Raw genomic sequence first — 122133 nt, 5'->3', positions numbered from 1 at the left:
TATATGAGCGCCGAACGCCCACGCACGCGCAGCCGCCGAAAACATTTAAAAAAAAAAAAAAAACAAACCGGTTCCCTCTGTCTTCCTCCCGAAGTCTCGGGGTGGTTGTTCACCCAAGTTTACATTTTAATTAAAATGCAAACTTCGAGTGTGACCAAGATGAACCGGCGGCCTTTGAATGTTATGCTAAAATGGCACCTCTTAATCCGTGTGAAGAACAAACAAACCTTTCATGGCGACTCACCTGTCACCCTCCCGATGGAGCTTCTCCCGGGCTTCACCTCTCGATTCTCTCGATTCTCTCGCTTCCCGCCGGGTTGACGGGTTCTCGCGGCTCTCACCGCTCCAGCAGACGGTTAGAGAAACATCTGCGCGGCCCGAGACGATCACTAGTAACTCGACTCTTCGTACGGGACGTTTCCATTTGCTCGTTCGCGTCAAACCGGTCGTCCTGTGCGCAAACCTGTTAGCGTCCTCTCATTCGTGCATTCATTATCTGTACCACTTATTTAAAGGGGCGAAGCGGTCAGCGGATGAGAGGCGATGGCAGGGACAGGCGACCTTTCACCTTCTCACTCACCAGTTGACGTAAGACCGTTCACTCATTCATTCGTCATATAGACCGATAGCCATTCATCCGCTCATTCACGCATTAGACCGGAGGCGGGCAAACTACGGCCCGCGGGCCACATCCGGCCCGTCGGTCTTTTTAATCCGGCCCGCCAAAGATTGGCACAGAATTCATACGTGATGTGAATGATTGGATCGATGAATGCGAGAGCTCAAATTGTTTTTCCTGACACACTTGACTGACACACATGAATGAGCTGGACGTGACGCTATCAGGGAAAAAAGCGGTTTGTGCGTGAAAAGCAAGCAAATGTCAGCAAAACCAAGCTGGTTTTATTTTCAAATTAAATGTCAGACGAGTCTGATATGTACTGTTAACAAATGCGTTTTTTTTTATTTTTTTTTTTATTATATGTATCGTATCTTGTGGTGACCCGCATTTAAGTTGATCCGGCCCCTGAGCCAAAAAGTTTTCCCACCCCTGCATTAGACATTCATTCACCCTTTCACTCATGGATATTCACCCTCTCATTCCCGTGTCACATAAGAACACGCAACATTCACACGTCATACATGTACAACCGTTCACCCTCCCGCAGGTCCTCGAGGAACATGCAACCATTCGCCCTCTCGTTCACAGGTCCTGTAGGGACAGTCAGCCCTTCGCCAGGTCATACATCACATAAACATGCAACCAGGGTCTCCGGTGAACCCCCTGCATGTGTTTGGACGGCTGGAGGAACCCCAGGCAGATGCGTGGAGAAGGTGGAGACCCCAAGGTCTCCTGTGGAAACCCAACCTGGGACCTTCTGGTTCTGAGAAGCATTCACAGCCGCTCCACCCGCTGGCATTATCCAGTTTCTGCTAACGCTAACGCTAACGCCCTACCGCTCCTTCTCCATCTGCTGATTTCAGCATCCGGACGCAGGAGGTCAGACCCAGAAAGCATCTTGAGTTGCGCTCGCCGTCATCTCCGCGACAGGAACTTCTCATGGGTCGAGTCACCCCTGAAGATTGAAACATCACGATTCCGAGCCGAGCTCGAAAACAAGGCTCCGTCACTCGGAAGCTCCCGGAAGTGACCTCACCGGATGATGCATTCGCGGCCTCGTCTCCCCGGCTGACGGATTCGCTCGGACACTCGTGACTCCCGCTGAAGTCGCCGTCCCCCCTAAAAATAGCCGTGACCCGGCGCCTCCCGCGGGAAAGACGGCGCTGGCGGAGAGGCATCTTTCTCCTGGACGTCACAGAGGTTCAAATCAAAGTTTCATGGCGCGGGTGGAGTGAAGCGAACACGCATCTAGAGTCCGTGTGGAGGCCAAGAGTGTCAGATGTTTGATTGCGTCCGTGATCCTTGGAAATGAAGGAATGGTCGTAAAAAAAAATTAAAAATCCAAGAATTTATTCGAATGGATGGAAATGAGCGTTTGCTAGTGAGGGTTTAAGGGGAAGAGCTGAGAGAAACCATGGGTTCAGCTTTGGAGACACTGAGAAGACAGCAGGCGGCGGAGGTGGAGATGTGGAGGTTCTTCTTCAGGAGTGAGGACGATGGAGGAGATGGAAGATGTTCTGGAGATACAAGTCAGACGGAGATGGTTTGGACTGAGGAGCCATGATGGAGCTCTGGGTGGAAGGAAGCTGAGGATGGAGGTCTGGAGGAGGTCCTCCTGCAGAGGAGACCTGTGGATGGAAGCTGGCTTGAGGGAGACGTCGACAACTTCAACTTTAACACCAGGCGGTTTGGAGCGAGAAGCCCGAAGGAGGCGGGAATTGAACCCACGAGGCCTCAGAAGAAGAAGAAGAAGAAGAAGAAGAAGAAGTTTGAGCTCAAACTACAACTTCTGTCAAACATCCACATCTCCAACTTTGTGTCCCGCAGCTGCAGGCTGGAGCTGCAGCTGCAGGCCCGTGTGTGTGTGTGTGTGTGTGTGTGTGTGTGTGTGTGTGTGTGTGTGTGTGTGTGTGTGTGTGTGTGTGTGTGTGTGTGTGTGTGTGTGTGTGTAAGAGTCCCGCACGCCGCCGTGTGACGAGTCTTGTGGTGCAATCTACGTGCGCGCCGTCCCCGGACTGACTGCGGCGGCCGACCAATGAGAGCACCCGACCTGCCGAGGTTGTCCAATCAGAGGCCAGAGCCCCGCCCCCTGCATGACGTCATGCACAAACAGCTGGTCGCTGGCAAGGATGAAAGAGAGAGAGAGAGAGAGAGAGGGAGGGAAAAAAATTGATGTAAAATGTGAAGCGACCGAGAGCTGCAGCCAGGGCTCTCAGCCCGTCTCTCACACATACACACACACACACACACACACACACACACACATACACACACACACTCATATACACACACACACACACTCACTGACACACACACACGCTCGCCTCTACACGATGCGGCTCCCGGAGGGTCGCGGCTCGGGATGCAGCCGCCCGCGGCTCCTGCTGCTCGGCTGCGCGTCTCTCTGCGCCCTCGGAGGTGAGTGACCGACCGCCGCTCCGTCCCCTTCCTCCGCCGGGAGGCCGGCCGCTTCCTCCGCCCGGGAGCTGTCCACCTCCGCCGGGGTGCTGAAATCCGGAACCCCGGTCTCGTCGACGCCGCCGACCGCCGCCGCCACCGCTGCTGCTGCTGCTGCGCTCTTATATATTTATTTCACTGAAAAGATAAAAAAAAAAGAAAAAAGAAAAGACCTCGTCCTCCTCCTCCTCCTCCTCTTCCTCCTCCTCCTCTTCTTCTTCCTCCAGCCTTTGTGTTTCCCACAGATCGCGCTCATTGTGGCGCTCAGGACGAGGTGGAGGAGGTGGAGGAAGCAGGAAAACACACTCTTCATTCTTCTAACACCCCCCCCCTCCCGTACACACACACACACTGTTGTTGTTGTTGTTATTGTGGTCTCCACCCCGTGTGTAAATTGACCATCCCGTGAAAATTGCCCCCCCCTAAAAAAAAAAAACCCCGACCTGTCTGAGGATCTTCTCGCCCCCCCAGCAGACTTGTTGCTGCTCCACTCCATCAGTTTGGGTTCTTCTATCCACTTCCAACTCAAATCCCCCCCCTAATACCTGCAGCTTCTCCAGCCTGAGGTTGTTTATGTGTGTGTGTGTGTGTGTGTGTGTGTGTGTGTGTGTGAGGGGGGTGGTGGGGTTATGGTTCCTCCACGCCTGGTGGGTGTGAGATCCTCCACGGCTTCCCCAGATGGTCAAGCTGTGGGTGTCTGGGGTGGAGGGGAGGGGGAACCCCATCGGTTGCTGCTGTGCGTGCACGTCATTCACGAGCGCTCGTTCATTCATTCATCGTTCATTAGCCGTATGGCTTTTCCTGCTGTCAGGGTCGTGGCGAGGTATCTCAGCTCTGATTGGACGAGAGGCGGGGTCACATAGACGGACGTGCAACCATTCACCCTCTCATTTATTCACCATCGCATTCACTTCACGTGCAAACATTCACCTTTTTATTCATATTTCATGAATACACCATATACACACCATAATACACACCATATAGACAAACATTCACTCTTTCATTCACACACCACAAAGACATAAACCCGTCCACATTTACACGTCATTTAGAAACATGCAACCCTCTCATTCACCCTCTCATAACATTGATTCACCCTCTCATTAACACGTGATATACAAAAAAAAACCAATTCTTTTTTGTTTACACACTATATAGAAACATACAATTCTCCTCTGAACCTCCTGCATGTTGTTGGTGAACGTGGAAAATCCACTTTGAAAGGCCTCCTGTGAGAATCCAACCAGGAACCTTATTTCTATTCTTCTTCTTCTTCTTCTTCTTATTGTTATTATCATTATTGTTGATATTATGGCCTGGCTGTTTTCCCCGGCGCTCATGCCGGAGGTGAAGGCATCTCCAGCAGCCTCCTGCCGCTTTAGATGTTCATTCGGGTTTTGTTTGGGAGGCGGCGGGCGCAAGAACCAGCAGGCGGCGGGACCCCTGCGAGCCGACGCTCAGCACAATTAATCTGAAATAAAGCAGCCGTTTCTCGGGAGCAGGGTTTTTTTTTTTTTTTTTTTTTTTTTTTTTCTGTTTTGGTTTTGCAGCCAGCAGTCACAACGGCCCGCGCTTTTTACAACGGCAGTTATTTGGCTGATGTTTGAGGTTGACAGCGACGCCACTTTTCTCCTCCCACCGAGCAGGACGGGGTTTGAAGTTGAACTTCTGAGCAGAGCTGCAGAAGCCCTTGTAAAAAGTAGCTTATTTAGCGTACGTTGTCTTACAACAGGGCGGCTGGAGCTTCTGCTTCACAGCCAGGAGCTCCCTGGTTGGACTCTTAACATTTCTGAGTGGAACCTCCACGTTCTCCCCGTGTCTGCGTGGGGTTCCTCAGGGTTCTCCGGGTTCCTCACACCGTCCAAACACTTGCAGGAGCTTCACTGGAGACACTAAATGTCTTATAAGCTTATGAATGAGAAGGTGAATGCTTATATTTCAATATGATGCGTGAATGAGAGGGTGAATGACTGTATGTTTCTATGGAACATGAGTATAAGAGGGTGAATGTATGTTTGTACATGATGTGAATGAGTGAGTGAATATTTTTTTGTCTCCATATGTTGTGAATGAGTGAGTGAATTGCGTGTCTCCATACGACCTGAATGAGAGGATGAATAGTTTTTTGTCTCCATATGAAGTTTGAATGAGTGAGTGAATTATATGTCTCTATATGATGTGAATGAGAGGGTGAATTGTTTTTTGTCTCTATATAATGTGAATGAGATGCTGAATAGTTATTTGTCTCCATGTGATGTGAATGAGTGAGTGAATTGCGTGTCTATACGACGTGAATGAGAGGATGAATCGTTTTCTGTCTTAATAAAGTTTGAATGAGTGAGTGAATTGTACATCTCCATTAATGTGAATGAGAGGGTGAATTGTTTTTTGGTCTCTATATGATGTAAATGGGTGAGTGAAGTATGTCTCTGTATGATGTGAATGAGAGGGTGAATGACTGTATGTCTCTATGGAACATGAGTATAAGAGGGTAAATGTATGCTTGTATGTGATGTGAATGAGATGGTGAATTGTTTTTTTGTCCCCATATGATGTGAATGAGTGAGTGAATTGCGTGTCTGTACGATGTGAATGATAGATTTTTTTGTCTCTTTATGAGGTTTGAATGAGATGGTGAATTGTTTTTTGTCTCTATATGATGTGAATGGGTGAGTGAATTATGTCTCTGTATGATGTGAATGAGAGGGTGAATGACTGTATGTCTTCTATGGAACATGATTATAAGAGGGTAAATGTATGCTTGTATATGATGTGAATGAGATGGTGAATTGTTTTTTGTCCCCATATGATGTGAATGAGTGAGTGAATTGTGTTTATCTCTAAATGAAATGTGAATGAAGGAGTGACTGGTATGTCTGTATATGAGTTGAATGAGAGGAAGAAGCGTTGGTGTTGATAATGAATGAATAAATGAATGAACGATACCTTTAAGGCAGGAGTCAAATGTAGTTACCAGAGCAGTTGCAGTAGCTTTTTCTTCTGCGTGCGTTCAAAGCTGCACATTCGGACAAAAAGATCGGGGCCGGGACGTGAACCTCATTGCATCTGCGCGTCTCGGACGAACAAACACTGAAACCGGAGCGTCTGAGCATCTTCCCCACACCCTTCTGTGGAAGGAGCTTCCCAAAATATCAATTTCCAGTGACCTAAAACACAATTTACGTGCAGACGAGCGGCCTCACACACACACACACACACACACACACACACACATGCTGACCAGACCAGGGTTGCAGCTGATTGGATAAGGAGAAGACACGAGTAGGTGTTAGGTTGTTGTCAAGGGGAGGTCGGGGGGGGTGAGTAAACATCAGGCAGATGCAGAAATCAGTCTAAAAACAAAACAAAAAAAAAAAAACAGAAAGGCATTGTATTTTAATTTCATTTCAATCCAATTCCACGGTCGGGATGACGGAGAAGGCAGGATTATGTCTATATTATTGCGTAAAAACAGCGGCGGGGAGGAGATTACCCATTCAGACGTCCGTGCCGCAGCAGAGCCGCCGCCTGCGAGATTACCACGCACGCTTTTTTTTTTTTTTATATTTCCGCATCGTCCTTGTGTCGGGCCTCGCGTAGATGCGACCGCCGCCCCTTGACCTCCTCGGCCTCGGCCCGCGGAAAACACAAAAGCGAGGTGCGGAGGCCGGGACGCTTCGTTCTTTTTTTCCGGTTTCGGCGCTTTAGTATTCACGGCGGCTCCCGTGAGCGAAGGGCCCGGGATTTACCGGCGCTCATTAGAAGGAGCCGCCGAGGGGTCGCTTGGTTTCCTCGCCAACAATTGGAGCCAAAGAGGCGAAAGGAGAAAACGACAGCGGCGTCTATCTTTTTTTAATCACAACTTACGAGTGCAGGTTCCCGCTGCTTTTAAAAGGTTTTTTTTTTTTTTTTTTTTTTTTTTTTTTTTCTTTTTCCTCCTCTCCTCCGCCGAGTTATTGTGCCTCTCGGAAGCTGACGGGGAATGTGTGGGATCGCGGGGCTTTGTGACGGGACAAAGGAGCGAACGCTGCAATATTCGGAGGGTTTTCGCAGATAGTGACCCACATGACCGTGCACGCTGAGGTTGCAGGATCCTTTTTCAGATATTTAAGAGTGAATTAAAACTCAGAAAAATATCCTTGAGGAGTTCTTTTTTTTTTTTTTTTTGTTTAAAATATAACAAATGTAATAATAAAGAATAAAATCCCCATAATAATCTGATATTTCTGATGTATTTTTCTCCCTTCTTTGTCTTGGTAGCTTCTTGTATTTTTTTTTTTGTTTGTATTTTTTTATTACAAAAAATCTTTTTTTTTTTTCTTGGTATATTAATGTGTTTATTTTGTTTCATTTTTAATTTTAAGCTATTTTCCTAAAGTATTAGATAGTTATTTTAATAATTTATCTTTATCTGAGTTCATGGCTCAACATTTTAAAAACATTTTTATTTTACATTTCCTTTCAATTTTGCTCATAATCAGGAAATTTCCAGCTGACCTGAAATTTTTTTTTTTTTCGCCGATGGCGATCTGATAATGAGGTGAAAACAATCTTAGTATCTTTTCTTTTGTTTTTTTTTGCACAATTTGAAAAAATAATTATCTGCACAGAATATTTTGAAAACTTTTACAGGCCAAAGACACATAACAGGAAGTACACAGGATAATTGTATGTTGAATTCTATGATGGTTGAATGAGAGGGTGAATGGCTGATTTCTGAATGAGTTAATGACTGTCGAAATAACGTGAATGAGGGTATATTTATTGAATATTTCCATATGGCGTGTAAATGAGAGGGCATAATTTTATGTTTACATGATGTATGGATGAGGGGGCGAAAGTTGTATGTCCATATGAGCCATGGATGAGGGGCGAAAGTTGTATGTCCATATGACCCATGGATGGAAGTTGTATGTCTTTATGACACATGGATGAGGGGGTGAAAATTGTATGTCTTTATGACCCATGGATGAAAGGGCGAAAGTTGTACGTCCATAGGACACGTGGATGGAAGTTGTATGTCTTTATGACCCAAGGATGAGGGGTGAAAGTTGTATGTCCATAGGACCCATGGATGGAAGTTGTATGTCTTTATGACCCAAGGATGAGGGGCGAAAGTTGTATGTCCATATGACCCAAGGATGAAAGGGTGAAAGTTGTATGTTTTTCTGACCCATGGATGAGAGGGTGAAAGTTGTATGTTTTTATGACCCATGGATGTGAGGGTGAAAGTTGTATGTCTTTATGACCCATGGATGAGGGGCGAAAGTTGTATGTCCATAGGACCCATGGATGAGAGTTGTATGTCTTTATGACCCATGGATGACAGGGTGAAAGTTGTATGTCTTTATGACCCATGGATGAGAGGGCAAAAGTTGTATGTCCATAGGACCCACGGATGAGAGTTGTATGTCTGTATGACCCAAGGATGAAAGTTATATGTCTTTATGACCCATGGATGACGGGGGAAAGTTGTATGTCTTTATGACCCATGGATGAGGGGCGAAAGTTGTATGTCCATAGGACCCACGGATGAGAGTTGTATGTCTGTATGACCTATGGATGAGAGGGCGAAAGTTGTATGTCTCTATGAGGTGTTATTTAAACATTGAATAGCTGTATGTCTCAATGACGTGTACATGAATGAGAGGGTGAATGTTTGTGTCTCTATCCATGGCCCTGTGATGGATCCAGAGTGAACCCCGCCTCTCGCCCAATGACGGCTAAATAAGCTGTCTAGACAATGAATGTATGAGTGTATCTCGCATAAAAAGGTTGCTGATATTTTGCCCTTGCTCACGTGAGCCCGCTGTTTAGCAGCCGTCGTGCACCGAGTCCCTTCGAATGAACCTCCGCGGAATTCGCTTGCATTCCGAGCTAGATGACGGATCCCGAGGCTTTTTGAGCATTCCCGCCACGGTACCGACAGATCCCGCCCACTTCGCCGACTACGTGCTCACCGGCGGGCCGGTCGGCGCAGGTAATACGGGCAGATTACACCCGTCACCTGTTCCGCGGCTTTTTACGCCCGCAGCCTTCCGGCGGTTGTAATCCAAGGATTTGACATTAAGCGGGACACGAGTGAGCCCCAGCGCGCAGGCGTTTCCTCCTCGGCGGCTTAGAACGTCGGGATGATTTCGGGTTCAAGGGGAAGCTCGCGGCTGCGAGGCAGACGGAGCGGTGCTGACGAAGGGAAAAAAAAAACGTTCAGTCTCCATCAAATGTGGTTACCCATTTAATTTGTCTCCACAACTATTCAGGGACCATTTGCTCCTCTCCCTTACAGATTGCCTTTTTGTGACTGAATACTTCACCCGTACGCCTCGTAAGCTTAATGCTTTCAACTCCTTCGGCAGCGTGGAACTGTTCCACTTCAGCGTGCCTGACGACACCATGATGGCCGTGTGGAACCTCATTACCTTCAAGGAGCAAGGGGGCACGTTCGGCGACGGCTGCCCCAACCGCAACGTGACCGTGTAAGACTGTTTCAGGAGCCGTCCCGTGTTTTAGCCCGCAGCTCGAAATCAGCGGCGGTTAACACTCGATGAGGCCTTTTTAGTCATTTCTCGATTTCCCCCCTCCTCAACGCCTCGGCTGTGGTGGTGGAGGCTAATCGAGGACATGTAGGATTGGAGAGGGTTTTTTTTTTTACTTTTATTTGTATTAGCGCCATGCTTCCACTGTATTCTATGTCCAAGGCAAATACACTGCTCAAAAAAATAAAGGGAACACTTAAAAAACACATCCTAGATCTAAATGAATGAAATATTCTTATGAAATACTTTGCTCTTTACACAGTTGAATGTGCTGACAACAACAATCACACAAAAATGATCAATGGAAATCAATTGTATCAACCCATGGAGGTCTGGATTAGGAATCACACTCCAAATTAAAGTGTAAAAACAAACTCCAGGCTGATCCAACTTTGATGTAATGTCCTTAAAACAAGTCCAAATGAATCTGTGTTGCTTCCTGAGTGGACACTATGATTTCACACAAGTGTGATTGACTTGGAGTTACATTGTGTTGTTCAAGTGTTCCCTTTATTTTTTTGAGCAGTACATTTTGCATTTACTCATTTTGCACAAAACTGTTTACCACGCTGGTATTTTTATATCCTGCTCAAAAAAAAGAAAGAAAGGGAACTCTTAAACAACACAAGTCAGTCACACGTGCGTGAAGTCAAAGTGTTCCTTTAGGAAGCATCACTGATTCATTTGGACTTTTTTTAAAGACATTTACATCAACATTTGCGTGTTTTTCCACTTTCATTTTAGAGTGTGACTCCAAATTCAGACCTCCATGGGTTCATACATTTAATTCCCGTTGATTATTTTTGTGTGATTTTGTTGTCATTACATTCAACTAGGTAAAGAACAAAGTATTTCATAAGAATATTTCATCCATTCAGATCTAGGATGTGTTATTTTAGTGTTCCCTTTATTTTTTTTGGCTAGTGTATAATAATTACACAATTAGCGGTTAGCGGTTAGCGGTTAGCGGTTAGCGCTTCAACCTCTCTGCAAGAAGTTGGATTCCCAAGGGGACGCTTTTCTGCGTCCAGGTTCTCCCCGTGTCTGCGTGGGGTTCGATGGAGATCCTAAATTTGCCATCGAACGGTTGTTTGAGGTCCCGTGAAGAATCCAGGGTGAACAGTGACAGGAAAGCACATTGATAATAAATGAATGAATATACAGGACTGTCTCCGAAAATTAGAATATTGTGATAAAGTTCTTTATCTTCTGTAATGCAATTAAAAAAATCTAAAAAATTTTTCATGATATTCCAATATTTTGAGATAGGATTTTTGAGTTTTCTTAAAATGTAAGCCATAATCAACAAAATTGAAATAATAAAACACTTGCAATATTTCAGTGGATTTGTAATGAATCCAGATTGTATGACATTTTTGTTTTTGTAATTGCATTACAGAAGATAAAGAACTTTATCACAATATTCTAATTTTCTGACACAGTCCTGTAATAATGACATTATTATGTATTATCATTTCCCTTAAATGTCTACAGATTTTTCCCATATTTTTCACATTACTATGAAAACAAATTCACTTCCACTTCAAGCTTTTTTGCAATATTACTCATATTTCAATATAGCATGATAACTTAAGTACAATGCTAATCATTGTACCACGGCACTTCCAGCTCAGGGCTTTTAGAAACATTTTTAGGAGCTTGTACTTCAAACCAAGGGCCGATGTCACTGAAACACCCTGGTTTATTTTAATATTTATAAAATAGAGCTGGATTTGAGCGCTGATTTTTGATGTCCCTTATAAGGGAGCGCATTCGCAGCCTTCCTGGTTTCTTTACCGACGAGAACATGAATACAAAGTCCAAGGGCGGGTCAACGTTTCAATTTAACCTCCAACCGAATGAATAGAAAATACAATAAACCATATTTACATTGGAATTTACCACTTTGCTCAAATTCCATTCACTTGGAACGCGGTTGTTTGCGCGATAGAAAAAGAATAACCCATAGCAACAACCAAGTGAGGAAGAGGAGATGTTTAAACGGTAAGACCGTCAACCTTCGGGGTCGCAGGGGAGAAGCTGCGCCGCTCGTTTTTGACGCCTTGTTTTTGTGCTCGGCAGGTACTTCAGGTCCGGGGCTCCTCCGGTCATCAACCCCTTGTACACCCGCTTCCCGCGGGACACCGTCGTCCCGGGGTCCTTCGCCGTCACCCTCACCTGGACCCTCCCGAACCGCACCACGGGGGCGTTCAACGTCACCAGCCCGCTTCCCGGGGACTGGTTCCTGGCGGCGCACCTGCCCAAGGACGAGGGCAAGATCTCGGTCAAGGTAAGACCCGGCGTCCCCGAGGGGACACCCCGGATGCTTAACGTCGTTTTCGGGGCGCACACATTCGCTTGTTTAGCGGTGGACCGGGAGCGCTTCGCCGGCCGATCGGACCCTCGTCGGTCCCGGACGCTGTTAAAAAGCCGATATTATATTTATCCCAAAGCACTTGTCGCTATTTACCCCCAAACCCTCCCTGTCTTTTCTGCAGCCAGTTCCAGAATTCTAAAGTCGTGCAGGCACGCTCACTTAAAAAGCACTCAACGTCAGAATCTCTCTGTGAAGATTATGCAGCCGCTGAAGTAATTACATTTTTCATCCCCCGGGGGGGGGATTTTTTTATTTTTTTTATTTTTTATTTTATTTTATGTAGTGAAACTTTAATTCCTGCTCTGCACCGCAGGAAGAGAAACCCAACCGTCGGATTCGGTAGCGACTTTTGTTGTTACTGCGCCGTCCGATCGGATAACGCGTGTTACCGTCGTTGTTACTTGACTGCATTTGTGGTGTTTTGGAAAGGAAAAGAAGAAAAATAAAATTATTGTCGTTGCGGAGAGACGTTGTGCGGCACAGAAACGTTCGGTTCTGCAACACACTCGGGGTGAAAAGAAGGAAGTGATAGAATGGAATATAGTTCAAGTCTAATTGAGAGAGGACGAAGGTCTTAGACGTGTCGTTGGCGTCTCCGTAGGTTTATTGTGAGCGTCTTTTTCAATTTAAACATGCCAATGCTACTGTGATATTGTACTGCATCCAATCACATTCTATTATTAATGACCTAGAGACAGCACTGCCAGCCGGCAGACACGTAGATAGATGGATAGAATATTTTCAATTTCTACATAAACTACATTATTAATGTCATTGTTGTTGTTGTTGTTGTTGTTGTAACAATTATGAAAATAATAAATATTATAAATTTGATTTAGGCACCTCACTCGACGTCACAGACATATGCACAAAATATAAATGTTAAAGAAACAATGAAAATTATATTTAAAATACAGATAGATAGATAGAAAGATCTACATGCAAAATATATACGCTAAATTATTATTATTATATTATACAATGACAGTTATATTTAAAATATAGATAGAAAGATTTAAATCGATAAATAGATTTTTTTATATCGACATACAAAATATATACACTAAATTATCATTATTATTGTTGCAATTGTTATCATGATAATAATAATTCTTATAAATTTAATTTAAAGCTTGTCACATGACATCACAGACATATAGATATACACAAAATACAAATTTAAAAGAAAAAAAATAGTTAGAAAATGTCTTTAGAAAAGATAGAAAAATTGTAATAGGTTCATATTATAAGACATACCTATATGTGTGTGTGTGTGTGTGTGTGTGTGTGTATGTATGCGTATCTGTCATTTCCATGCTGTGATGCTCTCTCTCTCTATACACACACACACACACACATACATATATAATGCATAAACATATACAAAAATATAATACAAAATATATGTGTTTACAAGTATATGCGGGTGTGAATATATATGTATGTATAAATATAAATGTATGTCTTTATATACACACACCCACGCTCACACACACACATTTACATATGTATGTGTATTAGTATATACAGAATGAGATTAGTATGAGGGATAGATTTATGATATGTGGGTGCGAGTGCATATGTGTGTGTGTGTGCGTGTGTGTGTGTGTGTGTGTGCGCGTGTGTGTGTGTGAGTGAATGGATACGTGCGATAAAAGCGAACGGTGATGAAAGCACTCCAGACGAAAACGAAGTAGCGAAGACTTTGGATTTTGAGTGGTTTATCGTCGTGAGTAATTAGCATAATTAGCTAATGACGCTAACAGGTCCACCTCATTTACATATCACAGATATTCATTGAAGACCGGGATTCTTCAGGTTCATTCTTTGAAATCTCTTCGCTCAAATATTTTTGAGAATGCCTTCACACGTTTTCTCATCGCAACAAAATATTTTCAGACTCCACGGCTCCAGGGAAGACAAACACCAACGTTAGATCCGTCGGTGAGGAGACTCTCAGTCACCCAGATGTTGGCACTTTCCGGCGACTGAGCCAGGAAAGAGCCAAATCATCTTCAGGAAATTAACCGAGTTCTGTTGTGATGATAAGGTTTATCAGAGACGGTTATTACGCGTTATCTTAAGCTTAGGATGGGGAAAAAAATAAGGGAGCAATTAGCTTTATTTTATTTCCCAAGGGAGATGTTCATTTCTTTCACAAATCCATGTCAACTTCATTTCTGCTGGTGAAAACTTTAACCTTGCGATATGTGGAATAATTGATTTATTGGAGTCGGCTCCCGCGTGCGACACACACACACACACACACACACACACACACACACACACACACACACATATTAGTTAATGGCCTTCCTGTCCGAAACCCACTCCGGCATCGTCGAAACAGAAGTGATGCTACTGTTGAAGACGCTGCAAATCATACCACACTGCGGTGTTAGAAATGTATTGGCGTTTACGTATCGGTTGCCATGGCGATGTAGAAGATGCCTCTCCACTAACGCGGGGGCGTCGGCAGCTCGGTTGGCAGAGCGACCCTTCAATTACGGGATTGGCGGTTCGATCCCGCCGCTCGCGGCCGCCTGCGTCCGCTGTGTCCTTGGGCAAAACAGTGAACGCCCACCAGTTGCTCCAAGTGTGTGTGTGTGTGTGTGTGTGTGTGTGTGTGTGTGTGTGTGTGAATAAACGCATGGAATATGGTGTAAAGTGCCTTGAAACCACTAAGTGTGGAACAGCGATAAAAGTGGACTGTATTTTCCATAAGATGAGTACCACTGTTTAGCAATCATAGCATTAGCCGTTTATCTATTATCTATTGAAAGTGGTGTTTACTACAGGACTTCTTCACGTTCTTTCCTGTAAGTGCCGGATAGCTTGACAAAGTGTGTGGATCTTCTGGATCTTCTGTGGATCTCCAGAATCTTCTGGCCTGCTCGGCCTCAGAGGGGTTTCCAGGGCTCGCAGAGGAACATCTACGTCCTAGTCGAATAAGTGCGGAGTTAGCTAACGGCTAACGAGAAGATAAAAACGATTCAAGTCATCTGATGGTCCATGGTTGTTATTCCATGAACGCTTCCACCTTCATGCTGTTCATGTCATCTTCTTCTTCTTCTTGGAGTGCAGTGCTTGAGACGCTTGTCTCGCCTTCCGTGGTCCCTCGCTGCCGTGGGAATGCAAAGCTACAAGGTTGCCTCCTGGAGGAGGCTACCTCCTGGAACCAGACAAGTTGTAAGATCTTTTTTCCTGACCAAAAGCAGAAGAACCAAGAAACGTGGACCTCAAGTCCACCGTCCTACGGTTCCACAGAAACTCATGTGATGTAGGTGATTGATGGAACTCACGAGTCACGCCTATGAGCAGATGCTTCCTGTAGAGAGCGGATAGCAAGTTTTACAAACCTGTGGTGGTTACAGGCTAGATGTTTTCTTGTGACAAAATGGTCCAGGCTCTTCTGGCCTACTAGGCCTCAGAGGGGTTTCCAGGCCTCGCAGAGGAACATCTACGTCCTAGTCGAATAAGTGCGGAGTTAGCTAACGGCTAACGAGAAGATAAAAACACTGCAAGCTACCTGACGGTTATCATTCCATGAACGCCGTGGCAGCGTCGTCTTGCTGACGTCGCTGAACGAAGAGCTTGAGATGCTTGTCTCGCCTTTCCGTTGGAATGCAAAGCTACAAGGTTGGCCCCCTGGAGGAGGCTACTTCCCGGAACCAAACTCCAGCTCGACCAGAACTTTTCTCCTGCCCGAAAGCGGCTTCGGTCACTCTGTCTTCCGAAGTCCAAAGCGATTTGTCAAGCATCGGAAAGACTGACGGCGCCATTTTCAACCGTCGATGGCTGGTGTGACTAAAAAAAAAAAAAAAAAAAAAACCTTCGAATTCAGCGTCGGCTAATTAGAGGAGAAAATGAGGAAGTTAATTTAGTGCTGCGTGGTAATTAGTCACACACAGGGAGTGGTTTAACGGAGAATTATTTATAGGGTAGCAAAGTGTACGTATAGCATTGTTTTATGGTTACTTGGCTCCTTGTCGGTTGATGGGAGAAAAATGTAATAAAGCGTCGGTAATTTCACCGAGATTAGTATTTCGCCTGGTGTTGCAGAGCTTAAAGAGGCAGAACCGCACAGGAGAGCTCCCGTCGGTCTCACAGCGCTCCTGTATTTGAACACATAAACGGCAGCTGATTTCCATTTCGGGCAATTTATTTGTCACCGGCGTTGCGTTTAGTCGTGCTTGCTTTGCGTTCTCTGCCGGCTGGCAAGACACGACAGCATAAAAAATAAAAAAAAAAAATCATCAAACGTTACTGCTAACGGTGCGTTATTGGTTTGCTTAGGGGACGCAGGGAATAGAAACTCCCGCGGTTAAAATGTGAACGGCTTCCAATCAGACATTGTGTGTGGATGGAAAGCACAGACCGTTTTCTGAGTTTTGCTTTCTCAAGCAATTTTCTGGCATTCAATTTGTTTTTTGTTGTTTGATGCCGGGGAAAAAAATAACACAGGCGTACGGAACGGAGGCGAGACGCCAGAGCTGGATATCGTCCGTCCATTCCCTTCTGAAATGTCCTCAATGTCTTCTTCTTTTCTCCTTTCGGCTTTTCCCTTCTGGGGCCTCGGCGAATCCACCTTCTCCATAGATCACTATTCTCGGGATCCGGCTCTCTCACACCAGCTAACTTCATACCCTCTTTTTCTATGTCCATAAATCTTCTCTGGTCTTCCTCTCCGATTCCAACATCCGTCCACCAATGTATTCACTATCCATCCTCTACATGGTCCAACCATCTCCGTTTGGCTTCTCTGACCTTCTCTCCAAAACATCTAGCATGTGTCGTCCCTCTGATGGACAATTAGCACTTTTTGATTATGCCGAAAGCGTAATCACAGCTAACAACGCTAACTAGTTGTTTGACTCTTCTTCTCTTTTGGGCTTTTCCCTTCAGGGGTCACCACAGCGACGCCACCTTCTCCATCTAATCCTATTCTCTGGATCCTCCTCTCTTACTCCAACTGACTTCAACCTTCTCTTTTGTCTTCTTCTAGACCTCCAACTCCAGCATCCATCTACCAGTATATTCTCTTCCTCCTCTGTCCATGACCCAACCAACTCAGACCTTCTCTCCAGAACATCTACCATGTGCCGTCCCTCTGATGGACTCATTCCTGATCCTCTCCATCCTGGTCACTCCTACAGAGAACCTCAACACCTTCTTCTCTGCAACCTCCAGCTCTGTCTCCTGTCTTTTGGTCATTGTCAGCGTTTGCAGATCATCTCACCACCGTCTCCTCCACCTTTCCTTTCCTTCTGGCTGATGTTCTTCTATCTCATAGTCCCACTGACACTTTTCTCCATCCATTGTGACCTGCTTGAAACCTGTTTCTTCACCTCTTCTCCACAGTCTCCTACGCTCTGGACTGTTGACCCCAAGTACTTGAAATCCTCCAACTTCTTGATCTCCACTCCCTGTAGCCTCACCATTCCACCCGAGTTCCTCTTATTCACACACATACACTCTGTCTTGCTGTGACTAACCTTCATTCCTCTCCTTTCCACCTCTCTAGATGTTCCTCAACCTGTTCTATGCGCTCACTACAGATCACAATATCATCAGCAAACATCACGGTCTATGGAGATTCCTGTCTGTTACCCCTACGGCACACCTCATCGCTGTCTCATAGCGAGCATACATGTCATGCACCAGTCTAACATACTTCTCTGCCACTCCAGAGTTCCTCATACGATTCCTCTCTTATTCATCGGCCCTATGGAACCATAAAAGCATTCATCCCCTCAGTCAGAGCTGATCCCTGATGAAGTCCCATCTCCACCTTGAACTTCTCTGCTACACACTTCAGAAATAATAATGTATAAAAAATAATTCATAATAATGTAGAGGCTCTGACCGAACCGAGCGAAAAAAAAAAAAAAAAGGGCACAGTCGGATTAATTTTTCAAGATTTTCAGACGATTTAATCTATTTTTCAAGGGACTGCGGGTTAAATGTCCTTCAAACTTCCCCCGTTCCGTGTCGTAAACGCAGCTGATGACATTGGATAATCTATCTCTACAAATTGTACCCTGTCCGCCTCCCCTCGGGTTATGTTCCTTATTTTACGGTCATTAGCCAAAGCGAGCTGCGAGCTGTGTGGATCCCCATCAGGAGTCGAGGTCCTCTGGTGAACCAGGAGCGTGGCCTCCACTTGAAGGTCCATCTGCTAACGCCGCCGCCGCGTCTTGGTCTTCATCTTCAGGGCCTCTCCGAAGAATGCCAGTATCTGTTCCAGCCCCAGCTGATCGTCCAGAGGATGATGGGGATATCGCTGCTCTATCCCGGCTACTTCATCGACCAGATGATCCCCGTCCACAACCGATCGGCGCTCTACAAGTGAGTCGCTTTTGCTTTAAAAGGGTTAAAAGACGAAATGAAATATCTCATTTTATGTGTAGATTTAAAAATTCTACAAACGCAAGAATCAATAAAAAGGTCAATAAAGTATATTTGATCTTAAATTCTGGTGATGATTATAAATACATGTATTTATAATCAAGTACACAGGTGTGTGCAAACGTTTGTGTGTATATAGAAATAAAAATCTATATCTATCTATCTATCTATCTATCTATCTATCTATCTATCTATCTATCTATCTATCTATCTATCTATCTATCTATCTATCTATCTATCTATCTATCTATCTATCTATCTATCTATCTATCTATCTATCTATCTATCTATCTATCTATCTATCTATCTATCTATCTATCTATCTATTGTTTCTTTTAAATGTGTATTTTGTGTGTATAAATATGTTTTTGTGATGTCATAGAGTGTTAAGTGAGATGCCTTAAATCAAATGTAGAATAATATTAATAGTAGTTATTATTATGATAATTATTCGTATTTATTAACAACAATAATAATAATACTTAAAGTAATAATAATAGTAAAAATAATATTAATACATATTATTTTTATTGTTGTTGTTGCAGTTGTTGCTGCTGGTACTGCTGTTGCTGTTATTGTTAAATTATCATATATTGTTGTCATTCTTATTATTTATAACAACAATAATAATAATAATAATGATAATAACAATATTACTATTATTAATAATAATAATAAAAATAATAATTGTTAGTTTAGTAGCCGTAGTAGTAGTAGTAGTAGTTGTAAGAAAATTATAATAATGAATATTGTATACTATGACGTATATACAGGACACATTCCTGAACAGGACCGTCTCAGAAAATCAGAATATTGTGATAAAGTTCTTTATCTTCTGTAATGCAATTACAAAAACAAAAATGTCACACATTCTAGATTCATTACAAATCAAGTGAAATATTGCAAGCCTTTTATTATTTTAATATTGCTGATTATGGCTTCCATCTTAAGAAAACTCAAAATATTAGAATATCATGAAAAAGTAATTTTTATTTTTTTAATTGCATTACAGAAGATAAAGAATTTTATCACAATATTTTAATTTTCGGAGACAGTCCTATATGTGCGTGAATGAGAGGGATCTGGAGAGGCTCCAAGGAGTGGAGATATGGAAGGTGGAGGTGTTTACTTAGCAAGGGTCTGGAGCAGAGAAGAACACCTGGAGAGAAGCGTGCAAGAAGGTTGGAATGGGTGGAGAAAAGAAGTTTCTGCTAGAATGAAAGGAAAGCTGGAGAAACCGGAGGTGAAGAGCAGCCATGTTGTCTGGTTTGGACCAGAGATGAAGATGTGGAGGTTCCTCTTTGTGGACGTTGAGTCCACCAGAGGCACCGCGCATGTGAGATGTTTTGAAGATAAATGCTAGCAGGCTGGAGGTCTGGAGGACCACCAGAGAGGAGATTTATGGATGCAGGGGAGAAGGTTAGATGGAGGCAGATGATTGGCTGTGACCTCAGAGTGGAGCAGACCAAAGGTGGAGAAGAAATAAGAAGTAACCCGTCTGTGCCCGTGCAGGGTGTTCATCCCCAACTACGTCTCCAAGGTGAAGGTGCAGCTGGTGAACTGCAGCGCCAAGAACAAGAGCAGCGACAGTTGTCCCGTGGTGTTGAAGATAAGAGCTCGGGCGCCGCCGGTCCACAACTCCAGCGCCCTGGACTGCAGGGAGTGGAACCCGTGCGAGCTGGAGAGCCTGGCGCCCGCCTGGGAGCAGTGGCACTACATCCTGGTGGAGAGATATCTCAGCAACTCCGACGTCTACTTCCGCATCGGGGTCCACGTGACGGGTGAGCGTGTTCCTTGAGGTAGTTCTCAACCCATAGAGACCTTCGGGGTTTCATATCTTGAAGGATATGACGGCACGTTCCTCCTCGCAGAAGGTACCAGAAGGTCCAGGGTTCTGTGTGGAGGCTCCATGTTCTACCTGTATCTGCGTGGGGTTCACGGAGACTCTACATCAGGGGTGTCAAATTCAAATACACAAAAAAATAAAATCTTCCTCCAGATACGAAAATGAACCCAAACAAGTTTTGCTTAAAAACAAAATATGGAATAGCTTAATATTATACAGTGATCTCTTGCTATAACGCGGTTTATTTTTCACGGTTTCGCTACTTCACGGATTTGCATGGTGCATCGTGTTCTGCATTCTGATTGGCTAAAAAGTCACTCCGCTTCTTCTCTAGCTGTGCGTCAATAAGGTTGCAGTTTAATACGTACACGTACGTAAAACAGCTTGACGAATTTACATGACGTACGTGCAAATTCTATCGCGATTTCGAGTTTCTCTAAAAGCCATAATGTTGACAAAACGCTCCGGAGCGACAAAAGGGCCCAAAAGTTAGCGGAAGATGCTATCTATGGCAGATAAAGTTAATCTTCTGGACATGCTAAGGGAAGCTAAAAGCTATTCGGCTGTAGGTCGACATTACGGAATGAATGAATCTTCCGTTCGTTCCATAAAGAAGGAAGAAAAAAACATAAGGACGACAGCAGCGAGAAGTTTTAATAACAAATACAAAAAGCGTTGCAACTGTCCGCAATTTTTTTCATAATCATTTTTTAATTTTCTCCCGTTTAATCCAATTACTCAGGTCGCGGTGGGCGGAGCTAATCTCCGCAATTTGAAGCCTTCTGTTCACATTGATGATTAAAATTATTATTTGACAGTACAGCACAGAAGTTATTTGTTGAAAAAAAACATTTCTAAAGTACGGTACTTTTATTTGTGAAACAAATGGTTGAGCCTGTAAAATGGTTTGTTTTTCTTTTCAATGTATAATAGAGTATTTAATTGTATAATAATTAAAAAAAAAAAAAAAGTTTCTACTTCACGGATTTTGCCTATCGCGGGTTCTTTTTGGAACGTAACCCCCGCGAAAAACAAGAGTATACTGTATAATATATAACATAATATTGCACACGTGCAATAACCTGTTTTCTGCCTAACTAGCAGGTTGCTAGTATTAGCATAAGGTTGCTATGACTACTGCGCTCAGAGGAGAGGGCGTTTATGGGTCCGGTTGTGATTTTCGTGCCAAAAAAAAAAAAGCAGAAAATTATGGGATTTGTAGAATTAGCGATACATGCACTGTAAAACAGCTCTAACAGTAATTAGGTCCGGCTTTGAGGGCAAATATAATTACAGTGCGGGACAAATTTGGCCCGCGGGCCGGAGTTTGACACCTCTGCCCTTCATTGTCCACTCACATTGTTAATCGTTACGAAACCGAAATTGTAACCGACTGAAAACAGGGAGAAAAATCATCCTCCACCCGACGTTCTTCTTCTTCTTCTTCTTCCTTTCCTTTGGCCTTCACAGGTCCATGCAGCCAATCATCTGCTATCATCTGACCAGCTGACTCAACTCATGTCCATTCATGTCTTTGTGTGAGAGTCATACAACTTTCACCCTGTCATTCGCGCACCTGGACGATGGAGGGTCTCCAGTGAAGCTCCTGGATGTGTTTGGACTGTGAGGAACCCGGAGAACCTGAGGAACCCCATGGGGAAAACATGGAGCCTCCACATAGAAATGTGGGAATCCAACCAGGGAGCTCCTGGCTGTGAGGCAGAAGTGCTAACTTCTGGAGGGGGATCCAACCTGGAGCCTCCATGTTCTTCTTGTGTCTGCCTCAGGGTTCCTCATGGTTCCTCGGGGTTCCTCAGGGTTCCTCATGGTTCCTCGGGGTTCCTCGGGGTTCCTTGGGTTCCTCAGGGTTCCTCAGGGTACCTTATGGTTCCTCGGGGTTCCTCGGGTTCCTCAGGGTTCCATGGGTTCCTTGGGGTTCCTCGGAGTTCCTCATGGTTCCTCAGGGTTCCTCGGGTTCCTCAGGGTTCCATGGGTTCCTTGGGGTTCCTCGGAGTTCCTCTTGGTTCCTCAGGGTTCCTCGGGGTTCCTCGGGGTTCCTCGGGGTTCCTCAGGGTTCCTCACAGTCCAAACACATCCAGGAGCTTCACTGGAGACCCTACATTATTCAGAAATGTGAACAAGAGGACGAACGATGTCCCCGTGATGGACATTCTTGAGTGCAGCATAAGCGCTATACATAACAAAGGAAAGGAATGCATAAATATATATATTTATGTTTATGTTCATTTAAGGTAATGTTTTCTCTGCGGAGTAAATTTTGTCCGGCGACAGCGAAAAAAATTCACGGCGGGGGGGAAATTACCGAATCGAAGAAAATACGAATTTTATCGCCCGCGAGTCGAACAATGAATCTGCCCTTGTTTTACGGCGCCGTCACGTCGCCTTTGAGCTCATAAAAAACTTTCCCCCTCCTTCCTTCTGAGAAACAACTGCACGGGGAAAAATCGGATCTAGCTCTCGACGGCTGTAAACTTTTTATAAATTATTTTCCAGATGTGGAAGCGGTTTTATTTCCAGATTTACTGCTAGGCGTCGTGTTGACTCACCGTTTGGTATCTTATAACAAGCCGGGTATATCTCGCTTTATTGAAGATTCAAAAATAAACAAAAAACATCATTGTTTGACGGTATGGAACGTCTTCAAGTGAAGAAATTCAAGTCCAGTCGCCACGACGAGAAGATTTCAAACTAACAAAGAAAGAAAACAAACTAACTGAGATGTTTAACCCTCTCAGGCTCAAATTAAGTTGTGGCGTAATTAGCTAAGTAGCATTTAGCTGTCGCAAATCTGCAACATCTGCCTGGAGAGGGTTAAGGAGGTTCTCGCTCCTCCGGGTCCTGCAGAATTCTTGTCGAAATCTTCTCGCCGCGGCAGCTGGACTTAAATGTCTTCACTTGAAGACGTTGAAGAACCCTGGAGTCGGGCTTCTGGAGGAAGAACTGTGAAATGTCTTGAAGTGAAAAAATTCAAGATTTCAACAAGTACTGGAAACAAGGTTTTCTCTGTAAGCCATTTATGTAATTATTCATTTAAAAAAAACAATGCAAAGAATGACTGGGTTCTACCAGGATGAAATATCCTGGATTTTTTAAGCTGAATTAGCGGCCAAACCATCGACGCCAATTCCAAGAGGAGCTTCTCTAAACCTTCTCCCCCTGACGCCGCCCTTTTACCCGAAAACCGAAGCGCTCAAAATGCCCATTTCCGGGACATCTTTTCTTTCCCGGCTCGCCAACCCGCGGGAAGTCCGCTCCCCTCCCTCGCCGTCGATGCGCCTTGTCGCCATAGCAACGCACGGCTGATCTTACGTGACCTTTTACAGATGTAAATTGAAGAACTCTTCAGGATCAGGGAAGAGATCATCCGGCGCTCACTTCTTTCGCTCGCCTATATTTTCTCTCCGCCGCCGCCGCCGCTGCTTGCGCTCTCATAAATATGGGTTCGTAATTGAAGACGGGCGGTGGAACTCTCCTGCACTTCACTATTTATTATAGCTGTTTATGAAATGCTTCTGCTGCAGTTGTCAGCCCTGAGACCTGACGGAGGATCTAAAATCAAGGCTTTTTTAAAAAATTTTTTTATAGTTTTTGGATGTATGAAAGAATTAAGTAAAAAGAAACGGGTTGGAATGGGCGGGAGAAAAGTGTCAGGGGTATGAAGAGATAGAAGAACATCAGCCAGAATGAAAGGAAAGGTGGAGGAGATGGTGGGGAGATGGTCTACAAACACTGTCAGTGACCAAAAGACAGGAGGCAGAGCTGGAGGTCACAGAGATGAAGATGTTGAAGTTCTCTGTAGAAGTGACCAGGATGGAGAGGATCAGGAACGAGTCCATCAGAGGGACGGCACTTGTTAGATGTTTTGGAAGAGAAGGTCTGAGATGGTTGGGTCATGGACAGAGGAGGGAGAGTGAATATATTGGTAGATGGAAGCTGGTATTGAAGGTCTAGACGAAGACCAAAGAGAAGGTAGATGGACGTAAAGCAGAATTTGTCACAGGGGTGCAGGACATGTATGACTGGGATAAAGTGATGACTGCGATGGTTTGGACATGAACACTCCTCTGTTCATATCCAAACCATGGTGAAGATCTGGGTAGAAGGTTGCTGAAGGTGGAGCTGCCAGGCAGGAGAGCTAGAGGAAGACCCAAGAGAAGATTTATAGACGTCGTGAGAGAGGATATGAAGTTAGTTGGTGTGAGAGAGGAGGATCCAGAGAATAGGGTTAGATGGAGAAGGTGGATTCACTGTGGAGACCCCTGAAGGGAAAAGCCAAAAGGAAAAGATGAAGGTGTCATCAATCAGACAGTTTGGACACCAGACAAATTCGCCCGTGTTAAGTTGTCCTTCGGATAGTTTGGGTACATGGACAACACCCTTGGCTCCCCCTGAAGGGAAAACCCGAAAGGAGAAGAAGAAGAAGGATGCATGAAAGAATTAATGCAGTTCGACAGTCATTCACTCACCGTTTCATTAGCTGCCATTGGCCGGAAACTCTCCCGGCTGTGATTGGCTGAAAGGTGGACGTCAGGGTCGCCGATAGAAGCGTACAACCATTCACCCTTTCATTTAAATGTCATACATGTCGTGCCAGACGATATTCACTCTCTCTTTGACACATCAAATAGACTCATCCGACTGTTTACGCCCTGATCTGAAAGTCATACGGAGAAGAAAAAAATGCCTTCAGTGTTTTGGGTTCAGTGTTTTGCTCAACAACACTTGGACAGGCTAGGAGGAACCGCGAATCGAACCAGGAATGCTTGGTTCCGAGGTCGACCCCTCTGACCCTCCTGAACCACAATGTGGCGTACGACCATTCACCCTTTCATGCCAAATAGTGACGTACCAAATTCACTCTCTCATTTATATATCATAAAGAAACACGCAACCGTTCACTCTTTCACCCACGTCATAATAGACATGCAACCATTCGCTCCCTTGTCTACAAGTCAAATCCCGTGGGAAACTCCCACTGCCCCGTGGAGGAAGTGGAGTGGAACAAGGGACCTTCTTGCCGTGAGCTTGAGTTGCTGACCGCTGAATCCATTGCTTTATACAGTTGATTCTTTACAGTTTTCTCCAGATTTGTTCCCGTCAGAGTCCCGGTGGCCTCGGGCCCCGTGGCGTTTGGTATTTTTAGGGATGCCTCCGACGGACATCAAAATACTTCAAACCCCTTCGCAGACAACAATATGCAAACGAGGCTGCGCTGGGAAAGCCTTTGAAATCCTCTCCCCTTGGGGACGGCTGGTATTTGATGGTACTTTGCCAGTTGCCATCAGTGACCGTTTTGCAGCGCGTCGCTTTGTGTTTAGCGAAAGCATACTGTTTGCAATTACCGCGAATCTTTGTCTCGTTAAAAACGCGGCGCGCAGAATTGAACCTTACTGTTTACATTATGGAAGCCAGCCGGAGGGGATCATTTGCAAAAGACTCCGCATGCATAATTCCTCAAGTAAAACACAGACTTAGTTATTGCGTGTTTGTTTGAGATTTGCCGCGGATCGGGTATTTGATTTCATGATAGGATTATTACGTTACATAAGGTGCACTTTGAATATCCTCCGCGCAGAATGCTGACTGATGAGATTCGCATCCAAGCTCCGGTTTGATTTATTTTCTTTTTCCCCGCCGGAACAGACTGCTCCAAGTCCAATTTGTCGAAGGACCAATCGCAGCCCGGCTCGTCGATGAACATGCCCCAGTCTTTCGGGACGGCGATGGGGTTCTCCTTGTCCGACACGCTGTCGATGGCGGCCCTGCCGAGACCGTCGCAGAACGCCACCGGCCTGCGCGCCTCGGAGGAAAGCGTGGTGTACCTGGCGCCCGCCACCGACGCCAACAAGTGCTGGCCCATTCGCCCGACGCTGCGCAACGAGCTGGACACCTTCTCGGTGCACTTCTACGTCTTCTTCGGCCCGAACATATCCATCCCGCCGGATAAGGCGGCGGTGTTCGCCATCAACCTCATGCCGGTGTTGGACAGCGGCGGAGTCCTCAACATGGAGCTCAAGCTCAACATGGTGAGTTGAAGACGCACGAGTTCCTCCACTAGAAAAGAGCGTAAGGATCCAGAGTTGTATTATCCGTTGTCTATGCCGCTTATGCCTAGCTCATGGTGCTAGCTCATCCCTTCATTCACACGGCCGGGGAGTTTGGGGTGTCGAGGTACCATCAAGGCAGAACTCATGTGTGTGAATGCGAGGAACCCGGTTAGATTGGTAAGGATACAGGGAGTGGAGAACAATAAGTTGGAGTACAGACAGATGAGGTTAGACAAGAACCTCCATGGACCATGGAACTCTGACTGAGAGGATGAATGCTTTTATGGCTCCATAGGGCCGGTGAATAAGAGAGGTATCGTATGAGGAACTCTGGAGTGAAAGAGAAGTATGTTAGACTGGTGCATGACATGTATGCTCGCTGTGAGACAGCGATAAGGTGTGCTGTAGGGGTAACAGAGACAGGAATCTCCATGGACCGTGATGTTTGCAGATGATATTGTGATCTGGGTTGTGAGCGCATAGAACAGGTTGACGTGGAGGTATGCTCTGGATAGGAGAGGAATGAAGGTTAGCCACAGCAAGACAGAATATATGTGTGTGAGTGAGAGGACCCCGGGAGGAACATTGAGGCTACAGGGAGTGGAGATCAAGAAGGTGAAGGATTTCAACCAACTAACTAGTGCAATGAGTTAGAACACTTTCAGCCAGAATGACAGGAAAGGTGGACAAGACCATGGTGAGCTAGCATTGCTGTATGCTCTACACTGACAATGACCAAAAGACGGGAGGCAGAGCTGGAGGTCGCGGAGATGAAGATGCTGAGGTTCTCTTTGGGAGTGACCAGGATGGATAGGATCAGGAATAAGTCCATCGGAGGAGCGGCTTATGGTAGATGTTTTGGAGAGAAGGTCAGAGAAGCCAGAAGGGAGAGTCAATATATTGGTAGAAGGATGCTGGAAGCGGAGGTCTTGAGGAAGACCGAAGAGAAGATTTATGGACGTAGTGAGAGAGACTATGAAGTTAGTTGGTGTGAGAGAGGAGGATACAGAGAATAGAGTTAGATGGAGAAGGTTGATTCACTGTGGCGACCCCTGAAGGGAAAAACCAAAAGGCAAAGAAGAAGGTGTCATCAATCAGACAGTTTGGACACCAGACGTATGCTTCGCCGGTTGACAGAAAATCCGTCGAGTAGAATTTGCCCGTGTTAAGTTGTCCTTCGGATAGTTTGGGAACATGGACGGCGCCCGCGGTGTCTCTGGAGGTCTTCAGGAAGCCGGAGCGTGGAGAGTTTCATGCGGGCAGACGGACTTTTAAGATTTCGCTTCTGAAAAGAAAACCGGGCAGTCAGCGTTGAAATATCAAGGGGATGATAGGATCTGCAGATCTTTGATTGTTCGGTTCAAAAGTGTTCCTTGACATTTTTTGGGGATGTGCCTTTCCCCCTCCTGTCTTCTCAGATTCCTATCAGTTTCATCTCTTTGCATTCAGTGGAGTCATTTTCACACACAATCTCGGGCGCCGAGACGTCCTGCAACACACCGATGGGAGAAAAAAACAGGAGAAAACAGCCATGGTTAAAAAAAAAAAACAAAAAACGATAAGGCGGAAAGAAAAAAAGGTTCCCCTCCGGAGATGGAGTGTTTGGGCTTTTAAAAAAACTCCTGCTTTTGAAACGGTGGCTCGGTGTCTGAGTCACTGAATAAAACAAACTATTCATTCATTATCGATCAGGCCTTTCAGGGTCGCAGGGGGCGGAGCCTAACCCTGCTGCGATTGGCCGAGAGGCGGCCGTCACCACGGAGACGTACAAGCATTCCCCTCGTCGAAAATCTTCTTGTCGTGGCAACTGGGCTTGAATTTGGGCAACTCAGGTCAAAGGTCGCTCATCCCAAATTGTTCAGCATCATGTCCGTGGAGGTTTTGGAACTGAAGATACCTTTCGGACGAGGGTGAAACATCTTCAACGGAAGAAATTCGACATTTCGACGAGGATTCCCCGCGACCTGGAGGACCGAGAGCCTCCACGGACAAGCAAAGACAACAAACCGGAGGTTGTCGTGGCAACCGGACTTGAATTTCTTCACTTGAAGATGTTTCGCCCCTTGTCCGAAAGGGTTCGCGCCCACGGACCGGACCCATCTGGACCCTCCAAACCGCCAGAAGCAGCAGAAGAAGCCCCAGTGATGTCCACCTGAGCCTCAGTCCATGAGATCCAACAGGTTTCACTTCTTTTGTTTCTCACTCTGAGAAGTTTGGCTTCACTTTTTCACATTCTAAATCCAGGTAATCCCCAAAAGTTGCTCCTTCGTCCCCAACGTGCGACGCCTCCATTAGCATAACAACCTCCTTCATCTCTGTCATTTGCAGAAAAAGCTTCAAAAACCCTGGCGGTTTCAAGAAGCCTCTGGGATGAAGGCTGAAACCGCCTCGAGTGACGAAATCCAACTCCCGTCGCCGCGACGGAATCGACCGAACTGCTCTCGCTTTAAGTCCAAGCGATTCGCAACGGAAACGGACTCAAAAAACAACCGAAAAACGCTCCGCTGAAGATCTGAAACGTTTTCCAGGCAGAAACATCTCCTGCCAGGAGCCAGCTGTGCCGTCCAAACACCCAGAATAGCAGCCGAGTGAGTTCTTCATCCGCAGGAAGAGCTGGAAGTTACCAAAAACGGTGTCGCCGCCGGTTCAGAAAGTAATCTGATTACTCCGCGTACAAGTGAACGGTCTGGCGACGCTCCGATCCAGCCTTCTCGCCTTCTCGTGTTGGTCCGGGGAAGATAAACACACCTTCCCGTCGCTCCCCGAGACGGGATTGATAATCAATCTCCGCGTCCAATCTCCGGCGGGAAGGCAAACAGTCGCAGTTCAGGAAATTATATTAATTGAGCGAAAGGGGGGCGGCTCGTCGATGAATTGCCGTCGGGGCCGCGGCGACCGAACCATTACCGTCGTGACCTCGGGCTTTTCTTTCCGAGGAAGTTTGAGCGGGTTGACGGCGTCTCCGGGGTCCCGGGGACGTCACGGAGGCGCCATGACGGTTGCGTTCTCCAGAGAAGCCCGTCACGCTATGCTATTCTGAGGACACATTCCCCGAGCTATGATCTGTCACTTGCTTGCATCGGCGTTGTTTTTTTTTTTTTGGGGGGGAGATAAACAAGCCAAATACATCTGGATTTTATTTGACTTTTGAAATCCAAAGCAATCGGCATATATATACAGGCAGAAGCTCAGACCGCTGCCATAATCCTTGTGGATTCTTGTCAAAAATCTTGCCCGAAAACGCTTCAGACCTCACCTGAGAGGCTACACCTGAAGAAGCTGCTCCGGGATGAGGGCCGAAATGTCTTCAAGTGAAGAAATTCAAGTCCAGTTGCCAAGACGAGAAGAGTTCGGCAGGAATTCGCCATGACCCGGATGACAGAACCTCCCCTGACATAACCCGTGTGGATTCTTAAAAGAAAATACAGACAGAGGGAACAAGTTTTGCCAAATGAGGCCAAACTAGGCAGTTTGTTATTAATTTTTAATGGGAACGCGAAGCAGATGGTTCAGCTGAGGACCACCGCCTGGTGCCGGGCCAGATCCGAAGAGGTGTATTTTAACTCAGATCGGTTAACCAAGTGGCTGATGGCTGACTTGTATGCACGGAGCTGCTATGCAAAGCTAACCAGGCCACCTTGAGCAACTCGGGTTCACTTCCCGAGGACACGGGGATCGAACCGCCGACTATCCAATTGGAAAGAAGCCTGCTGTACCGGCTGTCGTCGTCCCAAAACCGCCATTGTAGTCTTGGACTTGCGGAGTGCAGCTAGAGGAGAGCAGGGTCATGATAGTGAAGCTCTGGAGTTGCCCCTCCATTGGTAGGCTTGCAGATGCAGGTCGGATCCAGAAGGATCCTAGTCGCCGGTTGTCCCGAAACCCCCCCGGAGGTTCTCGGCGGTCATTTCCAAGGAGCCGCGGAGGAAATTATCCTTGAAGAGGGGAATTTGTTGCGGCGAGGGACGAGCTAAAGCCATTTACAACTTGTTTACAACCCATGCCAGACCTCCAGGTCATGGCTAGCGGATAATTAGCTTGCTGTAGCGAAAAAAAATAACCTTTTCGGCTCATTGAGGCAGCCTGTGCCGGACCGGGCGACCTCGCAAATCAAGTCAAGGATTTAACAAAAAGGGATGCCACGCAGCTTCTTCCTCAAAATGGTTGGTTCATGTTATAAATTTTGTTTTGAATATTCCGCCGCATCTCCACAACACGTTGGTGAGAAACGACCCGTAAGCAGAACTTTCTGTAGGGACGGTTTATCACCTTCTCCCACGGGCGTCACCACGCTGTAGATTGCTCCATCTCACAGCGATAGTCAAAAAGACAGACTCGTTGCGCTCAACAAAACCACCCGCCTTGGTAGGGATAAAAATATATGGTAAAAGTTGTGTTGCTAGGCAACACTTGTGTGATCAGAGAATCCTTCAGATTCACTTGGTCATGTAAATCGCGTTTTTATCAAACCATTCAAAAATAGAGGCGGCCCAGGCACCGATTTTAAGCTTAGCTGGAAATGTTGGGATGTTTAATGCGCCGCTCTTTCATTCGTCCGGTACCCCAAGTCCGGCAAGCTCCGGTAGCCCACGACAACCAATGCAGAATAAGCGATATGGAAAATGAATGAGTGAACGTTTTCACATCAGTTCCCGCTGCGTTCTGTCTGTCCGGGGTTCTCGGCAAACTCGACGGACCTCGACGGTGTCTGCTGTCGCTTGTACCGAGGACTGCGATGACGTTGACGTCGGAGAGACCAAACAACCTCTGTCCGGTGGACCCTAACAGTAGGGCCATAACTTCAGGACGGGACTCCACGGTCCACCCACACCTGAAGGACAACGGACATTGGTTTGAAGATAGCAATGTCCGTCCAGAGAAGACAGATGGTTCCAGAGAGGAGTCAAAGAAGCCATCTTTGGTAAAGCAGAGGACGGGGCCTCATTTGCATATAGGACGACCTTTCGCAAATGTACGACGCCGTTCCGGGATCAATACCAAGATGGATTTGCAGAGACGGGACCAGGAACTTCTGCACCCCACAAACAACCAGGAAAGACCCTCCACCAGAAGCAACCCGTGGTAACGTCCACGTGAGCCTCGGTCTGTCGGATCCGACAGGTTTCACCCCTTTGTTGAGCTTCACCTCACGGTCCAATCCAGGTTATCCGGTCCAGTCGCTCTTTTGTTCCAACGAACGACAACCTCGTTAGCGTAGCATCCCCGTTACACCTAGCTTCTGCAACTCAACTCCTCCACTTACATCACAAACCCCTGAGTGAAACCCCTTTAAATGAAAACATTGAAATCCAGTTGCCAAGACAAGAAGAATTCTCCATCGCCTGGATGACCCAGAACCTCCATCAACGGACAGAATAAACCAGTATCGCGTTACTTTTGCGATCTTTTGTACTCAATCACTCAATTATTCTTAGCATCAAACCTTTAGCTTGCAGGTAACGGATCGGGGCGCGTAAATCAAAACGTGATGGACGGGCTTTTACCGCCATCAGCCGTAAATAAAACGGAAAGTAAGCTTATGTAGTCTGGACGTGAGTCCGGAATTGATTACAACAGGCGAGTACGACGATAATTAGACATGAATTAGCGACGAAGCCGGTAATGTCCTGAAACAGGGAGGCTCCGGGGAACGACAGCGTCAACAATAACAACAACGACAACCGGCATAAATTGACTTAATTTCTTTTAGCCGTTATCGATGCGTTTCCTCACGGCGTCCTTCGTCGCCGCCGCTGGATTCGGTTAAAGGTTACAGGAAGTACCTCCGAGTATATTAAAATATATCACGTCAGTCACAAAGCACGACCGCCTCGCGTTGCCTTGCACTCAAAAATACATTTTGTGGAATAATTTATCATCAAAAGTAGCCATAAGCAGGAGACGCACACACACAGAGCGGTAATGTATTCATAGATGTATGTGCATGTGTGTGTGTGTGTGTGTGTGTGTGTGTGTGTGTTAGCGCCTGCCGGTACAAAGAAATGTCAAGCCTTGCAAACTGCGATGATATCACGCCACGGGCTGCAGCCGGAGAATAGAAGCGTCCCTCCCCGTGGGGTTTACTGGCTCAGGGTGTCGGCCATTTTGACTATTTATAAACAAAACAAAAAAAAAAACGCCGGCTCCTCCGAGGGACGTTGAATCACGAGGATGATGTTTCCTGAGCTCCATTGTTTATTTAGACAGATTATGTGAAGTGTGTGTGTGTGTGTGTGTGTGTGCGAGAGCTGCTTTTGTGTAGTCGTCGCCTCCGCAACCCCCCGATCGACGCTGGAAATAACTCAGTCTTAGCGAGAGCGGCTCTCCTGCGGTTCGACGCCTCGGACCTTGAAAAAATCGGCACGCTAAAAATGCTCCGAAAATAAAGGTTATTTATTTTACATTGAGGAAATTTGTGATCCCGAAATTTACCATTTTGGTAAATATATTTTTGGTTTGCATCTGATTTTTGCTTGGAATGAATTTTTAAATTACATTTACTCGCACATCCAGGTGCTGGATTAAAAGTATGGAGTAAATAAAGGTTTGAAAAAAAATCTGCCCACAAAGAGTGATCCAGAAAGAAAAAGAGGATTTATTTGACGTAAAGAAAATGTATTATAGCAAATTTATTTGCTTACCAAAATATGTCTACCAAAAATGGTAAGCATTTCCTTGAAGCGAGTTTCTTTACTCTATGTAAAATAAGTTGTCTTTATTTTGGAGCGCTCTTGGCGTGCAGATTTTTTCAAACCTTAATTTAGTCGACTTTTGATCCAGCACCCATGTGTGTGGTTTTTTTTTTTTTCTTCACATTATGTGTGAATGAGAGAGTGAACAGTCTAGATTTTAAGTTTTAGTGAATGTGTGAATGTCTCCATATCACCAGGGAATAAAAGAGTCAATGGCTGTTTGACTCGAAATGATGCGCGAATGAGACAGTGAACTGAGACAGTGAATGTCTTTATATCACGTGTGAATGAAGGGGTGAATGCCTCCGATGATATGCAAATGAGAGAGTGAATGGATGATTGCTATTATGACTCTATAGGGCCGATAAATAAGAGAGTGCAGAGAAAAGAACTCCGGTATTGTATCGAGGAAGTAGGGATTGGCAGAGAAGTATTTTACACTGGTGCAGGACATGTATGCTCGCTGTGAGACAGTTGCGAGGTATCCTGTAGGGGTAACAGAGAAGTTCAAGGTGGAGGTGGACCTCATCTGGGATCAGCTCTGAGTCCCTTCTTGCTCGCAGTGGTGATGGACAGGCTGACAGATGAGATAAGACAGGACTCTCCATGGACCGTGATGTTTGCAGATGACATTGTGATCTGTAGTGAGAGCAGGGAACATCTAGAGAGGTATTCTCGGAGGAATGAAGGTTAGTCATAGCTGCTGAAGCTTCGTCTGCCAAGAACAAGGGATCCTCAATGAATCGCTCAATGCTTGTCTTCGCCGTCGAAATGTCAGCTCTCCTGCGAACGTCGAGGTGGAAGACAAACTCACAAATCGCACATTTCGGCACAGTCACAACTCGTCGTCGTCTTTTACCTGATTACTCGCTGGAGCCGAAACTCACCCGTCGATGTTTCAGGAAGGTTAAATCTGACGTTGATGAATGTATTGGGATTCGTGATCGCGACGGTTCTTTCAAACGAACTGTTCCTTTGAACAAACAGTTCTTTCGAACAAACGGTTCTTTGAAAGGATTCGGAATTAGATCGGCATCGGCGAAAAATCTGAATTTCTTCCACCATTCCACGTACAAAGAGCATAAAAAAAGATTCAAACATTTACACGAATGCATGGAGGGTGTGTGTGTGTGTGTGTGTGTGTGTGTGTGTGTGTGTGTGTGAGGGGGTGGGGGTCGTGAAATGCCATTGGGTGTGATTGAGTCTCACTACCAGGAGAGCGCGGGCCAGATGGCGAGTCGAGGGAGCCTGAAATCTCAGCACCTGGCAACGTGTCTGTCGAGTCATTGCATTAATCAACAACTTTGCCAAGTCCTTGCATATACATTATCCACATTGTGGCGGCGTGATCGTAAACTTAATTATTCACGAACACACACACACACACACACACACATGCACAAAGTATCGGCGGCGCCCTGAGACGGAGGAGACGGGGTTTAAAGTAAACACTGGTGCTTTAATAAACTCCCCCGCACCGTTTCCTGCTGGTTTCGACGCCACCGTCGGCCCTTTATTCTTTCAGCGAAATAAACAGAACGGAGCGTCCGACAACTTCCCTCCGCCTCCGCCGGAGGAGCGGATTCTCGGAAAAATATAGTCCCCGTGTTCTCCTCGCATCTGCATGGGGTTCCGCTGGGTTCTCCTCAGGTTCCACCAGCGGTCCAAACCCTGCAGCAGGATAAGCGGTTAACAGGACTGTCTCACAAAATGTCAATATTGTGATAAAGTTCTTTACCTTCTGTAAAAAAAACCAAAATGTCATACATTCTGGATTCACTCTGAAATATCGCAAGCCCTTTATTATTCTAATATTGCTGATTATGGCTTACATCTTAACCCTCATGTTATGTTAAGGGTCAATGGGTGAAATGGCTCAAATTGACCCTTAACATAATATGAGGGTTAAGAAAACTCAAAAATCCTATCTCAAAATATGAGATATTTTTGTTTTTTTTGAATCGCATTACAGAAGATAAAGAACTTTATCACAATATTCTCGTTTTCTGAGACAGCGACAAGCTCAGTTCCTTCTTTGAGAATCCATCGCTTTCACTATTGATTATCATTTTAACCATGTGACCGGCAAGGGTGGGGTGGGGGGGGGGGCCTTCAGTGTCCACGCCCAGTGACGGCCATGTTTGTTTTCTCTTCCAGTCGACGCTGAAAGGCGCCAACGTGACGGTGTTTGGCTGCCTGAACCACGGGATGCCTCTTTTCCAGCGGGAGAACGCTTCCCTGAGATGTGAATCAGGTAGGGAGGTTCTCGTCCGTTTTGCTTTCCGGATCGCCCGAACCCGACGTTCTCTGCGACTGCCGTCCTCCTCGCTCCAGAATCTGCAGCCGGGTTCTTCCTCTCGGTGAACACCACGTCCAACATCACCAAGCTGAGGATTCCTTACCCGCAGACGGGCACCTGGTACCTCAGCCTGCGTTCCCTCTGCGCCACCAAACATGGGTGAGTGGCCGCATCTCCTCTTGCATCTCCTCAACATCCCTCCGCGAGCAGCTCGGGATGTCAAACGTACGGCCCGCGGGCCGGTACCGGCCCATCGGGGGGGTCCGATCCGGCCCGTGGAATAAATCTACTATTATGAACGACTTTTTTGAAATAAAACTACTGTTCTTGTATTGTCTGCTCAGGGCGCACCGTTTTGGTCAGGGTTAGCAACACGGCAGATTTGAGCAAAGCGGATTCCGGGTCTGTAAATAGCATTTTTATTTATTGTTAGAGCTGTTTTTCCGTCGGATCCGACGCCCTCACCGGCAAGATGTTGTTGTCAAAAAAGGAGAAAAGTGGATTTGGAGTGCAGGGTTTTGCCAGAAAAATGGACCAATTCTTATTTGTTGGTTGAGGTTAATAAGAAATCTGTATGCTCGGTGTGGATGCAAAACAAATATTTGGAAATATTTGGACTTCGTATTACTTCTAGGTAATTATGCTATGATTTTACTTCTCCGGCCCCCTTGATGTCAAATTGGGCCTCAGATTGTAGCCTCAGGACCAAAATGAGTTTGACGCCTCTGATCTAACATTACATTACATTACATAACATTACATTACATTGCATTTGGCAGACGCTTTTATCCAAAGCGACTTACAATAGAGGACATAGGGACTGCAAATAACACTTGCAAATACAAGATGCACAGGAAATATACAGAACAGTAAGCTTGAGGTTAGTGAGTTTGTTTTTTTTTTTTGACAAAGACGTACACAAACGTACACTCACACACACACACACACACACTGCATAGCCTAACTTGGTGCCTAACCTGATCTGAGGCATCAGCGCAGTAAAAAGTCCTGAAAGAGAAAAGTTTTTACCGGTTTCTTGAAGGTTGAGAGAGATGATGCTAGTCTTGTTGCTTCCGGAAGTTTGTTCCACCACTGAGGTAGTAGAACTGAGAACAGTTTTGCCTGAGATCGCTTAGAGCGAGCAGAAGGTCCTGCTAGTAGGTTTGTATTAGAGGAACGCAGCTCTCTGCCGGGAACATAAGGTCTTATCATTTGGTTCAGATATGCTGGACCTGTTCCTGAGGTGGTTTTGAAGGCCAGGGTCAGGACCTTGTGCTTGATCCTGGCAGCTACTGGTATCCGGTGCAACTGGACGAACAGAGGTGTAACATGAACCCTTTTGGGTTGAGTGAATACCAACCGTGATCCAACCCCCTCCTCTTACACCAACTAGCTTCTTCCCTTCCTCTCCGGTTTTCCTCTAGACCTCCTCCTCCCAGATCTTCTCTGTCCGAACCATCCCAGCCTGACTTTTACCTCCAGAACCTCTAACGCGATCCCATCCGTCCTCGTTGCTCCCAAAGAGCCTGAAGCTCCACATCTTCTTCATCTTCTTCATCTTCCGCCGCCTGCAGCTCTGCCTCCCGCCTTCAACCTCTTTTCCTTTCGCTCATTCTCTTGGTCTGCATGTTCTCCGCGGATATTCCGCGCAGGAAGAAAACATCTCGACCTCATTAAAGTGTAAAATGCCGCCTCCTTGCATGGAAAAGGCAGATCGGGTTTTTGGGTATTCGGAGTTGAACGGCGGGATGGAGGATTCCTCCCGGTCCGGGCCAATTATTTCTCACCTGGGGGGCTTTTCCTTCTCTCTGTGATGAACGCCGGACCGTGACCGGCTTCAAATGTGTGTGATTTCACAAATTTGCTTGTGGGCATATTGGAAGAAAAAACAAAAAAGCAAAGAAACAATGGAAAAAAGCGTCGAACTTCACACACGAATGCTAAAACAGCTTGTGAAACGAAATGAGGGTGTTAACTCCACCCGACCTTCCACCTTTGAAGGAGGAACCTGGTCTTTCTGGTCTTTTCCGAGGCAGAAGATGCACCCTGGACGCCACAGTGATCCCTCGGGTGGAGATTTCAGCTCCTTTTCAAACCACGCATTCGCATAATCAACATTAAAACCCCCCGGGGATGAATCACCCCTTATTATATTCATTGTGCGGTTTGCATGAATGCATTAGCCTACACTGACGCGCAAGCTAAGCTAACATGTCTGTGGAGGTTCTCAGTCCTCCGGGTTATGGTGAATTCTTGTCGAAATCTTCTTGTCTTGGTGACCGGACTTGATTTTCTTCACTCGAAGATGTTTCAGCCCCTCATCCGAGACGCTTCTTCAGTTCCAATGACCTGTGGGGAGTTTCCGGATGAAACTGCTAGGTTTTTTGGCGGATCTAGATTATGGTGGCTTGTCGTGTAAGTGGTAAAGTTGATCTGCGGAAACTAGGTGTAAGGGAGGTTGTTATGCTAATGAGCTACGCTAACAAGGCCGTCAGGAGCAACTGTGGGTTCAAATCAAGTCCGATTAGCCTTATTAATATGCCGCCAAATCACAACCCCGGTTGTCTGGAGACACTTTGCACGCAGAGCAGATACAACAGTAACCCGATGTTCCCCCCAAGAGCAAGCACTGATGTGGAAATGGCCTTCTGCCTTGAGCCGTAGGGGTAAAAAGGGGCGATATGAGGGTTAGGAGGGACAGGCAAGAATCATCTCTGACTAGTAACACCAGTAATGCTAACAGCTAAATGCTAATAGCTGAATTGAGACAATAATAGCTGCAGTTTTCATAAGGAATAACGGTGGATGCCTTGCAGAAGATCAAGCCACGCACCCCTGGGAGCGTGAGAATTGAGAGCCCGGGGACTCGGGAGAAGATACGAGGTTACTATCGTGCACGGTGAAGGTAAACCAGTGCCGGCAAGAGAGGAATGAGAGAGCGGGATCATGGGATGTCCCACAGCAGAGTAATTCCAGAGCGGTGCGACTAGGCTAATGGCCTAGATGGGCTGCCGGCTAGGCTAATGCTAAATGGGTGCTTTCTGGAGGAAAAAAAAGTGTAAACCCAGGGGTGTCAAACCTACGGCCCGCGGGCCGATACTGGCCCGCCAGGAGGTCCAATCCAGCCCGTGGAATAAATCCAACATTTGAAAAATGATCATGAACTACTTCTTTTAGATAACAATGCAGTTCCTATATTGTGAACATGGAGAAAAGTGGACATGGAGTGTTGAGTTTTCCAAGAAAAATGGACCACTTCTTATCTGTTTGTTGAGGTTAAGAAGAAACCTGTATGCTCGGTGTGGATGCAATGAATTTTTGTGCCGTGATAAGACTCGCCATGGCGAAAAATACAACACAATGCACAGAAAAGTGAGAAAACAGAAGTGAGGCATAGTGTTGTTGAGATTGCACTTACTGTACTTTCCGGACTATACCTCGCTCCGGATTATAAGTCGCACCAGCCAAAAATGCCTAATAAAGAATGAAAAAAACATTTATAAGTCGCACTGGAGTATAAGTCGCATATTTGGGGGGAAATTTATTTGATAAAATCCAACACCAAGAATAGAGATTTCATCTTGAAAGGCAATTTCAAATAAAAATAGAGAACAACAGGCTGAACAAGTATAGCCTACTTGACGCATAAATAACGAACTGAGAACGTGCCTGCTAGGCTATGCTAACGGTAAGAGTCATTCAAAAAACGATAGCATATAGCACATGCTACAACCAAACAGTCTGCGTCACTCTTAATCACTAAATCCAACGAAATCTTCTTCTTCGGTGTCACTTCCGAACAACTCCGCCAACTCCGAAGGTAAACAACGCGCCGCTTCCTCTTCTACCGCTACGTCGCTACGTCAGAGTCATCGTCACTTGCAGTTCCAATTATTCCAGGACGGCGTCCTCGCTCTGATAGAGAGGCGATGGCGTTGCATGAAGCGGTAACACCAGGAAGCTCCTCCGCAAAGTCATTTCTATTCATCTCCTTGGCAACTACCTGGTGTGAAGACGCAACCGTCCTGTTGACGAGCCTCTCCGGGCAGCACGTTGTTCAAGCACCAAGTGTGAACTGGTTCCTCTAGCTGTGGCCAGCTAGCTTTTAGCACGCTATTAGCTTTTTTAGTTTTCTTCATTTCAGTAAGAGTAACCTCCGCTTTTCGCCAGTCCCTTACAAGTTTCTCACTAACTTCAAACTTTCTTTCTGCTGCTCGGTCGCCATTTTCGGCTGCATATTTCACTCCTTCCGGCTTGTAACCTGTAGAATATGATTTTCTTTTCGGTGCCATTTTTCTTCAGCCCTTCTCAGCTGTTTTTATAAGTTAGCGCAAATGTTGAAACGATCAATTTTCATAGGTACAGAAATAGCAGGTAGCATCTTTTTTTTCACAACGCACTTCTTCCATGACCCGCCCCCGCTGAATTTTGATTGGTTGGCGTGTGTGTGTGAGACGATCGCTGTTATATTAAAGACACAGACACACACATTATTTCACACATAAGTCGCTCCAGAGTATAAGTCGCACCTCCGGACAAACTATTAAAAAATGCGACTTATCGTCCGAAGGTACTTTTCTTCACTTTTAAAGGAACATTTCATTACGCACGAAGACTTTTTTATTATTTACCTGTTGGGTCAGAAGATGCAACCCAGTGATCTATAAGATAAGGGACGAGAGGGGTTGACCTTTGACCTTCTGGAGGTCTTCACCCAGGAGAACCGGTGTCAAGAAAATCCGCTTAAACGTCTCCGGAATCCTTTCCAATCTGCAACCGCGACGGCCTCGTATGTTTACCGAAATTAATAATTCAGCTCTCTAATGAAGACGGCGTGCTCGCTGTTTAAACGCCGCCGCCCCTCCCTCTCATTCAACCATGTCCTCTCCCATCTGTCACGCCGCCGTTTAATCCGGCGGCGGCTCCACGAAGGCGTCTCCGCCGCTCACCTAGCGTACAACGTCTCATATCAGAGGCCTCGCTCTGGGCGGGTTGAAAGAAAGGGTTTTTTTTTTTTTGTTGTTATCTTCGCAAAAAAACCGAAGCGCGGTCCTTTCGTTCGGTCGGTTTCATCCGACGTAAATCTGTCGCTCAAAGGGACGTTTTCCCCGAGATAACGCGCACATTCCCGCGCGGATAATGCTAATCAGCGAGACCGGTTTCAGATCAGAACGTGGCGAAGAGACAGGAAATCCAAAAATGCAATTAGATTATTTCGCGACGTTAAAAAACAAACAGTGGTTTCGGAACCGGCGTTTCGTTTTAAAGTCATTTTCCGGGTTCGGCCTTTTATCCAGGGTTTCTTTTTGTTTTTTGTTTTTTTTTCGCGCGATGCTCTTGGGAATTTCAGCCAAAAAAAAAAAAAAAAAACGAGTAACAGATGGCGTGAGCGGCGCGTTCGTCCTCGCATGAGAGCTTTTGCCGCGGTGTGAAAAATGCACGGGATAAAAAAAAAACAAAAAAAAACAAAAAGGTTTCCGTCTTTAGTCGAATCAAACGGGTCTCATTAGCGGGAACACGGGCGGCGTGAGTGACGGGTCAGCGGCTGATTGATGGGCGTTTAAAACCTTTTACGGGCATTTAAAGCGTCACGGCGGAGATTGACAGGAGATAAAACACAATGCCAGGAAAAATCTTCACGCATTCATCGGCTCATCATCTTTATTCCGCAGTCACGAAGACGTACGACCGCTCGCTCTTATTCATAAATCAGAAAGAAATTCAATCTTTTGCGTTCTCTTGAGGGTTTTTTTTTTTTCCAGAACTTGCATTTTTGGTTTTTGAAGAGAATCACATCATACTCAGGTTCTCTAAAAGCAGGATGTTTTTTTTTTTTTTGCAAATAAAAACCTGAATCCACGTGTTGTTCAGATCTAGCCGACCGTGACGGACGAACCCAAATATCTTGGATGTCTTCTTTTTCAACATTTCGGGAAACATCCCGTCAAATCAGGCGCTCTTGATGGAAATGATCCGGTCGAAGGTTTATTCGGAAGGAGATGCAGTGGACATGCACTTTTCACGGGAGTTACGTCCAAAGACCCCCCTCGAAAAGTGAATTTCCGCAAAGTAAAGATAATGTTGATGGTATTTAAAGATATATTAACCCTTAACCAACCTCACTTAACCCTTTACCAACTCTTATAACCCACCATGGAGTGTGTTACGCTTCCACGCTCTTATACAGGACACTAAACACTTGTAACGTACAATTAATAATAATAATAATAATAATACATGGGATTTTTATAGCGCTTTTCACAACACTCAAAGACGCTTCACTAGTAAAAACAGAAGAAACAGAACACACACAGAATTATTGGGAAGAAGTCCATAATTGCAGAGTGTGGCGACGAGCGCCAGTCCAGGTACAAGCTGGAGGAGCTTCGCCGGTGTGCAGCTGAGTGTCGCGCTGCTGTGAGGAGGCAAGTGTCGGAGCTGGATGTCGGAGATGGATTTTTGGTGGAGGGAGAGATGGTGGAGCAGGAGGAGCAAGAAGATTTCGGCCGATGGAAATGCCGTCTTGCTAGGTGCCATCGGGATCCGGAGTTTTGAGAGGCTAGCCAGCCAGCAAGCCTGCTCAGGTCGGCAAGCTAGTTTGGTAGCTTGCTGGAGATTGTCCAGGTGAGCCTTTGTCTTTGGTTTGGTTGATTGGTTGGAGAGCGGGAAGCGGCAGCCAAACGCGCCAGCGTCCTCCCGCCCGCCATCTTGCCAAAAAAAAAAAAATTCTTCTTTTGGCTTTTCCCCTCAGGGGTCTCCATAGTGAATCAACTTTTTCCATCTAACCCTTCTCTCGGTATCCTCCTCTCTCACACCAGCTATCTTCATATCGTCTCTCACTACGTCCATAAATCTTCTCTTTGGTCCGAATCCAGCATCCGTCTACCAGTATATTCTCTATCCCTCTTCTGTCCATGACCCAACCATCTCAGTCTGGCTTCTCTGACCTTCTCTCCAAAACATCTAACATGTGCTGTTCCTCTGATAGACTCGTTCCTGATCCTCTCCATCCTGGTCTCTCCCAAAGAGAACCTCAACATCTTCATCTCTGCAACCTCTAGTTCTGCCTGCTGTCTTTTGGTCATTGGAACAGTTTCTAGTCCAAACATCATCGCTGGTCTCACCACTGTCTTGTACACCTTTCCTTTTATTCTGGCCGATAATCTTCTATAACATAGTACCCCTGACACTTTTCTCCATCCACTCCAACCTGCTTGGACCCGTCTCTTCACCTCTTTTCCACACTCTCCTACGCTCTGGACTGTTGACCCCAAGTACCTGAAATCCTCCAGCTTCTTGATCTCCATTCCCTGTAGCCTCACCGCTCCACCCGAGTTCCTCTCATTCACACACATATATTCTGACTAACTTTCATTCCTCTCCTTTCCAGAGCATACCTCCACCTCTCTAGATTTTCCTCTACCTGTTGTCTGCTCTCACTACAGATCACAATGTCATCCGCAAACATCATGGTCCATGGAGATTCCTGTCTAACCTCATCTGTCAGCCTGTCCATCACCATTGCGAACAAGAAGGGTCTCAGAGCTGATCCCTGATGGAGTCCCACCTCCACCTTGTTACCCCTACAGCACACCCTACCACCCTACCACTGTCTCACAGCGAGCATACATGTCCCAAACACTTGTACCGTACAATAAACATTGAAATACATCACAAAATGTACAGTAAGTGAAATGACGGCAGTCTGTGGAGGTTCTCGGCCATCCAGGTGATGGTGAATTCTTGTTGCAAACTTCTCGTCTTGGAAACTGGACTCGAATTTCTTTACTTGAAGACGTTTCAGCCCCTCACTCCAGAGGTTTCCTCGTTCTGATGACCTCTTGGGAGTTTCTGAATATAACTTCCAGGGTTTCGGGCGAGTCTAGGTTATGGTGGCTTGTTGTATAAATGGAAGAGTTGTTGTGCAGAAGTAGGTGTAATGGGTGTTGTTATGCTAACGTGAAGCTAGGTGACGGTGGAACTAAACAAAGGAATGAAACCTGTTGGATTCCATGAAGTGAGGCTCCTGTGGACGTTCCCTGGCTGAGGGTCTTTCCTGGCTGTTTGGAGGGTGCAGATGCAGCTGGTTCGTGTCTTGGTATCGATCCCAGTACAGCGTTGTACGTTTGTGAAAAGGTCGTGTCTGAGGCCTCCTTGTGAAAAACCCTGGCAGTTATATTGGGAAACTCCCCATCGGTCATTAGAAGTGAAGACGCCTCTTGGATGAGGGGCTGAAACGTCTCCTGGTGAAGAAACTCAAGTCCAGTTGCCAAGACAAGACGATTTCGACGAGAATTCTCTTCTTTTTCCTCGCCGGCAGACTACATCATCTGGGTGGGGTCTTCATCTATCAGTGGATCCAAACGGTCGGAGAAGCCGTTTCCTCAAAGAATGCGTGCCAGCGAAGGAGATCTCCTATTTTATTTATTCTATAAAATTATTTTACTATATTTTTTACTGTTTTTTTCTTCTCTGGCTAGAATATGGCAATTTCATCACCAAAAAAATACGATAAATCATAAGAACTGAATGGCAAAAAAAATCCGCAAAGTAGAAAAGCCGAACCACAAAGTAGCGAGGGTCCACTGTACAAGGTGCTAACAAGACCAGTCGGGTCAATTTTGGTTAGCTTAGCATTATGCCAAACTGACAAACCGACTGGACGCTCCACTAACCGAGCCATTGACGTCAAGCCCAGAAAAGACGCTCCTTTAGGAACATTAGCATTAGCAGGAGGACAAGACGTATTTTCTGGATGCTATTGAGATCCAGCTTACGAGATACCTAATAAATGCCCATGAAATGCACTGATCTCTCTGTATATTTTGTTTTTTTTAGGTTTGAGGCGTGTACCAACATCACGGCTGAGGTGTACATGCGCGCCTATCTGACGCCCTGCATCAACGACTGCGGGACGTACGGGCAGTGCAAGCTTCTACGCACCAACAACTACCTTTACGCCGCGTGCGAATGCAAAGCAGGTGACGACCGGCACATGCAAATCATGCTAAGCGGCGGTGACGGCAGCTAATTGCTAGCAAAACGAGGCGGGTCGTCATAGTAGAAACATGGCGTTTATAGCAGTGGGTTTTAGTATTCGTCTGTTAATTAAGAACAAAAACAGCGTGTCAGATTTTATTTCTGTAGCGCCAAATTTCCACGTAGCGTGCGCCTGGACAACCAATCAAATCCTAAGTGAGTGAGAACTTGGCATGAAGCTATTAGCCACATGCTAATAGCTGAAATGATACAATAATAGCTATAAATGAGAGTGTTGCATCTTGGGATGTCCCTCTTTGTGGTAAGCCTGAATCGGTGCTAGCGCTAATGCTAACGATAAGCTTTCACAAACAGAAAGGTGTTAAGCTTGTTTGGAAGAGGTGCGCGTCAAAGATTTCGTTAAGATCAATCAACGTTTTCTCATTCCCGGGAAAATGGAAAAGTTTAGTTTCGGTGCCGGCGGTTTTCCAATAATTGGTCGCTTCTACGTTGGCGCCGCCGTCCGACGAATGGCGTACTTTAATGAATCCTTAAATACGAGCCATTCTGATAAGACAATGAAAGCAAGATCTTAATTATGAACATCTTCTCAATAAAGGATGAGCTTATAAAAGCAAACAAAGGCCGTCCTCTGAGGGTTGTTTCTTTATCCTCCCTTTTGATCTTCTCTTATCAGCCCTCGAGTCCAATCGCCGGTCATACTTCACATGTGCGCCCGCTCGCCGAGGCGTTTCATTCAACGCCGCTCACAAACGCTCAATTCACGCCGTCCGATCCAATCCGCGTCTCGATAAGGATCCAATTCAGGTGGCGGGAAATAAATATCCGTTTTAAGGAATACCTTCGGCGGAGAATCGTGACCAGATGTTACCCTTCTGGCCCCCAGATGACCAAAGTGATAATATCACAACAATATGACTTTCAGCTTGCAAAAGACATATTTTATTGCCTGTTTATATACTGCTCAAAAAAATAAAGGGAACACTTGAACAACACAATGTAACTCCAAGTCAATCCCACTTGTGTGAAATCATAGTGTCCACTCAGGAAGCAACTCAGATTCATTTGGACTTGTTTTAAGGACATTACATCAAAGTTGGATCAGCCTGGAGTTTGTTTTTACACTTTAATTTTGAGTGTGATTCCTAATCCAGACCTCCATGGGTTGATACAATTGATTTCCATGGATCATTTTTGTGTGATTTTGTTGTCAGCACATTCAACTGTGTAAAGAGCAAAGTATTTCATAAGAATATTTCATTCATTTAGATCTAGGATGTGTTTTTTAAGTGTTCCCTTTATTTTTTTGAGCAGTGTATATTGTACAGTTATTTTATTGCCTATCTGTTTATTTTATATATATTGTCTATTTTGTACAGGTCTATATTTGTATTGTCCAGGACTACAGATGGAAATTAGCTACAATCTGGTACAAACACATCTGCCTCTGTGCTTAATGTAACTGTACACCGTCCTAATAAACTTCTAAACAAACAAACAAACCAACAAAAAAGAAAAGTCGATAAAGCGTTCATATCTTCTGGAGATAAATAGATCATCCAGTTTAAGATGACGGACGGGCGTTTGAAACAAACACGTCCGATCGAGTTCTCATCACGTCAAAAAAAAAAACGTTTTCGTGTGTTTGCACGTCAGGTTGGGACGGCTGGGGCTGCACGGACAACTCGGAGGCGTATTCCTACAGCTTCCAGCTCCTCTCCACGCTGCTGCTCTGCCTCAGCAACCTGATGTTCGTCCCGCCGGTGGTCATCGCCGTGCGAAGCCACTACCTGCTGGAGGCCTCGGTTTACATCTTCACCATGTTCTTCTCCACCGTGAGTCGCCCCGCCCGCCTCTTTCGTTCCCGCCGACGGAGAAAACCCTCTATTCCGCCGACGTCCGGGTCTCCCGTGGCTTGCGAGGTGTTTCTATTTGGGTGTGATGATGCGCTCAGCGTTGCTTCCTTCAAGACGTCCTAGTTCGGTGGAGGTGCGAGGAGCCGAGCTGAGATGTTCTGGAATTTACGTCGAAAACGAGCCGACGGCCGGAAGGAAACGGCGACGCGGTCGTTTCTCGAGTCGTTTCGGACCTTCGTTGTGGTGAGAGAACGGATGAGGACGATAAAAATCAGTTAGCGACGGGCGCTGGGTCAAAAAGATTCAACTCGGTAGAGTTTGGAAAATAATCCGCACACCAAAATGATGCTTCAAAAAGAAAAGGTGATTTATTTGACATAAAACAGAAATCACTTTTTTTTTTTTTTTTTTTTTTTGGATGCATGACATTTCATATGTGAAATATGTGTTAAATATGTGTATATACAAATTTGTTATTGTGGCGCCATTTTTAAAAGAGAAGAAAATGATCATGTGATCGATTCCCTGTTTTTTTTTTTTGCGCCTCTCGTTGGATGTTTGAAGTCCTTTTCATATTATAACTTTGTAAAATTATCTTCACTACATTTCGAGAGCCGACACACTTATGACACTTGTATACATTTTTACATTTGTACAGATTGACATATAAGGGGTCTAAAACAACCTTTGTGATACAAAGAAATAATTTTTGTTTTTTTGTAAAAAAAAAAAATCGATCACATGATCATTTTCTTTTTTTTAAAAACGTGTTTTTCTGGATTTACAACCTTTGCAATTACAGAAACGCGACCATTCCCTCGTTCATTCACACGTCATATAGAGACACACAACCATTCATTCACTCATTCACAGGTGACAGATATTTACAACCGCTCAATTTGAGACATAAAATCATTCAACCTCTCGTTCTCAGGTCGTATAGAAAAAAAACATCTTATATTTCTGGTGTGTTATACCGGATTTACAACATTTGCAAAGACAGAAACGCAACAGACAGCCATTCTTTCACTCATTCACGTGTTTTATTCAAACATACAACATACATCAGTCTATTAGACACTATTTATTCACTCATTCACACATCACACACCGCAAGTCACTCAGTCATTCACGTGTCATAAAGAGATTTGCAACCATTCACTCTTTCTTTTACACAAATATTAGAGACATGCAACCATTCACCCTGTCATTCACAGGTCGAGATATTTTAAAAACGTGTAGAGAAAAGAACATCTTAAATTTCCGGTTTGTTTTGTTTTCAAGTTTGTTTTGTTTTGAAAGTTTGTTTGTTTGTTTTCAATCTTTGTAGTTACTGCTAACAGCTAAGACAATTTATATTTCATTATATTTCTTATCCTTCCTCCTTTCCACTATTATCTATTACTGTTATGTTTTTACTTGAAACTCTGGCACAACAATTTCCTTCGGGATTAATAAAGTTGTTCTCATCTCATCATCTCATTTACTAGATTTACAACCTTTGCAATGACAGGTGGCAGAAACATTAGCGTCCAGATTAGCATGGCATTAGCGGTTCGCGGAATCTCCCGATCCCTGGCTTGCATTTCTGCATCGTAAACATCGCGACTTCTTTTGCCGGCTTTGCTCGAACAGTCCACGATCTGTGCCTAAAGTCGTGAAACGGCGCCGTCGAACACTCCCGACGCTAAGCAGCGTTTAATGGCGACGCCAGATTTCATTAACCGCGACGTGCTAACTCAATCTAAGCGCCGTGGCACAGACGCCGGTTTATTGCGAAGGCTTGTTACCAGGTTAGAGGAACCCCGGGGTCTTTCATTACCAGCCAAGCTGTCAAAGCCTCGCTTCGAGGAGGCGTCGCTTGATGTGTGTGCACGTGGAGAGATTAGGCCGCTTGTGAAGATCTTCCCGTGATTGACAGGAAACGCTCGGGTTAGCATCAACAGCTCATGATTATCTGCAAGAAGTGCTAGAAGGTTGGAGATAAGAAGCACGCGTGATGAAGGAGAGTGAGAAGGAAAGGGTGGGGAAGATGGAGGTGAAGAGCGGACATGTTGTTCGGTTTGGAGACACTGAGGAGAAGACAGGAGGCAGAAGATGTGGAGGTTCAGGAGAAGGACAGCACATGGTAGATGTTCTGGAGGTAAAAGTCTCCAGAGAAGATCTGTGGAGAAGGACGCTGAGGTTGGTGGAGGTGTTAGCGGTTAGCGCTTCCTGGTTAGCAAGAACCAGGATTCCCACAGGGTTTCCTCCTGTGTGGAACCTCCATGTTCTGCACGTGTCTGCGTGGGGTTCCTCAGGGTTCTCCAGGTTCCTCCCGCCATCCAAACACATGCAGGAGCTTCACTGGAGAGCCGACATTGTGAAAGAGAGGTTTCATGAACCAAAGACAGTAGAGGAAAGAGAATGAACGACAAAAAAGTGAGTTGGTGTGAGAGAAGAGTCAGATGGAAGCAGAAGATCGGCTGCAGGAACCTCTGAAGGGAGCAGCCCAGAAGGGACCTTCTGGCGGTGAAGCTCCAGATATTCTAAGACGATTAGAAAATCACGCCAATTTATAACAATTTAACATTTAATCCAGTTTTTTTCTTCGGGCGGCGTCCTTCTCACCGCCGCTCTCCTCTGCTCCTCCCTGCAGTTCTACCACGCCTGCGACCAGCCGGGCATCGTGGTCTTCTGCATCATGGAGTACGACGTTCTTCAGTTCTGCGACTTCCTGGGCTCGCTCATGTCGGTGTGGGTCACCGTCATCGCCATGGCTCGACTCAAGTCCATCATCAAACAGGTGGGAGAGGAAGTCCTTTCCATTTGAGAGTCTTCTCCGTTCCTCGTGACCTTCAGGATTCACGACTCAAAAGAAGGTTCAATGTGACGCCTGGTTTTTTTGCATTTTTTTTGCAATTTTTTTTTGAAGCCACACAAATAAAAAATAGGAAATTTATCATATAAATAAACAATATAGTGGTAAATAAATAAAAATCAGACCAGGCGAAACTCATTTTCGGGTGGGATGAAACAAACACATTTCAATCACAGGATTTATTCACATTAGCCCAGGGGTGCTAAACTTACGGCCCGCGGGCCGGATTAAAACGCTTAGCGGGTCTGAAAAAAAGCAAAAAAAATTAGCTACCTGTTTTCGATGTAAGAAACTATTATTTAGATGCCAGGATTTTACCCGTCCGGTCCGCTGGAGAATAGATTTCCCACCACGTGACCTCCGAACTAAAATGAATTTGACATACCCGCTAATGTTTAGCCTAAAAAAACCTAAAAGTGGCCTTAAGACTTATTTAGTTTCACTTATTCATTCATTCATCATCTATACCACTCAGGGTGATATCCAACTACTCACCCTCTCATTTACATCTCACGTGTAGACCTTCACCTGTTCACCATCTCATTTCTGTGATGGTTTTCAGCAGTGACGTGAAGTCAGGGGAGGCAGGAAGACGCCGTGCCTCACTTGGCAATCTTGGAAAGAAAAAAAAAAGTCAAATGAAAACAAGAACGAAATGGTTCTATTTATCAGTGATTTGCACTAGAAAGGTGTTTTTCATTTAACTTGACCCGTTTTAGATCTTCACATTTACTGTTCAGATGGTGTGAAGAGACGTGCGGTGAGGCTGCGGACTGTCGGGCCTCAATGTAGACTAAGCAGTGACGGCTGACCGCTAGCACGTTCTGCAATAAGACCGTATTACTGTCTCTTTCAAAATGTTTAAACACTTTTGCTCTCTGAACTACATTTCCAATTTGTTAACAACTGTATTTGGTTACTAGTTTCTTGTGCTGAGCGATCATAAAACGGCTGCGATGAGCCGTTAGGTGAGGCACGCGGGTCTCCTGCCTCATGCTAGGGGGCGCTACTGAGTCCAGGGCTTCTTCACGCGACGCTGCATAATACGGCAACAGCAAGCTACAGTTAGCAAGTCAAGTGCAGCCATACATTTATTTTTCCCTTTCCTCACGATCTGTAATAACATCTTTTTTTTTTTTTTTTTTTTTAATTAAATGTGCTTTTTTTTGTGTGCTACAGTTTGTGAAGAAAGCTGATATGAGATTTTAAAACCCATTAACGCCTGCCAATCAAAGGTTGGGTGAATAAGCTACTCTGCAGGGTTCATATCTTTGTGAATGTGATTGTGATGAAGTCAGTGCCTCACCAATCGCACGAATTCTTGAAGAAATGTCTTCAAGGGAAGAAATTCAAGTCCAGTTTCCACGGCAAACATACGGAGACATCCGGCCATTCTCCCGTTTGAGCAGTGATGGCTCTCCGGTGAACCTCCTGCAGGAGAAAACAGCACCGTTGTGCCGCCCACTGTCTAGACCCATTGAAAGCAGAAAACAATTGTCGCTGTAATTTCTGTTTTGGCTGCCTTTAACCAAAACCAACCCCCTCGGCCTCATCGAACGCGTAACGTTTCCCGTGTCTCGAAAGATCGAAATGATCCAAACAAACACAGCGGTATTTGGGTTAAATTCAGAAAATTGATAATTAACCGGTGGTGGCGTTTGCTAACAGTAACATTATTAGCTGCTCGCAAAACTCATTTAGAGTTCCTGCCTTTCGTTCTTTACTTTTTTTTTTTTTTCACGCTCCGGAACGATGAGATTTAATTATGTTTACCCAATCCTGAGAGAATCCCGTTCGTAACCTCACGTTCGGCGGCGGCGCCGGGCGGCGAGACGCCTCGCGACGGATGGCGGCGCCTCGGAAGGTCACTCAGGTTTCACGTGCGACTTGTTGACGAGCTAATTAGCGTTTCCCGCGTTCGCCGCTTTTAGTTTCTGGTAAAACGAGGCCGTCTTTTCTGTGGAAACCGCAACGCTTTGCAGACAGATTTGTCTTCTCTGCAGCTCCGCTAAGGAGTTCTACTTCCTGGGTGCGCGTGTTTGATCTATCCGGACGCTATTCGAGTTTCGGGGAAATCGTGCGCTCTAGCTCGAGTAAAATTGAACTTTCGGTTTCTAAAAAAGAAAAAAAAAACCTGACATTCAAGAAATTCAAAAGCAATATCTCGTTTTAGATAATTTAGAGACGTTCCCGTTGAGTTCCTCCAAATGGATTTTTTTTTTTTTTTGTGAGAAGGGGGGGGGTTCACAAGAGAAGATGGGTTCGGCGTGTTCGTGGGGGCGGCAGCTGATACGACAGGAAGTCAGGTAAAGCCTGCATTTCATTACATCGCAAGCGGGGACTCGATATTTTAAAGTCATCCCTGACTTATATCGACATGCATCCCGGGAGAAAAAAAAAAAAAACAGGCGGGCCCACGGCTCGCTTTTACTCGCTAACTGCAGCAATGCTACAAGTTTACAACCGTAGCATGCTACATCAGGGGTGTCCGAGGAGGGTCGTATTTGCTGAGGTGAAAATGTGAAACGGCCGACCATTCAGACATTCTTTGAGCCGTTCACATTAAATCCACATTAAATGCTTCTCGGTTATTTTCTGTTGTACATCTAATGTTCTGTGTAAACCTCTGCAAAACAGTGTATCCTTATTTATATGAAGGAAAAGACAAAAAGAAAGAAATACGCCCGACAAAGAAACACTTTATTAACATTTATTATATAACAGTGCTCGCTGGTTTACTGAAGTTTTCTTCTTTTCCTTTGGGCTTTTCCATTCAGGGGTCGCCAAAGTGAATCCACCTTCTTCATCTAACCTTATTCTCTGGATTGTCCTTTCTCACATCAGCTACCTTCATATCCTCTCTCACTACGTCCATAAATCTTCTCTTTGGTCTTCCTCTAGACCTCCTGCCTGTCAGCTCCACCTTCAGCAAACTTCTACCCAGATCTTCACCGTGGTTCGAACATGAACAGAGGAGTGTTCATGTCCAAACCGTCTCAGTCATCACTTTGTCTCGGTCATACATGTCCTGCACCCCTGTGACAAATTCTGCTCTTTCTTTGGGTTTTTCCCTTCAGGGGTCTCTACAGCAAATCAACCTTCTCCATCTAACCCTGTTCTCTGGATCTCCTTCTTTCACACCAACTAACGTCATTCTCTCTCACTACGTCCATAAATCTTCTCTTTAGTCTTCCTCTAGACCTCTAGCTCCACCTTCAGCAACCTCCTACCCAGATCTTCACCATGGTTTGGATATGAACAGAGGAGTGTTCATGTCAAAACCGTCTCAGTCATCACTTTGTCTCGGTCATACATGTCCTGCACCCCTGTGACAAATTCCTCTTTTTCTTTGGGCTTTTCCCTTCAAGGGTCTCCACAGAAAATCCACCTTCTCCATCAAACCCTATTCTGTGGATCTTCCCCTCTCACACCAACTAACTTCATGTCCTCTCTCACTTTGGTCTTCCTCTAGACCTCCAACTCCAGCATCCGTCTACCAATATATTCACTCTCCCTCCTCTGTACATGACCCAACCATCTCAGACCTTCTCTCCAAAACATCTAACATGTGCCGTCCCTCTGATCTGGTCTCCGTCCTGATCCTCTCCATCCTGGTCACTCCCAAAAAGAACCTCAGCATCTTCATCTCTGCGACCTCCAGCTTTGTCTCCTGTCTTTTTCGTCATTGTTACTGTTTCGCTGGTTTCCTGAAGTAGCTTTCACAAATCGGGGATGATTGCTGGCAATATTTGGCACGTTTTTCGCTGAAAAAACTCGAGTGGCTTATCAGCGTAATGGGGTGATGCCTTCATTCATTTGGCTTCACGCTGTCTGCTGCCAACATTTTCAGACACAGTAAACACACCGGCCTTCCCTTGTCTCCCGCCGTCGTCACAGTGAAGCCAAGCGCTACGTACGCTTCGTCGTATTTCCTCGTCTTAGCTTTCGGGTGTCTTTCGTCTGCTTTTCTTATCAATCCTGTTAAATATTTTTCCATGGTGTCTCTGGAGGGTTTCATATTTCCTGCTCTTTGCATTGGTTCCCACTATTTGAGAAGCAATACATTAAATACAAATGAACTATTTCATGAAATTTCTTATTGCAAATGGCATATTTTTCATGTCTTAACACAGAACATAAATCTAAACATTAATCCTTAAAGCGATTAACCTCCTTTTTTTAGTTACAGTCGCCATTTTTGGCCAAATAGGCCGGAAAGGATCGCATAGTGTCCTTTCCTGAGTCGAGAATTTGCAGGTCTACTGCCATCTTAAGATAAATAAAATAAAATAACAGTTATAGTTATAATAATAAATAACAATAAATGTGAATATGAATATAAATAGAGAGACCATTAGAAGACAGTTAGAAAATAGCAAAAGACATCCAAAAATAAACAGCAGAGGGAATAAAAACATTAAGGATAAGATTGGATAACAGGATATATATTAAAAAAAAAAAAAAAGACAACCAAAACTAAACATAAACAGAGTGACAATAGCAGTGACATAAATTAAGTAAATAAACAGAAATGTCAGCGAACGGGCTGAAACTAACAAGGATTAAACAACAGTGTGACATAATGGCTGTGGGCATAAAGGAGCGTCTGAAGCTTCTTCTGGTGAAAGATAAAACAGCTTTTTTTGTACAAAATGTTCTATACTGCGCTCAAAAGTCGCTTATTTTCGATTTTATGACCGAAGCTGTGTAAATCCGGCGTAAATACGAACATGGGCTGCTTTTGGCCCGCGGGCCAGACTTTGGACACGCCTGCTTTACATGCATCTAAAACTCAACATGCGTGTCAGAGGTTCGCTGGAGAAGAAGTTGGACGTTTCTATAAGACGTGTGGACGACAGAGTGAATGCTCACATGATTCTCTATTATGATGCATGAATGAGAGGATGAATTGTTGCATGTTTATCTGACATGTATGCTGTCATTTTTAATGCCATTTTTAATGTCATTTTAATTTAATATTAAATAAATGAAACATTTGATATTAAATTTATCTCATATTAAATGTTTAATATATCGAATATTAAATTTTTAAATTAATATTATATTAATATTAATATTATTTTTCTATATATTATATTATATTTAAGAGTAAATATTTTAGCTTTTTGTATATGGCATATTTTCTATATGACCTTGAAATGAAAGCGCGAGTGTCTTTCTGCTTCGGATGGATCCCAGTGCAGCGTTGGCGGCCTTCTGCTTCCGCCAGTTGTGCTAAAAAAGGGAAATAGAGAGATAGAAAATAGTGATAGGGACAGCAGGGGTGTCATGCTAATAATAACAATCGGGCTAACAGCTCCTTCCTATTAGCCGACACGCTACAATAATAACTTTAATATTTAATGAGCCGCTTTTTCACAACCTCGTTCACCGAAACGCCCGCCGCCCCTCCAGCTGGGAAGCAGATAAAGCCACAACGGGCGTTATTTGGATCCCCCGGGCGCCGCGCGGCGACTCAAAACACGCTATTTGACTGTATCGCTCGCCACCATCACGTGTTGTGCTAGCGAGGTAGCACCCGAGCTAGCGTCCGAGTCCAGACAAATCCTCAAGCCGCCGGTGGAGCCGTTGACAAACGCGGCCTCGTTTTCAGCCTCGAAATTAAGCGATCAATACGCCGGCGTGAGATGCTAAATTGTCTTGTTGTTGACATATTGCGGCGCGTAACAGAAAATGAGAAAAAAAACGAAGGAAAAAAAAGAAGAGCGAGCAGGTGCTTCTTCTCCCCGGGTCACTCCCTGGCTGCATACCAAGGTGGAGCAGACTAAAGGATGGTGTGTGTGTGTGTGTGTGTGTGTGTGTGTGTGTGTGTGTGAGGCGGGGGAGGGCGAGATTGGAAGGAGTAGCAGGAGAAAGGGGGGAACATCTGCTGTCCTCTGGAGTTTTCCTTTCTGCTGAGCACTGCAGTATGTGGTCACTAATCAAATCGCACATGTCAGGACTGGCAAGTGCAACTGTGTGTTTATGTACTGGGGAGACACATTGTGCATATGTGTGTGTGTGTGTGTGTGTGTGTGTGTGTGTGTGTGACCGTGGCAGCAACAGGGGAGGAGGACCTGATAGGACGTATTAATATCAGTGAAATGGCGTGCAAGGACACTGCCTGCAACAGAGGGCTTCAAAACAAGCATTAATCCGGGCGGGCTGAAGGTCACCGCGTCGGTGGCGTGAATTGGCGGCGGACAGATAACGGCCGGTGGCGTCGGAGCGACGCATCTGTGTTCCAGACCCCCGGCCGGACTTATCGGGGCCCGTCAGGCTCGGGCTTTTCGGGGGCCCCGCTTGCTTTGTTCATTTATTCCCGTCAAGATATTGCTGCAGGTGAACCGTGAGCGCCCTTTGCTTTTTCCAACCAGACATATAGACTGATAACCATCATCATTTCCTTTCGGGGTGTTTTTAATTCACGTATTTGCGTGTTTGTTCCGAGACGCTTTCATAAATAAAGAAAAGGGCTCAGCCAGTCCGGTTATTGCTGCCTGGCCCTGTTGTTCCAGAGCATATTAAATTACAAGAGAAGAAAATATGCCTTTATTTTATTTTATTTTATTTTATTTTATTTTATTTCTATTTCATTATATTACCTACATTTTTTCAGTATTCAATTTTTATATTTTTTTAAATTATATTCTAATTTCGGGACTATGGTATGTCATGTTATAAGATATATTTTAGAACGATACACCTTGCAAGCACAGCACTAGCTTACGGGCTAATGGCTTAGCAGCAGCTGAGTAGGTTTGAAATAATTTTTTTTATTTTATTTAATGACTCACATTTTTTTATCATTTAATTTCTACATTTTTTTAAATTATATTCTAATTATGGAACTATGATATGCAATGTTATAAGATATATTTTAGAACGATACACCTTGCAAGCACAGCACTAGCTTGCAGGCTAACGGCTTAGCAGCAGCTGAGAAGGTTTGAAGTAATTTATTTTATTTTATTTTATTGTATTACTTAAATTCTTTAAGTAATTTAATTTTTACATTTTTTTAAATTATATTCTAATTTTGGGACTATGACATGCTATTTCATAAGATATATTTTAGAACGATACACCTCACGATGCAATATGTGATGTCTTTGTTATTTAATGGACTGGTCAGATGGTGAGACAGTTTGACGTGAGCCAAAGTCTGAGCCCCGATCAAAGCAAACGAAAAGTTGCTACCAGGAGCGTTTGTTAAAGGTTTTTTAAGAAATTGCAACGCTACGCTCCATGAATAGCTGCACAGATAATCGCCCATAAAACCTCTTGATGATGGAGATCCAGAGACGTAGAAACGCAAGGCTAAGAGTGTTATTCTGTCAATATTTAAGAGAACCACTTAGAGTTCACAAATCCCATTTTCACGGGAGCTTATGTCTCACTGAGAGGAGCCACGGGTCTCCTGTGGTTCACAGCTGTATTTCAACACTGCTAGATTAAGAATTTTTATACTTCTGTTTAGTGAGCGACCGCCTAATTTGGTTCAAATCTCCAAAGAAAGCTAGCGAGGGGGACCTTTTCATTCGACGGGCTCTCAGGATGACCCGGGATGAACGCAACGTCTGCCGATTCCAATCAGGATTTGAGTTTTTGGTGCATCCTGGGTCCGTCAGGTTCGACCCTGGTCCTTGGTTCCAGGTGAGAAGTCTGCGTGCTCCTCAGAGAACCTCAGACCTCCAGACGTGTGAATGAGGGAATAGTTGATGATCTCTGTATGATGTGTGAATGAGAGGGTGAACAGCTTTATGTCTACATATATGATGAATGAATGAGAGGATGAATAGTGTTTAAATGCGAGTAAATGAGAGGGTGAAGAGCTTTATATCTATATATGATGTGCGAATGAGAGGTTGAATAGTTTTGTTTATAGAGGACAAGTGAATGACAGGGTTAATGGATGCATGTCTCTTTATAACCTGTGAATGAGAGGGTGAAATATTGTAAGTTTCCTCATCATATCTGAATGAGAAGGTGAATGGGTTGCATGTCTCAATATGACACGTGAATGAGAGGATGAATGATGTTAATATGAAGTATGAATGAGAGGATGAATGATGTTAATATGCAGGTGCATTAGAGGGTGAATGTTGTATGTCTTTATATAACCTGTGAATGAGAGAGTGAATTATCGTAGGTTTCTACACCGTGTCTGAATGAGACGATGAATGGGTTGCATGTCTCAATATGATACGTGAATGAGAGGATGAATGATGTTAATATGACGTATGAATGAGAGGATGAATGGCGTTTACATGTGAGTGAATGAGAGGATGAATGGATGCATGTCTATACAATGCATGAATGAGAGGATGAATAGTGTTTATATGATATGAATGAGAGGATGAATGGTGTTTATAAACAGGTGCATGAGAGGATGAATGTTGTATGTCTTTATATAACCTGTGAATGAGAGGGTGAATTATTGTAGGTTTCTTCAACGTGTCTAAATGAGATGGTGAATGGGTTGCGTGTCTCAATATGACACGTGAATGACAGGATGAATGATGTTAATATGATGTATGAATGAGCGGATGAATTATGTTAGTATGATGTTTGAATGAGAGGATGAATGGTGTTTATATGTGAGTGAATGAGAGGGTGAATGGATGCATGTCTATACAATGCACGAATGAGAGGATGAATAGTGTTTATATGAGATGAATAAGAGGGTGAATTATGTTTATATGCAGGTGCATGAGAGGATGAATGTTTTATGTCTTCATATAACCTGTGAATGAGAGGGTGAATTATTGTAGGTTCATGAGGTTCTTCACCATGAGAAGGTGAATGGGTTGCATGTCTCAATATGGCACGTGAATGACAGGATGAATGATGTTAATATGACGTATGAATGAGAGGATGAATGGTGTTTACATGTGAGTGAATGAGAGGATGAATGGTGTTTGTATGGGAGTGAATGAGAGGATGAATGGTGTTAATAAACAGGTGTATGAGAGGATGAATTGTTGCAGGTCTCTATATAACTTGTGAATGAGAGGGTGAATTATTGTAAGTTTCTTCATCATGTCTGAAAGTCAATGGGTTGCATCTCTCAATATGACTCTTGAATGAGAGGATGAACGTTGTGTATACGATACGTGAATGAGGGGGTTAATAATTTTATGTCTATATATGACGTGTGAATGCGACAGCCGTGACATTCTCCAGGCCTCGCGTGACCCTGACGGCGTATATAATGAATAAATGAAATTTAATTCAGTTACTAAAACACAAAAAAGTGATCTCGCCTAATCATATCCAGCTCCCAGTCAGGTGCATTTGTTATGATAAGGTTGATATACAGCAGGGAGATCAGGATTCGATTATTTCCATATTTAACCGGTCGGTCGGTTATCGCGCCCGTTGTGAACGTGTGATTGAAGGTTTTATTTCTGACCAACTTTAACCAGAGAAACGTACAAAGGTGCACTGATACCACATGTTTCATATTCGGCAATAATTACAAATTCCCAATTTCATAATAGTGAGATCCCCATCTCTTAATTACAAGATCCTATCTCGTGAAAGATAAGGTGTTAATTTTTTTCTTCCCTTTGATCGGAAATGTGCTTCCTGTGAAACAATTCCAACAAATTATCATTTTAGCTTTTTTTTTTTTTTTCTTCTTCTTGTATTTCCAGGACATCCAGACGTTCCTCCTCGTTTATCTCGCTCGATCTTGCGATTTGACATGAAGCGGCATCTATAAAAAGCGCCAATAGGATTCGGTGCGTGCGTTAAGAAAGCCCGGCGTCACATTTCTGCTTCTTTTTTTTTTTGTTTTTTTTTGTCCCGGTTAAACCCGAGCAGATATTCAGGGTGTTCAGGCGGGGAGGGGATGACCCTCCTGCAGGGGGAACGAGACTAATTGGAACAGACCGAGGCTGGGAGGAGCGGCGCGACGCAGCTCATCAGTCATTCTGCACCGCTGGGTCACGCCGAACCGCCAAAACATGCATGTGTACATGCGCCGTATGCAAAAACGTGGACGCGTGATGAGGCCTTATCCGTCACTGTGACAGGCGACGTTGTAAGGATTCATGAGGGACGTCTATTTCTGTACGTCACGCAGACCCACTTTTCGCTTTGGTGGCTGCGACCGGATGAACGTCACGCGAGTCCAGCTTCTGGTTTTTATCAGTGTCATTTTGCATGAAAAAGTCTTCGGTTGGAGAAATGATGAAACCCGTGATGTAAACGTGAAAGCACGTGCGTTCATTTACTGCTTTATTGACACCGTGATGTGAAATGAGCAAAATAATAACGATAACTCAGTGCAATTTAGCAGAAAAGTGCACTGTAGTGTTAAATAGTAAACATTAAAAACCGAATCAGAAAAAAAACTTTATTTGTCTCTGAGGGGCAACTGGGGGGCAAATTGTGGACATGAAAGAATAAAATCCAAAAAGTGAGAATAATAAATAAAAAAAATAAGTTAAAAAATGCATACATATATGTGTATGTGTATATGTATTTGTATATACGTGTATATATGTATATGTATGTATATGTATATATGTATACATATGTGTGTATATATATACGTGTGTGTGTGTGTGTATATATACATACACGTGTGTATGTATATATATATATATATATATATACATATACATATATATGTATGTCTATGTATATACATAGACATATATATATGTGTGTGTGTGTAGATATATATACATATACATACATACATATATATGTATGTATATGTATATACGTATATATATATATATATACGTATATATAAGCGTCTGAGTATTTATATATACATATATGTGTGTGTGTATATATATACACGTAGACATATATATTTGTGTTTGTATATATATATATACATATATACGTGTATATATACACGTAGACACATATATATGTGTGTGTATATATATACATATACACCTATATATATATATATATATATATATATATAGGTGTATATATTTTATTTATTTACTTATTCAAAATTTTATTCTTGATGTTCACAGTTTTGAAGTTGCGCCCCTCAGTTGCCCCTCAGGGACAAATATAGTTTTTGTGATTGGGATTCTGACCCCGATGTTTGGTGCAGTAGCAGCGCAATGGTTTTCTCAGTGCAAAGTAGTAGTTGTGCAAAAAAAAAAAAGGGTGCTTTGCAAATTAAGAGTAAAATTTCACATTAAACAGTAAACATTAAACTATGAGCTATGAAGTAGAACGTGCACGCAGATCCTCTTCTTTCCTTTGGGCTTTTCGCCACAGCAGTTCTTCCTCTGTGACACAAAACTAACTTCATATCCTCTCTCACTTAGTGTACAAGTCTTCTCTTTGCTCTTCCTTTAGACCTCCTGCATGGCAGCTCAGATTCCAAAAGTGCACGCAGATACAAACTGATATTTGACAGTGTGACAGAGTAGCAGCAGAGAGGTTTTTCTTTTTTTTCCGGGCTCAGTGCAGAGGTGTCAAACGTACGGCCCGCGGGCCGGTACCGGCCCACCAGGGGGTCCAATCCGGCCCCTGGAATAAATTAACAATTTCAAAAATTACATAAAAATCATGAACTATGTTTTTAAAATAAATATGCAGTTCCAATGTTGTCTGCTATGGGTGCATAGTAGACACAACACGTGTTGCTAACACATGTTGCTAACAAGATGTGACTCACAACTTACAGCAGATGGGAACAACGAGGTCTGTAAATAGCATTTTTACTCATTTTATTCGAAATTTAGCTGCTTTTCCGTCGGATCTGACACCCTCATCAGCAAGATGTTGTTGTAATAAAAGAGAAAAGTGGACGTGGAGTGTAGGGTTTTCCAAAAAAGGGGACCGTTTCTTATTTGTTGGTTGAGGTTAATAAGGAACATGTATGCTCGGTGTGGATGCGACGAGTTTCAGTGCAACATTGAGACTCACCGAGGGGAAAAATACAACCGAGAAGACGGAACTTGTTTTGCTTTTCTTCATGAATCTCAATTTGTTGGATTTTTATTTTCCTTTACACTGAAACAAAAGGGGAAAATTTGGACTTAGTGTTACTTCTAGGTAACTAGGATTTTTCTGTTCAGGCCACCTTGACGCCAAATGAGGCCGTATGTGGCCGCCGGACCAAAATGAGTTTGACAGCTCCGGCTCAGTGCAAAGGTCAGGAAGTAGTACCATGATGGTATGTGGCGCATTAGCAGCATGCTAGTAAGTGTGGTGGTGGAGCGTTTCTGGAGGCTCCGGGAGCTTCTCCCAGAAGAGAGGAGGCTGAACAGGTTGGCGTCGCTCGCAATCGAGGACGTCCGTGTCTTGCAGGGATTTATTTATCATCTATGCATTTATTTAAGGCCGCGTATCAGACACGCAACGGTTCACTTTCTCACGAAGCTTCTTGCTGTGAGGAGGAGGAGGCGCTAACCACCGCGCCGCTACAAGTCTTTTTTTTTTTTTTTTTTTTTAAAGAAATCAGTATCCGAACAACACGTTGAACTTGACAAAGGTCAGTCGGTGCTCGTTAGGCTGAAGGCGTTCATGTCTGATTAGCATTTCTGTTTCCTCTCTGATGGTAAGCTTTCCAGAGAAGGTCAGATAACACTGCAGGACGAGGCTGCCGTTAGCCCCTTGTTTTCATTATGGATGGCGCTGACCAGAAAAAAAGGCCTTATTCAAAACATCTAATCGATAAATTTAAATCTAGCGGCTGTTAGACGTGCTCTTTGTTTTGCGAGCCCACAGCTGTGGCTTTTTTCCAACGTTTCGCCAAACTTGAAATTGGTCCACGCTTGAAACACCTCCTATCCCGACAGAACTTTTTTATTTTTTAGCATTCTGGCTAACCGACAAGCCGAATTCAACTCCCAGCCCAAAGTACTTTTTATCTATCTATCTATCTATCTATCTATCTATCTATCTATCTATCTATCTATCTATCTATCTATCTATCTATCTATCTATCTATCTATCTATCTATCTATCTATCTATCTATCTATCTATCTATCTATCTATCTATCTATCTATCTATCTATCTATCTATCTATCTATCTATCTATCTATCTATCTATCTATCTATCTATCTATCTATCATATGCAACGAATCGAATAAATATATTTATATCTACCCATTTAAAGGGACAGAGAGAGTATATGAATCGTGAATATCCATTGTATACTTATAAATACACACACTGTATACATATATATACACACGCTGCATGTGTGTGTAGATATTATATATTGTATGTTGTCGTTGCTGTGCTGCTCTGACAGGATCAATAAAGTGTGTCTTATCCTATATAAATATAGATGCAGTGTATATGTATATATGTAAGCTATGTGTATATATATATATATATATATATATATATATACAATGCATGTGAATATGCAGATATATGACTCACCATATATATACATTGTTCCACTGTGTTACACATCCCTACAGTACATAATATACACTGTATGTTTATATTTCTGTATATATATATATATATATATATATAGGCAGTGTATATATGTACACAAGCACACATACATATACATCTATATGTATTTGTGTATGTGTATGTATATATGTATATTCATATATACACATACACCAAGCATATATATATATGTATATACTTATATATAAATTTGCCCCCAAAAAATAAAGGGAACACTAAAATAACACATCTCAGATGTAAATGAATGAAATATTCAAATTAAAAACTTTGTTCTTTACATAGTTGAATGTGCTGACAACAAAATCACATAAAAATGATCGTTGATGAAATTATCCTTAAAACAACTCCGAATGAATCCATAACTTCCGAAGTGGACACCTTGATTTCACACAAGTGTGATCGACTCGGAGTTACATTGTTTACAAGTGTTGCCTTTATTTGCAGTATACATACAAACACACACACATATATATACTTTTTTTTTTTCCTGTGTGTGTGTGACTGGAGATGCACTTTGATTTCATTATATTGCACTTTGCAATGACAGAGCTTTTCTATTCCATTACCATCGCATCTCTGATGACGTGGCTATCGAGTGAACCGACGGCATCCCGACATCTGCTCGATTCATGTTTGGAATCCACGTCTCTTGGCGGGTTGAAAAAAAAAAAAACAAAAAAAAAACAGTTAATTTTGCCATTTTTCTGCTCATCGCGTTACATTTTGATATCAGAACATCGGGATCGCTCACCAAAATCGCTTGGCCGCGATTCGGAATTCATAAAGAACGGGATGGCTCGCCTCCTGATGCAAAACTAACAGTTGGGTAACCGTCGCCCCCCCCGAAAACAGCCTCCCAAGCATCAATATCGGCATCTGTTATTGAAGCGAAGGTTCCTAATCGCTCCACGCCGACCATCCCGCTAACATGATCCCGTCGCCGCCATCGGGAGGCCGTGGTCATTTTGTTTATTGGCGGCAAAGCGAGAGCCCCGCTTCGCCTCCTCCTCAGTGACGGCGGAGAAGCGAGGCGGCGGATAATTAGGAGCTGTCAGTCATTACCATTTCAAACATGGCTGGGAATTCTGCAACCCTTTCTAATACGTGTTGAGGCGATTAGAGTTTCGACAGGCCATTACCAGCGTTTCATTTTCCACAAAGGCCATTTCTTCGCCGTCTGCCGGCCGATTGCCGTTTTGACATTTTTAGGGGTGAACAGTTGAGCTTATTGATCTTTTTTTTTTTTTTCTGCAGGTGCTGTATCTGCTGGGAGCCATGTCTCTGTCCATGGCTTTGCAGCTGGACCGCCACGGCCTGTGGAACCTGCTTGGACCCAGTCTGTTTGCTTTGGGCATCATGGCCGTGGCCTGGGTAGGTGCAGCGCAGATGTTTACTCCGGTGACTGACAACAAAACAAAGATGTGCGGTTGCAAATCGGGGCTGTGGCTCAAATGCTAAAGCGGGTTTCCCCTCAAAATGGGAAGTCGTCGGTTCGGTTCCCGGCTCCTCCTGCCTCACTCATTCATATCCTGACCTCAGGTCATCATAATAATAATATAATATTATTATTATTATTATTAATATAATATAATATTACATATATATATATATAATAAACATTATAATATATACATACACACGCACACATATATACATATATACATACAAATATATATAAATATATACATACATACATGTATGTATATATATGTGTGTGTATATATATATATATGTGTGTGTGTGTGTGTGTGTGTGTGTGTGTGTGTGCATTTGTATGTATAACAAAGTATAAATTATTATGTTATATTTTGTGTGTGTATAAAATTTAATATTTATCTCTATATATGTCTATATATATATATATAGATATATATACACATATATAATATTTTATTTTTATGTATATTTATTATTATTATTATTATTACTGTTAATAGTATTATAATATAATATTATTATAATATAATTATTTTAATTACATTAATATAATTAATAATGAAATATGTGTATACAATAGCATGCATATTTATTATATAAATAATATTAACTATATAGACAATATAATCATAATAATAAGTAATATAAATAATAATATTAATATGAATACTATATACATATTACAATATATATTACATATTATACTATATATTATAAATATCCCATCACATCCCACAACTCATTCACAGCAGACATACAATAATTCACCCAGTCATTCACAGGTTGTGCAGAGAAATGCAACCATTCCCTCTTATTCTCGCATCATTTGGAGATAAACAACCATTCGCTCTTTAATTCGCTCCCTCGTTGAGCCATAAAGCTGTTCAGACAGAACTCTTCACCGCCCAGATTACAATAAAGAAATAAAAATATCCTCCGAATATAAGAGGGAGCGCCGATATTCGGTGTACTCCCGTGTGAATTCAACACGTCTGCTAAAAAAGTTTACACATCTTCTGCACGGAGCGGTTAAGGCATGATTTTTTTAACTTATTTCTATTTGAACGTATAATGTGCCGATCGGCATTCGCGGGCGAGCTTGTTGAACATGTAGATGAGAAGTGCACCGCCGTCCGTGGGCGTAAGAGAACGTAATCCGCAACTTAAGCTCCTAAGGAGCCAGAACACGGGCACGGCTGAAAACTGAAGGTTTCTGACCAATAAAGCTATTTTACATTAGCGCGAGGAGGGAGAAAAGGGGGGGTTTTAAAAGTTTTGCAGCCTGCGGGTATTAGTCATGGGTTGTAGTTCCATTATAAGTCAGCTTGTACTTTCACTGACTCTTCTCCGAGACATAATGTGCTCCCTGAACTGAGAAGATAAAAAAAAAAAAGTAATAGTCTTTCAGGCAAGGTTCGGAGGGAAAAAAATAGGCCTTTAAAAAGGGGGGAACCTCTGACAGGAGTTTGAAAACATGGTCCGCGGCTTCCTGAGAGAAAGATTCGCACCGGAATGGAGGGGGAGTCGGAGCAACAGAGTTTACCTTCCCGTCAGCCGGAGCCGAGGAGAAAGCGGCGCAAGATGAAGTGCTGTTTAATTCCGCCATGTAAACTCCTCGCAGCTCCAGAATCCAAGCGCGGCGGTACGGCGATGCTTTTTTATCTGGTTTTCCGGCTGATATTTTTTTTTTTGTAAGACGGATCTCGCCGCGTGCTTCGATGGCGCGAAGACGTTTCGGAATAATATCGCGGCTCCGTCTTAGCCGGGGATGTTTAAGACGATTTCTGCAAAAGAAACATGAGCGTTTCTCCGTCCTCGCAGGGGTTGCAGTTAGAGGAAGGTGGGAGACTCAGGTTTTCATTCATTCATTCATTCATTCATTCATTCATCTATCTTGCTTTTCATGTTCTCAGGCACCCTCGGACCAGTTGTCAATATACAAGGCCGCATTTTAAGACAACCATTCACCCTATTATTCATGTCATATGGAGAAATGTGACAATTCACCCTGTCATTCATATGTCATATAGAGATATGCAACCAATCATTTTGAGGCCATATAGAAAAATTCACACCCTCTCATTCACACGCCATGTAGAGACATACACCATGCATACATTCATGCTGTCATTTGCACTTTGTATATGCAAATGAAATATACAAAGACCAGTATATATACATATATATATATATACTGGTCATATAAAGTCACTCCATTCACCCTGTCATTCATATGTCCTATAGAGATATGCAACCAATCATTTTGACGCCATATAGAAAAATGCGCCCGTTCACCCTCTCATTCACACGCCATGTAGAGACATTTGACATGTTTACCATTCGTGCTTTCATTTATTTGCACTGGTCATACATTCGCACCGTTCGCCCTGTCATTTATATGTCATATAGAGACATTCATCTGTTCACTTGTCATATAGTGTCACTTAATTCACCCTGTCAATTTTTCATATAGAGACGTACAAAATGCATACCATTCATGCTGTCATTTGCACTTTGTATATATATATATATACTGGTCATATAGAGTCACTTCATTCACCCTGTCATTCATATGTCATATAGAGTTATGCAACCAATCATTTTGACGTTATATAAAAAAATTCACACCCTCTCATTCACACGCAATGTAGAGAGATATGACATCTATACCATTCATGCTGTCATTTATTTGCATGTTATATAAAGACTCCCTCATTCACTGGTCATACAGTCGCACCGTTCGCCCCGTCATTCATTTGTCATATAAAGACATTCATCTGTTCACTTGTCATATAGAGTCACTAAATTCACCCTGTCAAATTTTCATATAGAGACGTATAACATGCATACCATTCATGCTGTCATTCACACTTTATTTATATATACATACATATTCTGGTCATATAGTGTCCCTAAATTCACCCTGTCATTCATTTTTCATATAGAGACGTACAACATGCATACCATTCATGCTGTCATTTGCACTTTGTACAAATATTTATAGACATATGCTGGTCATATAGAGTCACTCCATTCACCCTGTCATTTATATGTCATATAGAGATATACAACCAATCATTTTGACGTCATATAGAAAAATGCGCCCGTTCACCCTCTCATTCACACCTCATGTAGAGACATACAACATATGTGCACCATTCATGCTGTCATTCACATGTTATATAGAGACGACCATTTACTCCCTCATTCATATGTCATAAAGAAACATGGATCCATTCAATTGTCATGCAGAGCCACTACATTCACCCTGTCATTCATTTTTCATATAGAGACGTACAACATGCATACAATTTATGCTGTCATCGCACTTTATATATATATATATATATATATATATATATATATATATATGAACATACATGTATTGGTCATGTAGAGCCACTACATTCACCCTGTCATTCCTTTTTCATATAAAGACGTACAACATGCATACCATTCATGCTGTCATTCACACTTTATATACGGGACCGTCTCAGAAAATTAGAATATTGTGATAAAGTTCTTTATTTTCTGTAATGCAATTACAAAAACAAAAATGTCATACATTCTGGATTCATTACAAATCAACTGAAATATTGCAAGCCTTATAGTATTTTAATATTGCTTATTATGGCTTAAACCTTCAGAAAACTCAAATATCCTATCTCAAAATATTAGCATATCATGAAAAAGTAATTTTTTTTTTAAATGCATTACAGAAGATAAAGAACTTCATCACAATATTCTAATTTTCAGAGACAGTCCTGTATATATACATACATATACTGGTCATATAGAGTCACTAAATTCACCCTGTCATTCATTTTTCATATAGAGACGTATAACATGCATACGATTCATGCTGTCATTCGCACTTTATATACAGGACTGTCTTAGAAAATTAGAATATTGTGAAAAAGTTCAACAAAAATGTCATACATTTTGGATTCATTTCAAATCAACTGAAATATTACAAGCCTTTCGTTACTTTAATATTGCTGATTATGGCTTACATCTTAAGAAAACTCAAAAATCCTATCTCAAAATATTAGAATATCATGAAAAAGTAGTTTTGTTTTTTTTTTTTAAATTGCATTATTCCATTCATAAACCTCCTCTCTGGTCTCCCTCCAGACCTCCGACCCAATCCGTCAATCCCAAAGCTCTCTAATTCCTCAAACCCGATGCGGTTTCCAAAGATCGCCCCGGAGCAGGAAGTTGTTCCCCGTTTACCGTAAAACTCGGCAAACTCATTTCAAGATTTTCCTCACTCCATTTCGCATAAGCGAGAATAATAATTTAATCTCAACCATTTCCTTGCTAGAATGCTTGCAATTACTTTGGTCATTAATGGATGACTTACAATGCCTTGAGAATGTACTATACCATGATTAGTGGGGACAGAGAAAAAAAAAGCAAATATAATGAAACTAATCGGTGTTTGTGGAGGAATAAAAAAAAATATGAATTAATCAGCCGCCCTTTAAATGGTCCACGCCTGGGTCCCTGCTGTTTGTTGCCATTCTGGGCCGCATTGTTTGTTTTCTGCACAATGAAGCGATGGATTCAGCAAATGACAAACTGGGAAAAACAAAAGAAATAATTATTATTATGAAAAAAAAGGCTAACCAACGACATGTAAGATGTAAACATTCATTGACTGATAAGAACGATGGACGCTAATGCAAGTTTGAACCGATGACATTTCAGTTTGTTTCCTTTTCGATCCGAAATATCAACCGCATCATGTAACTTTACAAACAAATATTTATTTATTCATTCATTCATTCAGTTCACCTCGGGGTCAGGAGGGGGCACATTGCTTACCTTCTATAAATACATATTTTTTTTATGTCTGTACTTATATACCTACATATATATGTATTTACATGTAAATATGTATATTTATACATATACATATTTGTATGTGTGCGCAGTTATATGTCTACATATGTGTGTATATATAATTATTTATTTTGCACACACACACACAAACACACACACACACACGTATATATATATATATGTATGTATTTATATGTATATACCTGTATATTGACATGAATATACATGTGTATAAATATACGTATACATACATATAAATGTACACACACATATTTATGTATGTATGTATGTATGTATATATATATATATATACATATAGATGCACAACAAAAAATATATCCATACTGTATATATGTATATGTATGTATATACAGATATGCATATCTATATCTATATTAGTTTTTAATATATGTGTGTATATATATATATATATATATATATATATACACACATACTTATATTTGTCTATGCAAATACATTTTTATACAGAATTTATACAAGCATAAATAGATGTATGTATGTCTATATGCGTGTGTTACATGTTTGTGTGTCACATGTATATACATATGTATATATACATATGTAGACAGATATATTTATGTATGAATGTATCAATTTATATACGTATATATATATATATATATATATATGAATGAAAATATAGGTGCACAACAAAAAAATGTCCATACTGTGTATATTTATATATATATATGTGTGTGTATACAGATATGTATATCTATATTTGTATGAGTTTTTTAATATATATATATATATATATATATGTTTATACAAATACATAGAATTATACAAGCATACATAGATATGTACGTCTATATGTGTGTGTTACATGTTTGTGTATATAAATGTATATATACACGTACTATAAAAACATACATACATATATACTATATATACTATATATCTATATATGTGTGCTGAATGTATGCATGTATGAAAAGGTCCATCTCAGTCAGAGCTCAGTGGCTCTGCTGCTTCTTCCATTTTCCTCTCTCAGATCTCCCGCTCTAATATTCCGTTTCAAAACCCACTCATTAGAAATACTTTATGGCCCTAATTATTGATCGGGTTCTCAGAGAGGACGCAGATGTAACTCGCACTCCTCAGCAGTTTTTGTCGGAATGAGTTTGCGGGGGTTCGGGGATTGAAGGTTTGGGAAAGGGTGATACACTTTTCTCCTATTGTTTTTTTCTTTATTATTAATTTTTTTCCGGTGCAGCTCAGCACGTCTTTAAGGCAGCACCGCGTAAGCAATTAAACAAAAGCGTATCATTATCATATTTGTATCGGGGCGCGATGATAAACATTTACGATTCATTGGGATTCATTTGTGATTCGGAAGTTTTTATCTCTACAAACTGCTTCCTAAAAGTTGCAGTACGCAGTCTGTTTCACACTCTGGGAACTTTGTTTTTCCTTGAACTTTTTGTAAAACCGAGGCGTTTCTTGGCAAATTCAGACAGCAGAGGAACCAGGAACCTTCAGCTCTTAGAACCATCTTCGCTCCTTCTCCGACGCTTTCTTGCGGTTCCATACGTAGGAGATTGGTGGAAGTTGTAAGTTAATGATGAGCAGATACTTCTTGCAGAGCGTCGGCTTTAAAAACGACTTTGTCACTTTTCAGATGTTTCCTCGTGACAAAACGGCCCAAAACTGTGTGACAAAGAGAAGGCTCAGGATGGTTTTGCAGGGGAACGTCAACATTTTGGGCTGAATAAGAGCAGCGTTAGCTTGTGGCTAACGGGACTCTTCACACGGCAAAGCAAGGCAGGGAGAATCAGAATCAGAATTGGAAAAAAACGTGATTTGTCCCCCGAGGGGCAATAGCATCGAATTGTGAACATCAAAGAATAAAATTGTAAAAAAGAATAGAATTAAATATTGAATCAAATTACAAAAATTAAGAAAAAGAATAAAATTAAAGATTTATATATATATATATATATATATAAAACTTAAAGGAAAGGTGTGCAAGACAGTGGCGCGACTAGCGATGCTGTATGCTCTAGAAACAGTGACAATGACCAAAAGACAAGAGGCAGAGCTTGAAGTCGCAGAGATGGAGAAGCTGAGCTTCTCTTTGGGAGTGACCAGGATGCATAGGATCAGGAATGAGTCCATCAGAGGGATGGCACATGTTAGATGTTTTGGAGAGAAGGCTAGAGAAGCCAGAAAGGGATAGTGAGAAGGAAATTGAGGTCGAGAAGAAGATTGATGGACGTAGTGAGAGAGGATATGAGGTGAGTTGGTGTGAAAGAGGAGGATCCAGAGAATAAGGTTAGCTGGAGAAGGTTGATTTGCTGTGGAGACCCCTGAAGAGAAAAGCTCTAAAGGAAAAGAGGGATTTGTCACAGGGGTGCAGGACATGTATGACCAAGACAAAGTGATGACTGGGATGGTTGGAAATGAACAGTCCTCTGTTCATACCCAAACGATGGTGAAGATCTGGGTAGAAGGTTGCCGAAGGTGGAGGAAGGAAGTCTAGAGGAAGACCAAAGAGAAGATTTATGGTGAGAAAAGGTATGAAGTTAGTTGGCGTGAGAGAGGAGGATCCAGAGAACAGGGTTAGATGGAGGAAGTTGATTCACTGTTGCCCCTGAAGGGAAAAGCCTAAAGGAAAAGAAGAAGATATATATCTATAGAGAAGTTACTGTACAGAATTGCGCAAAATTGTAAGTAAGCTCACCCTGCATTTATATAACAAATATATCATGAGCGGCGTCACACTGGAATGGCAATGAGGGTTTTGCACGGTTCCTGGGAATTGCGGAGTTGGACGGCTCTGGGGACAAAGGTCCAACTCCTTCTCGAAGGGTGGGTTTAAGATGCTGTTTTTGAGCGGTTGGCCACTTATTTCAGATCAGACCAAGTTGGTGCGTTCCGGCTGATTCCTTTGGTGATGCAATGGAACCGGCAGGTGAAGGAGAAGGTCGTTTTCAAGGAAGGTTGGGATTGTAGCCGCCAACCAGCAACCTTTGGGTGGTGGTTAAAAACTAAGATCATTATTGTCTCTCCGTGTTCTTGTCGGCTTCCTCTTCTTCTTCCCCTGGAGGAGGCGACTTCCTGGAACCAATTTTGGTTCCAGACGGAACTTTTCCAATGTCCGAAAGCGTCTAATTCACTTTCTTTCCTTCGCCGGACAGACGGTGCGCACCATCCGCCGGCGGCGCTGCTACCCGCCCACCTGGAAGCGCTGGGCGTTCTTCCTCTTCCCGGGCACCATGATCGCCACGTCCGCCGTGGCCCTCTACGCCTTCGTGGAGACGGAGGAGAACTACTTCTACATCCACAGCATCTGGCACATGCTGATCGCGGGGAGCGTGGGCTTCCTCCTCCCGCCCCGCGCCAAACCCGACGCCAAGGTGACTCCGCTGAAGCGTAGGCGAGGCTGCGGCTATCAGCTGTGCGTGAACGAGCATGAAGAACTGGGCCTGGTGGACCCGGCCATCATCTCCATAAACAGCATCTGCACCAGCTGATAAACTCCTCCACCCTCCGCCCACTACACCCCCCCCCCCCCACCTGACAGACACTCCATTGCCTTCTTTTACTTGGGAAGTTCACACACACTCACACACACACACACACACGGGAAATTAAGCCACAGAACTTGAAAAACAAACCGATGTAAATACTTTAATGCGGACGTGACACAATTGGATTCTTTCTTCTGCTGTTATCGCCATGGTAATACAACTGCATTTATTATTATTATTATTATTATTATTATACATGAATATATATTATAGTTCAAGTCCCGATGAATCGTGGGTGTAAATCTACACACTGTTGTTTGTGAATATGCATTTGAAGTCAAAGCTGAACACTGCTGCTATCTGACGGTGACTGTAAAACTGCTTCTGTTACGGTAGTTATTTATTGGAGGTCCTGGAAAAAGGACGGTGATAAACGACCTATCGGGGTTCAGAGAGGGGCGGGCGGTTCGTCAAAGGGTACGGCTTTTCTTTCAATTCTTTTTGGAATATTATCTTTTTGCACTGAGACACAAGTTCAAAAAAGTGTTATTCTGTACATTTTTATAACGGTATGAGCACCAAGCTAAAGGGGGGCGGGAGGGCGGGAGGGGTCACAAATGTAAAGCCTAGTCGTCGTGTGGAATGTTATAGACCGTCTTTTTTGGCAAAATCGCAATGTATCCGCTTTTACACGAATGTGCTGATTTGTTCCCCGGGGGGGGAACGGTTCCAAAGTGCAGCTGCCTGTTTCCGAGGTCGGGGTTCGTCTCAAAAGAAACCTCAAAAACCAAGGCCGTCGCCGCGCTCCCTCTCCGACAGGATCTGTGTGCGACACCGCGTTCATAAACAATAAATGTTTTCTTTCTTTCTTCGCCTCGGCGTCGCTCCTGCTTTTCGGTTCTCCGAGACGAAGGCGTGGCGACGGCGATTCCCGACGACGGCGTCCTCCCAGGATGAGAGCGAGGAATAAATAATTCTCACACGAAGCCTTTCAAGACCGTTCACTCGACACGTAATTAGCCGGAGCTTCTTAGGGTTTAGATTTTATTTTATTTATTTTTTGGACAGAATATAATGAGACGTGACATAAGCGAAGACTCCTGCACGTGTGCGACGCCTTGGGAGGCGCCGGTGATGGATGACACAATGAGGGCTGCGAGATGAGGTTTTCTTTCTCTTCAGGGGGGGAAACGACGGATTTTAAAATCTGCTATTTTTAAAAATATCGAGCAGCGATTCCGCCCAAAAACATGCCGGAGGTACATCAAGATCCGCCCAGACGTGTGAATGAGAGGGTGAATGGTGGAAGTTCACAATAAGTCCCCCCCCCCCCCCCTCAGGACTTTGACAGGGTAGCCTTCTTCAAAACACCTGATGCAATAAAGATACTGGGAAAAAAGAAAGAAAAAAAAAACATCAAATGGATCTTCGCTCCTCCTCTGGTGTGATCCAGGTCTCTGAGGGCCACGTTCACAGGAACGCTGCTTCAAGTCAGCTTCACATGACGGGCCGTTCAAAGACAAAAAAAAAATGTGTCCTGTTTTTCAATATTGTACACCTTCTGAAATAATCTAAAAATGACCTAAAACTCACATAAAAAAACACTTAAATTTTAGATAAAAATAATTAATTTGAAGAAATGTATATTTTATATAATTTTTTTTCTCAATAAATCAAAAACTAGCAGCTAAATTTTTCCTCAGACGGATCAGTTTGCAGTGCTTGGGTATGCCATGTCCCCTACGAAGAAAAACAACAGCTTCGATTAGATTTATTCCCGTAAATAAAAAGTTTTGACGTGCCGCTGTCTCTTACTGTACGCCTGAGCTTTTGAAGCTACATGTATCGCTAAGCTAATCGTCAATTAGCATTGAATAAAGCGCTGCTATATGTGTAGCATTGTTATTCTCCATTGTCGTTGGATAATGGATGAACGGTGAATCTCGACTTTCCGAGGAAGCAGAATATTTAGTTAGCTAAACATTGTCTAAAAAAAAGAACGTTGACGAGCAGGTTTATTCATCTCCTACCCTAAAATAGCCCAATCGCAATCTCAGTGTTGCCGCTTCCTTTTGCTTCGCTAATCTGTTGACACGACTGGTTGTCTGTTAGCATCGAGTAAAGCGATGCTAGACGTGTCGCATTGTTATTCTCACACCGCTAGAGATGCAGAGATCCCAGGAAACTGAAACTCAGCGAGAAACCATCTGAGAAGCTAAGCGGCTACAAAGCTAACCATGCTACACAGGTCTGATTGCGGTTTGCTCATGACTCAAGACTTCTTAAGTTAGCAGAATATCCAGTTAGCATCAACATGCTGCAAAAATCAGCAACAAGCAGATGCGCTCCTTCCTAGCCTAAAATAGGCTAAACGCAATCATCAGCATAGCTATGCTACATTTGTATTTTCTTTCCTATTCTTATGCCGAAGGTGCGCAGACAGTCAGGTTTTGCTGTTAATAAAGTAAACTGGAACTCGAGGCTCACGTAGCATTGCAAACGTGCTGAGCTAACCGAGCTACGCCGCTATGATCGTGGCTCAAGACTTCGACCACGAGCGGAGAAAGTCATCGCTACCCTGCATGAAAAGAAAACCCAAAACCTCCAAAATAGCGAAAACCACGAGGTGTACTTTGTAAATTGGCTCGCCTCAGATGTGCCCGGCAGAGTCATGCTAGCTGCTCCCTCATTTCCAGTCTTGGCACTAAGCTGCTTATTTTACCGCCCTGCTGAGGCAGACAGGCATGACAGCGCTATCTTTCCCTTTCATCTAAATCTGCAGGAAAATGCGTATTCCTATAAGGAGGGCCTGAAAACTAGTTTGAAAACAAACTAGAAAATTGATTAAGCCGGTAATCATATAATAAACCGTAGGAGCCAAAATAAAGATGTGAGACTTGTTATGGAAGACGTCATTATTTCCAGCGAAAAAGCAGGAATCAACCCCGTTTTTACCGTCCAATCGTTCGTCGTCGTCGGACCCCCCCGAAGGAACATCTAAACAAACAACCGCGAGCGCCTCAACTGAAGATCCGTCCTCCGGTCCGAGCGCGTAAATCGGACAATCGCCGATCTAAAAGGCCTCCGTTGATATTGAAATGAGAGACTAAAAAAATCCAAACACTAGCTCGGAACCCCCCCCCCCCCCCCTTCGGCCCCCTCCAGCCGCCACTCCAATAACAAGCCAAGTAATGGAAATTCTTGTAATAAGAGACTCAATCTCGGGAGTGCAGAGTGCACCCCTTGGCGGGAACGAAAAGGGCCTGTGACTGTACTTAATGAGACAAATTAGACCGAAATGACAAGGGGCTTAGATATTGAAATTTCAAACGGCGAATGCAACTGTATCTCCGCGCGCACGTGGAATCAAAAGCCAGCGCCTGCTTTGTATTCATAGGATCTGGACCAACACATCTTACAAGATTATTACTCTGACACACCGTAACCTCCAGCACCGGAGCAATTTCAGCTGCTCTTATTTGCGCTGCTTTATTTATTTCTTTATTTTTTTTTTCCCCGGGATAAAAAAAAAAACGCGGCGTTCCGTCGACAGGCCGAGCCGCAGGAATGTGATGAGCTGCACGGTGCCGAAAAATATCAATACCGCGGCTTTCCATTTTTATTTTACTTTCTAGATTACATTTCGCTATCTGGTTGTTTAATATTGTTTTCTTCTCCTTCTTTTTTTTTCCCCCCCCAAAAAGGAGACATTTCTGCGGACGCTTTTTCCCGAACCGTCTTTTCGCCACGCGGGCGCCGCTTCGCACTCATTTAGCAATTTCAAAGCGCGCGTTATTTATTTTTTTTCAAAACACTTCACAGCGTTTCCCGAAATCAGATACGTAATTGAACGTCAACCAACCCCCTCCTCGGTGTTTCTCTTGGAAAAACATTTCTTTTTCAAATGCCACAGCTGTAATTTACCAATTAACCAAACCCCCTCGTTCTCGCGGTTGAAGAGAGTTACTGCTTATTTGCGCCTTCCAAAATTTCACGGGCCGAACATTTTAAACGGTTTCAACCTGATTGCCTTGAAAAACGGCAGAACTTTAACAGACAACCTTTTAAACATTTCACACTAATTGAAAAAGCAACATTTTTTTTATCCGCCTTTTCCCAAAAAAGCCACACATTTGCTCTCAAACTTTCTCGCACAAAAACAAACCGAGCCACTTCACATGCCTTCCAAATGTCACAATTCGGCCTTTCGGCTCAAAGGTCGTCTGTAAAAAGTTCGTTATACTTTAAAACGGATGCGCCTGTGGTTCGAACTGAACTCCTTCTTGGTTGCTATGGTGACAGACGGACCGGCTGACAAGAGGAACAACGTGAATCTGTTTGCAGATGACATCGTGATGTGAATGAGGCCCGACTGGAGGTTGGTGAAGCTACAGGGGGTTCAGATGAAGAAGTTGGAGTTCCGTACTACCTGTATGTAAGCCGCACCACCTAAAAATAACTAAATAATATTAGATATTTACACAGAATTTTTTTTTAAACAACTTTTAATGCAATGCATAGCGTTACCATCGACAAACGGAAATGCTTTTTTTTCCGTGCGTGCACAACGGTTGATGAATAAGATGAATAATAAACGCGTGAAAAAGGAAATCCATCCATCCATTTTTGATCCCTGCTTTGTCCTGATCCAGAAGATCACGATCTTGGTCGTCCTCCTTTGCGGTAAAACCATTAAATTCGTCTTCTTCGGCGTCGGAATTGAACGGCCTCAGAATTTCAAGGTCATTTCATCGGTCCGAGGTGACGATGCCAAATATTTTGGCAGTGTGAAGCTTGTTTGTCCAATAAAATCCATAACTTAGCCGGATCCTTGTTTCAGCCACAGCGTTAGAAATATCACTGGAACAAACAAACATATATATCCATATATATACATATTAATTTCTATATATTAATATATTTATTGTATTATATTACATATTATATTATATTTACATGTTCAAAAATATCCATACATACATACCTATTTATATGTACATACAAAATATAAATATATACCTGGATACATATATATATACACATACATGAGTTTACACATATATACGTACATTCATATATACAGTAACATAAACTTATATATATATAAATATATATAAATACATATAAATAGGAATATATAGATACCTACTTACATTCATTTATACATACACTTAGACACATACGTATATATATATATATATATATATATATATTCCCATAAAAATAAACATATATACGTACAGATATGTTCATATACATACATACATTCATACATATATACATATGTACATTCATAGAAATTCATGTATATACATATACACAAAAATATACGTACAGACATCTATAGCTACATACATATAAAAAAAAATATATATATATAAATAAATACATGCATATATCGATAACTGCATACATATGGATACATATGTACATACATATACAGATATATATGCATACAGATAAATATTCAGATATTCAGTACATATTCATATACATACACAAATGTGTAAACACCGTCGTGCCTAGATATTTACATACATGCATTTGAACATACCTAGTACATATATTCAAACATACTTTCATTCATACATACAATTATACATATATAAACAGATATACATACATACATTAATACATAAATGTATAGATGCATATATATATATATATATATATATATATATATATAATAAAACATATATAAATACATATAGAACATATATAAAAACACTTATGTAGACCGTGGATATATACATTTATAAATTTATACGTACCTATACAAATATACATATAAATGTACATACATACATACTTATATACATAATTAGATAGAAAAATAAACACACAGATACATATATACAAACATGAATACATACAAATACAAAATAAATTTACCATACATATATTTACTAACAGTCATACATACATGTATATACGTGTATACATAAAACATATATATAGATATATATATTCATATAAACATCCATGTATACATACAAAAACATACATATATACAAATATACATACAAATTTATATATATATATATATATATATATATATATATATATATATTTAAAAAACATAATACATGAAATCATTAATATATAAATAAATATATATTTGGATGTATAAATATGTACATTGATACACATATATCAACATACATGCATACATTGTATATACATGTATATATCCATATATCAATATATGGACTAAACTAAAATATATACAATTATATATACAAATACATATATGCGCATATACATGAACATGATGAGCATATATACATTCATAAATTACACATATATACATTTGTACATATATGAATATATATACTTACATGTATAGACATAATTACAAATGCATATATACATATATAAATAAATTCAAACATGCATACATAAATATACAAATATATATATATACACATGAAAAGAACCATTTTTAGATACATATAGAAAAGAATACATATATACATTTACATACATATATACATTGATAAAGACACATATACACATACCCGCATATTTATATATGCATATATACATTGTTAAGTACAACATACGTACAAAAATATATACATAAATATGTCTATGTGTAAATAAAAAAATGTCCATATATCATACACATTTATATACATTATATACATTTATATACAGCTACATTTATAAATATATATACATACATACATACATACATGCATATTTGCACAAATTTATACATATATAAAAAACACAATTTTTTATAAAATTTTGTATATATTTTATATATATTTTAAATAAAAAATACATCAATATATACAAACATACTTATGCATATGTTTTATATATATTACATATTTTTATTATATATATTATATACACAATGTATATATAAATGAACATTTCTACACAAATACATTTTTGAATATATGTATTTAAATACATATATTCAAAAAAATATATAAACATGCAAACATACATCTATATTATACATACATATGTGCATATATTTAAACACATGCAAATATAAATATACAACGATATATATGTCCCTGCACACATTTACACATATATATATATACACACACACACACACACACACACACACACACATATACATACATATATAGATAGATATACAAACATACATAGACACATACATGTATATGGGTAAATACACACATAAATACTCATTTATATCTACATACATATTGTATTGTTTTACTTGAAACTCTGGCACATCAGTTTCCTTTGGGGTAAATAAAGTTGTTCTTATTCTTATTTTATTATTCTTAGAGGTAAATATATACATTCATACATAAATACAAATATGTGTACATACATATATACACTCAAAAATAACAGAAACTCTATACAAATATAATACATATATATATTAACACACATACATATAGATAGATATATTCATGCACATATATATACATGAACTAAAAAAATACATTTATACGAAAGCATTTATGTATATGTTTGTATAAATATTTATACAAATATATATATATATATATGCATGTGAATAATTGTATGTTGCTTATAAATTATATGCACTCTTTTTTATGCATATTTATGTCTACTTGGTTCTAAATATATTTATATAGTTTTATTTTCACATATTATTATTATCTATTCTTTACATATTTATACATCTATACATGTATGTATGTAATTGTATATGAATAAAAGTGTACATATGCATATATATATATGCATTTAACCAAATATGTATAACTAAGTATGTATGTATATATGCATATACATATATATGTTTATGTATGTATTTGTACGCTGTGTGCAATTATATATTTTATAAATAAATGTATATATGTCTATATGTATTTAGATATACATGTATTGAATTGTATTGTATTGTATTTGTATATATTTGTGATTATTCATGTATATATATGTAATTATATAGCTATAACATATTTAGAATATATGTTTATATGTCAGTACACATATGTTAGAATTTATATATATGTATATAGATATACATATGCATGTATATATGTGGTCATGTAGCTGTTTGTATATACGTATTTATATTTGTACATATGCATACTTGTTTACATACATTGGTATGTGCATATGTGTATTTGTATGTTTTTGTATGTATGTATATATGTATATATGTCAGTATATATATTTGTTTTTGTATATAATATAAATATATGTTTTTGTGTATGTATATATATGAATATATATATGTTTATAAATATATACATAAATAAAACATATATATGTATGTTTGTAAGTATATATGTATGTATGCATGTATGTATGTATGTATGTATGTATGTATGTATGTATGCATGTACATATGTTCTAAGAAATATATTTGTATAATTGTATGTATATATACATATATATGTTTGTCTGTTGTCTGTAAATATGTTTGTATTTATGCATGGATATATTTTTTTATGTCTTTATGTTTGTCTGTACTTTTGTATACATTCATATATGTATATGTGTATGAATGTAGGTATATATACATTTGTACATATATGATTTTTTATATATTAATTTACATATGAATGTATATATGTACATATGTATGTATATTTATGCATGCATGTATGTATGTATGTATGTATGTATGTTTACATGTATGTATGTACATATAATAATTTCTGTCTATTTGTGTATATTTTGTTTTTGTGTATATATTTTTTATTTATACATGAATACATGTACATATTTATTTATATTGTGTATACATATATGAATTGATGAATATATATTCGTGTATATGGATGTCTTTTTGTATGCATATACTAATGTTATATGTATGTATCTCCATGTATAACTGTATGTATGTATGAAAATATATATATGTGTATATTATATATAAATTTATTTTTTAAGGCAAAAACTTACTCTTCTTTTTCACTCAATAGCGATGTCATAATCTAAATGTATTGAATTTCATATTTATTTTCAATGTATATTTTAGAATTATTGAATTACACACACACAAACACACAAGTATATATTTTATATATATATAGTGTAAATGATATATTATATTTCATATTCAATCTCAGCTGGGATCAATGCAAAATTTCTGATTCTGATATATGGATATTAATATAAATAATAAGATAACTTTCTTTTTCTTAGTATTTATGAACCACATCCAAAACATTCAAACATTCTTGTACTTTTTATGTTTTTTGTTCATATAAATTTCTCAAATCAGTCACACATTTTTTTCTATCATACATATTATTTCCCAATTTGTTAATGGGAGGTCGTCAATAAAATTCAACCAAAAAAAAAAAAAAAAAACTTTAATTACTGTAGATTTAAAAATATCCATTATGTCAGACCTCCCGCCATTTAAATCGACAAAAAAAAACCTCATCCCAAAGTGATCATTACACATTCTGAGATGTATCACCTTCATCAACACCATCAACGCCGAAGCTGCAAGCTTTCCCCGACCGCCACGCCGCCACGTAGAGAAGGACGGCGTGCACTTGGCGATAAAACAAGCCGTCTGACGCTTTTTATTTTCCCGGACAGTAACAGAGAGGCGCTGCGTCCCAAATAGATATACAAGCCGCACACCCGCGTGCACGTCAGCCGTCTTTTCAAACTGCAGGACGGAGATAACCTCCAATTTCAATTCTCAGGGATGCTGTTGCAGAGCCGCCGCACAAACCAATGTCAAATATTTCGGAAACTCGACGACGGCGCGACGTAGGAATCGCGAGAATGTGAAAAAGTCTGACTATCGGGTGCATCTCGCACTCTGGGGGTAAAACCAAGTGAAACGCTGGCTTGGAAAAGTTTTAAAGTACATTTTTCGGGGTCATTTACTTCCAAAGAATTTCATTAGATGGGTTATTTTTGCTTATTTTTGTTTATTAAATTTATTTTTATCATTGCTATTATCACTCTGTTTATGTTGTTTCATTTTGGTTTTGTTTTTTTTTTTCCGTCCTGTTGTCCATTTTTATCCTTGATGTTGTTATTGTTGTTATTATTGTTGTTGTTGCTTTTGCTGTTTTCTAATTGTCTCTCTATTTATATTTATATTCATATTTATTGACAATATAACCGTTACAGGAAAAATAACCCAAAATGTAAAAGAAATAAAAGAAAAGAAAAAGAAAAAAAAAAGAAATAAAAAAATAAGATAAAATAAAAAAGAAAATAAAATAAATAAAAAAGTAAAAATAAAAATAAAAATAAATACATAAACAAACAAACAAACATTTTGGGTTATTTTTCCTGTAAAACCTTTCAGGTATTTTGGTTGGTTTGTCTGTTCAATAAATAAATAGACATAAGATAAGATAAACTTATCAATCTCCGTTGGTGAAATTTGGGAAAATATTTTTGTCATCGCAGTGTAACAGTTATATTGTCAATAAATATGAATATAAATATAAATAGAGAGACAATTGGAAGTTTGTTTATGTATTTATTTTTATTTTTTTTATTTGCTGAGGTGAGGGCCGGGCATTCAGCATGGATTATTTACATTAAATGCCAATGAACAATTTAATGACATTTTTGATTGCGTATGGCATACTTTTCATGGAACAAAATTAAAAGTTTTAAACCCAAATCACTGTCTTTCATATTTGAATAAAATGAGAAAAAAGTCTCAGGGAAAAAAAAAAAAAAAACGTCAGAGAGAATTCTCGGAAACATATCTCGATTAATTTGAAATATTACATATTATTCACTATGAAATGCTCACTATGAACTTCTTAATTCAAAATATTAACGGAGCAATGTGAATCCTTGCATTACTCGTTATCAAAAAGGAGAAATGCTGTGTTTTTCATTATTTTGATTTTAGACAGAGATCAAAAAATACGAAATACAAAAACAAGGAACTAGATTTTATTATTGATTTTATGACAGATGCTGCAGGCCGCTGTGAATTTGATTATGGGCTGCATTTGGCCCGCGGGCCGGACTTTGGACACGCCTGGTCTGAACAAATGAAATTCAATGGAAGTGAATGGCATGCGTCTATATAATATCTCCATTTCATGTGTGAGCGAGAGTGAATGGTTTCAGATCCACGTATGAATAGAACAAACCAAACAACCAGAAGTTTTACTGAAAAAAACAACCCAAAAAGATTTTTAATTTTTTTTTAAACCTCTCCGAACACAACAGTTTGCTCCCGCCTCCCAGCCAGTGAATGAGAGGGTGAATCCATGTTGATTCGAACATATGAACAAATGGACAAGTCATTTTAAATCCTGTTATTATTATATTATATTATAGTATATTATTATATATTATAATATATATATTATATATAATTTTTCAAATTAAAATATATTATAAATTATATTAAATACAATATTAAATACACTAAATTACACTAAATTACACTATTAAATACACTATATTAAATACACTATTAAGTACACTTAATTACACTATTAAATACACTATATTAAATACACTATTAAATACACTAAATTACACTAAATTACACTATTAAATACACTATATTAAATACACTATTAAATACACTAAATTACACTATTAAATACACTATATTAAATACACTATTAGATGCACTATTAAATACACTTAATTACACTATTAAATACACTATTAAATACACTAAATTACACTAAATTACACTATCAAATACACTATATTAAATACACTAAATTACACTATTAAATACACTATATTAAATACACTATTAAATACACTAAATTACACTATTAAATACACTATATTAAATACACTATTAGATGCACTATTAAATACACTTAATTACACCATTAAATACACTATATTAAATACACTATTAAATACACTAAATTACACTAAATTACACTAAATTACACTAAATTACACTATTAAATACACTATATTAAATACACTTAATTACACTAAATTACACTATTAAATACACTATATTAAATACAATATTAAATACACTTAATTACACTATTAAATACACTATATTAAATACACTATTAAATACACTTAATGACACTATTAAATACACTATATTAAATACACTATTAAATACACTTAATGACACTATTAAATACACTATTAAATACACTTAATTACACTATTAAATACACTATATTAAATACATTATTAAATACACTGCTGTGACTTGCATATGAACTCAAGTTACCTCCCATTCCTAATCCATAGGTGTTGTCCATGTCTTGATGGAACTTGTCATGTTGGAAAAGGAAGGGTCCATCTCTGAACCGTTCTCATAAAGTTGGGAGCATGGAATTGTCCAAATTGTCTCGGTATGCTTTCTTTCACCGAAACTCAGGGGCCAAAAACAAGCCTGCACCATAATCCACCCCCTCTACTAAATGCAATAAGACAAGTTGTGTTCTCCTGGCGACCGCCAAACTCAGACTCATCCATCAGATTTCCAGATGGAAAAGCACGATTCGTCTTTCCAGAGAACGTGTCTCCGCCGCTCTAGAATCGAGTCTTGGCGTGTTTTCATCCATTGACGCTTCGCACTCGGTGACCATGGTGACTCGGTGGCCGTGGAAAGCCATTCGGTGAAGCTCTACGCGCACGATTCTGAAGTTTGGAGCTTGATTTGAACACCTGATTCCGATCGTTTGGACGGGTGAGCGAATACTTTTGGCCATATAGTGTGTAATTCATGTGTCAATACAACGTTTATATCTTATAGACAGAGTCGGGAGTTGAACCCGGGACCTCCTGGCTGCGAGGCAGAAGGTCCGGACGCCGATGCAGACCCGGCGTGCAGGAGTCGATTTTACGACGGGGCCGCCGTTAGATCCCGGGTCGACACGGGATCGTACATAATTCAAAAGCGGAGATGACTTTATTTGTCCCGGGGGAAATTTGTCCCGGACATAACGGTTGTCACATAAGAGCGGGGACAATTTGAAATCACCGCGTTCTCATCGCCGTTTCGCCGTCTTTCATTTCCTGCCCGCCTAGACGGCGTGTGCGCAAGACATGTCGGATCACCCGTCAGGTGACGAGCGCCGCCGCCGCCGTCGCCACCCTCCCCTCTCAACCCGAGACATCCAGAGTTCATCGTCTTATATAAGACTGAGGTGAGTCATCACGCCTGTCACGGAAAATTGGCGAGCGACAAGAACACGCCAAGGGACCGGACGCCGTTTCTCAAATGGCGTCCTGATTACGATCCGATGGAGGACGGATTCCCCCATCGGGCTAATTTAATTCCACATTGTTCTCGTCAGAGTCAAAGGACGGAGCCCCTTCCTCGGATTTTCCTCACCTTTTATTTTGCGATTTTAATGTAAACAAGAGATTTGTGATCCACCGTCGTCTTGCGGAGAAGATTTAGTCGCACACACTGGCTTGGAGCAAAGTTAGACACATGGAGGAAGGGTTTCAAGAACCGAGCATCAACAGTCCAGGGCAAAGAAGCTCGTGGAGACGGTCATGTTATTTGCAGATGACAATGTGAAGTATACTAGGAGTGGCTGGAGGAACATCTAGAGAGGTGGAGGTATGACCTGGAGAGCAGAGGGATGAAGGTTAGCTGCAGAAGGATGGGAACCAAGTGGAACGGTGAAGCTACTGGGAGCAGAGATGAAGAAGGCACCGAGTGTCGACAGTCCAGAGCGAAGGAGTGGGTGGAGAAGGTGATGTTGTTTGCAGATGACATCGTGATGTATACTAAGAGGGGCTGGAGGAACATCTAGAGAGGTGGAGGTATGACCTGGAGAGCAGAGGGATGAAGGTTAGCTGCAGAAGGATGGGAACCAAGTGGAACGGTGAAGCTACTGGGAGCAGAGATGAAGAAGGCACCGAGTGTTGACAGTCCAGAGCGAAGGAGTGGGTGGAGAAGATGATGCTGTTTGCAGATGACATCGTGATGTATACTAAGAGGGGCTGGAGGAACATCTAGAGAGGTGGAGGTATGACCTGGAGAGCAGAGGGATGAAGGTTAGCTGCAGAAGGATGGAGTAGATGTTTGTGAAGGAGAGTGGACCAAGTGGAACGGTGAGGCTACAGGGAGCGGAGATGAAGAAGGCATCGAGTGTCGACAGTCCAGAGCGAAGGATTGGGTGGAGAAGATGATGTTGTTTGCAGATGACATCGTGATGTATACTAAGAGTGGCTGGAGGAACATCTAGAGAGGTGGAGGTATGACCTGGAGAGCAGAGGGATGAAGGTTAGCTGCAGAAGGATGGGAACCAAGTGGAACGGTGAAGCTACTGGGAGCAGAGATGAAGAAGGCACCGAGTGTCAACAGTCCAGAGCGAAGGAGTGGGTGGAGAAGGTGATGTTGTTTGCAGATGACATCGTGATGTATACTAAGAGGGGCTGGAGGAACATCTAGAGAGGTGGAGGTATGACCTGGAGAGCAGAGGGATGAAGGTTAGCTGCAGAAGGATGGGAACCAAGTGGAACTGTGAAGCTACAGGGGCTGGAGATGAAAAAGGCACTGAGGGTCAGCAAGTCCAGTGCGAAGGAGAGGGCGGAGAAGAGGTGGAGAAACAATTGGAACTCCCAGGCAGGACATCTAGAGGAAGACCAGAGAGGAGGTTCTGGATGGAGTGAAAGAAGACAAGAAGCTGGTGATGGAAGCAGATTTGACAAATCTGATGCAGCTCTGAACTGAAACATCGCAAGTTCTTCCAAGTCGTCACCCAGAAACGGGGAGCTGCGTCAGCCTCCGGTTCCAAAAAAAAAAAAAAACAACAAGATTTTTGTTTTCGGCTCTACAATTGGCAGCATTCACCCGTTCACACGGCGAGAACGGCGGCGCCGCCGTGCTAGCGAGCTAAGCTCCCATCGCTAGCATCCTGGGGGGGGTTCGACGTCTCTCCCACCGACACCTCCGCATGCAGACAGATCCTCCGCAAGAACGTGAAGTCTGAATGTTTAGAGATGTAGAAAATTGCACGGCGGCGGCGGCGGCGGCGGCGGCGGCGGGCGGTTTCAGTGGATGTGTTTAGCGAAGGGAGGGGAGACCAAAGAACGCTGTCAAAACACAGCGATCGGCTGTCAGAGCAAACCGGACCCCGACACATCAAGGAGACGCCATGACACCGAATAGGTCATGGTGCGTCTCAGACGTCCGTCACGCGGCGTGCTGCCTTTGAAATCAAAAAATAAAAAATAGAAAAAAATAAGAACCCCCAGGGTTTGGGGAGCGCTAACGATGCTCACAGCTTTTTTAGAGAACGGAGCGCCGCCGTCGTCCTTGGAGTTTAAGGCGGGCGGCGAGCGCTCGGAGCGCCGGCCTTTAATTATAGGCCCTCAATGTCAACGTCGCCGCCGCCGCCGCCTCCGGTCTCGCAAACTTTTTTTTTTTTTTTTTTTTTCCGCAGCTTCTCTCAACGTCAACACGTTGGGCGAGGAGGCCCGACGTCAACGCGGCGTCCGTCAAGTCCAAAAAGGCAATTAACCCGAGTCGGGCCGACATCTAATCCAATTAGGCGGACTCGTGCCAAATGGGCTGATTTAGTTTAATTCCATTTCCCAAAATTTGACAAATCATCAACGTCGCGCCATTCATTACGGGAAGTAAAGAGACGAAACGGGCAGGGGAGTTCGCCGTCGAGGCCGGGCGACCACCTCTCCTGCCACGCCGCTCCGTCCTTATCCAAGGTTTGGCTGACAGGCTACGCTGAGCGATGCTCCCCGAGCTAGCGGTGAACTCTCTGGGAGTTCAGATCCCTCAAACCAACCAGTATGCGTCGCGCTCGCCTCCGCTGAAGACGATATTTAACATCCAGTTAGGAAACTCGATTCTCCCATCAGGAGATGAAAAACGTGGATGGCTGCTCCGCGCGCTGCTTTACGGTCTTTTTGTGTTTTTGTTTCGGCGAGGAGTCGAAGGGAGGGAGCGACAAGTGAAGCTGCTAGCGTCCTCCTTCACCCGGGGAAATAATTCTTTACTGTATAAAGCAACGTCTTACTGCCGAGTCCACTGAGCTCAATAAACCGAATGCTGACTGAACATTCAAGACTGAGGGTCATTCACCCTCGCATTCATGTTATGTCATGAATTATGTCATTCACTCGTTCATTCACGGGTCTCAAAATCAAATGATGACAGCATGAATCCATGGTATATAATAATAACAATAGTGATAATGATAATAATAATAATAATAAAGGCAATAATGACAATAATAATAATAATAATAATAATGGCAATAATAATAATAATAATAATGATAATAATAATAATAATAATAATAATAATAATAATAATAAAAATAAAAATAATGACAATAAAAATGATGATAGTAATAATAATAAGAAGAAGAAGAATAATGACAATAAAAATGATAATAATAATAATAATAATAATAATAATAATAATAATAATAATAATAATAATAATGACAATAAAAACGATAATAACAATAATAATAATAATAATAATAATAATAATAATAATAATAATAATAAGAAGAAGAAGAAGAAGAAGAAGATGAAGAAGAAAAAAAAGAATAAGAATAATAGTAATGACAATAATAATAATAATAATGACAATAATAATAATAATAATAATAATAATGACAATAATAATAATAATAATAATAATGACGATAATAATGACAATAATAATAATAATAATAATAGTAATAAATAATAATGATAATAATAATAATAATACGAAGAAGAAGAAGAAGAAGAAGAAGAAGAAGAAGAAGAAGAAAAAGAAGAAGAATGACAATAAGAATAATAATAATAATAATAATACATTTTATTTAAAGTGAGTTTGTACAGCCATACGCATCTACACAAAATGTAATGAGAATAAAATACAATGTAAGTGACAATGTGGTAAAAAAACAGCAAAAAAACCTAACATGTATAAATATATATTTAAATATATATAACATGATAATCTAAATATATGATAATATATAAATGAAAGTATACATTTTAATAAATAGCTAAAAGTCACATAGGAGTGGGCACCGGATGGAATATCACGCTTTAAAAAGATGTGTTTTGAGTGTAAATGTATATATTTACACACATGTGTTTTCATGATGCCTCTGTTACAAGAGTTGCAGGAAAAAGCCAAGGCCGCCTGTCTCTCCCCTCCGCCTCATCTCACACACCTTTAAATTGTGTTTTCCCGTCTCCTGGGAAGGAAATAATGTTGCACGAAGAAGCTCGGCGTCGCCGCGGCAAGACGACGACGACGACGTGGCATTTTGCCGGCACGTTCGCACACCCCGACTTTTGCGACCCGAAGGTTCCTCTCGCCGTCATTAGACCGACACCAATTTGTTCGGCGCTTTAATAAACCTCCGAATCCCGGCTGAACTAATGACATTTCATCCCGGCTTTGCCGGGTGATTCTCACAGCTGAGGCCACGTTTCAATCAACCTCTGTGGATCCGGATGGAAATTAAACATGGGGACGTCAACCAGCTTCCCATGAAGTTGTTTACGTCATTTGATTCCAACACAAGGCTGCAGCTCCTCAGGAGGCCTTTCTGCATGTTCTGCAGTGGGGTTCCTCAGGGTTCCTCAGGGTTCCTCAGGGTTCCTCACGAGGTTCATTGGAGACACAAAAGTGTCCAAATGTGGTGAATAGATTTTTGTGTCTATATGACGAGGGAACGGTTGGATGCCTTGTGAGGGTAACATGTGGAGCCGTATGGATGATGAATGGATGAATTACAGTGATATTCTATAAAAGGATTTATACTTTTTACATTTTTGATTTCTAAAGCAACTGGCAGAACTTAATTTCATCATCTTCCTCTTCTTCTTCGTATTATTATTATTATTATTATTATTGTTGTGGTTGTTATTATTGTTATTTTATTATTGTATGTGTTATTTTTTATTATTGCTTGTGTTCATTTTTGTTAATACTGTTAAATTATTTGAATTTTACAATAATAATAGCTATTATTATTATTACTACTGGCCCCTTTACTGATATTGCTATTGTCATTTTTATCATTATAATTATTACTACAACTCTGTCTAATTATTATTATCATTCATATAATAATTATCATTGTTGTTCTTATTTTTTTATTATATGTTATTGTTAATACTGTTATTTTATTGTCATCAAAATAATAACTATATTATGACTATTGCCTTTTCAGTAGTCGTTCTTCTTCTTCTTCTTCTTCTTCTTCTTAATAATAATAATAATAATAATAATAATAATAATAATATTAATAATAATAATAATAATAACAATAATAATAGGAGTAGAGGTGTTGTAGTAGTAATAATCATGTTAATAATAATAATAATAATAACAATAATAATAATAATAATAATAATATTAATATTATTACTACCACAAAACTTCTTCTCCTATTATTATCATTATTATCATTATTAATATTATTGTTAACTATATTACTACTACTACAACACTTCTCCTCCTATTATTATTATTATTATTATTATTGTTGTTCTTATTTTGTTTCTATATGTTATTCATATTGTTAGTATTGTTATTATTTTTATTATTATTTTACTATCATTACTACTGCTATTGTTTATGATTATTGTTGTTGTAGTTAATATTATTATTCTTTTATTTCTGCTATGGCCACGTGTATGCAAAGTCACATTGTTAACGGTTTAAAAAGCAAAACAAAATCATTAACAATATGATTGAAAAACCAAAACAGTCAGAAAAGGTGAAACAATTGTAGAATTACAAATATATTTAGATATTTAGATATTCATCGAAATGCTGACGCGTGAAGTTCTAGGAAAACGACAGAGCTACTCAGATAGCAACACCTCTGCTGGAGGTCTGGAAGGTAATGGGACTTTCTTATCCAATATTTGACCATGATGTCATCGATGTATGTGTGCGCGTGCGTGTGTGTGTGTGTGTGTGTGTGTGTGTGTGTGTGTGTGTGTGTGTATACCGTGCTGCTTCAGTGATGCTGCAAGTAAGTAACTATGCTCTAACAAGCTACACAGACAGCTTGCGGTTCCACTCCCGTGGCGAGGAACTCGTCCTGATTGGCTCGTTCTTCGCCGCCGGCGCCGCTGTCCCAATTAGGGTCCGGGGATGCTGCCGAAGGGGGGTCGGGGGGGTCGGGGGGGGGGTCGGAAAGGGGGTTCGCTCGCTCAATCAAGAGGGTGAGGAGCAGCCTCCCGGGTTCCTGTGGCTTCAATCCGGTACATTAAGTTGCTGATGTGTTCCTGCAAACCCGACATTTGATGGGACACATTCTTCATCCACAGACATGAAGAATGAAGACGTGGAGAAGCAGGTCAGAAAAACACGACTGCTGATAGCGTTTGGGAAGGCGACCCAGGTGGAGAGGAGGGTTGAAGAAGTTAGGGCGCTGCTTTTTCAAATAGTGGGACGCCGTGCAACATGCTTAGGGTGTAGCATTAGCTCTATGGTGTAGGGCAGGGGTGTCAAACATACAGCCCGCGGGCCGAAACCGGCACGCAAGGGGGTTCGACCAGGCCCGCAGGATAATTTGAAAGTGAAAAAATGCATAAAAGACAAGGATTTAATTTTTTTAATTAAATGCAATTCAAGAATTTTCCGCTAGGGGGCGCACTATTTTGGTCAGAGTCGACGGCAATCCGCATCACTGAGACGGACCAATCAGCAGACGTTATCAATGTACCACCTGCTGCTTGTTATGACGTTGTTCTCCACCTCCCCGCTACGCCCTCATTAGCCAAAATGTCGTTATCAAAACAGAGAAAAGTAGTTAAAGAGTGTAGAATTTACAAAGAAAAACGGACTACGTCCTATTTATTTACGGAGATGCACGGGAAACCTTTGTGCTTGGCGTGTTTGCAACAAGTTTCGGTATTTAAGGAATATAATATACGGCGCCGCTACGAGACTCATCACCGCGAAAAATATGACAGCTTGCAAAGAAACTGAGAAGAGATAAGATCAACCAATCGCTGGCGGGTCTGAGGAAACAGCGTCCACTTTCACCCATAGCTGAGAAATCAGTGAAGCAGCGGTAAAAGCCAGCTAGCTAATTGCTAGCGAAAATGTGCAATTTAACGCTAGTCAGCAGCTTCACTACAAAAGAGTATGTTGGAATTCTACTGTTCATGCAACTCCATGCATTTTCAGTATGTATTGTGTGTGTATTTATGTTTCATGTATGAAGTTTACACTTTTACAGGACAGGTGAAGACTTTCTTCCTTACACACTTAATAACACTCTTTTTAGTTTGTAAGGTGTAGGCAGGGATTCAATTCAGATTTTATATGCACATGTGGAAATTGTTTAAAAATCCCTTTCTTTATAAGTCTCATTTAATCTTCAAGTGTATTACTATATTTTTCAATACCAATTACTCGTTAAAGTTTTGTGCCTTTGTAAGATCAGTGGGATCCGTTGCAATGCAAACATGTGAATGATAAAAGTAAATTGCACTTTTGTCTAAGGAAATATGAGGTGTTTCATGAAATGTTTGTAAATTCCAAAATTTTCCTTATGTCCTTGTACTTCTTTACACCAAAACAGAGGAAAGACATGATATTTTGGTTATTTATTGCTGAGTATGCTATTATTTTAATGGTCCGGCCCACTTGACATCTACCTAGGCCATATGTTGCCCGCGATGAGAAATGAGTTTGACACCCCTGGTGTAGGGTTTTTATTTCGCATTGAGCACACGCATGAACACACACACACGGCAGGAAACATGAAATACAACGAACAAACCCTCAAGAGACACCGTGGAAAATAACAGGGTTGATAAGAAAAGCGGTGAGAGACAGAAATAAAGACATAAACGAAAGCTAAGATGAGGAAAAATGACGAAGCGGATGTAGCGCTTAGCTTGGCTGTGACAAGGAAAGACCCGTCTGTTTACTCTGGTTAAAAATGTCAGCTGACAGAAAGAAGCCAAATAAATAAAGGCGTGACCTAAAGACATTAGACCACTATTACGCTTATAAGACGCTTGAGTTCTTTCAGCGAAAACACAATGAATATTAGCAACAATCATCCGGCTAAAGCTACTTCAATAAACCAGCTAGCACTGTGATGCTAATACAGTTATTCTTTCTTTTTCTTTTCTTAAATATTAATAAGAATCCAGTGTTGTGCAGAGGTGGACATATAACAGTGAGGTGCAGTCAGTAGAGGCAGGGGAGGCCGAGCCTCACCTGTCATCACAGAAAGAAATGAAAAATGAAAAACTAAATCAAATGGTTATATTTATTCAGTGATTTGTCCTATAAAGTTATTTTCCACGTAGCTTCACCATTTTTTGGTTATTTTTGTTTCAAAATCGCAAGAAAAAAAAATCACATTTACCGTTTAAATGCGAAGAAGAGCCGTGCGTTGACGCGGCAACCAGCTGATCCCACTATGGACTGCACAATGATTGTGCTAACTGTGCTAGCATGCTACGCACTGAGACCGTATTGCTGTTTCTGTGGATGTCACTATTAAAAAAACACTTTTAATATATGAAGTAAATTTCCACGGTTTAGCTGATGTATCTAATGTTTTTCGTCAACAACTGTTACATGTTTCTCGTTCTCATAAAACAATTGCTGAGAGACATTAGGTGAGGCAGGCAGTGTCGGTGCCTCATGGTAGGGGACGCTGCTGATCCCAGGGATCCTTCTTACTACTCGGCTACAGAATCAAAATATTAGCAATAGCAAGCTACAGTAAACAGTTAGCAAGTCAAGTGCAGCCATCCAGCTATTTTTTGGGCTGTATAGCTCACAAACGGTGAGGGATGAATGTAAATCTCCTGGGCAGCTTCTCCACTTTTTGGTCCAGAAGGATCTCATTCAAACTGTTCCTGAGGCGACAAAGTTGCTCCGGCCGACGGTCACCGTTCCGGCTACGACGGCACCGAAAACACTCAAAACATCCAGTCGGAACAGGACGGATCGAGGACGACCGTCTTCACTGGCAGTGATTTCCATTGAGACAGAGAGACTTTTAAAACTGAGGAAAGAAACGTAAGACTTCTACAAGCAAGTTATCGACGCTTTTCTTCGGAAGGAGCGGCGCACGGACTTCATTTATAAGTAAAGGTAAGAGATAATAACGTTTTTTGTTTACATGTGCTTTTTTTATGCTACAGTTTGTTTATGTAAAGAATGCTGGTATGATATTTTAAACAAAAAACGTCAACTGCTGCTAATAAAATGGTGAATAAGCTACTCTGTAGGTTCATATGTTTGTAAATCAGACTGATGATCATAGAACAATTTTATAGACAAATGAGACTATTTATAGTTGAGTGGGGAATGAAATGTTTTCTTCATAATAGAAAATAAGTGAGAAGCATTGAGTTGGTGTCAACGGTCCAGGGGATTATTTGGACTTTCTTATTTTATTTTTATACACGGGCCAACTAGGCATCTTTTAAAGATAAGATAAGATAAGATAAGATAAGATAAGATAAGATAAGATAAGAAGAACTTTATTTATCCCGAAGGAAATTGTTGTGCCAGAGTTTCAAGCAAAAACATAACAATAATAGATAATAGTAGGAAGGAGGGAGAATAAGAAATACAATAAAATATAAATTGTCAAGGTTGATTGTCAAGGTAAATTGTATAAAAAGAAAATTGCATTTTAAATATTTTACATTTTTTAGCATTTTATTTCACCTTTAAAATCATGAATGACCAGATAAATGTACTGATATTATTTAATATGAAATCATCCATACAAAATTAAAAAACCTAAAATACCCAGACAAGTAAGATAAGATAAGATAAGATAAGATAAGATAAGATAAGATAAGATAAGATAAGATAATCTTTATTGATCCCCATAGGGGAATTCTTTTGTGAAAGCAGCGTAACAATTATCGTGTCAATAAATATGAAAATAAATATAAATAGAGAGACAATTAGAAAATAGCAAAAGAAATCCACAAATAAATGGACAGCAGAGAGAACAACAATAACAACAACAACATCAACCATAAGAATCAACCGAAAATAAAAAAAGGGTGAAAACAGCCGACCGAAACTAAACGACAGCATATACAGGGTGACAATAGTAATGGCAAGAATAAAATTAATAAACAAAAATAAGCAGGATGCAAATGGCCTGAGACCAACAAAGGTAAAAATTGACAAAAATGGAGTTGAGGTATGACACGTGAATGCGTGAAGTGGTGACTGAACCTGGACCAGCCATTCAAGGTGGTCCAGGTTCAGTCCCAGCACCCAGCGGGCTTTCCTAACTACCTGGTTGAGCCTGGTGACCTCACCGGTCCAGGCAACATCCGACCAGCACAGGATGGCTAAGTAGATCTCGCTGCTACCGTAGACTGGTAGAAGTTCTTGAGGAGCCCCAGACACCAAACAACTTCAGTCTCCTCAGGAAGAAGATCCTGCTCTGACTCGTCCTGTAGACTACATCTGTAGAGATGCTAATAGCTGAAATAAGGCGATGTGGCGCAGGGGTCCCAGCGGTCGTTCTCAGAAACAAACATTTCTGGTTGGAGTCCTGGTTCCTCCAAGCCTCTTCAAGTGTTCTTGATGCTGAACCTCTAACTGCTGGAGCTGTTCCTGAGCTGCCTTACAGTTCAGCCATGATGGGTTAAAAGCAGCGGTCAAATTTCGCCGATGTTGTGCTCTACGTAGATCTACATGTGACCATAAAGTAATTTCTTCTGATAACTTTAATATTCACCAAAGAAACGACGATGGTGGACGCCTGGCGAGACCCTGCAGGAGATCCAGATGGTTATTCTGATATTGTCAGGATAGGACTATTTTCCCAGTTGGAAACTCCGCGTCGCTTGCGCCGAGGATGATTTTTTTTCCGACGGAAACGAGTTGGTTGTGGACTCCCGATATCGGATTCACGATCGGCTTCATCGAACGAGGACTTCGCCTGCGCGCAGGAGCGATATTTTATACGATGTATGAATCAAAGATGTCCCGTCGGTATCGAAGGGGTCCGAAGCCGCGGTCCAAAAACCGACCAGGACCCTCTTGCTACGCGGCGGCGCTAACCGCTTCACCGCCGCTTTCTGATTTAATTTCATTGTCCTACACATGCCGACCTGCTATTCTTATATCTGACTCAGGCATACGGGGATCCCACGAGGGGGGTCCAACATCACAACGCATCTCATTCGACTCGGCTTCAATCTGCGGCCGACTCGATATACGTCGTCCGCCGAGGAACCCTCCGGAACGTCAGCTCCAGGCGTCCATATTATTCCAAAGGATTTCAGGCATATTTCACTCAGCAGAGAGAGAGAGATATCACTTCATTTGCAGTGGTAATGAGTGTGGGTGCACCCCAGAGGTTAGAACACGTCTATATTCTCATTTCACTCATGGCTGCCTTGCAAAATATGATATGTGCTCCATCATTAAAAGTGCAATGTGTCCCGGCCAACTGTCAAATTCAAAACCCCGAGCCCTAGATTGCCGACCCCGGCTGTAAATGACATCACGACGCGGCTAAACTTGCGAAAAAGCAAAAAATTCCCCGCCGCCGGCCGAGCACCTGTGGACAATGTCGCTTTTATTTACACTCAATCTGTTTCTAAATAATCCTCTGCTCAAACAGAGATTGGTGGGATGAGTGGAAGATTGAAACCAGGAAAGGAGTGCGTGGCAGTCTGTGGATCATGTAATAATTCGATTGTGATTGGACACGTCCCAAACTAATTCAAAGGACATGACCCAAGAAAGAACGCTGTGATTTCAGAAGGGAGCATACAAGTCTTGCCCCATCATGCTAGTCTTCTCATACTTTGCTGTGAGTGCTAAAGCAGCAGGTCCTGCTTTAAAAAAGCCGAAATACATCAGTTACAATATTACTGCACTCGCTTATTAAAAAATTTACAATTCCAAAATATCATAGTTGTGAAATGAGATTAAGGGCTAAAGATAAAATAAATGCCGGCCCCATCGCACCTGCATTATCTCTGTGTCCTCTGCTCTGCTGTGAGTCAAATAAAATAAAATAAAATGCCATGTTTTTGCATTATCTGTGTGTACTCCACTCTATAGGGGGTCAAAATAATAAAATAAAATAAAATTAAATTAAATACCACATTTTTGCATCATACTATGTACTCTGCTCTGTGGTCAAAATAACAAAACAAAAAAACAAAAACAAAATACAACAAAACAAAAAACAAACAAAACAAAATAAAACCATATTAAATTAATTAAATGACCAGCTATTGCCTTATCTGTTTGTTGTCTGCTCTGCAGTGTGTCACATAAAATGAAATAAAATAAAATAAAATATAAAACAACATTAAATTAAGTTAAATACCATATTTTCCTATTACTTGTGTGTAGTTTGCTCTGTTTAAAGTCAAATAAGTTAAAATAAAATAGAAGACCATATTTTTCCTTTAATTGTGTGTAGTTTGCTCTGGTGAGGGTCAAATAAAATAAAATAAACCCCAATATTTTTGTAAGTGAGAAGCACCGAAAATGAGACATTATGCGCCTATAGACAGGTGCACTCCTATGCACAGATATACAGATATTTGGGAACACATGCTGTCATAATAAATACAGCTTCTATTTTTCTAATGTGCTCGTCTGTATTTCGAGCGATGGCGGCCATTTATACAAAAGCGGCGCCAATTAATATTTATTTTGCGCCGATTCTGCCGCCCCTTGTGTACAAAAGTTCCCGACATCCACCCCCAGCCCAACCTCAAATTCAAAATCTACATTGAAAAAGCCGCGTAGCTCAACGCGTCAGCGTCAAACTCCAGAAGCTGTTAGTCTTATGTTTGTCACTCGCCTCTGTTTTCATATCATTTCTCGTCGCCGGTTTCCCGCCGGGAGCAGATGGCGACGATAACAGCCGTTGCCAAGAAACTCGAGCAAAATCGTTTACTTCTACTTCCACGCCAAGTATATAACACCTCTCGGGGAAGAATAACTGATTTGATTGGTTCAATTTTACCTCCGCGTGACGGCGGTTTCCAGCGGGTAGCATTCGCCCTAGCATTCGCTAGCTTTGCAAACGTCTCGCCCGAGGACGCTCCGGCGTGCAGACGGGACGACCGAATCTCGTTTTTTCGTGAAAACGTCCGACTGAAACCTCGCGGTTGCATCACAACATGAAATCACGAAGAAAGCAACGGCGAGCCCTTTTATTTTTTTGGGAAAACGCGCGGCGAGAATGACCTTAATTGGCACTCGTACGAAAAAAAAACTTGACTTCTCTCTCGAAAAGGTACACTTTGGAAGCGGAAGAAACAACAACCCCGGCACCTCGTCTGTCCAATCTCATTACCAAACTTTGCACCTCAAAAGGCGATAATGAGTCGCGGTAGCAGCGGGCGGCTGCAGCCTGCAGCTCCAGATGTCTAAGCTCCTCATCCTGTCTCTGAAACCCCCACCGGAGGGGGGGGAGGATTATTGACAAACCGGGACTGAGCATTTGCGGTGCGAGGCGCCGCTCCAATGTCATGGTTACAAATTGCCCTTCTATAGGAGAAGCGGCGAGGAGACATCGGCGCTTGTTTAAACAAATGGGATCCCGGAGAACGGCGGGTTCTGCTAAACCACCTCAACAAAGCTTCTCCTTTTGGACCGATTTTGCGATTTTTTTTTTAGCCGTTCCGATCAGAAGACGGCATTTCTTACTTGCGCGTTTGTATTTTTATACATTTTTATAAACCTTTACTTTTGGACCGATTTTGCAATTTTTTTTTAGCCGTTCCGATCAGAAGACGGCATTTCTTACTTGCGCGTTTGTATTTTTATACATTTTTTACAAACCTTTACTTTTGGACCGATTTTGCAATTTTTTTTTAGCCGTTATGATCAGAAGACGGCATTTCTTACTTGCGTGTTTGTATTTTTATACATTTTTATAAACCTTTACTTTTGGACCGATTTTGCAATTTTTTTTTCAGCCGTTCCGATCAGAAGACGGCATTTCTTACTTGCGCGTTCGTATTTTTATACATTTTTTACAAGCCTTTACTTTTGGACCGATTTTGCAATTTTTTTTAGCCGTTCCGATCAGAAGACAGCATTTCTTACTTGCGCGTTTGTATTTTTATTTATTTTTACAAACCTTTACTTTTGGACCGATTTTGCAATTTTTATTTTAGCCGTTCCGATCAGAAGACGGCATTTCTTACTTGCGCGTTTGTATTTTTATACATTTTTATAAACCTTTACTTTTGGACCGATATTGCAATTTCTTTTTTGCCGTTCCGATCAGAAGACGGCATTTCTTACTTGCACGTTTCGTATTTTTATAAATTTTTTACAAACCTTTACTTTTGGACCGATTTTGCAATTTTTTTTTCAGCCGTTCCGATCAGAAGACAGCATTTCTTACTTGCGCGTTCGTATTTTTATACATTTTTTACAAGCCTTTACTTTTGGACCGATTTTGCAATTTTTTTTAGCCGTTCCGATCAGAAGACAGCATTTCTTACTTGCGCGTTTGTATTTTTATTTATTTTTACAAACCTTTACTTTTGGACCGATTTTGCAATTTTTATTTTAGCCGTTCCGATCAGAAGACGGCATTTCTTACTTGCGCGTTTGTATTTTTATACATTTTTATAAACCTTTACTTTTGGACCGATATTGCAATTTCTTTTTTGCCGTTCCGATCAGAAGACGGCATTTCTTACTTGCACGTTTCGTATTTTTATAAATTTTTTACAAACCTTTACTTTTGGACCGATTTTGCAATTTTTTTTTCAGCCGTTCCGATCAGAAGACAGCATTTCTTACTTGCGCGTTTGTATTTTTATTTATTTTTACAAACCTTTACTTTTGGACCGATTTTGCAATTTTTATTTTAGCCGTTCCGATCAGAAGACGGCATTTCTTACTTGCGCGTTTGTATTTTTATACATTTTTATAAACCTTTACTTTTGGACCGATTTTGCAATTTTTTTTTAGCCGTTATGATCAGAAGACGGCATTTCTTACTTGCGCGTTTGTATTTTTATACATTTTTATAAACCTTTACTTTTGGACCGATTTTGCAATTTCTTTTTAGCCGTTCCGATCAGAAGACGGCATTTCTTACTTGCGTGTTTGTATTTTTATACATTTTTATAAACCTTTACTTTTGGACCGATTTAGCAATTTCTTTTTAGCCGTTCCGATCAGAAGACGGCATTTCTTACTTGCGCGTTTGTATTTTTATTTATTTTTACAAACCTTTACTTTTGGACCGATTTTGCAATTTTTTTTAGCCGTTCCGATCAGAAGACGGCATTTCTTACTTGCGCGTTTGTATTTTTATTTATTTTTACAAACCTTTACTTTTGGACCGATTTTGCAATTTTTTTTTCAGCCGTTCCGATCAGAAGACGGCATTTCTTACTTGCGCGTTCGTATTTTTATACATTTTTTACAAGCCTTTACTTTTGGACCGATTTTGCAATTTTTTTTAGCCGTTCCAATCAGAGGACGGCATTTCTTACTTGCGCGTTTGTATTTTTATACATTTTTATAAACCTTTACTTTTGGACCAATTTTGCAATTTTTTTTTTTTCCGTTCCGATCAGAAGACGGCATTTCTTACTTGCGCGTTTGGACTTTTATACATTTTTACAAACCTTTACTTTTATTTTAATTCATTTCTTTTGATCCTTACTGGTCTTTTTATTTTATTCTTCGTTATTTTTCATTCCCCACTTGATTCGCTTGTTCAACGAAAAGCAACTCCCCCCCCGGGGGATCAATAAGGTACTCAGATTCTGATTCCCATTGGTACGTCTATTATGATCCGCGATTTTTTTTGCCTTTTTTTTACTTCCCCACTTCCGATGTTGATTAGCGGCGGGTAAACAAAGTCAGGCTTCGAACGTCCGGGATAAAAAAGCGAATCCAGACACGCCGATGACTTCATCGGGAACATCCAGGTGGACGTTTGAAGGAGCGACGGTTTGGGTTTAAGAGTTTTTCAGCGTCTTCCTTGTGGATTCGGCCGCAGGCGTCAAATCACCGGCTCTTATTGGCGCTCGCTTACAGATCCGCCGGCCCCGAGAGACTCACCTCCCCGCCGCTTGTTTTAACAGGGAAAGGGGAGCGCACGTGTACAAGGTTGTTAACACGGCGCATTAAACGGCACTAAAACCGCACCGCCATCTGCGCGCGGCGTTTAGCCGCTGCGGTGGGAAGACGCTAGCAGATGCCAAATCAACAGGGCGACGGGCCGATCGCTCCCCGAAAACAGCCGCTCAGACGGCGATGCAAAGCGCTCGGGTCTCCTGATGAGGTCCGACTACGAAGTTCTCACCAAGAGGCGCCTCTTCGACAACTTGGATTTTGACGACAACTCGATTATTCAATGTTTTTGACCCAACAGTCGGCACAGCTATTGGTTCAGGCCGTGGTCGGTCATCTCCCGCCTGGACGACTGCAATTCCCTCCTAGCTGGACGACCTGCTTGTGCAATAAAACCCCTGCAGATGGTACAGAATGCTGCAGCACGGTTGGTATTCACTCATGTTACACCTCTGTTCGTCCAGTTGCACCGGCTACCAGTAGCTGCCAGGATCAACCACAAGGTCCTGAACCTGGCTTTCAAAACCACCTCAGGAGCAGGTCCAGCATATCTGAACCAAATGATAAGACCTTATGTTCCAGGCAGAGAGCTGCGTTCCTCTAATACAAACCTACTAGCAGGACCTTCTGCTCGCTCTAAGCGATCTCAGGCAAAACTGTTCTCAGTTCTACTACCTCAGTGGTGGAACAAACTTCCGGAAGCAACAAGACTAGCATCATCTCTCTCAACCTTCAAGAAACAGGTAAAAACTTTTCTCTTTCAGGACTTTTTACTGCGCTGATGCCCCAGATCAGGTTAGGCAGCAAGTTAGGCTATGCAGTGTGTGTGTGTGTGTGTGTACGTTTGCGTACGTCGAACAAAAAACTAACCCCAGCTTACGGTTCTGTATATAACCTGTGTATCTTGTATTTGCAAGTGTTATTTGCAGTCCTTATGTCCTCTATTGTAAGTCGCTTTGGATAAAAGCATCTGCCAAATGTAATGTAATGTTTTTTTGTCGGTGATTAAGATTCGATAAGATAAACTGAAGTGGGGAGCGTTGTGTAGCATGAAGGCTAATGGAATCGGGTTCAAGATAGGGGCTACGTATGCTCACGGAGGGTCGGAGAAGGGGTCCAACCCCAAGTTCAAGGATCTTGGGGTCTTGTCCACGAGCGAGGGAAGGATGGAGCGGCGTCTGCAGCGATACCGCCTCTGCACCGGTCTGTCGGAGCTGAGCCAAAAGCCGAAGCTCTCAATTTACCGGTCGATCTACGTTCCCGCCCTCACCTGTGGTCACGAGCTGAGGGTAGTGACCGAAAGAACCGGATCGCGGATACAAGAGGCCGAAATGAGCTTTCTCCGCAGGGTGGCCGGACTCTCCCTTAGAGATAGGGTGAGGAGTTCGGTCATTCGGGATGAGCTCGGAGTTGAGCCGCTGGAGCCAGATGAAGTGGCCTCCTGGACGGTATTCTGGGTATGTCCATCTTGGAGGAGACCACGGGGAAGACCAGGATACTCTGGAGAGACTGTGTCCTTGGTCGCTTCGGCATACATTGACAGGGTGTAAGATTCGTCTTTCCCAGAGGCGACAGACTAACCAGGTCTTGAAATGTTTGGGAGCACCAGTGGAAGGAAAACATTTAGAAATAAATTCTGTAGTTGGTAATAGGGGGGTTAGGCAGATTACATTTGTACGCAAGGGAGAAAAGGTTAGGTGATTTAGCACCAAGTGCCACGCAGGGCAGCTAAGTGTAGGCTGCGCATTGGAACCGCAGCTGGTTTAACCAGCATACATAGTTAGCACCCGGCTACAACTGGATTCATTGCTGCAGTCTGAGGTAGAGAGGGTAGTATGTTTGCGGATGACATTGTGATCTGTAGTGAGAGCAGACAACAGGTAGAGGAAAATCTAGAGAGGTGGAGGTATGCTCTGGAAAGGAGAGGAATGAAAGTTAGTCGCAGCAAGACAGAATATATGTGTGTTAATGAGAGGAACTCGGGTGGAACGGTGAGGCTACAGGGAATGGAGATCAAGAAGCTGGAGGATTTCAGGTACTTAGGGTCAACAGTCCAGAGCAACGGAGAGTGCGGAAAAGAGGTGAAGAGACGGGTCCAAGCAGGTTGGAATGGGTGGAGAAAAGTGTCAGGGGTTCTATGTAATAGAAGACTATCGGCCAGAATAAAAGGAAAGGTGTACAAGACAGTGGTGAGACCAGCGATGATGTTTGGACTAGAAACTGTTCCAATGACCAAAAGACAGCAGGCAGAACTAGAGGTTGCAGAGATGAAGATGTTGAGGTTCTCTTTGGGAGTGACCAGGATGGATAGGATCAGGAATGAGTCTATCAGAGGAACGGCACATGTTCGATGTTTTGGAGAGAAGGTCAGAGAAGCCAGACTGAGATGGTTCGGTCATGTACAGAGAAGAGATAGTGAATATATTGGTAGACGGATGCTGGAATTGGAGCTGCCAGGCAAGAGGTCTCGAGGAAGACCAAAGAGAAGATTTATGGACGTAGTGAGAGAGGATATGAAGGTAGCTGGTGGGAGAGAGGAAGATACAGAGAATAGGGTTAGATGGAGAAAGTTGACTCGCTGTGGCGACCCCTAACGGGAAAAGCCGAAAGAAGAAGAAGAAGTTCCCTGGGAAGATCGAGTTGAAAAGGCTATCGAGCGTAAAAAGATAGGTATGCTGAGACGTGGGCTGTCCTGGGTTTGTGGCAAAGTCTGTCGTTGCCTTGCCGACCGAGCTGAGACGGAGTCCGAAACCGCAAGTGAATGGTCGTGGCGAAGGAGGACGCATGCTAGCTGGGGAGGTTGCTAAAGACAGATCGTTAGCTTTTGGATCAGCTATGTAGCATGGAAGGGGAGGGGGTTCCGGGACGCCGGTTTCACCGTCAAGCCTTCTCGAGGTGTCGTGGGCCCTAACTTGACGAAACACCGATGATGGAAGGCTCCAGGCTGTGGTTGGTTAGCGGAGGTAAATGGTGTCTGGCTGGTGGAGCGGTAGCCTGCTGGTAGCTGGCTTCCTGTTTTTTTTTTTTTGAGATTGCTTCCCTACAGCTTGGATTGGGCTGCTGGACGTGGTTTTACCCAGGATTTTGGCACAAGGGATGGTAACACCTTGTTTTGTGTATTAATAAATACTGCTAAAAGGCTTTGGCGCTTGCAGGTTAGCTTGTTAGCGGGTATCTTGTAGCCACGTATGATAAGATAAAGTTTACTGATCCCCTTAGAGGTCATTCTTTTTGTCACATCAGCGTGACAAGTACAGTATCAATAAATGTGGGTATAAATATAAATAGAGACAATTAAAAAATAGCAGAAGACATCCGCAAATAAATAGACAGCAGAGTGAACAACAACAAGGATAAGAATAGACAACAGAATGAAAAAAAAAGACAAAAAAAAGACAAAAGGATAAAACAAGGATAAGATCATAAACAGAGTGACAATAGCAGTGATAAAAATAAACGGTGATTCAGGATGATACTTCTCATAATAATATTAGTTCTGGAATAGACTGGAACAGTGATTCCAGTGAAGAGTCATCATCTCGCTAATTCCTCATTCTATCTATTTGCGTCTCTGCAGCCGCACTATTAGTCAGTTGCTAAAATGCGTCGGCGTTTAGAGGTTAGCTGGTTAGCCGCTATCTCGTAGCCCCCTAAGATAAGACAAGTCAGATAAGATAAGATAAACTTAATTGATCCCCATAGAGGAAGTTCTTTATCACAACAACATAACACTTATAGTGTCAATAAATATGAATATAATTATGAATAGAGAGATAATTAGAAGATAGCAAAAGACTTCTACAAATAAATAGATAGCAGGGAGAACAACAACAACAACAACAATAATTCCGAAATAAACTGGAACAGTGATTCCAGTCAAGAGCAGTGAGTCAGTAGAGGCAGGGGGAGGCCGGGCCTCACCTGTCAGCATGGAAAGAACAAAATGCAAAATAAAAAAAATAAATTAAATCTTAATATTTATTCAGGGATTTGTATAAAGTTATTTCCCACGTAGTTTCACCATTTTTTGGTTATTTTTTTTTCAAAATTGCTAGAAAAAAATTCACATTTCCCGTTCGGATATGAAGAAGAGACGTGCGGTGACGCGGCAACCAGCAGAGCCCACTATGGATTGTGCAATGATTTTGCTAACTGTGCTAGCATGCTATGCACTGACACCATAGTGCTGTCTCTGATGATGTCACTATTAAAAAAACACTTTGAAAATATGAGCTAAATTTCCATAGTTTAGCTGATGTGTGTAATGTTTTTTGTCAACAACTAAAACAACTGCGAAAAGACGTCAAGTGAGGCACGCAGTGACGGTGCCTCATGCTAGGGGGCGCCGCTGATCCAGGGATCCTTCTTACTACTCGGCTACAGAATCGAAATATTAGCAATAGCAAGCTACAGTAAACAGTTAGCAAGTCAAGTGCAGCCATCCAACAATTTTTTGCCGATCTCATCAGGCTGTATAGCTTACAAACTGTAAATCTCCTGGGCAGCTGCCGATAAAATGGTGAATAAGCTCCTCTGTAGGGTTTATATGTTTGTAAAGACGACAGTGATGACCAGCTATGAACCTCAGCGCACCTCACTGGTCAAGAGTCATCATCTCACTAATTCCTCATTCTATCTATTTGTGTATCTGCAGCTGCAATATTAGTCAGTTAGCTAAAATGCGTATGTGTTTAGAGGTTAGCCGGTTAGCGGGTATCTCGTAGCCACCTGCTTCTGTTTATCTGATCAAATCTGTACCCGAAAAATCAATATCAAACATTTTTTTTTTTTTTTTTCTTTCATAAAATGCAACATTGGCGAGCAGCATGAACGGCTAAATGTTGTATGTTCCGATAAGATGTGAATGAGAGGGTGAATGTTGTACGTCTCCCCCCGGCCCTGAGCTCAGGATAAGCTGTATAGATTATGAATGTATGAATCCATTCATCCTAATTTTATTTTCGCCAAAGCCGATCTCCTGCGAGTTCCCGTCCGCGGCTCAGATAAAGTCCGCCGCGCTGGCGTGCCGAACAGATAAATCCTGCGGAGGGTTGCAATTATACAACATAATCAATAGTTTTAAAGCCTATGCTTGTGCAGGGGAGAAGCAAAACACGCGGCGGCTTTACCTCCTCGCCAAAAAGGAGGATTTTAAAATGTGTATAAGGTTGTTATTGAATGAATATTTCTTGCATGAAGAAGGGCAGAATGAGGCCGAGTCGGATCAAGCCACCTGTCAAAAACTATCCGGTAAAAGCCGATCTTCTTCACGGGAACTCGTCTCCGCCTCGCCGAAACCGACAGGCCATCCGGGCCTCGGTCGCAAATTGCGCGGACAAGTTAATAGAGACCGAAAAAGAGAACATAGGAGGGTTTTTCGCCTGTGAAAGTAATACCGGGCGATACGGAGAAAACTGATTATCTAATATTCGGTGGCTCTTTTCCGCGGTGTTGATATGTATGACAGCGCGCCGCGGACCGAGCTAGCGAGAGTTAGCGTCGGAGGAACAACTCCCGACGACGGCGACGACGACCCGCGTCGGAAGTCGGCGAAGGAATTTTCCCATATTAAATAGCGCAGATCCTACGATAACCCGCTTTCCGTTAAATCGAACGCACGACATCCTCCGTCAGATTGCGGCAGATATCTCTTCTCCCCGGCGCCGTTTGCCGAGCCAAAGAGCCAAAGCAGAATTTAATACTTACATTTATGTCAGCCAGTGGGACAATAGCGGATTCATAATTTATTTATGTATTGCTTTACTGCTGCAGGTCTGTCTAGTTGTCAGGGTCCAGACTGATAATTCTCTCGCACAATCACAAGACAAATCGCCGTCTGGCGAACTGACCGTCCCGCCGGCTCGGCCCGTCCGTCTCGCTTACGTCTCCATCGACGTCGGGCCCGTTTCCTCGGAGCATAACCGACTTGCTAGGAAACATCTCGCGGGAGGCGGGAGGAGGCGGGAGCGGGAAGCCGGAGTGTGGAAAAGTGGGAGTGATGGGACTTTCTAGGTCAAGGAAAGTGAATCCCAGGGAAGGCTTTCACTTTGAGCAATACGATTTGCTTATCTGGAGTCGCCAAAGCCATAATCACATTGTCACTCTGCAAGGCGGCGCTATTTATAGCCCTTTTCTTTCATATAAACAGCTAATTACCACAAAAAGTAATCATCTTCTCCAGCCATAAAGCAAGCCGTGCCATTAACCTTGTCGCCGTCCTTCTTCCGGAGCCGCTCGGGCCTTTTTTTTTTTTTTTTTTCTTTTTTGGTTTATTTACAAACGTTTCACATTTCGCCATCCGAAGCGTTCCCCCCCGTATGGAAATAGGTGACATGGTGGATCAGTGCTTTTCATGCATTTGCATATCTTTATCACATTACAACGCGTAACTTTTGGGATGTCGCTCACAAAACAAGCGAGAGCCGGCGGAATACGAAAAGTTTATTCCCGATCCCCGCGGACGGACGGGACAATAAATAATTAGCCTCGAAGACACGCCGCGGATGCGCTAAATACCATCAGAGCATTCGCCGATTTTCAACGGGATTTATTAAGTTTTTTTTCATTAATCACAGCCTCCCTCGGCTTTCGCAAACACAGATGAATCCCATAATACCTCCTACGCCCTCCGCTACCGCTAGCCGACGAGCAACAAGCCTCACGGTCAAGTAGTCTGCGCGAACAATCGCCGGCGATGTGAGTCATCCGGCTTTTGTGAACGCGTCGATTAGCGTCGTTAAAGGGGAAATTACACGGCCATTATTCTGGTAACCGTAGATATTGTGACAACGTTTCATAATAACCCAGGTTTTGGATATTTTAACTCGGATTTACGATAGGGAATGTGGTGTCTGCTGCACTTGTAAGGATTGTGATGACGACCAAACCGCCTACACCTGAAGGACAACCGGAGGACGTTCGTTTGTGGACAGCAACGTCCGTATTCTGATGGGACAGATGGTTCAAAGATGGTTTGGATTAGATTAGATTAGATTCAACTTTATTGTCATTACACGTGTGAGGGTGCAGTTAGCATCTAGCATCAGGAGTGCAAAAAGCAGAAATGTGTATATACAGAATGTGCGGTTTTTACAGATAAATGCAGTATTTGCAGAATAAATGCGTTTTTTTTCAAGTCTTATGCAGTAACTCTACAGAAGGGATTATTTAGAGATGTTATTTGAACACTTATATAGAATATACAGATGGAACTATAAATCTTCAGATGTCTTACAGAACTCTACAGAATGGATAATAACTTCTTCTCCTTCGGTTTTCCCTTCAAGGGTCTCCACAGCGAATCGACCTTCTCCATCTAACCCTATTCTCTGGATCCTCCTCTCTCACTCCAACTAACTTTATATCCTCTCTCACTACGTCCATCAATCTTCTCTTTGGTCTTCTTCTAGATCTCCTACCTGGTAGCTACACCTTCAGCAACCAATCTTCACCATGGTTTGGACATGAACAGAGGAGTGTTCATGTCCAAACCATCTCATTCATCGCTTTGTCTCAGTCATACATGTCCTGCCCCCCTGTGACAAATTCTTCTTTTCCTTTGGGTTTTTTCCCTTCAGGGGTCTCTACAGCAAATCAACCCTCTCCATCTAACCCTATTCTCTGGATCCTCCTCTCTCACACCAACTAACATCATATTCTCTCTCACTACGTCTAAAAATCTTCTCTTTGGTCTTCCTCTAGACCTCCTGCCTGGTAGCTCCACCTTCAGCAACCTTCTACCGAGATCTTCACCACGGTTTGGATGTGAACAGAGGAGTGTTCATGTCCAAACCATCTCAGTCATCGCTTTGTCTCGGTCATACATGTCCTGCACCCTTGCGACAAATTCTTCTTGTCCTTTGGGGCTTTTCCCTTCAGGGGTCTCTACAGCAAATTCACCTTTTCCAACTAACCCTCTTCACCAACTAACTTCATATCCTCTCTGACTATGTCCATCAATCTTCTCTTTGGTCTTCCTCTAGACCTCCATTCCCTGCATCCGTCCACCAATATATTCACTCTCCCTCCTCTGTCCATGACCCAACCATCGCAGACCTTCTCTCCAAAACATCTAACATGTGCCGTCCCTCTGATGGACTCATTCCTGATCCTCTCCATCCTGGTCACTCCCAAAGAGAACCTTAGCATCTCCATCTCCACCCCTTCCAACCTGCTTGAACCCGTCTCTTCACCTCTTTTCCGCAATCTCCTACGTACCTGAAATCTTCCAACTTCTTGATCTTACAGAATGGATAATATAGAGATGTTATATGAACAATTATACAGAAAATACAGAATCTTAGTTTCACCTCATCACATTCCAATCCAGGTAATCCCACAAAGTTGCTCTTTTGTTCCAACAAACGACACCTCCCCGTTAGCTTAACATGAACATAATATTTGGAAACTCCCCACGGGTCGTTACAACTGAAGAAACCTTTTGGATGAGGGCTGAAACGTCTTCAAGTGAAGAAAAAAAGATCGACAAGAATTCACCGTGACCCGGAGGGCGGAGAACCTCCACGGAAGTTGAGCTTGATGAGAGTAAAAATGTCCTCCAGTTATTGTCACTCCGAACCAGAAAGCAGGTTTTGGACCATCATGACTATATTTTGCCCGGCTGACCTTATTTTCTTCTGGCTTTACACGGCCAAGTAAGCCAGAAGCTAAATCATCTGGAAATTGAAAGATGAAAAACGGAGGGGCCGAGGCAGGAGAAAAAAAAAAAAAAAAAAAAGAAAGAAAGGCGGCGGAGGACGATCCCCAAAGACAACGAGGCCGTGTGAAAATTGGTGGTGTTTCTGTCCTCCTCGCTGCTCTCCAGAACCAACCGAAGAGGAAAATTATTGCTTCAAAGAGTGCAATTTCTCAAGGAAAAAAAAAAAACACAAAAAACAACTGGATGTGTCAACAGACGAGTCAGTGAGAAAGAACCCCGAGCAGAAACCGCCGCAAAAACGTTCCTAGCGCTTCACAACGTCGAGCCAAAGAGCCAAAAGCGCTAGCTAACGGTTAGCTTTGAGAGCATTTACTCGCTTGCCGACTGCTGGTTGGTCACTTGGATGCGCTCATACATATTCGTTTCTGACACATTCTGCAGAGCTGACCTTCGTCGGGTTGTTGTGTTTTGTTTTTTTCGCGTCTGGTAGAGTTCTCTGGATCCCCGGTTTGCTTTTGTGCGCTTGTTTGATTGACCGAGAGCCGCTAAATAAGCCGAGACAAAAAAGGTTATCGACGGCGGCTTGTTTGTGTTGTCGCCACGGATCGATAATTGGTTTCGGGGACCGTTGGGCGACCGATGAGGTCGAAGCGCGAGTCGGAGCTCTTCGCCGCTAACGGTCTTAAGTGCAAAGGAAGGCTACGTCTGCGGCGAGAGCAGAACGCGGCGTCTGCCCATCAGCATTCATGAGATATTAATCTTCACGGGGGGAAATTGTTTTCCGTGACCTTTTGTGTCGTGGGGATGTCCGTCATTTGTGGGCGACGACGGCTCGGTGGCCACTTAACGCAAACGTGCAGGAGGAGACGGTTGGATGGCTAGCGACGCAAAGGACGCAAGACTCGTACTTGCCAGTTTTTGGCTAGTTAGCGCTACTTTTGGTTGAATATCTATCGACATGTCAGGAAGAGAGCTACGAAGACAAGGCTAGCCAGACCTTATATATTAATCAATATAGATATATATGTATACATACCCTTTCCTTTATATACCATGTGAAGGAGAGGGTGATTGATGTCGATAGGATGTGAATAAGAGGGTGAATAGTTGTATGTCTTTATATGATGAGTGAATAAGAGGGTGAATAGTTGTGTTTCTATATGACCTGAAAGAAAGGGTGAATATTTGAATGTTTCTATATGACATATGAATGAAAGGGTGAATGGTGTCGATATGATGAGTGAATGAAAGGGTGAATAGTTCTGCATTTCTATATGACCTGAATGAGAGGGTGAATTGTTATATGTCTCTATATGACATGTGAATGAAAGGATGAATGGTGTTGATATGATGTGAATGAGAGGGTGAATAGTTGTATGTCTATATGATGAGTGAATAAGGGTGAATAGTTGTGTTTCTATATGACACATGAATGAAAGGGTGAATGGTGCCGATATGACGTGAACAAGAGGGGAATAGTTGTATGTCTAAACACGACGAGTGAATGAGAAGATGAAAAGTTTGTTTGTCTCGACACGACAAGTGAATGAAAGGGTGAATGGTGTCGATATGATGAGTGAATATAGTTCTGTATTTCTACATGAGCTGAATGAAAGGGTGAATTATTATATGTCTCTATATGACATGTGAATGAAAGAATGAATGGTGTTGATATGATGTGAATGAGAGGGTGAATAGTTGTATGTCTATATGATGAGTGAATAAGGGTGAATAGTTGTGTTTCTATATGACACATGAATGAAAGGGTGAATGGTGCCGATATGACATGAACAAGAGGGGAATAGTTGTATGTCTAAACACGACGAGTGAATGAGAAGATGAAAAGTTTGTTTGGCCCCACACGACAGGTGAATGAAAGGGTGAATGGTGTCGATATGATGAGTGAATAAAAGGGTGAATAGTTCTACATTTCTACATGAGCTGAATGAAAGGGTGAATTATTATATGTCTCTATATGACATGTGAATGAAAGGATGAATGGTGTTGATATGATGTGAGTGAGAGGGTGAATAGTTGTATGCCTTTATATGATGAGTGAATAAGAGGGTGAATAGTTGTGTTTCTATATGACACATGAATGAAAGGGTGAATGGTGCCGATATGACGTGAACAAGAGGGGAATAGTTGTATGTCTAAACATGACGAGTGAATGAGAGGATGAATTGTTTCTGTTTTTATATGACGAGTGAATGAGAGGGTGAACAGTTTGCTTGTCTCAACGCGACAGGTGAATGAAAGGATGAATCGTGTCGATATGATGTGAATGAGAGGGTGAATAGTTGTATGTCTCTGTGGCACATGTGAATGAGAGGGTGAATTCTTGTTTGTCTCGACATGACGTGTGAATGGAAGGGTGAACGGTGTCGATATGACTTGAATGAATGGATGAATGGTGTCTATTTGATGAGTAAATGAGAGGATGAACAGGTTATATCTGTCCATATCACATTTACCGTAATTTCCGGACAATAAGCTGCAACTTTTTTCACTTGAACAACCATGCGGCTAATATATGGATATTTTGGGGGGGGGGGGCTAAAAAGCTTCACGCCACTAAAACATTTATCCTCGTCACATCGGACCGATGAAATGACCGGGAAATTCTGAGTCGGTTCAACTCCGACACCGAAGAAGACGATGGGCGGTTTTAGTCCGCGGGAGGAAGTCCAAGATAGCGATCGGCTAGCCCAGGGGTCGGCAACCCGTAACACCCAAAGAGCCATTTGGACCCGGTTTCCTCGGAAAAAAAAACACTGGGAGCCGCAATTGCTTTCTGACGTCTAAAATAAAGGCACCACTGTATATATTCCTTTTTATTACCTTTACACTTTGTATAAACAAGTGTGTAGTGTGTTGCTTCTGAAATTCACAAAGTATTACAGAGAAAATTAAATTTTATTTATGTAATTAAGTCATTTTGAGCTTTGGGCTTTCAGAGCGTTTAGCGGAGCCTTGACCTGAATTTTAAAAATAAATTGGGAAAAAAAATGGCTGTGTCAGTAAACAATAAAAAATAGATATTTGCAAAATATCTTCATAAATATTTATTTTACCTGGCTTATGGGACTTCTGCTCCTGAACTTCTGCGCACAGCATCTGCTAATCGGGACTTTACCGGCTTACGCGAGTGTGACGTTATTTTGAGCGGTGAAAAATAATAAATGTAATTTTATTTAATATTTCAAGATCACAAAAATCTTCCAACTTAGAACTAAAAGTTAAAAAAAAAGGAATTAACACAATTGAAATATACTTCAATTAAATATTTATCATTTATTTTCCCAAGCCGCTCGGAGCCGCAGTGTAAAGATGAAAGAGCCGCATGGGCTAGCCGGTGCGGCTAATACTGAGGTGCGCTAAATAGTCCGGAAATGACGGTAAACGATTGTCTCAACATGACGTGTGAATGAGAGGGTGAATTGTGAGTTTGTCTCGACATGCCAGATGAATGAAACGGTGAGATCTAAAGTCATCGCGACGGACGTCCGATCTCTTTCCGATGTTCCCCCGTAGAGATGCAGCGCTTTTTCAGATCCTCGGTCGGAAAATGCCGGACCGCTTCTGGAAACCTCTTAGCTCTGCGTTTGCTCAACCACGGGAAAGATCATCTCACCGCCTCGGCTGGTGAGATTTGAAAAGTTGAACGCCCCGAGTCGACTCCGCCGAAGTTTCTCCGTGGAGAAGCTTTGGAGTTCTTGGGGTCAACGGTCCACAGCAATGGAGAGCGTGGAGAAGAGATGAAGAACGGGAGGTGGTGGAGAAGATGGAGGTGAAGAGCAGCCATGTTCATTGGTCTCAGAGGTGAAGATGTGAAGGTTCCTCTTTGTGGAGTGAGGAGGATGGAGAAGATCAGGGATGAGATCATCAGAAGACAGCACATGATACATGTTCTGGAGGTGGAGATGGTTTGGACAGGTTGGAAGAGATCTGGAGGAAGACCAAAGAGGAGGTTTATGGATGGGGTGAAAAAAGACTGGAAGTTGGTTGATTTAAGAGGAGAAGATGCTCAGGAGAGGGTCGGATGGAGGCCCAAGACTCAACGCTGTCTCTTGGCACAAGTTCTCCACGTTTCTGCAGAGAGGTTCCTCCGGGTTCTCCAGGTTCCTCCAACAGTCCACACACGTGCAGGAGGTTCGGAGGGGTCACCTGAGACCCTGCATCACGTCCCAGGAGATGAGAAATGGTTGCATGTCTCCAAACGTAGCCCTGTGATGGACTGGCGACCGGTCCTGGACGAACCCGCTCCTCGTCCAATGACAGCTCTGATTGCAGCCATGTGACTCTGAGTGCAGGATGGGCGGTAATATAATGAATGAATACTATAAAATTCAAACTATGACCTGGTTTATTGATATAGACATTAGATAACTCCAGGAGGCATCTTGATTGGACTCAAAAGCGCGGTACAGTGATTCCTCGCCATAACGCGGTTTACTTTTCACGGTTTCGCTACTTCACGGATTTGCATGGTGCATTGTGTTCTGCATTCTGATTGGCTAAAAAGTCACTCCGCTTCTTCTCTACCTGTGCGTCAATAACGTCGCACTTTAATATGTACACGTACGTAAAACATCTTGCCGAATTTACATGAAGTACGTGCAAATTCTCTCGCAATTTCGAGTTTCTCTAAAACCCATAATGTTGACAAAACGCTCTTTAGTGACAAAAGGACCCAAAAGGCAGCGGAAGATGCTATCTATCGCAGGTAAAGTTAAACTTCTGGACATGCTAAGGGAAGCTAAAAGCTATGCGGCTGTAGGTCGGCATTACGGAATTAATGAATCTTCCGTTCGTTCCCTAAAGAAGGAAGAAAAAAACATAAGGACGACAGCAGCAAGAAGTTTTAATAAGGATGAAAAAAGGGTTGCAACTGTCCGCATTTTTTTTTCCTGTTTAATCCAATTCCTCTGGTCGCGGTGGGCGGAGCTAATCTCCACAATTTGAAGCCTTCTGTTACACATTGATGATTAAAATTATTATTTGACAGTACAGAAGTTATTTGGTGAAATAAACGTTTCTAAAGTACAGTACTTTCATTTGTGAAACAAATGATTGAGCCTGTAAAATGGTTTGTTCTTTCTTTTTAATGTATAATAGAGTATTTAATTGTATAATAATTGTAAAAAAAATAAAGGTTTCTACTTCACGGATTTTGCCTATCACGGGTTCTTTGTGGAACGTAACCCCCGCGAAAAGCAAGGGTATCTGTTCTGGATCGACCTTGGTGGTCCCTTCAATGAGGCTCAGTGGGTAGACTATGGGTAGACTACGGGTAGACTACGGTAGACTACGTGTAGACTATGGGTAGACTACAGGTAGACTACGATAGACTACTGGTAGACTACAGATAGACTACAATAGACTACGGGTAGACTACGGTAGACTACTGGTAGACTACAGGTAGACTACTGGTAGACTACGGGTAGACTACGGGTAGATTAAGGGGAGCCTACGGGTAGATTACGGGTAGACTACTGGTAGACTACGGGTAGATGTCGGGTAGACTGCGGGTAGACTTTGGTAGACCACGGGTAGACTATGGGTAGACTACGGGTAGACTACAGTAAACTACGGGTAGACTATTGGTTGACTACGGGTAGACTACGGGTACACTACGGGTACACTACGGGTAGACTATGGTAGACTACGGGTAGATTACGGTAGACTACGGGTAGACTATGAGCCTACATGTGTGCAGAACTCAAATTAGCGAGTTGGAACAGCGTTAACCTTCCTCTTGTGTTAGGGTCGCCTCCAACCCGTTTTAGTTTTTAAATGCATAAAATAATCACTTAAATTTTTTGATTGCATCAAGGCTTCTTGACTTTGTCAGGAACCTTGATTTCGACAAAATTCAACAAAAACTTTTTTTGTCACTGCATTACAAAATGCTCTAGTTGAAATTATGTCGGGACCCGGCTATAAAAATAAGATTATAAAGCAATAATTAGAGCCAAAATTTAAATTATAAATGCATTGTCAGCCAACACGATGACAACCAACTCCTCCCCCAATCATGTGAGCTTCTGGGGATGCTCATTTGTCCAGGATTCCGGCTAAAAAACAAAACAAACAAAGATGAGCCTGTCCAGACACATCAGGTCACTTCACTCATATGACTTTCAGAGGGCACATTTGCAATTTGCATTGTACAAAAATGAAAAAATTCAAATCCTTCAACGAGGACTAACTGTGATCCTCGACATGACCACTGGACTGCAGGGTTAAACTCCGCTCACTGCCTTGTACTCTCGGTCGCCAGATTTATCTCTCCGGTAACTTGAAAGAAAAAGCTCAAGGGGCCTCATAAAGGTTCGCCTTCGCAAAAACAGCCGGTTCTCAGCCATCAAATCAGTCCGAGTTTCCCAAAGTCTCAACGAGATCACGGCTCGGGAAATGGACTTTAAGTGCTTCGTAGTACAGTAGACCGGACCGGACAGCTTATAACATTCTGCTTTATTGGATTCCTTGGAGCCAGCGCCGGGCATTACTTTAAATGACTTTCCGCACCCCGAAAAAACCCTGAAATAGCGTTTCAGGACCGATGTCGCTGAAGGTCACTGTCTGCCAAAGATAGAGTAGTTAAATTACATATACACCTTTCCTCCCCGGTCGCTGCGGTAACGCTATTTTACTACCAGCTGTATTCAAGTGCGGCGATTCATCCTCCAAAAAGGATTTTTGGGCGTTTTTTTTCTTTTCTTTCCATACAACAGAACCCGATTCACGGACACGGTCCCGACCTGGTCTCGGGTCGACAGAAACCCCGGTATTTGAAGAAAAACGCATGGCTAACTTCTAGCATTGTGTCCATCTGGTACAACAGGTGGGAAATGTGATTTTCAGAAAAGCGCCGGGGAAAAGCGGGGTCACGACTCCGAACGAACCCGTGACTTATAAGGGAAAAAAAAAAAAAAAAAAAACGGAGGTCGGAGTTTTTTTTATAATGATGATTTGTCTCCAACCCTCGTAGTCGCTTAGAAGTCGGGCGGAAGGTGAGGCGCACAGGAAGGAGCAGCTGAATGGAACTTGCAGATAATTCAAAAATGAATAAATAATTACATACCCATTCATTCCTATAAGAATAAAATTCATATAAGAATAAAAATAAAAACAACTTTATTTATCCCTGAAGGAAATTGTTGTGCCAGAGTTACAAGAAAAATATACCAAAAATAAATAATAGTAGAAAATAGTATAAACAGTAAAAAAAAAAAAAGGGGGAGAATAAGAAATACAAATAAACTGTAAAGTGTCTTAAGTAACAAGTGAAAACTATAGGGTGTCTTAAGATACAAGAGTATGAAAAAAATTTGTACATGTAGCTGTTTATTTATTTAAATGTATCTTTATTTTTTTTTTATTGTTTTTTTTTTATTTAATTTTAAGTTTATTTAATTTAATTTATTTAATCTATTTATCATCTGCACCCAGAAGGATTTCTGGGTCGTCGAGTACAAGGCGGTCAACTTATCAGACTTTTCCTAGTCTTGGGTTTTACGATAATATCGAAGGTGTTTGTAAGTCTTCTGTCTTAACAGTGACGTAGCAGAAGCAACAGCCAAAAGATGAGCTAAAGCCAATCTAGGAAAAATAGCTGGAAGAATCTCTTGCAAATAGTGACCCTGTAAGATTCTGTCTGAGGCGAGGCTGAGACTTAAAACTCTCCAAAAACAGGTTTTAGATGTGAGCAAGTGGGAGACGATGGTTTTCCACGAGTCTTTTCAGAGTCTTTTCCGAGGCCTCTGATGTACGGGCGTGTTTTTGCGACAAACAACCGTTGCTCAATTTAAAGAAATGTTGTTTTGATTCCAAGCAGCTCTTGATTCTTGGTGCAGATACAACCTGCCGTGATGGATGGATTACCACACAATTTACTATCATTACTTTTATTATCATTCATTCCTGTATATTGGTAAATAGACTTTTTTTTAGAATTTTAACCTCTTTTTAGATTATATTTTGTACTTTTACACTTTAATTTACTTATTCTATTTATTTTTTCATGTATTTTTAGTTTTTCACAGTCCTTGTATGTCTTGCTGTTGCTGTGAAACAAATTCCCAGGGGTGCAGGACATGTATGACTGAGACAAAGTGATGACTGAGATGGTTTGGACATGAACACTCCCCTTCTTCTTCTTCTTCTCCTTTTCCCTTCAGGGGTCGCCACAACGAATCGACCTTCTGCATCTAACCCTATTCCCACCACGGTGAAGATCTGGGTACAAAGTTGCTGAAGGTGGAGCTACCGGGCAGGAGGTCGAGAGGAAGGCCGAAGACAAGATTTATGGACGTAGTGAGAGAGAATATGAAGTTAGTTGGTGTGAAAGAGGAGGATACAGAGAATACGGTTAGATGGAGAAGATTGATTTGCTGTGGAAACCCCTGAAGGGAAAAGCCCAAAGGAAAAGTAGAATATGTCACAGGGGTGCAGGACATGTATGATCGAGACAAAGCGATGAATGAGATAGTTTGGACATGAACATTCCTCTGTTCATATCCAAACCATGGTGAAGATCTGGGTAGAAGGTTGGTGAAGGTGGAGCTACTAGGCAGGAGATCTAGAGGAGGACCAAAGAGACGATTTATGGACAAAGTGAGAGAGGATATGAAGTTGGTTGGTGTGAAAGAAGGGAATACAGAGATTAGGGTTAGATGGAGAAGGTTGATTTGCTGTGGAAACCCTTGAAGGGAAAAGCCCAAAGGAAAAGAAAAATTTGTCACAGGGGTGCAGGACATGTATGACTGAGACAAAGTGATGACTGAGATGGTTTGGACATGAACACTCCTCTATTCATATACAAACCATGGTGAAGATCCTGGTAGAAGGTTGCTGAAGGTGGAGCTACCAGGCAGGAGGTCTAGAGGAAGGCCAAAGAGAAGATTTATGGACGTGGTGAGAGAAGATATGGTGAGAAAGAAGAGGATACAGAGAATAGGGTTAGATGGAGAAGGTTGATTTGCTGTGGAGACCCTGGAGGGAAAAACCCAAAAGAGGAGAAGAACAAGCTGATGCTCCATTCCATCATTCCATCTGCCGTTCCTCCCTTTTCTGGATTTCCCGAGAAGCCAGGGATGTTGATGGTAACCAATCACTGAACTGGTTTCATCAGGAAGGGAGTCAAAAGTGCCTTGATGTGCAAAGTTTTTACCGAAAGTACAGACTCGGCTCTGCGCGATGAATCAGCTTTGGTTGCAAATCAACCGCGGGCGTAAAGACGTCATTATCTGCATCTCCAGCTGTTTCTCCTCGACAGCACTCCTTCCCGCCGCTCTGAGGAAGCCGGCTGGAGGTGAACGTCCGACCGCATCGGAGCGCCGGCCTCGTAAAACACGAGCTAAATTCGCAAACGGCGATCCGAGCCGGGCCTTCGCAGAAAAAGCCCTGCTTGCAAACATGGCGGCATGACGAGGCGCTGCTTCTGCTGGATTCCTTCCCAACCTACTGGAGGTATTTAGTCTCAGGTTGATTTTATCGAAGATTACATTTGATCGGTTTTGTCCTTTTTTTACAGAGGGGAAGCTTCTGGACTTTGGGAATCAAATGCACCATTTTGAAATGCATTGCAACTTGAATCAAATTCAATATTGTTTAAAATCGGTTGATACGATTCTTTTCTTTGTGCCGTGCGTCTTTACAACGACAAATTTCTACACAAGAGTATTAATTTGCTTATGTGTTCATTGGTTCATGTTTCTATTTCCTTCTTGATTCATTTGTTTGGCTGCAGCACAGCAAGCGGCCTCGTCTCCCCGTCGCTTGGATTCAAAACAATATTTCAGATTATTTTCAGAATATTTTGTATATTTTGAGAATATTTTCACATGCACACAAGTACTTTTACAATGTATTTTTTGCATCAAAATTTGAAGACAAAATGTTTTTTTGATGAAAAAATGTCTAGTGACATTGTTAAAACGATCTTTTCTTTTCTCATTTCCATAAAAACACAAAAAACAATAGCAAAAAAGAAAAAACAGGCAAAATTAAAAAGATTGATTTAATAACCAGAATAGCCACCATTAGCCTTGTAAACATTAAACCTCCTCTTATACATGCTAACAATCAATTTTCCTATAAATTCTAGTGGCAAATTTTGATTACAATATTTAACAATAACAATATTACATATTATTATATAATATATTTGTTATTATTATTATTGTTGTTGTTGTTATTGTTACTATTATTGTTATTATCATTATTATTATTATATTATTAATAATATTATATAACAATATTTTTTGGGTGTCATTTATAAAATATTCATTTTTAATATTAATTCCTCGTGTTTTTTTTTTAGAGGAACAGTTCATTGCATATATAGATTTTTATAATTTACTTGTTTACCACTTTTATACTAACACAGATGTGGCAAACTTCTTCAGCCGCATTGATTTTCAAAGTTTGACGGACGGGGCCGGGTCAAGATATGATACATAAAAAAAAAAAAAAGAAAAAAAAAATTGGTTAACAATACATATCAGACTCGTCTGACATTTGCTTTGAAAATGAAACCAGCTTGGTTTTGAAGGCTCTGACGTTTTACATTTCACGCACAAACCGGTTTTTCCCTTGTAGCTTCACATCCGGCTCATTCTTGAGTGTCGGTACGTCACCAACAAAGGCTAAAATCACAAAGCCAATATCAGCAAAATTCTCAAGTAGCTCCAAATAAGGAAATAATCTCCTGTTTGAGTCGTACATTCATTCATCCAATCATTCACATCAAGTATGAATAATGTACCGATCTTCGCCGGGCCGGATTAAAAAGACCAACGGGCCGGATGTGGCCCGCAGGCCGGAGTTTTCCCGCCCCTGCATGAAAACAAAGGAAAAATTTGGGACTTACTGTTACTTCTAGTTAATGATTGACCTAAACCAGGGGTCGGCAACCCGTAACACCCAAAGAGCCATTTGGACCCGGTTTCCTCGGAAAAGAAAACACCGGGAGCCGCAATTACTTTCTGACGTCTAAAATAAAGGTACCACTGTATATATTGCTTTTTATTACCTTTACACTTTGTATAAACAAGTGTGTCGTGTGTTGCTTCTGAAATTCACAAAGTATTACGGAGAAAATTAAATTTTATTTACGTAATGAGCTCATTTTGAGCTTTGGGCTTTCAGAACGTGTAGCGGAGCCTTGACCTGAATTTTAAAAATAAATCAGGAAAAAAAATCACTTTGTCAGTAAACAATAAAAAATAAATATTTACAAAATATCTTCATAAATATTTATTTTACCTGGTTTATGGGACTTCTGCTCCTGAACGTCTGCGCACAGCATCTGCAAATCGGGACTTTACCGGCTTCCGCGAGTGTGACGTTATTCTTGAGCGTTGAAAAATAATCAATATAATTTTATTTAATATTTCAAGATCACAATAATCGCCCAACTTAGAACTAAAAGTTTAACACAAATGAAATACACTTCAATTAAATATTTAAAATTTAATTTCCCAAGCCACTCGGAGCCACAGTGTAAAGATGAAAGAGTTGCCGACCTTTGACCTAGAAGACATCAAATCAGGCCGTATATCTCTATGTGATGTTAAATTCAACTTCAATTTTACCGAGTGAACATGCAAACTCCGCTAACCGCTGCACCCTCGCGGTAAAAAAAAAATTCCGACCCGCCTCTCGGCCGATGGCGGCGGCGGCGGCGGCTTCATCCCAAACTTCCCCGCGTCACCGAAAAAAAACGCAGACGTGGTAATATCCCAACAAACTTCGAATTCGCAAAGGCGTCGTTGCACAAAAGAGGTTTTCTTTGATCCGGAGCGTCTGTCTGCCGCTCTGCGAGACGATGGCGTGACAGACCGGAAAGCTCCGAGGTAATCTTTGTTATTCAGCGAGAAGAGGAGTCGCCAACAGGGAGGAAGAGGATTCCCAGACTGTTTAATCAGCCATATTAATCATGCATTATTTATAACAATTACAAGGGCCGCTCCGCGCGCGGCGCTAGCCTCGGCCCTCCGAGGCGAGGGCGTGAAAAACGAAAAAAAAAAAAAGCGTGCGAATAGATTAAACTGAGCCGTTAGCGCTTCTCAGAAGAACAAAACGTATCGCTCGCCGCTCCGTATCGCCGTGTCGGTCCGGAGGCGGGAAAAGACGTCGCCTGTTCGTGGAAAGAATGTGCGTGTGTTGATTATCTTACCCGGATACAGAAACAAGCACGACGGCGACGTGATAATCAACACAAAGCGTCGCGGCGACCTCGCCATTACAGGTGTTCCTCCGGGCCATCCATCACGGCGGCGTGGGAGCGCCGAAATACGCCTCGGCGAGCCTGATT

The 122133-nt window shown here is 42.0% G+C and overlaps 1 protein-coding gene across 2 annotated transcripts; it reads left to right on the top strand.

The window, feature by feature from the left end:
* The first annotated feature begins 2589 nt into the window (after positions 1-2589).
* On the top strand, positions 2590-73090 carry tmem8b (transmembrane protein 8B). Of its 2 annotated transcripts, none has more exons than XM_086170005.1 (13): positions 2590-3040; positions 9369-9558; positions 11701-11908; positions 18210-18343; positions 19916-20184; positions 25914-26296; positions 35164-35260; positions 35341-35464; positions 44144-44286; positions 45962-46140; positions 48800-48946; positions 63701-63817; positions 71890-73090. In XM_086170005.1, the coding sequence occupies exons 1-13, from the start codon at positions 2716-2718 to the stop codon at positions 72223-72225; spliced, it is 2652 nt and encodes an 883-aa protein (XP_086026131.1). In that variant the 5' UTR covers positions 2590-2715; the 3' UTR covers positions 72226-73090. The 2 variants fall into 2 exon arrangements, with proteins under 2 accessions (XP_086026131.1, XP_086026132.1); XM_086170006.1 differs by having other exon boundaries at positions 2815-3040; positions 9439-9558.
* Positions 73091-122133: the final 49043 nt, after the last annotated feature.

This window comes from Fistularia commersonii, chromosome 22 (assembly GCF_037954325.1).
Source record: "Fistularia commersonii isolate RoL2024-O1a breed Wild chromosome 22, RoL_Fcom_v1.0, whole genome shotgun sequence".
Classification (NCBI taxonomy): domain Eukaryota; kingdom Metazoa; phylum Chordata; class Actinopteri; order Syngnathiformes; family Fistulariidae; genus Fistularia; species Fistularia commersonii.
The sequence above is the reverse complement of the archived record's forward strand: the minus strand, read 5'-3'. Positions and strand labels throughout refer to the sequence as shown.

Excerpts from the sequence above, each read along its gene's own strand:
- tmem8b (XM_086170005.1), top strand. The coding sequence starts at position 2,716 with ATGACGTCATGCACAAACAGCTGGTCGCTGGCAAGGATGAAAGAGAGA. Across the intron at positions 11,909-18,209 it reads AGGGCAAGATCTCGGTCAAG|GGCCTCTCCGAAGAATGCCA; the intron begins GTAAGACCCGGC and ends CTTCATCTTCAG. Across the intron at positions 63,818-71,889 it reads GCATCATGGCCGTGGCCTGG|ACGGTGCGCACCATCCGCCG; the intron begins GTAGGTGCAGCG and ends TTCGCCGGACAG.